Source organism: Anabas testudineus, chromosome 4, assembly GCF_900324465.2.
Source record: "Anabas testudineus chromosome 4, fAnaTes1.2, whole genome shotgun sequence".
NCBI classification, from domain to species: domain Eukaryota; kingdom Metazoa; phylum Chordata; class Actinopteri; order Anabantiformes; family Anabantidae; genus Anabas; species Anabas testudineus.
In genome coordinates, this window is record NC_046613.1 from 23744028 (window position 1) to 23888206 (window position 144179).

Below are 144179 nucleotides of genomic sequence, written 5' to 3' on the forward strand. Positions count from 1 at the left end.
TTACTGTTTGATCAAGGCACTGTAGTGATCAGTAGCTGAGGAAAGCAAATCTCAGAAGTACAGTTCACAGCCTATAATGTCAAAACACAGAAAAATAGAACTATTTAAAGCATAAACACAGACACTGACAACTAAAGTTACTCATCAGCTAAAACACGCTCGAATCAGTATTAGCATTAGTAAGTAAAGGATAAGTACAGTATCAAATAGACACATACACAGCTTCATTTTCTTTACATTCTGCAATAATACAGCTTAGAAGAATAACTTCAATGTATGATACAAAAAATACATTGACTATAAATAGATTGTAAGGTGTAAAATCCCTTTTTAGCTATGATGTATGATTTGTATTTTTCAGGAACACATGTTTGTTATAGAAACCTGTACTGACAAACTGTAATGTTGCCATAAAATGCATGTAAACTCTAGATTAGTTATATTTGCATCAACACATAAGAACCGTAATCAGACAAATAAACAGCTTTTACAGTGTAGTGCTCCAGATGTGTGCTAGTGCACTGTGCAATATGTTGCATGCAGAGCCACCGATGGTAACAAAGGCATGGTCCATTAAATAAGACAGTTGAATTTGTAGAAATCTGTCTGAAACCTGATCATGAGACAAACCAAGTGGCACTAACGTCACAGTAGGGAAAGTCCAAACAGCGATGGATGGCACGGTAAAGTATTAAAGAATCACACAGATACTATCCTGCAGACAGGAAGTCCAGGCGTGGACAAGTGTCTTCTCTGTGCTGACGTGAGATGTTGTGAATAAATTAAAGGAAACGTCTTGTCGAGTGTTTGGGTTTAAGAATGATGGAGTCGCTCCACAAATGAACCTGACAAATCTGCTGTCCGTTCTCTCGCTGTCTGATCCTCTAACTACTACTACCCCAGCTGTGAAATCAGTTTTCATGCATTTATTCCCCATCCTCTAAGTAAAAACAACACATACAACACTTTATCACAAGAGAAAGCAACTAAGACTAAGGCAGAAAGAATTATTAGAACACCTACTCTCAGTAAAATCCTGCTGAGGATCTCAGAAAATGAGTAAAAGTGATGTGTTGATGCTGCAAAAGTACTTAATGAGATTTAAGTACTTTTGTAGAATGTGGAGGGTAACTTCAGCTCTCATCTTTGGGGTCTACATTGGCACAGGATAAAGAAAACATGAGTATTGTACGACACAAAACAAATCATCAGTGTCATGGGGGGATTCTGAAATTTCTGTGGGTGAGTCTGCAGAGGTTTAGACCACATAAAGTTGAGAGGTACCAACACTCAGCGATCGGATCTCTGCTTAGTCTCTTCCATCTAAACCCAAAGCAGACGTTGACAGGTGCTGACATCGCCGGACGTGAAGACCAGTGTTGTCGAACGCTCCTCACACAGTAGAGTCATTGCTGGGTGTGGGGGCGGTTGTTAGGGGGTGTGTCTCTGAGCCCGGCTGATCTTTGGGGCTGGACTTGTCCAGAACAGAAATCTGAGTGATGGTGCTGGTCTCGGTGAACAAGGTACGCCGTCGTTTGGTGTAGCTGAGGTAACTCTGAGTGTGCCACTTCCAAAACCTCTTTTTCAGTTCAGCCTGCACCTGAACACACGCACGAGCAACGAAACAAATACAAAACAGGGTGATAGCACAGAAAAGTAATAATCAAAAGGCAAAATACTGACGTATTCAATGTCATTTAGAGCTGTGTAAAAATAAATCTAAGTCGAACTTAATATTAACAGTGATTTACTTACCTCACCATTCAAGAAGCAGTAGAGCAGAGCCACAACAAATCCCTTTAGAGTATAAAACAAATGATCCAGCACATTTAGTATATTTATCAGTGTGCTCCACACCCATACTCATCCTATTTTTTGAACACACCTGTCTTAAAGTATAAATGCGTGCTGTAAATTGTTTGTGTCGTGTGTTTCACCTGAAAGGATCCCAGACCGAGCTCTATGAAGATCCGTGCTTCTATTCCTGTGTTTTCTGGCAGGAAGGCAAAGACCATGTAGTGCATCCCGAACAGGGGGATGAGGAGCAGGGTGGATTTGGCCAGCCTCCTGCACACACACACACACACACACACACACACACACACACACACACACACACACACACACACACACACACACACACACACACACACACACACACACACACTTCATCATGAATACATGTCATTTATATGTGTATATGTTATTTATATAATTACTGTCTCACTTGAAGTGACTGGTGTCGTTGCCACCAACACCAGGAGACCTCAGCTTCTGGACCAGGATACGGATCACGTTGATGAAGATGATGAAGTTCACCTGCATCAAACAAATAAAGAGACTTCAGCTCTTCAGTGAACATGTCGAACATCATCTGAGCTTCTTGTTGAACCTGACACAGCTTTTCTGTGGGTTCAAGCTGTCTGTCGCCTCAGAGTTCAGAGTTCACATCAGGACTGTGTGGAGGCCAAACTCTCAGGACTCTGCAGAACTCAGGCTATATGTTTAGGTTCTCTGTCCAGCTGGAGAATTACTTCTGGAATCATTAGACGCCTCGATTGATGACAGACATGAATCCTAACATCTAAAATTATGCACAGTGCCGTTTGTGTTTAGTGTCTTTTTTAAGAGCAGACATCAATGGCTGCTGCTGCTGCTGCTGAATAGTGGAGAGGGACAGCATGTGTATATAAGAGGGCTTGTGGCGTTCATTCTTTGCACAGGCTGACAGTGGAATAAACAGTGACAGGAACAGCAGTAGAACTGTACCAAATCAGGAAGAAAAGAGGGAAAGCTATGAAAATAGAACAGAAAGGTTAATGGAGGCTCAAACCGGCCTCTCAACGCAGCAAACAACGTCTCAAATACAGTAAGAACGTGTCAACTAGCTGCTTCTGTCAACTACTAAAGATGTGAACACAAGATAAGTGGCACTGCTCCAGAGTCAAAACACAGGCCCCGTCCAAGATTGAGGACTTTTATAATTCCTCAATAGCTCCGACTGCCGCTGCTCTGCACTCACCAGTAGTGACACAGTTATTGGAGCTTTTATGATCCACCAGATGAAGGCCACATCTGTGTCATCCCAGCACCTGAGACACACAACAGGCAGTAATGAAATAAACAAGACAGTCGCTGGTCAACAATATCGTACATCTCCTCAGAAAACACACAGCTCCTCACAGCCCACAGCCAGACGCCCGTTAGCTCAAATTTCAAAGATTGAATTTCATCATCTTTTCTATCTGTCATCCCGTCAGTTTAAACAACTGTGCATTTATTATAAGAACTATAACACTAAATCAATATGTGTGTCTGTGTCTAACCATTGAATCTAAGAGCATTTTCAAACTGAAAACACACTTTAACTCCATCAACCTGCCACGTCTGAAGGTCACTGGTTAACACTGGTTAAATAATGACTTTGGTTGTGTGTCAGGATATTTTGTGACCAGTAACTTGATAATTCACAACAGATACAGTGTGGTAATTAGGGGCTGGTACCACGTAACACTGCGCAAGAAAGATGATAGTTCCCAATACTACATATTTTATATCATATTGTCCTAAAGTATCAGGATATTACCTCAGTCTGCCCATTTATTACAACTAGACTTGAGCTGATTGAGCTTAAGTACGTGTGTGGTCCTAAAGGAAAACCGTAAATCAGCAGAAGTGCTTTTGATGATTCTGTTTTGCAGCTCACCCTCTGTTATCATAGAAGTTTCGAGTGAGGATCCACACCGTTATGATTGTTGTCGGGAGACCTGGGAGGCACAAAGACAGCGGCCTGATCATTACAGTGAACAGAGAGAGAAACTGAGATGGAGGAAAACAGAGGCAGGTAAAGGTAAAGAAGAAAGAAAGATCGCCCACCCCAGCCGATGAATATATACCACCAGAAGTATTTCTTCTGGAAGACAAAGGTGAGAGCGAGCAGCGTCTGCAGGTACATGCCCTCCACCAGCAGCCAGAAGTAGTTGGCCAGGATACTGAACTGGAAGAATGCCACCGCTGATTTACAGGATGTCTGCAGGACGACAACAACAACAAAAGCCACAAGCCTCAGATGAGTCTGTGGAGCTCATAGCATCGGTTTATGGGTCACAGGGGAGGTCTGCAATGAGGGCAAAGAAGATAATAGCCTGGTATTGATTTGTCACATTTCATATTAAAAGTGGAAATGATCAGACACATGGAGCTGTGTGCAGGTTACAGCACTGGTGATTCAAACATTAACCAGCCTTTAAAGCTTTGTACTGTCTCTAAATGTCCTCTTTCACTAACACCATGCATCAAAAATAAATGTAAACGTAGAACACTGGCTTTATTCATTCACAGCTCCTTGGTCTCTTCCTTTGTCTTAAGATAAGCTAGTGTCTTAGAGTATTTCTAAAAAGCCCAGGTGACATGCAGAGCAGACACCTCCCATCAGGTCCTGACCAACTCATCCCTTATTTACTGTCAGGGACAATTCATGGAGTATTTATACCTGTCCCTTGAATTGTTTTTGTGTTTTTCTCTTCAAAACTTCTTCTCCTCTCTTCTTCTTCTTCTCTCTCTCAGAACTTCCTCTCTTCTTCTTCTCTCTCTCTCAGAACTTCCTCTCTTCTTCTTCTTCTCTCTCTCAGAACTTCCTCTCTTCTTCTTCTTCTCTCTCTCAGAACTTCCTCTCTTCTTCTTCTCTCTCTCAGAACTTCCTCTCTTCTTCTTCTTCTTCTCTCTCAGAACTTCCTCTCTTCTTCTCCTCTCTTCTTCTTCTCCTCTCCAGAAATCCTCTACTTCTTCTCTTCTTCTTCTCTCAGAACTTCCTCTCTTCGCTCCTCTCTCTTCTTCTCTCTCTCTCAGAACTCCTCTCTTCTCTCTCTCTCAGAACTCTTTCTTCTCTCTTCTTCAGAACTTCCTCTCTTCTTCTTCTTCTCTCTCAGAACTTCCTCTTCTTCTTCTCTCTCTCAGAACTTCCTCTCTTCTTCTTCTCTCTCAGAACTTCCTCTCTTCTTCTTCTCTCTCTCAGAACTTCCTCTCTTCTTCTCTCTCTCAGAACTTCCTCTCTTCTTCTCCTCTCTTCTTCTTCTTCTCTCTCAGAACTTCCTCTCTTCTTCTTCCTCTCCTCTCTTCTTCTTTCTTCTTCTCTCTCAGAACTTCCTCTCTTCTTCTCCTCTCTTCTTCTTCTCTCTCTCAGAAACTTTTATCTTTCTTCTTCTTCTCTCTCTCAGAACTTCCTCTCTTCTTCTCCTCTCTTCTTCTTCTCTCTCTCAGAACTTCCTCTCTTCTTCTCCTCTCTTCTTCTTCTCTCTCTCAGAACTTCCTCTCTTCTTCTCCTCTCTTCTTCTTCTTCTTGTCTCTCTCACCCTTTTCATCCAGTGTCCCTGTCTCTACATCCTCCGAGTTAGTCACAGGGATGATCTGATTCTGCTCCATCATAGTAACATAAGAGGGACACTTACCGTCACTCCAGACATCTTCATCATGAAGGAAATGGGAGAGAATCCCTCATGGTTGATGCTCTTATAGACCAGTAGCATGTGAATCCTACTCCTTCTTGCTCTCTACGTTAATAAGCTCTTGTGAGGTTCATGTCCAGAGAACAAAACACAGGTAATACTTACAAAGTGGGGCGACTTCTACATGACAGAAGTAATACTCTGAGATTTGGGACTTTGAGATAAGTCCCTCTCTGTGTTCCTCGGTTCTGGCTAGGCTCATCACCTACTGACTAAAGCTACACGTTAAAAAACAGACGTGTCCCTGTTTGGTCCCTGATCTGTTTCTCTGCCTCTACCCAGCAGATGTCCCTGTCGCCTTCAGTTCTGCTGGATAATCTCCACCACACCTGTTCCCCATTTACTAATGTACCGCTCACCATGCTAACTCTCTGGATATCCAGTTTTGCAAAACTGAAGAAGAAAACATTTCTTTAGCGTTTACATTTGTCTTCACAGTCTCTAATTTACATATTATCTATAGTTTTATTTCGTCAATATCACCAACACTTTTTTCTTCCTTTGAAAACATGATAAAACTCCTGCTATTCTTCGACTGCAGTATATTTCCATCCTTCACTGATTTTTTAATTCTTCTATTCTTGTTTCCCTTTATTTCTCTTCACTGGACCTTTCTCTAACATTCTTCTTTTTGTTTTTCACCATCAGTCTGTAAATAGTTTGACAAATCTTTCCTCTGATGCTGGTTTAGATACGACTCCTTCACTGATAAATATAGACGTGTTAATGGAGTTGGAGGGTTTCACACTCACTGTAGACATGAAGCAATGGTCCAGGTTTTCATCAGCGAAGAGAACTCCATCTTTAATGAAGACAGCGCTCGCTCTCAGGATGAAGGAGAAGAACAGGTTGATGTGGATGTAGTTCCTGGTGCAGTGAAACTTTCTGTAGAGCAGAGAAACACTTCTAAAACCTAAAAGATTTATTCTACAATAAATGTATTTTGGTCAGTATTCATTAAGAGCTTTTTAAACTTCGACACGAGAAAAATGGGCGAGTTACCTAAAAACAGTGAAGACGAAAATGGCCGAAATAAGTGAGATGAGGGAGGTAGCGTAGCCAGCGGTGTACACTTGTTTGAAGTTAGAGAAGTAAGTTGTCTGAAAAACAAATGAGACAATAGAAAAAACAAGTCATTTATTAATGATAATTTAAATTGATACACGTCAGCATGTATTGATGTTTTGCTCAGTAACAGTACACCACTTATTCTGACAGGTGTAATGTGATCACTGCACGCTGGGATAACTCTTTTATAAAAGCCACCTTTTCGGCTCCATACATGGGAGCACACTCACAATAAACTCTCGCTTCGTTTAAGGGTCGGGACCATCAGTGTAACCTGCAGCTCCAGGTGGGTTCTGGTTTTCTCTCTTCAGCTGCATTTTAAACGTTGTGGTCACCTGGTTTGATTCTGTTTGCAGTGTGGACGGACATGTACAGGTATGTGTCACTGAATTATTAATTCTCAGACAGGTTCTGCTGCATCTTTGAATTCTGAAACATGTTTGAAGATATTTACTGTTCTCTGTATATTACACTAGATAACGTCAGTATGTGTTGTGTTGTGTTGTGTGTGTGGTGAAGATTTATGACTCAATTTCAGCTGATGCAATCTGTCCCATCCCTTCAGCTTTTCCACAGATCCCTGTGGAGGCTTTTGTCTTCCTCATGTGCCTTTGTCCTGCTGAATGCTGTAATTTCACAGAGCTTAAAATCTTGTCAAGTTAAATTGTTAGGGACCAGGGGGAATATGTTATCCCCCACCTCCTCCTCTTAATGGTGATCCCATTTGAATGAGGCTTAAGAACCAATTAAGTCTGACCAGATACTGTCAGTGTCAGAACTTTTGTGAAATTGTTGTTTTCCCTTCATCTGTATTTTGAATCTTTTTTAATTAACTTTTCTCTTTTAAACTTAATCTTTGTTTTAAAAAATACTGGTATAAGTTGCATTGTTCATTTTTCCATGCTGCCACATGTTGGTGTCCGGATAAAGGAGACAACTGTCAATCATCTAATTTACAGTCTGTTTGAAATAACAAGTGTCATCTAGTCTATAATAAGCAGCATTATGTCCTGTTGTTCCAAGGCATGTAATTAAATTACTTTAGTGATAATACAGATTATTATGAGCCTACAGCTGCCACCGGTCTTCAACAGAGCAACAAGTTCCATCTCATACTGTTTGTAGGTGCTCAACAGATGCTCAGAATGGAAGAAGATGTTTTAGCAACTTCAACATGTGCACAAGTCGAATTTACTGACAGAGAATATGTCCAAAGTACATTTACAAATGGAGTATTGTTAAAGTGCTGAAGTAAAACCTCTACCTCTGGTTCTGACTTCTCGTAGTCAGGAAATTCACAGGCGTCCGAGTAGGAGGGGTAGGATTCGGACCATCCGCTCTCAGTGCAGTTCCTGTAGATGTAACCTGGAGAATGACAGCACCAGACCACAACTGTATGCAGATATAAAATCAGACCCAGAAGCTGTAAAACCGTGGAACTGACGCAGAGACGACAATGATGATGATCATGGTTTTGGGACTTTAACAGACAGACTCCTTAGATTTTAAAGCTGTGACCGTGGGATTACTGGCAGACTGTTGCTAGAGAATCTGATGCTAATTGCAGAGAACAGCATGGAAATAAAAGCACGATGATAAAATTAAACCGGAAGCCAGTGCAGAGGCTGAAAAATGAGGGTATGTTATCGCTCTTATTTGGTTTTGTTAGAGTCTGACTCATACAGAAATGCTTTCCCATTTTGATGTGCAAGACCGTGAGTGGCCTGCACAAAGCCTCAAGCTCATCCCTCCCCAAGACCTTCAGGATAAACTGTACGGCCACTGTGAGATGGACTTTATTGCATATAAACCTTAAACCAAACTAAAAGTTTAGAAACCGCTCTGGAAAATGGACGAGTACCGTTTATATTATTGCAATTTAAATAAACAAGCCTACCGTATATTGTAGAACAGGATAGACACTGTTGCCTGTTCAATTTGTTTCCATTTGTCTAGAACCACCTGGCATCAGCATGAACATGCAGATTCCCTGATGAAGTCTATTAGTTTTACTGGAGCACTGATGAATAATAATAGTGAAATCACCTCCCCTCTCTACGCAGACACGACTATAAACACACGAACAGACATGTTCTGGATGTTTCTCGGAAGAGAAATAACAACGTGCTCTTCATTAGCATTCAATAGGCTGAGCCAACTCCATCTGTCTGTAAACGATGTGAGTGACTGGAGATGCGCCTCCTATGAGAAGAACACATGATCGAGTCTGAGCTGTGGTGCTCGCAGTTTGTTGGCTACAGGCAAATATCAACACAGGACCAACCCAGTCTCCTGAAAACTACATTCATGTTAGGAGTGGGAGATATAGCCTCAAAATTATATCACAGTATTTCATGGAAATCTGTGATAAAGATGTTTATGAAAACGAAGAAAAAACATTTTATTTGTGATTTATTAATGCAGAAAACTGAAGGACCTTTCTCATCCTTCTTGTCCAGTGAGCTGCTGTGACTGTTTAGATGCACTTAAGTAACCAGGTTACTCAGAAAAAGCAGCTTTCTGACTTTCTTTTGTTTGTAGGGAGACACAGAGCTGATACACAGCTTGAAAATAAAAGAAACCCACAGTACAGGGTTTATTTTCTGCTCTCTAACGTTAGCAACTGTCCGTCATCACTTAATTCTAATTAACTCAATGCTGATTCAAGGTGCATGTCCCTGCAGATCAACAACCTAAATGATTTTTTGTGGGTGGACGATAAAACCAGCTTCTTATTTTGTTGATTTCTCTGAATGCGATAGAAAAGTAGGACTGTAGCTGGGTCAGTTGAATGCTGTGAAAGATGAATTTAAATGAGGCAAATCTGCAGCGCTGCTCTCCCACCATGGCCTGAAGTTAGAATGACAGAGCTCACTCACCGAGCCCTACGACAGTCATGACACACACAAGGTCAGAAGGTTTTGAATTTGTGTTTGTGAGAGGAAGGAAAAAAAAGTTGACAGTAAAATAACAGATTTCAGCTTCATGTGAAAATGCCCGTCCGGTTCCTCGGCAGAGTCGAGCAGTGTGGGGGTTTGAGTCGTGGGTGGATTTACCGATAAGCAGCTACATTAGCCTTCGTGCAACGCAGAGCTGAGAGCCTGCAGCTGAGGTGTCGGTGGGTGAATGGTTGGATGTGAATGGAGGTTGAGGGCGAAGCTCTGGGGAGGGTGCTAGTGTACAAACTGCCGGTGCTTAACAAGCAGCGCCAACTCCTTCCCCATGCTCTCGGCTCCTACAGTGAACTCTTTGATTTTCCAATTCATTATTTTTCACCATGCAGCCCTTGTTGGTAAGACTGGATCTAACTGCACAACCACAGCTCTTGACTTATCCGGGTGTCTGTGGAGGAAGAAACCTAGTGGGTCCAACTAACTCATGCGGTCATCAGCAGCAACCTCCGCCTCCTGATCCCTCCACACAAAGTATATGTTTAACTTTCCCCGTGTGCTTTTTATTCTTCTTCTCTGCTTTGTGCCGTCTTTCATTCTCACTGCTATTGGAAATCAGTCAAGTGCATCATTTCAACGCCCGACATCCCACATACTGTACATGCTCTCTGCTGCTACTGACTCCTGTGTTGAAAATAATTTACCACTCACTGACGTGCTGAAGAGTCTGGACTTTATTCAACCAGCGCAATTTGGCACAATCTTCATCACAGGCTTTAGAGCCCGGTATGAACTCCCTGTAACTCACCTTGAGGTGGGATTATTGTGCCAATATGGGACCACAGCGCCCTGTATAAACTGTCCATTGTTGACACTGCTCGTCATGTTTCTTATTGCACATTGCCTGCAGGAAACCAAAGCTGCGACATTCATTAACATGTTAATCATCTACAACATGATTCAATCGTACTTGAGTCTGATTCATGTAGTAGATATTCAAGATGAGTAATACCTCATTAATACCGAGTCCATCCCCTTCTGTTGTTTAGAAATTGAGCGTTTTTTGGTCACTAAGGACACGTTTCATTGAGCCAAAGCTTCTGGCTGTACTAAATTATGATTTTGGGGACTGTAGTGTACTGTTTAATAGCAAAGAAGGCACCACTTATGGCAATATGCTATAATCTCTGAGTAAAGAAGCATATTGGTAGTTGTATTTGTCTGTCAACCACTAGACTGTGAGACAGGGGTGTGGAGGAGGTGGGGATCCTATAAACAGTCAGGAGAACGCTGCTCTCTGCAGCCAAGTTCAGACACAGAAGACCATGTCCCTGTAGAAAAACATCTAGTCTCCGTAAACTCAGTAAAAGAACAACACGGGTCTGAAGAGACGTTCATTATGTTGAAGTTATATTAGATTTGGAAAAATTAGTGAACATGGCCTTAAGGCAGTGTTCTGACTGACAGCATCACTGGAGGAAGTACAGTACAGACACATGCAGGAGGATAAAACAAGAGATCTGCATGAGTGTTGGCAGCAAGATTAGTCATTTCTCGACGTGGCCTCAAACTGAGCCGATGTGAAGTTACTGCTGCCAGGAAAAGCATACGAGCAACAAAAAATTATATCAATATATAACAGGGGAAATGGCTCCAAACACAAAATAACCCGGCAAAATATGAAGAGTAATGAGCTGTGAAATGCTAGTTTTCAGGTGTTCTGTGGGAAGTTTATTGGTATATTAATAGTAATATGTATAAAAGCCCATTTAGGCAAATTTTAAAACCTGAAAATAAAAATAACATTTCCAGAGACTTCCTTAATTGAATGACTTAGGTTCAGGGGCTGCTGCTTGTTTTCAGTGCTGTGCAGAAGAGATTTTACCTTGGTTATTAGCAAACAGCTGGGAGACATTAGCACACGAAACGCTGACGACCTGGCCCACTTCAGCACGATACCAGCAGCGGATGTTATCCCAATGTGTTGGACAACCTGAGACAGAAAGAGCAGTTATCAGTATGCAGCACAGGAATGCAGCAACTATATTCGGCAACTTATAGGTGTCAGAGCAGATTATTATTATTAATGATTCACAGGATGTGATAAATACAGAAAACGTCACTTTTAAACCAAACTAATTGAATCTTATCTTTATTTATAAATAAACAAAAGCTATTTTCCTCGAGGGGTTTTACAATCTGTTTAACGTCATTTGGTTTCAGGAGCAAACACACGGAAGAAATGAGAGAGACAGAAGAACAAGAACACGAGGGATAGAAAGAAAGAGAGGGAGAGCGAGACAAAGCGAGGAGGAAGCACAAGGCTGAGACTCCGGGAGGATAGAGACACAGATCCAACCCATCTGGAAAGAAGCACCGACAGCCAGGAGAGGGAGAGCGCTAATCCGCCCAGATGTAAATAATGTCCACTTTCTTAATCTGAACAATATTTAACACTTTAAAGGCCTGTGTAGAAAGTCTGTGCAGATTTCACATAGTAAAACACACACGAGCTTCAGTAGTTTATCTTTATCTTAATCTAGTGGTGCATGTTTGCCCGCGTCTGATCTGGTCCTGGTTGTAGACAGAGAGGTCAACCTCCCTCTTCCTCTCTCTGCAGTGTGCTTTAAATTCCATCAGTGTGTGGTTCGTCTGACCTTGAATGACTCTTAACGCTGCAGTATTCGCCAATGTTCACTCCTGGATTGCATACATGATTAAGAATAATACAATCAGTACAGAAAGTCTTCTGGTGCCATTTTTCAGGGGGTTTCCCCTGGACTGAGAAAGTGAAGGGGTGCTTGATTTGGTGACGTCTTCAGCCCTCCTCTCTGCCCACGCTTTGTCTCTGCTGCTCCCCTCACGTGCCTGACGAGTTCTCCCCGAAGCCTCCATTGCTCCAAATGAGGGAGGTGTGGAAAGGACGAGGGTGGAGTGGGGGGGGGGGGGGGGGCACTAATGAAAACTCTCTCCGCCACCACGACGCCTCGTACATCAAAGCTGCTCGGCCCTGTGTCAATTAAAGCAGCAGCACGTGGAGACACCATCACCTCATTTATAATAAAACACAGCTTCTGGCTACTGCTGAAAGTTCTCCTGCCAACGCCGAGCTGAGGCAAACATCTTGCTGGATGAATGTGACTTTGAACTCTTCTTTTTTTGTGAATTTTTCCCTGCACCATGACTGTTGTTTGTACATCGAGCTGCAGGTGACATTTTCTCCTGCTGCAGGTAAATATCTCAGTGACTCTCCAGGTAAAGAAAAGCCACTGGTGGAATAAAGGACACAGTGCTTTCATTTTAATCAGTGCGTGAAAAGAGCTCTGCAGGTGGCAGCAGTAAGCTCCTCATTAGGAGCTAATTACAGCAAAACTTGTGACACTGTGACAGGATACTGTGGATGTCTGCTTCTCATCAGGTATTAATGGCTCCTTCTTCTTGTCCTGTATGCTGAGCACAAAGAATGTTTTTTTTCATGCTTTCAATAAAGAGTGACAGTGTCTCAGTTTTCCTGATACCATCAGTGGTCTGTGTGACAACCTCTTACGTACAGCTTTATGCTCACATGTGCATAGACATGTCATCGACACACACCTTTCCGCAGAACTGGCCCAGACGTCAGTGAGGCAACAAGGCAAACAAGATGATTTTATGTCCCAGATGCACACGTGATCCTGCTGCAGCACACGGCTGCAACGAGGAACTGCACTGGAAACTCTCGATGTGACATCTTGGTTCACACGGTAATCCAAGATTATCCACACTGTACTGGAAAATGTACAGGTGATGTATTTTTGTACAGTTAAAATGTATAAACTAAATCTTATATGAGGGTTATTTGTTAGTGATGTTAATTACAAAGACATTACCTGTCCCCAGTTTTCCTGCGTGTTAATTACTTGACTCACAAAAAATGGAAGCACTTAAATGAAACAAATGCTGTTGACGAATAAACACAGTCACAAAAGCCGCATTACAGAGGTGAGTGAATGTTTCTGATATTCAGTTCAACTAACTTTGGATTAAATTGTAGTTATGAAGGACTAAATGAGCCTTAAATGTTTATCAGAGACTCATGGTTATGATTGTATATATAAAACAGTGTGGAGAACATTGTTGTCTGGTTAACGAAGCACAGATTCTTCTAATTTATCTGATTATTTTTCTTGTTGAGACATGAAGCAGGTAAAACTCTGTCCTATGTCTTTATGTGACCTACTGTATAATAAAAATCAGGAACACGTTGTGAAGCAAGCTTGGTCATTTCTAAGGGGCTGACATGATGGTAAAGTGAATTAGACTGAATCAGTCTAAACATCTTGTTCTTCCTTCTCACCTGTCTGGTCATATCTCAGTATTTTATTCCTCTAACTACAAGTCTGCCTCATACACTTGACTTCCCAGTGTTTTCATAGTTCAGTGAAGCATTTGTCTCCTTCTGTCATGTGCACTGCTGCTGCTGTAATATTGTTAAGTATAACAGGAGAAAAGCTCAGCTGGGGCGTATACTACAATATCCGTCCTTTAATAAACAATGTGACAAGGGAGAAGCAGAGGCGTACAGAGAAACAGACAAGACGAAGAGGAAGAAACGGAAAAAGAGCTCGACCCGAAATTCAGGTTGTGCAGTTTAACTGAGAGATTATGGAAGAATAAAGTTTGTTTTATGTTCTATTAAACAAAGCAAATATTGGACTCATCCCATTTCAGTTCATCTAGCTTGTACTGTGCCGGTTTAGTCTTTAATTTAATGCTCCTTGGTCAGATTGGACTTCTTCATATTCAAACTGTACTTCTGCTGCTGTAACAACGTAATTTCTCCACTGTGGGACTAATAAAGGTTTTCGTCTCCTTCTTCTTTGTGTATTTCTACTGATGATATCTCTCATCTGCAGTAAATAATCTCCCTCCAGCACCAAAGTCCAGCATCCATCCCAGTGATAAATAATGATCCTGGAAAGAGAAACAGCTGCAGACAGTTTCTGTGTTGTTGGTGAATATTTAATGAGGAAATTGTCTGCAGACAAGAGACAGAGCGGAGTAACAATGACAATATTTTCTCCAAAGTGTCAAGTAGAGCACAGGAGGCTTCAAACTGAAATTATGTAGGGGCCACTGGCCAAGTTGTTCTCTCCTTGGGGTCCCCTTGATCACTTGGCCACATTTCGCAATAATCTTTCAGCCCTTAGTAAAAGGCTGATATTAAGTTTGATGCATGGTAAGGCCTCTCCAGACAACTTGAGAGCAACACCATCTTCCTTACAAATGAGACAGCATAGCACACAGAAAGACAATCAGTCCCTTTCTCTGCCCTGCGTGTCGGCCTCGCTTGGCTCAGTTTACCCAACGTCACTTGGGGTTGGAGACTGAAAGTTTGAAAAGTGAAAAACATCTCAGGATGCGAAGTTAGATGGACCTCTGTAGGTCGCTGCAGTATTTTGAAAGGTTTTCTGCAGCTTTAAATGTGAAAATAAGTCAGATTTTAATTAATTAATGTAACTGAAGTAACAGCTGTGCAACTAGTTGATAGAGGAACTAATTAAAAACACAATATTAACTTTTCTTGAATGCTATTTTGACAGAAGTGATATCATAAAACATAAAATGCAGAAAAAAAATTTCCCTTTTGAGACACTGAATCTTTAAAAAATGTTGAATTCAAACATTTACCTAAACAATTAATCCATTATTAATTCATCATTAACATTCACAACATAAAATGTACTTTTCACCTCTGGTATTTAGTCTGAGTAATCAGTTATGAGAATGACAACTGCGAGTGACCAGGAATGTGCAGAGGCCAGGACAGTCACGGTGTGTAATGAACTGTGGAAATGTCAGCGGCGGAACGTGAAAGTCACGTGGAAGAAAACCGCAGACACACTATGAGTGTAATTACAGTAGAAGTATCGTCTGAAAATGAACAAGCCTGTTAACCCCCTCTCTGTAATTACTCCTGCATTACTTCCTCATTTCCTTTATGTCACCCACTTCACATGTGTCTCTTCTTAAGGTGTTTCCTGTGGGAGTGGAGGTGTGAAGGTAATTAACCTGCTCTCCCACTGCCTCCAATTACACAAGGAAAAGGACTAGTGAGACATTTTGAAGCTGGATTTCCTCCTTTTTTACCCACAGAAACTACATTGGAACCACATTTACTAATGCAAATTCTTTACTTGTCTATTAACGACTCTTCGTAATTGCCATTACAAAGACTCATCATTCCTCAATCATCAATTCATGAGCGACATCGACCTTTGCCTCCTCTCTTGATCCCATCCATCTGTTCATTCCTCCTTTATTCACATCTGATGGACTCTCTCTCTTGAGGAATTAGTCTGAAAACATCTGCAGGTGAACTTTATTCCCAAACACACTTGTTTGATATCATATTAAAACTTACAACTGCCATAGAACTTAGATGGGATGATATGATCCAGTTAACACATTTGTCTTAACGAAGGAAAGAATTAGGGGTGACGGGCTTTTCTAGATAAGATGAAACATTTTATCTTGGTAAAAATAAATTTTGGCATGAAAAGAACAACAGTGAATTCCTGAAACAATCATCTGTGTACAGTGGCATTAAAGGATAAAACATGACACTGCTGATAGTTTAACTTTATAGATAATTTACTAGAAACTATTTACAAAATCACAACAAATTGTACCCGTTTAATCTCATCAGTCACTGTCGTCACCATGAAATGTAATTCAGATGATGTTTTCCATTCCCTGATAACTTTTTATTTACACTGCAGTCGACTACAAAGTAATATGAACACGTCACCTGATAACAGCCAAGGACAAAATGTATTAAAAACAATACTCTACATACATACAGAGGACATTTAGGTTTTATTTCACTTCAATTTAGTTTATTAATGTAGCACCAAACCTCCTGGTTATGATTTTATAAGTGTAATTTCTGTGCAGGAAATTAGGCTCAGGTTTTATATTAGATGTTAACTGATGAGCTGGCTACATTAGCTGAAATATTAGCCACTATTATAACTAGGTTAAAGAAAATAATTCAGTTGATTATTATAATTAATTCCATACGTAATTCACTGAGGCAATTTTTACCCCCATTTCTGCAGATTTAGCAGATATAAAGAAGTTCGCCTGGGTAGCCCACGACGTTAGCTACTGTACTCTTCTTATGATTTTAACTACATTATGAAGCTGATTCTTAGATTTTTCAATATATATTAGTTAATTGGAAACTGGAAAACATCATAAAAAAACAGATAACATGTTAGGAAGAGAACTACTTAGCCAATAAAGCTAATCAATCTAGCCATCACAGCTAGCCAGCATTTTACACCTAGATTAAGCAAAGTCTTTAATAAATATTCTTAATTAAAATACTTATTTGACTTAAGCTAATTGCAACGTCCCATTATTTTTAAGTGTCTGATGTACAGTACCAGAGGTGAAGACTGATATTCCCTGCTTCGATGTCCTGGAAGGATCGTAGTGGTAATCATTGACTCTCACTGTGTGCTTTACTTATTTAAACAGCAAACTGTTCTTACGTTTCTCATTATCAGCTGCTTTTCTGTGAATTTGATAAGATATACCAACTGTGCAAACTGAGAAACTTGACTGAAAAAGACGTCATACCTGACGGATATGTCACTCACTAATGATCGTGTAGGTCAACTTCACCTTCAAAGTACGACTGAGGCAGTTTAAACAGATTATTTCAAAGTCTGTGTTTCATATTAAATGTATAGATTCCAGATGAAATCCTGAAATAGACTTGAGTAGATGTGAAATGCATCTTAAAGAGAACACACAGTGTAAAATGACAGCACTTCAGTATTCAGTACTGCCCACAACACGTCGGCCCTGTTGGAAACATGAGGACCTGACCTACACGACCCTCACACTTCTCCACTGGACTCAGAAAATGTGCTTGAATATTCATGAGTATTTTGTTTCCACTGTTTATCTGACAGTTGTCTGCGTGTAAGCAGCCTCTGCTCAGCTATTGTAATGTACTGTTTTTGCGCTGGCTTTTACATATTCTTGTCTCTTGTCCAACTGCTTTATGTACATTTTCATTTTGCACCAAATAAATCATGACGTACATAATGGAAACAGAAATGTGATGCAAAACATTAGATCTGTTTGGAGCGATAATAAGAATTTAACATTTCTGTTATTACTAAACAAAATAATTTAAATGTCATGTTTATGATCTTTTCTTCAACGATTTGATGGCAACGGACCAGAAAATTAATTAATTGTTTGTGTCGATGTGGTGACTCACAGCATTAGTTTAGGCGGAGCTCTCAAGTCCATCTGCTGCTTCACCATCAGGTTTATTCTTCAGGTGCTTGATAAGTAACATCAACATCACTCCATAGTCTGTTAATATGCCTGATATAATATAGATCTACATTACCAGTGTTGTCTGGTTAAGTTTGCTTATCAAAATGGTTTCCAGTGAGCTGGATCCCCAGTGGACATATTCATAAGCAGCACTGTTATAGAACTTACAAACTTCATAACATGATTTCATTGGTTAATTTTATCTAAACTTTATCACTTATCAGGGTTCAACTTGGGGTTAATTTGAATTATTTTATGATTAAGAATTATTATTATGAACTGCTCAGAACTACTGTAAAAATAAGACCATCCTTCATTTAAGGAGCTATCAAGGATAAAGAAGACCATCCTGAAACAGCAACACTGACAGTTTTATAGCCAATTAAAGTTTGTTTTTGTTTTCAGATTCACCATTTGAAACTGTTGGAGAATGTTAATCATAACCACATTTAGTAACATGTTTTCTCTTGTCTTGACTTTTCCTTGCAACCCTCTGCAGATCTTTAGTAGGGGTCCATATATACAAATAAGGTTTGACTCAGTGACTGAATATGTTCCATGAGCTAGTTTAACCACTGGGGATCCAGCTGCGAGGGGACAGAGCAGTTTTGTAAAAGTCGCCTGTCGAAGTTAAACGGGGCCTTTACTTCAGTCCGGGCTCGTACCTGCCGCTTCAATGCTAATTGTTAAGTCTGTGCTTTGGATAATCACAGGAAAACGTGACAAATGATGCAATTAATTCTGAGAGACACCAGCTGTAGCGAGGACAGGTGGTCCCACTGGTGAGCAGACGACTGTCTCACTGAATGTGTGGGTTTCATAACGGTCTTTTCAGGGTACAGAGAGGGCGAGGAAGGAGCAGCGCTTCCCCGCCTGAAATGACCGTGTGGTATAACTCAGAACACTTGAAAACAGAGGATTCATATTTTGGGAGTAATCAACATGCTTTCAGACTGCATCCCAGATGGAAAATGAAGTGCAGCCCCCCTGAAGGACAAGCTGTTCCAGTGGCCATTTTTTATGACTCATTCAAAGGAGGATAATGGATGAATCCTCTCTGCTTTAGTTGGCTCACCTTCTACCTGAGCTGCACAGATGAAAGAGGTTGACCAGTGGGTCGCTTTTATCTAGAAGCACCTGATTAGATTAGTGAAGGGTGGTAATTTGATAACAGGAAGCAAATGTGTTTGCTGGGCTTGTGATTAAAGTGAAGCAATCATTGGATAGAGGAGGGCAGCAGCAGCTTTACATCAGGTGTGGTTAAATCTGTAGCATGAGCAGATTTTAATAATGATGAATGGATTCTGCAAAACTGACTTCACATTCAAACACGTGCCAAAACATCACGTAATAGAGTTCTGTGGCTGAACGACCTACGCTAAAGCAAATATAGCTCTGAAGATTTTTACTTGATATAACAGTGTTGATGAAACCAATAAAACAAGAGGAGACAGAATAGGCTAATATTCTAGCACTGGTGTAATTTTGAGAACTGATTCAGTTCGGGGACCTAAAGCCACCTGAGGTGAAACCAACACATTTTGACCTTTTCATCTCAGAGAAACAACAAACCAATGAAAATGGGTAATATGGTGGATCTCAGCTTGAACAGATCTGTCAGGCTTCTGCTGAAATTCAGTCGACCTCCATATTGCATCTAAATTTCTAGGTTCTAAACAGAACAACATCAGATATTTTATTTCTTCCAATGGATCTGATTTTAAAAAATGTTTTTTTTTTTTTTTTTTAAATAGGATGAGGTGAAATGATTTTATTCTCTGAGGACTCAGACTGTCAGTGTAAAGAAGTTGGTGCCAGTCCTCCTTTAATGAGGAACCTCGACACAGTAATCAATTCCCTGGGCAGGAGAAAAGTGGGAGCTCAGTGACTTTTTGACATTTACCATCAAAGTTCAAACGCCTTTTGCTCCCTGTAACACCCTCTGAAGAGGAGAATGATGGAAAAAGAGCCTCCTCTGTCTATATTCACCTATAATGAAAAGAAAATCTACTGTAAAGCAGGGGGTACATTTATTTAAAAACAGATTTAAACAGTATCTCCTGACTCCGAGCAAACTGGGTGTGTGAAGCCCTGCTGAATTTGAACAAGTGCAGTAGCATAAAATCCGTAATTTGTCACGTTCTCCCTTCAAACTCAGCCTTAGAATAAGTTGATGGCAGTTCTGTAGGTCTATAATTTAACAACCTGACATGACTCGAGCCCACTCAGGAGTGCTTCCCATCGCCTCAAATAGAAAGTGTTTTTAAAGGTGCAGATGTAGAGGGATCAAAAATATAATGTAGGTTTTAGAAAAATGTTGTCATAGTGTGTAATCACCTAAAAATATCAACTACTGTGTTTTATTTAGTAGGAGATTTTATGTGTTTTTACAGTTGAACAATGAACAAATCCAACACTTTAGATAAATCTTTCACATTTGACACATTAAGTCTAATGTGCTGTGAGTTTAGTCAGAGATAGGAAGTAGCTAGATCACAGTCTCTGAAAGTAAAAAACTTCTTGTGTTCCCACTAAAAACCTTTAAAGTGACTACTGTACAACGTAAAAGCCATATCTAAAACTCTTTGCATATTATTCTCTTCTGTTGGACAGACATTGTGATTTTGCTCAATGCTTGATGTAATAAAGGAACAAGAAAGAAGCAATTTCACTACAAACAAAACAATGACTGTAGTAAAATAAATTTCCATCACTTCTTTAAGTGTCAGGTTGGTTGCATAGTATGTCAGACAGTGTGGAGAAGAGCGTGGTTGTATGCAACATTACACTAGTTTTAATGTGAATCATGAATATTTGTGAAATCTGGTGCAAAAACAAAGATTGCATTGACTTAATGTAAATTTTAAAATCCACAAAACTATAGTCTTAAAGATTTATTTATTGAGCACTTCAGGAATCAGTGATCTCACTTATTTAAGTGAAAGTGCAGTGAAAAATGACGTGAAAATGAAAAACCACACCAGAGGCCTCCATACAGGCGAGTATGCACAGATATTTGTCCCATAACGTTAAAACATACAGACACTGACCTGGCCTCGTGGAGTGGTTTGTCCCTTCCTTTCTGAGGATCTGGATGCATTCTTCCTGAGCTTTCATGTGCTGAACCACCAGGGCACAGTCCGGGTGCATGGCCTCCGTCTAAAGAGCGGAGAGACCATCAACAGAATTTAGTTGACAACATACAGCAGCACGGTGTCGGTCGTAGTTCAGCAAAGAAGCCCTGTCTTCTAGAGATTATAATTATTTACATGTGACTGATCTAATGATCAAGTGCTAATTTTACAGACTGCACATGCACCAGAATATTAAACCTTTATTTCAACATGTCTGTGTCAAACACGGTTCTTTCATATTTTCACAGTCAAAAGCAGCAAACATAGAAGCATTTCTTTTTACTGTAATGATGAGCAACGGTTCCTTTTAACCTAACTCAGTTTAAGAGGTTTATTGAAAATAAGGTTCAGGAGAGGGAGGAAGAGCTGGTCAGGTGGACTGCACCAGGCGAGTAAAGCTTCTCCACGGGACATGAAAGCACCAGTGGGTTAATATGGCCATGTGTAAGAGCCAGACGTGGTTTGGTGACCAGGGTGGGTTGCCAGTAGAGGAAGCAGCAGCAACAGAGTTGAGCAGGTAAGATGGTGGAATCCACGTTAGGGCAGAGCCACAGGTTTAAAACATAACACCCAGAAAAATCAGTCCAACATCCTAAATATCCAGCATCCTCCTCCTGAAGAATCCAAACATCTCTTTCACATAGATCCAACATTGAAAATCCAGAGTCCAGCGGGTCGGGATGGACAGGGTTCAGGCAGGTGCAGAAGTTTGGAGACAGAACAGAGTCAAGATCACAGGTAATTAGTCAGCGTTACATGCCAGGTTAGGTGTTCTGTGTTTCCTGTCTCTTCTTCTAGGTGTAGCTTCTGCTGATTGGCCCATTTAAACCTGATTGGTCCACACCCATTGGCTGGCTTTGTGTGCTGGCAGCCAATCCTCTGCTAGGGACCTCTACAAGAGGGGACAGGTCTCTCTGGGCACTGTTGTGAATAGACAGACAGACAGACAGACAGACAGACAGACAGACAGACAGACAGACAGACAGACAGACAGACAGACAGACAGACAGACAGACAGACAGACAGATAGATAGATAGACAGATAGACTTTATGTATGTAAGTATTATGATGTTGTTTCATGGAGAGTTTTGGTTGAAATTTTCAGCACAGAACACTGTAGCTGTATGACACTGTGTGACTGAAACATTAAAAAAACATCTCCAGTATTTTTACTTCACTATTCGACTTAAATGAAATATCATTACTTCTCCTACCAGTGAGAAAATATGATGAACTTTGGTATGAATCAGCATGTGCAATGGTTGATTCATATGTTTAGCTGCTGCTAAAGCATCTGGGCTGATTCTGACTGAGAAACAAAGCCAGAGGGACGAGAGTGGTTATTGGTTCATAAGCCTTCGCACTGTGGCAGCAACTAGAGAAACAGATTCATATGTAATGCAGCGTGTGACTGTGCATATTTCAGCTTTAAGTTGATCCCTTAAAAATTGAATCAGGCCAAAACAGACTTAAGGAGAAAGGGGGGAGCTTATGTCACTGGGAATACTGTGACAGCATGAAAATAAAAAAGCAGATCATTCAGGTTTTTCACTACATTTACAGCAAGATGCCAATAATGTGAATAAAAAACAAAGTATTTAAACACACACCTACACCAGACAGGAGGGAGGTCTCCGACCACTCCAGCACCTGCTCTGCTCACTACCACACTGTTCATCAGGTCTTGACTTCTTGTTCTGTCCAACACGTCCTCCCACCGAGCTCTAGCTGGACATCTGTCTTATTGGACGTAGTAACTAGCTTTCCCCTGTCAGAAGGTAACATGGTCATTCTAACCATCTAGACTGATTATCCAATCACACTCCACTACACCAGCTCCCTCCCAGCTCGGGTTAGGGTTAGAGGTACATCCCCTTAAACTGGTTTCAGACCATAGAGTTCACTTCTAGCTTCCTGTTGGATGCCACCATCACTATATACAGTAAAGCCTCCTGCTCTGACCCAGACTGTTAATCAAGCCTTGATGATGACTCTCACCTTGCTTTGTTTACCTTGGACTTTGAGTTTGCCTGCCCCATAGGACCACTAATCCTGCTCAGAGACTGAACTTTGTTTAATGGACCTGATCTCTGTCCTCGGCCCTCGTCTACCTGCTCTGTTATTAACACTGGGTTCAGCTTACTGAGCACGAGTTTGCCTGATGAAAGTCATTATTACTCATGGACCAGGCCTCGGCCTTTTGCTGTGTCACTGAGAAAACTAATACCTTTGCTTCTTTACAACACAGAGCAGACTGCTTTAATGCTTAAAGGAAAAATAATAATAATACTGCACATTAAATTGGACTATGTTTACTGTCCTGAGTAATGGCTGCAGGTGAAGATTTATTTTGTATTTAAGCTAATACTTTACTTGAAATTAGCCTTTTTTGGCAGCTTGACAGTCTGAAGATATTATTTAGAGAGATGTTATTGAATATATCAAAATAAACCCAAAGTGTTTTCTGAACAGGAAGAGTGGCATGCCCCCTCCCATACTTGTGATTCCAGCCTTGTCTTTCTATGGATCACATATTAATGTAAAGACCTGTCCATCCATATGTTAACTGCAAAAGTTCTGTGTGTCCAAAGACCGGATGAGTTGAAACTAATCCTCTTTTCATACATACAGTCTCTGTGTTTGCTTTATTCTCTCCCCACATCAAAAACCCAGCCAACGCCGCAGTTTCCCTCCAGTGACAAACCTCTGTACGGTAATCAGCACCCCTGACAGCTCAAATGTTGTGAGTTCAACGACTTCCTCTTAAAACCCTGACATCTCTCAAGGCTTTCACTTCCTTTAGTGCCTTCTGAAGAATTTAAGGGGGACTGGGACAGAATCCTGCACCCCAATACAGGCATCCACAGCCCATAATAATCATAGAAATCTTCACAACTGAATAGAAAACATAAATTACAGTATCTCCACACTGCAGGTTGTTTAAACTTGTACAACTATTTCAGAAATTGATCTAATCTAAATCTAATCTAATCTAAAGAAAGAAATCAATTAGACACCTCTTACTCTGGTGAATGTATTTGGATTGAAATGTGTGAAGCATCATGGGTAGAACACCTGCCTGCTGGACAGATGGAGACACTGCAGGTGAGCGTGACATTTGACCACATGCTCTCACAGCACTGCAGTGTCCGGGATTAACACGAGAGGAGACGCACTCTGCCATGGAACAGAATCGCTTCCCGGCCAGTTGTAGGACATTTTAGCCTCTAGCCACCAAGTTGTTGTTGTGACCTCTTCAAATATTAGTCATGGAGCATTTTGCTTTTTCTGGTGACTAACTTCATGCAGACCAAACTGTTCCCTCTTTATTTCTGTCCTGTACAGCTGCTCTGATGATATGTCATCAGACGACACATTTTTATGAATGAAACTTTGCCACAAAAGAAGCGGAACAGGCGGCCTTAAATGGTAATTACAGCGGCGTTAATTAAGCTAATAATCACATCTCAGTCATCAGTCCGAGATGATGTATGACAGGATGTAACGTAGAGTGGAGGTTCTGGACCCAATTAAAAGGCCAGACGCCGTTAAGACAAAGAGAATGATTATTTATTATAACAAGGAGGAAAGATTTGTGCTGGATGAGGCGACTGGGAGGAAACTGGACAGTGGATCAGGTTTGGTAATCTAAGGAGGCGACTGGGTCGAGTACACAGGGCTCAGGGTGAGTAGATAGTTACTCTGAATGTTCACTTATGATGTCGTTACTGCGTGGGAACCAGGAACTGTACCAGAAGATCCGCTGGGATGTCAGAGGGCATCCAAAAGAAGTTCAGGGAGGCAGGGGAGAGTCCAAAACTAGGCATGAAACTAAAAGGGTTAGAGGGGCTAGAAAGAGGCAAAGTCAAGATCAGAACAATGGTCGTAAAACAGAAGGCAGTAACAAGACTGGAGAGTTGTACAACGACAAACAAGCAATCTGTCAAAGAAACTGGAGTCGAGCAGGAGGTTATGAAAGAGTCACAGGGCACAGGTAGAACAATCAAGGTGAATAGGTGAAGGTAGGGGAGACCAGGACAGGAAGGAGAAAAAATAATGTAAGACTGGAAACTGGACACAGGAGTCCAACTCAGAACACTATGAATAAACCTGATAGAAGGAGAAAATGTCCTCGCATGAGGCACGTTTAACTGGTTAACAGACTGGGATCTACTGCCTTTTACAGTAAATCCTTTGTGATAAATAACAGTTCCTGATAAAACATTCATCTTCCTGGGATCAGAAACATAAATGATCTGGACTCATCTTGTCAAATATCCTCATTTTCCAACAGCTCTTGAGTGAAATAATCTCATTTTCTATTTTAAGGATTATCTGATAAACCCACAGTGTAACCCAACTACAGGTTATTTACAGGGACGAAGCTAAATATTTCTACAATTTCTTTAAACTGGGTGGCCGATAAACTCCTTCATCATTAACAGTTTATAGCTACAGCAGCAACAACTCGGTGTGTGTAGCTGATCTGGCAGAGCAGCCTCACTGTGACACAAGACAGCACAGTCATATCTGCCCACAAGTTTATGGAACAAGCCTCCTTTATACAAGGCAGATAGCCGGACAACATGCGGCCTCATGGCATAAACACAAGAGGTAATTATACAGTTTAGTAATGTGCACAGAATCTACAGTAGTGAATCATGATGAGGGAAAGAACCTGGGAGATGTTTCCCCAACTCTGCTAAACGAGCCTGTGTGATTGTGTTTGTGTGTGGGAGCCATTTGAGCATCCACTTTATTCAATTCTCAATCCTAAATGGCGACAGTTTACGTGGCGGCAATGTCATTTAAATTCAATCACTGCCATAGCTAGTTCATTATTGCAGGGCACCAGTCGCCTCGAGCCAACGTCCACAGAGCAGCCACCATTTACATTCAGAATTTCAGGTAATCACCAGGTCCTTAATGCCATTAGAGGAGAGTGGTATGTGCATGTATGTGTGTTTTTCATTTCTTTTCTACCTCCAGGTTTCATTTTCATTGTCACATCATGATTTTTATGATGATAATAGACAGGTGTATTAAATCTGAATGAATTTCCCTCCATCTCCTGGTTCTTTCTGATGGTGCACTGGTAAATGTGAAGAGATGATCTTTGACCTGACAGCACACAGAGAATATGTTAACCAAACATTATTCCCCTTTGAGTTTGTACTTTGCACAAGAAGATAGAAATCTTGGAGTGTTTTTTGTTATCTGACTTAAGGCAGTGCAAACTCCAATCTTCCAAGCCCACACTGGGAGAGATGGGTCTAATCCAGTCTGTAGAATATCACGTTTAAGATATGCTACAGCTAATATAGCTTTTTTCCTAAGTCAACCCAAACTGACTCAATATGTAGGAGCTGTAACTAATTAACCCTTAATGAGTCTCACTAACATGGGGGTTTGTCAAATACAGTATCTGACCATTGCTGGATTTTCCCTTTGGTTTTGCTGTATTCACTGATCTTGTGTCAGCCACTATAAACACAGAACCCAATGATCTTCAATAAGCTGACACTGAGTGACACTTTGACATGGTTGAAAAAACCTGTCAGTTGTAATAAACTGAAGTGTCCTCATCATAAGAGTGTCGGCCATCTGTCCGCTTAGTAAAAACCTTAAAATGGGGTCATTTATTTTTCTTACCGACAGCATTTTAGTTTTTGTTTCCAGTGAGTATATTAGTATCTCTCATTTCTGACTCTAAAAATCAATTGACCCCAAGTGACCTGGCCATGAGGACAAGAACACTTCCAGAGGCTTGAAAGATTAGAGAACATTTACTCCATTTTGGCCTCTCTGCTCTTTCTACCTGTGGCCTTTAGAAGAAGTGATTTGAAGGTTTTATATGTTGTGTTTAAGGCAGAGGCACAACTTGCCTGAGGCTGGACACAGAGGATAGCGGGTCATTTTGAAGTCAGAGCTTGAAAGCTCAGGAAAAGACTTTTGCTGCTATCAGAAAATAAATCTGTTAAGCATAAGCATTATTGTACATGAACCTGTGAAAACAGCTGCTCACACATAATACATGAGCAATATTAATCCAATGGTGTAATATGAATAAACCTTTTTTTCCACATACAGAGTACTTTTAGTTTTTATATTTAAAATATATTTTGCTCATGTTCATTAAAGCTGCTGTATAAAAAATAAGATTTGATGTAGTGTGTATCATATTAGAACAAATCACTTTCTTTCCTGATTAAAAAATGCAAAGATGTTTAATTTCTAACACCATGGAACCTATGTTGTTTACGTCCATGTTTATTTCTTCCCTGCCCTTGTTGGTGTGTTTCTTGCTGCTTTACTGCTACCTGTAGATCACTGGACTAATGTGAGGCCATTAACTGGTATGGCTTCAGCACCCATGGGAAATAAATCCATAGTCTTGCTAAAGGTCAGATTTTCACAGAGAACCTTTAAAGTTGCACTACTAAAATTGATTATATTAATGATGGGTCAAATTGCAATGTTTGTTGTGAAATGTGACTTGTGAAACTGCCCTCTAGTGGCCACAAAAGCCTGTGAATGCAGCTTTAAGTAGCATTTTATCTTCATATTTAAGTATTTATACACTGTGGTATTACCCTGTTTTCCAGTTACCTGAGGTCTTTTGTTGTGTGCAAAGTCTGCATTCATCAAACTATTTAATATAAAAGCTCTTTTTCTTGACTTCTTGAACCTGTTTCTGGAAACACGTATAGTACAGTGTCAAAAGGAAGATGTCAACAGACAACGATTTAAAGAAAGAAAGAGGGAGGTGTACACACTTAGTCACTCCTGCCACAATCACTTTAGATGCAATTACAGTGCTGCTGCAGGACAGTAAGTGACAACAAACATCCATCCTGCTGCCACCCATAGAAAAGAGATCTATGATGAAATGACAGAGGGGACAAAAAGGGAAACGTCAGTCCCGATCTCAGTCACCACTGCAGCAGAGTCTGTAGGAAGCAGCAAATAGATGCAGGGACAGCACAGGATCATTAGCAGCCTCTAGGATGAGAAACGCAAGGCACAAACCCAAATCTTCCATCAGATGATGTAGACTGATGAAACCTCAGGTGAGCACACAGCAGATGGAAAAGAAATGCTTCCATGGTGGCATTAAATCCAAGTTCAAATAAGGATGAAACGATAAAATATAATGGGAATATATTTCACTCTGAATTTTCATCATTATTTGAATTTCAAAGAAGCATATGTGCAGAAAAAAAGGGGAAATATTAATGCTTTCTCTTTGCTGCTGTTGGTTTGGAGCCAAAGGCAGCAAAGTCAAGAGAGTGTCCAGTGTTAATGGAGACACAGGAGATGGGACTGGAGCTCTTCTTTTTATTGATTCAGTGTTTATTTGAGGTATTTGTTTGTTTTTTTTATCGTTTGCTGCTGTTGACAGTTGAAGGTTTCTCTCAGATTCATGATTCATGTATCAGAAGAAAAAAAAAAGCAAAAGTATGAGTTGATACGAAAAAATTGGAACATGAAAACACATACTCATCATTTTCTGCAGCCAATAATGAGGTTAAAAAGAATCATCGCTCAATAAATTACAGGTGAATTTTACATTTACAGTCTCTCTTTACGTTTTGTAGATTGTACTGCATTATAGTACTATATGATGGTTGTGATAGATTGATTGGTATCAAATAAAAAAAATTACAGTGCAGTGAAATGTGTATGTTAGGGGTCTGAACACTTCAGAGCGACTGTATTTTAAATTTCCATCAGAACCTAGACTGCATCAGCTATTGACCAAAAACTGCAAATGACCAATCTACATTATAAGAGTGTTTTTAAAAGCAGCTTGTGGTAAATGTCAGACAGATATGAAACTAATTCAACATTCCCCTTCATTACACCATGGCCCCTCCAGCAGGTGTGTGCACACTTGAAACACGACACAACCTGAGTGACCTGCTGCGGTTGTTGTCCTGTAATGTTCAAACACAAGGAGGAGGAAAGAAGGAAACATGCACACGGATAAATATCCAGCACTGAGATGTACTTTCTAGTTGTCAAAGTCCAAATAAAATAATATGTTTGATGTTATGATTCTCTTCACTTTGACTTGTACAGAGCGGAAACAGAAGGAGAAGTAAAGAAGAAGTAAATCCAGCTGTTAACAACATGCACATCCTCATCAGTCCTGGACACTCACCGTTTTCCACACCGTGAGGTGCAGGACCAGAGCCAGGTGCAGCAACGTGTTCATCCATCTCAACCACGAGCATCCGCAGATGAACAAACTGTGTAAGAACATTTTAAGCTTTGCTCACTTTGAGCAGTGCGCACAAAAAAGTACAAATATTTCCACGAGCGATTTCTGTGTGATTTACAAACTATTCTCTTGTTAAATCTCCTCAGCTGGCAACAATCCATGAACTGCGCCGCTTTAATATTGTCGGGTGTCTCGGGTGGCCGGTGAACGACAGGGTCCGCATTACGCGCGGAGGAGAGCCGGGACTCGAATGAACCAAACAAGGTGCGCTCCTCCCTGAAGAAGGCAGAGACGGAGCGCAGCGCAGCGCAGAGACGCAGCAGCGGCGCAGAGCTGCGCGGTGACACTGAGAGAGGACTGAACGTGCTGGAGCTGAATCTTCACCTGTGGACACAGCCTGCTGGAAATACAGAGATAAGGGCAGCTTTGACTGAGTGACCTTAAACTGACCTTAGAAACAGTTCGTGGTCATATATACTATGAAGATTTTAAAAATACTGTGTGAATGTGCAGTGTGGTACTTGTCATTGCAGCCAAAGGTAAACGCATCCAATCAAATAGGAAGTAGCAGCTCTATGTTGTGATGCAGATGAAAGCTCCACATTTTTTAATCCACAATCAAAATACAGTAAACACTTAATTTCAAAATCACTGTATTTCATGTAAACGAGGTGTTTTTCTATCAGGACAAATGGAAATGGACCCAAATACCAAATATTTACAATAATACACATGAAGTTGCCCTTTAAAAACAAACTCAAATGCTCTTGGTCATTTTTAGAGGGATTAAAGCATCGTTATGCAACTTAAAGGAAGAAATTACAGAACTGCCAATTTACAAATAAAGTGTAGAATTCACACTAAGCATTGATTCTGCAGCCACAGCCGATCTTGTTCAGTTGTCGGCAGTAACCATATCTGAATATTCCAATTTTCAGGAAGATATTTTTTGAAAAAAAATTATTTTGATGATGTGTTGTCTGTATTTCTTGGGGCTACTCTTTCAGGGACTGATGACATCCTTTATGGTGATTGTGTGTAGAGGGTCTCTTGGCCATGGTGGGGGCGAAATGTTGCCTTTTTCATTCAGATGGCTAAATACTGAGGTGATGTGTTTGTTTTCCATTTACTCTTCCCATCCTTGCAGATTGCATTACCTATTACACAAACTACAAGACATTTATTTCTCCGGTACATATACATTTCCCTGGAGAACATCCTGGATGGGCAGGAATGACTTATGGTAGATTTAATGTTGCCTGCAGTGAACGTGTGTTTGTGTACAGCTGCCATACAGCAGGCGTGACCTCGCACTTCTGTTTCATTACTTAGGACACTTCGTATAAACAGTTAGAATAAACATAAAGAGTGCAGGTTGACAGCAGCCTGCAGAGCAGCAGTGTGTGAGTGTTGGAGGCACCTTGTAGAGGTAGATCAATGACAGACGGTGGGTTTTCCATTGGACCACCAACAATGTACTTACAATGGACAGCAGCACCTGTGAGAAGGGGAAGGCAGGATGGTTTGACCTGGATTAAACTACACATACTGTATTTTTTGTTATATCTGAGAATATTGCAAAGTTCTAATTAATTCTATTAGGGTCATGTGTGTGAAAGAGGAAGATGTGTGCATTATGTGTGCATATATTTGTGATGCTGATGGAGGAAAATGAAGCATAAAAAATAGCCTTAAGTGAGGAAAAATAAATGAAATTAGTTTTTGTAGACATGTAATCGGTCCTAGCTATGAGTCCTGTCGGTTCACTGATGATTATTCATGTTTTACTTTTATTAAGTTTTCAATTGTTAGTCTATTTTGTACAGCATGTGAGTAGACATGCATGTAAATGCAAATTATATTTAAAACTTTCTCTTGAATGTCAAATATAATGCATATTTCTGAATTTATCTTTATCAGCGTCACCATTAAATGCTTTGTTTCTAAAGTTTCAGATCTAAGCCCAGCAAGAAAAACTCGTATAAAAACGTATGGGCAACTTTACATGGAAATCAGAACTTTGGTTAAAACATGCTGCTGCAGAGCAGGACACAATAAAAAAGAAATGAAGCAGAAATCTTTTAGCTGAAAATAAAGTTATAGAGTTAAGGAGATTTTTCAGGCAGACTGTCAGCTGTAACCTTTGACCTGCTGCTCAATTAGAGCTGCAGTTGACCCTCTCTCTGTTTGTCTAAATGTCTTCCTGCTTGAATTGGTGCTGGCTTTCAAACCACATTCCTCTGTACAGTGTGTGTGTCTGTTCTCGTCACAGCTGGACACCTGCTGTTTGCAGCTGCATGTCCCCGGATGGCTCACTAAGGACTCACTGCTGAGGGTCTCCGAACCCTAAAGGAAATTGAATGAAGCAGACTTGTGCAGATGTGTCACGTGTCATCTCTCTCACCTCAGGACCTCATCGCTGCTCCCATCTGAGGAAAACAAGAGGAAGCCCGAAGTTGTTATGTGTCACTTCTAATTATTAGAAATAACCAAGTCGAAATTCTCATTCAGAATGTCCAACTCAGCACTGTTGACTTCATTAGCTTGTGATAGAGCAGCAGTCCTTGAATGCACCCTGGTATCCAGGCATTTAGCCCCACCTCTTCCTCCCTCTTTGCTCTGGCTTCCCTTTTAGTTGGAAACCATTGCCATTGAGCACACATGACGAGCCGCATGTTCAGCTATATGGAGGTGAGGAAAACGTTTCATGAAGAATAGAAGAAGCAGAGTAAACGTAGACATTACTTCGACATCCAAAGAAAAGTAGAAGTAGTAGTAGCAGTGAAGCAGATAAAAAAAACCAGGACAATATTTTCTTTAGAATCAGATTTGTGCTCTTGAGATCATTGGTAAATACACAACTGGAAGGTGGGAGTATGATGAACAACAGAAAAAAGTAGAACACACGTCTAGATGTACATCTGCCCCCAATATCAATACCGCTGTAGTCTTGTATCTACCTTGTGGTGTTTGTCATGGCTGCTGAGCTGGAGGGACTCTGGGAGCTGCATGATGCAGCAGCTTCAGACTGAAAGAGAAAAGCTTCTACAGAGACAACTTGAGAAGAAAGCTGGTCCTTCCAACACAGTGCAGACACCTTCCTCGACCTCTTTAGACTCTTCTTTAGATATCTGCTATATTTTTCCAGAGAGATAAAGTGTTGAGCGTTTAGAGGCACTTCTGGGATTAGTATTGATGAGTGAATGTAACAGGTACCAGCTGGTATTATGAATGGGAATTTGGCACCTCTTGATCAAGCATATTTCCTGTTGGATCACTCTCAGGATGAAGCAAAGGATGAGTTGCATTATAGGTCTAAACCAGACAGGTAGGATCCAAAAATAAGCAACCATCTATGACTTGTATGGCTGTTCTAGCTCCTACATTGCACTGCAGAATGTTTTCTCTAGGCAATTAGAATGGGAATCATTGCAGGAGTTTTCCCATGCTCAACTTTCTATTATGGACAAGATAAAACAAACTGCTCCCAATGGTAATATCCTTTACGTGACCAGATCGTGGAAAAAGTACAAGACCCATCTCTAAGTAGGGACAACCCACAGTCATCATTGTTGGATGCCAGGGTTGGGATTCTGCTGAGAAATAGAGGGAAAGTCCAAAGAGTATAGGGGTAGAAGTTGTTCTGTTCCCTTTGCAATTAACCACAGCCAGCAATCAAACTAGCCCCTCGACAGAGGTAACTGAATTAAAGGCTATTTTGTTGAAGCCACAGAAGCAAAGAAATTTACTGACCCGAAGTCTTCTTGGATTGCAGCTGCCCTCCAAACAGCTTAAGCACAGCCAGGCCAGATTTGTCATTTGCAGGCATATGAAATGCTAGGCACTTAGAACCAGAAATCCCCCAACCAGACTGCTTCTGCACCCCTAAGCGGTGACCTATTGTAGAACTAATTGTCCAGATCAGAGTGTTGTAGTAAAGTCTTTGTTGGGTACCAGGTCAAATGTATCTATTAATCAGATGAGTTTCCTAGACCAGTGATGCTTTGAGCTGTGCATCAAACATAGATCAACTGTGCTCAGTTGTCCCACTCTTTCCAGAGCTTCTGCATCAATGCACCAGGCCTTACAACACTGCTGTAAGATGCTGGCTACCTATCTCAGGCCAAGCAGTAGTATTGCATGGGTGAGAGGGAAGGGAGCTATCTGTTTTCCAGGGGACATGACTAAGTTTGTAGTGACATATTGCAGGAGGTCCTATTTGAACCATTAAATAACCCCCAATCAATGAAGGACTATTGGTCCTCCCCCTCTTTGGTTAAAAATTGCAGGGGTACAGTGTATCTCCCATAAAGTGAAACTTGGTAAGTGTTGTGTTGGGTACATTGGTCACCACATCTGTTGTGAGTCTCCACAGACCGTCAAAGAATTGTTGTTGTTATTTTTTGCCTCATCTTTCTAATGTGTCAGTACTGAAGTCCTTTTTTTTAGGGGTTGCTTGTTACTACAAGCAGTTTGTGGAGGGCTTTTTGAAACTGGCTGCACCATTGACTCAGCTGGCAGAGAGACATATGTGGTGGCTAGGTATCCCAAACCACACACATCTGCCCCCATGACCAATTTGATATTGGCTCCAGACTTCTCCTTTTTGGAGTCTTCTAGGGATGCAAAAGATCCCGTTTCAAGAGCAAGTCTTTTTCTGAATTTACTCTTCTGAAGAAGGCCATGTATATGATCCAACAGCTGTGTAACCTGCACTAAAACCCATTTTTCTATGTTATAGCCTTGTTCAAAAATTGATTAAATTTATTATTTTCTTCAAAATTCTACTAACAATACCCCATAATGACAAAGAGAAAGAAGTTAGTTTGAAATTTTAGCAAATTCTTTTTCAAAATAAAAAACAAAAACAAATTACCTGTACATAAGTATTCACAGCCTTTGCTCAATACTTTGTTGAAGCACCTTTAGCACCAATTAGAGCTTGGCACAGATTTCTGGGCAGTTTCTCTTATTCTTCTTTGCAGTACCTCAGTTCTATCAGGTTGAATGGGGATAATTCCTAGTATCCCTGTTCCTGCCGCTGAAAAACATCCCCACATCATGATACTGCCACCACCATAGTATGAGTAATATGAATACCGTGAGTATAATGGCAAAAGCTTTGAAAATGTATATATATGTGTACAGCATGTTTACCAGACCATGCTAAAATCAGTACTGCCCAGCCTACAGACCCAACTGCAGCAAGCCAGCCAACAAATACCAACCAGCCAGATGCAGTATTTGAGGATGATAACAAACATTGTTTGTTTTGACATCCACAGGTTTGCAGCAGCATCATGTACAGGGGGCCTTATCCCTGTACACATCACCACAGCTAACAGCTGTTCATAGACTGCCCCAGCAGCAGACATGGAATACCAACACCTTAAACATTGGATGGACAACTTGGACTGCAGCCAGTAAGCATGACATTATCACCTTTCACAACTACCAACGAATAGAAGGGCCTGTGAAGTCCCAGATGACAGATTTATTTTGTCCCAGAAACCCCACACATCATACAAAAGAACCATGTGTTCAGTCACTTAAACACACTTTGCACCAGTTTTCTTAGCCTTAAGTTTAAATGTATGCTTCTATATATTTATCAGTTCTACATGAAGTACATTCAGCCCCTGCCAAAATTTAATGGCACCCAGTATAATGTTTGCTAAATCCATCACTGTGTTACATTGATATATTGGATTGTGTAGTACTTCTAGGTAGAATTAGGGTACTAAGACCCTGACAGGGACTGCATTGTGTTCAATGCTCGTGTGTTGTGTATGTCTCTTTCCTCCTCACATTTGGAAAATCCAACAGCAGACAGATTGACTGTGTTTCATTGACACACAGGACACACAGGATGATAACCATCAGATCCCCCTCCTGAATTTATATGGAGACATTTTATGAAGACACAGCAGACGCATTTGAATCATAATACAGGGTCACGATTATGTAACATTTAATATTTGATATGGCTGTTAGACCAGATTGACTTTTAAATGACCTCATAGAGTGAATTTACTGGAAGGCACTTTGATGATCTTCTTTGTCTTATTTATTTGATAAACTGTTATATTTCATTTAAGCCTTTTCATCAATATAAAGTAGTTTTTTCCAAAACTGAAGCACATTACTACTCTGATTCTGTAAAGTCATATTTTAAAAATAGAAATTGGAGTTAATCAGTAAGAAACTGTATGACCAAAGCACACGGATATTTCCTTTTTGACATTTACATTTTATTTCTGCTCTGTTTCTGTTTCTACCAAGGTTTTGTCCTAATAAGGTCAAATAAAGGATGTACGGTAAACATAAATGTGAGTCCAGTCATTCATAATATGAATTAAACCGCTGTGGGGTTTTGATGTTTAGTTGATATGCAAGGAGTGTTTTACAAAAGATCTCAAAGCACTCTGAAGGTCAAATATAACTACTGCAGAGCACGCTGTCCAGCTGGGATGTTCTTCCATGTTTTCATAGCTGACCCAGACGGTCAAAGCGGATGTGGACAGCATTGATGGTAAAATGGAAACAAAGCAGATTTGCAGGAAGTGAGCAGCCACATATTGTACAATTAGTGTCCAGCTGAGAAGCATTTATTTTTCTAATTTATTTTATATCTTATATTTTTTGCCTGTGGGCTTTAAGTGAAGCAATATTTGTCCGTACCACCATTGGTAGCCAAGCACACTGTTCTTAAAGGATATAAAACCATTTCTTAAGCTTTAAATGTTCACAGGAGCACAGTGGCCTCAATAACTGTTTAACCAAACTTATTAATTAGACGTGATGTGCCTTGGTCAGCAAGTTGGCTGGGAACCCAAGAGTCAGTGACAGGGTTTTAGAAGTCCTCGGCAGAAATGGGACAACCTGACTGAAGGTCAAACACTTCATCAATCTCACCTTTACGGTAGATGGAAGCCACAGCCTGTTTGGGGTTTGACAAACAATATTTGAAAGACTCTGGTAGCATGAGATGATGTAGTTTGATGAGACAAAATAAAAAACTCTTTGGGCAGAATTCCTAAAGCATGGAGTGGAAAACACTAGGGATTACCATGGTGCTAACACCAAAACCAGAGTGAAGCTCGGTGGTGGCAGCATCATGCTCTGGGGTAGCTCCTCAACAGAAGGGGCAGCAAAATTCATCAGAGTTGAAAGAAGATGATTTCAGCCAAATACGTAGGATGTACCTGCCTAAGACTTCTTGAGACCTGAGTCTGGGGTGATAGTTAATTTTTCAGTATGACCATGAACAAATGGAAACAGCCAACAGGGGCTTCAGGAAGTGTCTAACTGTCCTGGAGTCCGCCCAACCAAAGCCCAAACACAAACCCATTTCAACATCTGTGGAGAGAGAAGAGGCTTCTACTTAATAAAGGGTCTGAATAAATGAATAATGTAAAGGAGAAATTTCAGTCTTTGATTTTTATTAATTTGCAATAAAAAACGAATCTATAGGCCACTGTAAATAGATCGACAGGAATTTACGTTTCATTTACAATACATTTAATTTAAAAAGCAAAAATGCCTGTATATTTTCCATAGTAACTATATATTATCTACTTTTTGTATGTGTTTTTAACAAGATTGTAGATTCCCTGCAGTCCGTCACAGTTGTTCTCAATAAACATGTGTGTTTATATGTATTTGTGAAAGGGAAACATGCGTGCGTGTCTGAAGACCCATGATGTAGTCCAAAGCATAACTTACTGGTTTTCATGGATACATAATGCTTCCTGTTTACATTCCCCAAATTATTATGGGAACTGAAGTTCAAAGACGTTGAGTATGATTTTCCCCACAAATAGAAGCAAGTTGTTGACTGACTGACACATTTCACTATATACTATTTATACACATTTTTGAAAACACATTCCCTGCCTCAGTAGGATCTCATGCTCTGTTTCATACCATCACTGTCCTCTTTTTTCTGCCCTTGTATGGCAGAGCAGATGCTAATGGTGAAAATTTAAGGTTATATTAAATCCCTCTCATTTTAAAAAGGACAAACAGCATAAACATGATCATGTGTTACTGAGTCCGAACACAACACTGTGTAGTATGATGGTTATCTATCCAAGGCCTTAATTCTAACCACAATGGAGCTGATCTCACAACAACAGAGTCATTAAAAAAGAAACATCATCAGCGTCAGCAGCAGAAGTGGGTCTGTCCCCGCTGACTGAAAGGAACCCTTCAGAATGAAATATTGGTTTTCTCTTCTCTCATTAGACTGAAGTCAGGTTGAACAAAGGCTCATTATTTTCAGGTTGTACCAAATTTTACAATGGTAGCCGAGCTTTTTTTAACACCAAAGTACTTTTTAGGTTAATGCGGATTTGCTGGATTCTACCGTTTACGAGGTATATTTTAGATTAATGTAGACAGTACAAATTAAACATACACATTTAGCTTACTACAGTAATAACTGAGCTCTGATCAACAGAGTGAAAAGAACTGGAAAGAAAAACAGTCTCCTGCATGTCTGTCCATTCTGGACTGGAGATTCCACTCTACCGCTGCTCTTCCTGAGGTTTCATCCATTTTTTAACCCAGTAAAGGGAGTTTTAAAGAGTTTTTTCTTATTTAATTTGAGTGTCTAAGGACAGAGTTTCTAGGACAGAGTGTAAAGTTCTAAGAGGCAAAATCTCATTAATCTCATTTTATTTTGTCTCATTGGTTTTATTCTTTTACCTATTGTTCTTATATCATGCTGATGTTTTTTTTTTTTTTTTTTTTTTGTCAGGGCACTCCAAACAGCCACTGATGTGAAGTAATTTCTTGAACAGAGTTAATGCACAACAGGAGCATTGCTGCTTTGCTGTACCTTCGTCAATCCCGTGCTACAGTAACCCTACAGCTCCTCTCTGTTCTGACTTTTAAGCATTTTCTAATGAGGATATCAGGTTGGAGAGAGCTACTGTATCCCAGCACCTAATTATAGATCCAGCCAAAGCTTGGCCCTTGTGCCTTTTAGAGTGGCCGCATTGATCTGTTGTGTTTACATGTTGTTTCTCTGAAGAATCGAGCTTTCTGCACAGTGACGGTTGCTATAGAGTTTCAGCGGCCTTGGTTTAATCAGATGAACGAGACGAACTGTATGCATTTCCTCCCTTTCTGATGATGCCCCATAATTGAACACTCAAAGCCTTGCATTAATCATCATTATCTCCAAGGCATGTAAACACTGTTCACATTCTTTCCATTAGGGCAGCTGCCATTCATTAAGATGATTTGTAACTAAAGGTGCAGCTTCACATTCAAATGCATGTCACAATATGTTGATGTGCATACGCGCTTACAACATCACAACAGGAACACAAACGTGAATCATTTCATGTTTCTTGGTAGCATCATTAACAACCTGTGGTCAGGACCCCGTACCAAGGCCGTAACAAGAGGTACTTCTCACTTCTTAATTTTCTTTTTTAAATGCAGAGTCTGGTGAAATACTGGAATATTACCTCAACAAGATGGTTTAAGAGGTGCAGCAAGGTTCTTCTAGGGCCTGTTGACTTTCGTTCACATACTGATGTTTAGCAGGTATAATATTTACCAAGTTCACTCTCTTAAGCTGCTTTCACACATTGTCACAGTGACCCTCATCTCCCTGGACTTTGCATGTCAGAACGCAAACGTCTGCGGTTTTGGAGAATATCTAGACTTTATCCCGTGAGCCCCCTGGTACAGTCTGTGCAATAACCATTAGTAGTTAAGTTAAGGATTTTAATACAGATGTGTGCAGAGTGACTGATGTTTCTGAATTATCCAGCCCAAAATATGTGCTTGACCCAGTTCTGTGTCTGAACCCAAACACAACAATCTTTAATAATGTTTCAGAACTGGATGTTGAACTGCAATAACAGAAAAAACATTGACTGTGAACATATGGACATTATGGAAGTGTAAGTTTTAGGTGACAGGGTTACACTATTAGGATTCATCCTCTAGGAACCATGAATGTCTTAATATGGAAATTTCAGTGCAGTTTATCCCTTAGTTGTCAAGTGGCCAACCGACAGTGCCATCCATAGTCACTGCAGCAGTTCTTCCATATTTTGGTACAAATGAACACATTTCATTTATTATGTATCTTGGCAGATGTTTGAGCTCTCTGGGTGCTTTTCTTATTGACATTTAGCAGATGTCACATGTCAGGAGAGTCATTTTCACAGCAGAGATTTGAAGCAATGTTTGTGGCAGCTGTGGTTCTGCTTTGGAGACGTAAATGAAGCAGTATGGAAACCGTCGATATTAAGATTACAAGCCGGCATCAAGGTTCTGTAGCCTGTGGGGATCAATCAGTGGTTTCTTTCTAATAGCTCAAAGTCTCATTATGAATAAACTCATCTCTCTGTTGTTCTATTATAATGGAGAAATCCACTGGGCAGCTTCTGTGTGAACATGCCAACAGACACATACATGACAAGCTTTATTATTATATATCATTATCAGACTTCACACAGCCAACATCCTATAAAACATTTTAAAATTTTTAGCCACATGTCATCATTAACTTCCCGTGTGTCACGTGCCTGAGTCCTGGGTTTTGACTGATATATAAAATAAAATATGAAAATAAAAAAACAAACTGGGATAGATTTTGAAGCTCCAAATGAGTCAGTGTTAACCTTTCAGATTCTAAATTATGCAGATGTAACACAGGCTCCCTTCATGAATACTTTCCCATGACAGTAGCAGTTTAAACACTATGCTTACCCTAATGGACATAGTTTAGGTTCCCACAGGTGCTGATGACATACAAGTCTGAAATAATATCCAAAGATCACCACATTTACACTGCTGTAAATTAATTTCAGGCTCTGGAGAGCGAAGCCACACAAACCCCTTGTAAAGACAACTGTATTATGCCAGCATTTGTGCTTTATTGACTCATTTATGAACGCTAATGCTGATAAGTCAATGAAAGAGCATATGGCTATGAAAGTCATAATTCTGACAGACTGGCGAGGGGGTCAATAAAAGCCTTTCTTCTCATGAGAGAAGAGGAACTTCTTTCTGAATCTTAATTGATTAAAAGCAGACTCAGAGCAGAATGGAGAGATGTCTGAGCTGTAACACATTTGACCTTTAATGCAAATGGTTTATTAAAATGAAAATGCAAAAAGTAATGGGACAACTTTCCTCAATTTACATTATGCTTGAATGGTTTTAACACAGACAGAGCGTGAGATGGTCCAGAGCTACTGAGAACAAAATGAAGGCTTAAATTATTCACTAATCGTGAAACAGACTTTTCTGAACACAATTCGACAGCAGGATTATTGTTCCACTGACAACCAGCGCGAACAGGCAAGATGCTGGATTGTGGATTACATGTTACAGCTGCAATGAGAGTTTAAAGCATTCATGCTCCATATGAAAACTTCCATTATGCTTCTTCTTTTGATGTTTACTGGTGGTTGGCTTTTGGCCTTTAGATGCCTTCTGTGTTGATGTGTGCTCCATCTAGCTTTTTTTGCTTCAGTCAGTTAATTCACCCTGTCATGATACCAATGTTGTCACGGTTCCCGTTCAGATCCTTCCTGCATCTGATTTCGCTGGGAACTAGGGAGATAGTAATAATAGTAATAATAATAATAATAATAATTATTATTATTATTATTATTATTGTACTGCACAAGACAATGTGTCTTCATGAAATCCAACTCATATCTGGACTGATTTATCAGAAGCTGTTTCGACGTCACTGTGCCTTCTACTCCATCAGGACTGATAGTAGTGTCTCTTCCTATTGGATTTTTCCTGACAGTGGATGAATGTGTTCAGATGTGAAACAGATAACAGCGGAAACACGATATATTAGAAAGCAGCATCATATGTTTCTAGGGATTAGAGGAGGGATGAGGATATAGTGCTAAAAACATGTCATCATCTGTTTCCCTCACATGATATGAACACAAACACACACCCATAATATCTATACGACGTATCTACAATATGTATTTATTGTCTGAACAGCTTCTAGTGACACTTTTACAATCTTTGCTATACATTCTGACAATGATTAAGTATTTCTGAAAACATTATCAGAAAGAAAGTGTGTTAGAAATGGCAGTGATGGGGATATGGTGAACTGAACAGGACGCAGTAAAGGAAGAATGACACAGCTGCAGAAGGATCATTGGTCAAACGTCTGATTTTAGAATTGAACTCTGACAGAAGGGGAACGCAGAAGTGAGAAAGATTAGTTCTGGAATAAGAAGTATAAGAAAATCTATATTTATACAAGACCTTATTTTGTGGCAATAAACAGAGCAGCAGTTTTTATTAGTAAAATTATTTATAAAAGACACATGAAACATGTGATACTCACTGATCTAACACAAATCTTAAGTCATTAATTTGGACCTTGACGTGATATATTTTAGCATGAATATGTTTGAAGCAGAAAGCACCTTACATTTAAAAATGTATGCAGAACTTTAAAGCACAAACTGGAGCTACTGACGTCTTAAGCTGCAGCTAAAGGACGTTATTAACCTGGATGTAGACGTGTAGCTGTGCGCTGTGATTTTGATAAGACAAGGCAGGTTGGATATGTATTCAATACAAATGTCTCCACAATTTTCTGTTGTGAGGACGTGATGACTGAGGTTGGGACAGTTTTGGTATGTTGGAGTAGATTTGTGAACCAACATGTCACATGATGTAATGCACGATTATTAAAAGCATGTACATTGATAAGCACTTACATACACTTAGAGATAGCAGGTAGTTAATAATCAGATTGAGTCTGATTCCTAAAGTTGATATTTTTCTGGTTTAGACATTGGGGCATGAATATATGTATGACTGTTCATTATAGAAATAAGACAAGTCACAACCAAAATATATGTGTATCACTGTATCTGGAACATCATACCTTCGAATTGTTTGCACATTCTGAGATAATTGTCTTTTCTCCAGAGGAGCAGAACTAGAAATGTCACGTTGACTTTGATGTGGAAAAGGTCTGCTGCTCTGTGGGTTTTATTATGCAGACATTATCTTCTTTCAACAAACCCAGGAGTAGCTCAACTATACTGCTCAGACCAGCAGATCTCTCACCGTTATGTAAACGCACACATACAGGAGCTCTACTTTTTTGCATGATGATGAATATATTTAAAAATGCTGATCATGTTGAATTAAAGTGATGCTGCTTTGTTGAGCTGCAGGGCCTTGTATTGTAAGACTCAAGGCTGCTCCCCCTTCTGCAACCAAGCATACCCTCGGGTATATGAAAGAACCCAACTCATCACAGAGCACAGCACAGCACAGCACAGCACAGCACAGCACAGCACAGCACAGCACTCTGGACTACCACAGAGGTCATCCACAGAGCTGATCACAGCGAGACGAACGGGAAACATGGTGGACAGCAGGATCAAAAGCATCAGGAACGAAGACAAATATCCAGAGAGTCAGTGCTTGAAAGAAACATGAGACAAAAGGAGTAAGAGTGGAGGACACTCTTAAACGCAAGAAAATCCTGTGTGTACTCAGATCACACACATTGTTGTACAAGATGCAACAGTGGACTGATGGAGTAGAGGTTGATGTGACACCGATGTGCTCTTCAAAGCCTTCAAAGCAGCGACTTGTTGTATCTCGAAGTGCAACAGACATTCAGATCGGAGCAGGGTTATGAGTCTGACCTTGCGCCTTTGAAGTGCGATAAACAGTTCATTTCCTGCTGCTTCGGTGTTTCGCTGCTCTGTTTCATTACCAGCACAAACGTCAGCAGTGAAATTTTTCCAGCAGGTCACAAAGCCGTGGTTTCCAAAAGACTCGTCACGACTGAGGACACACTCTGAAAGACACGTGGTGAGAACTTAATAAAGAGAGTGACATCATTACTAACATGAAGATGGAGTCCAGACAGTTAAAAAAGTGGTGTTTTAGATCTGCACATGTACCTGGACTGACGCAAAGACACTTCCAAAGCTGTTTTTTTATGTCCAACTGTCCAACATGGACAGACTAACCACACATCCAGCATAAATAATGGAAGCGTAGTTACCAGCAGGTCAGACTGTTTTTTTTTACTGTTTCACTTCTCATTCAAAAGGCTCAATGGGTTCAAACTAACTGCTTTAGGGCAGCAGCTTTATAAACTGGTTAACTCAATGACACCAACCATCCATGGAGTCAAAGTGTGACCAACGGTGAAACTGCCTCAGGAGTGATGACATAACTGCATTATGAGCATCTACGTCACATTACGGACAGAGAAGACTGGTGACTTATGTCAGACTGGAACGTTCTTCCTCAACAGAAGAGGAGGTCTGTGACATCACTCAGATAGAGACACGTTGACTCATGTGATTCCAACAACACACGTGGACACAGAGTGGAAAAACAACTTACAAATCACCATCAATGGCTGTGACTTCACGACTCTACAGAGTTCACAGGTCTGCGGCTGATGAATGAGACTCCTCACTAACTAAAGAATTCATGTTTCCAAACCAAGGTTTAACGAGCAGTGTGCTGAGTGTCCTGTGGTGCTGGAGGTGTTTATAGTTGTGTTGTCCGTCCATCTGTTCCACCCACATCTTGTGAACGTGATATTTAAGGAGCACCTGGAAGGAACTTCTTCACATTTTCCAGAACTGTCCACTTGGACTCAGGTGGGCTGTTAGAGTTTGGTGGTCAAAGGTCAAAGGTCAAGGTCACCTCATGTTATTCCAATTTGTGTTTTAAATAGAAAATGTGTTGTGTCATAGTCACAAGCTGTACAGTATGTTTTCAGGTTCACTAGACATCACTCACTCAAGGAAAATTCTCACTTGAACTCAAGGATGAACTGATTAGATTCTGGTCGTCATAGTCAAAGATGTTTTTGTGAACACAACATCTCAGAAATGCCTGGAGGGAATTTCTTTATATTCTATATACTTGGACTCATTAACTAATTAAATCTGACTGGTTTTCTGAGGCATATGGTCTCTAGGATGTGGTTCTAGTTTACATTAGCAGCACTTACTGCAGTATTGACAGTTATAATTTCATAATTTTAAGTTATTAAAAGCTGGCATCTTAACTAATCAGGTTCCAGGAAAAGACAGATCACTCTCAGTGTCAGACACACACTAAAGTAATGTCTCCACATCTCACCTGTGACATTTACCCTGCTGCCAGAGACTCACTCTGCTGTTAAACTAACATGACATTTTCCTGTCTAGCAGTCTCACATTCACATTGATCTTTTATTCATGAATACCATTTATTTCAACCTTTTTAAGGAGAATGTTCTGAATGTCTTGATGTTTCGTGTTCCCATTATTACCCAGATTCTTTTCCAGTGCTTTGATGTGACGTCTTTCCTATAAATATCCTTTCTGGACTATAAATTCTCTTTATTGTCACGTGTTTCTTCTTTATTTGTGATTGGTTTGATTTGACCATGACCTTATATTCTCTTTTTGTTTTGAAAGCATTTTTAGTCTTTTTAAGCAGACCAGAGTTAGAATTGGTGGATTAATCTATGACCAGATAATATAAGTCAGTGATGGTAACACTGCAGGTGAGGAAGCTCCAGAAATCAAAGTCACAAATACTAATTAAACCATAGGTACATTCTGGTGACGGAGAAGCGAAATGAGAACATATTTCCTGCTGCGGAAGCACCAATAAAGATAATTGCTGTTTTGTCATCAATGAGTTGCAGGAAGCTGTGAGACATCCAGTTTATTTATGTCTTTAATACTCTCAGCTATTGACTTAACAGGGCTCAGGTTTTCAAGGGACAGGGATGTACACTGATGAGCTACAACATTAAAACCACCTGCCTAATCCAGTATGTGTAGGTCCCCTTTGTGCCATTCAGTCGAGCTCTGACCTGTCAAGACACAAGGATCTCGGAAGGTGTTCTCTTCTATGTGGCTCTAAAAGTCAGCAGTATATCCTTTAAGTCCTGTAAATTGTGAGGTGGAGCCTCTGTGGATTGGATTATTTTTTCCCTGATGCTAAATTAGATTATGAGCCATTGCCATAAAGTGGTGCACTTGTGCAACAATCAAACCCAACAATTTTAGGTAAGGGGTAATATGTGGGAGTCTTCACATGAATGCAAGGGCCTCATGTTTCCCAGCAGAACATCACCCAGAGCATGACCCCCCCCCCCTTTTTTTTTTTTTTTTTTTTTTTTTTTTTTTTACCTACAGAGCATCCTGGTGCCATGTCTTTGCCATTTAACCAACACACCACATTATACAACACTCTCCTGTGGGATCAGACCAGAGAGGCCCCTCTTTATTCCCCATGACCCCTGTCACTGATTGACTCCATAAGACCTGTTGCTGTGGACCTGTCTCACCTGTCAGACCCTGATTTATATCCATCACAATTTGGCTGTTGTTAAAGACAATCAGACCTTTACAATTCTTCTTGCATAATGTATCCTGCCTTTATAATAACATAGTAAATATTATTCAGTTTACCTTCGATTGTGAAGCTTAATATGTTTATATCTGTTCCACCAAGTAAACTAAACATTAGGGGACCACTAATTACTCCCTGGGGAACACCACGAATAAGTCCACTTTTCTAAAACTGCACTACTAACTCTCGAAAACTTAGACTTTAACTAAAGAGCTATGTGATGCTTCAAGGGTTATTTATTTGCTGGAGTGTGAAATCTTTTCAGTTTTAAATAAAATGGAATTTGTACCTACACATAAAACGTAAAGATTGTTTGAAGTTAAAATCCAAATTATTATCACCTAGTAAATGTCAGTACGGGAGAGACAATGGACACAGCTGCATGCTAAGCAAATAGTTTTTGTTGTTTCCCTTCATGTTTTTCTTCACCTAATACTATAGACACTTACATAATAAAGAAATGTAGCAGGAAACACACACATATGGTCAGTTATTGTATTTATTATACTGATTGTACATAACCCTTGCAATAAACACAGTATACATGGAAAAGACCACAATTTAGGATAATATATATATATCCCTGCACGGCATGTACCACCGGCAGATAGACGAAGTGGCTGATGTCGACAAATCCTACCAGTGGCTGGACAAAGCTGGACTGAAAGACAGCACAAAGACACTAATCGTTTCAGCACAGGAGCAAGCTCTGAGTACAAGATCGATAGAGGCTGGGATTTACCATACCAGGCAGGACCCTAGGTGCAGGCATCCAGCACATAACAGGGGGATGCAAGATGCTAGCAGGCAGGGCATACATGGAATGCCATAACCAAGTGGCCGGCTTAGTGTACAGGAACACAGGCTGGAAGTACCAAAGTCAAAATGGGACACACCTCCAAAGATGGTCGAGAATGATCGAGCTAAGATCCTGTGGGACTTCCAGATACAGACTGACAAACTGGTAATAGCTAACCAACCAGACATAGTAGTGGTGGACAAACAGGAGAACAAGGCTGTAGTGACAGATGTGGCAACATCAGGAAGAAGGAGCACGAGAAGATCGAGAAGTACCAAGAGCTGAAAGAAGAGCTGGAAAAGATGTGGAAGGTGAAGGTACAAGTGGTACCCATGGTGACAGGAACACGTATAAAAACACACACACACAGAAAAACTATGTTTAATGAGGTGAAATTCAAATATTAAATATTCAAGATTCCAGAGAACTGAAGCAAATTTTAATGACATATATAAAGTGACTAGCCCAGCCACCGTCCTCGGCCCTCATTAGTCAAATGACTAATTGAACAACATTGTATGTTTACAATAACGCTTTTTTTGACAAACTGTAATGAAACAAATGCTGTCTTCTTTGAAGGATTATTAATATAATATATAAGTATTAGATCCTAATTTACAGTAATGTTTTTTATTGGCAACACATATCTTCATATCTGTGATTGTCAATTTCTTCTCTTTACAGATTAGTGCAAAATAAATGAGCGAGCAACATCAGTTGGTACAAAACCAAAGTAAGAAAACTATACCGTCATAAATTATTCCAGCGTCCCAGCACCAAAGCAAGAAAAGTAAATGAAATATATGCACACACATGTTCATGTGTATTTCCATTCACTCATAATAGAACAGCAGACCAATCAAGCAATAGGAAATTAAATGAAGAGTAAATGATTTCCTGAATGAGAAGAGGTTTTCCTCTGTCCCCTCAGCGATACAGGGACATGTTGGTGCTCTGATACAGATACATGTAGGCATCACAAAAGAGACGTTTGGCCACACCTTTCATGTCTCGTGGCACCTGACTGGCCAGCTCAGCAGGAGACATCTCCAGGTACATGCCAACCTCGGGACAGGCGTGCACCTCAGGGATATTGAAGCCGTTTCTATCTCCTGAAGACAACAAGTAATCAACCAAAGAGGATTTGTATGAATGATACAGGCAATGAGACAATTCATAAAAAACAAACAACAACAGCTCACCTTGTCTGTCCGCCATGCTGTCGAAGAAGATCCAGTCTTCATTCTTTGGTCCGTATTTGATGAAGGACACATAGTGACTCGTCTCGATACAGAGCACAGCAAACAGCTCCAGTTTGTCTCTGGTCAGAGTGTGAGTTATGCTGCGACCTTGGTAAGCTGTGGGGATTTCCAGAGCAACGGGTTTATGGAGCCGGCGCTGAGGATGAGAGTGCACCTGAAAACAAAGACAAACCATAAGTGCTCCAACTAAAAATTATACTGTAAAATATTAATTTAACTACACCCAAGACCTCTTTAATACCACAGAGAATTCAACTTAATACCTGCCTCATGTTCATACTAACTCCTAAAATTATCTATTATATTAAAAAAAAACAGGAGTTAAGATGCAGCTTGGAATTAATCACCAAGTCCTCGAGTTTACTGACATTTATTTCATAGTTCTGTCTTTTTTCTTTGTAAATGAATTTTAGCAATGGTTACGAATCATTAAATGTATCATATTTATGGACATTTGTTAGTTGATCCTCTGTGTTTCAGCTATAAAACAGACATTATCAATGTGATTTCCTAATGACCCAAACCTGAGATGAGCATGTCTTGCAGAAGACTTTGAATCCTGTTTGGCCGAAAACAGAATCTTTAAAACACTGGGTGCACTCTTCCTCAGCCATGTTTCCACACAGTATGCACTGCTGAGGACCTGAAACACAAACACCACAGGTCGTATTCACTTGTGCTTTTGCATGTCAGTCTGTGCGCACTGCGTGTATGAGTGTTTACCTTCGGTGAGGAGGTCAGTGATGTCCAGCTCCAGAGAGGGAATGATCTTGTCAAACATCTTAAATTTCTTTCCAAAACGAGGCATCTGGAGGATTAGGCAGGAGGGCACCTGCAATGATAAGACAATAAAATACGATGATTATCACAGCACAGAGAAAATGTGCTGAGAGAACTGTCCAACAGAGCCATCTACTGGAAAAATATCAGCCTTAAACATGGGAAAGCATCAGTTCAGATCTGTGCTGTGGCTGGTTTCAGTTGAGCATCTTTCTTAAAGACTTTTTAACATAGTGATTAAAGCAGGTAGGAAACACACCTAAATCATACAGGCCGTCAGCTAATGTGAGGTTTAGAACCAGTTACTGGCACTTGCTCTTATTTTCGAAAATACATGTTTGTTTGTTAAACGTTTATCTCTTAGTACAACATAAACAGTTGCTCTATCTAACTGCTGACTGAGGGGCATCTCACCTCTTCCAGCTTGAGTTCTGTACTGTGGAAGGAATGTTCCAGCAGCTGCTGAACGGTAGGCAGAACCAGGCTGTGGTTCTGGTCCAGGAAGATCTGATAGCAGTAACTCTCCTGCGATTTACCACCAGCTGAGCTAAATGTCAAAGGAGGAAACATGCGAAGAGTGAATGTAACATCCTTCAAAGCTTCACTGTATTGAAGCCGGTGTGTGGTGATAATTCGAAGCGGCCTACAGTTTGAGTAGAGGGTCCAGGCTGAGGATATGGTGCATGATGACAATGAGGAACTCCTCTGGGTCTGAAAGACAACAGTCACATCAACATTCGCTTTACAGCAGTAAAACACATCAGCTGATCTAAAGCTTCCACGTTAAGCTGACCCTTCTCATCAGTGGTGAAGGAGTTACTGTAGCCGTGTTTCTGTAACTGCTGTCGGAGCTTCATGATGTGCCGCCCTTCAACAAATCCCTTACTGTAAAGAACACACAGACACATTTGTACATCATCACAGTACCACAAAGGAAAACTAAACATTATATAAACGGCATCAAAGCACAGACCTGCGGAGGGGGTTGACAATGTCATAGAGCAGTGTTTTCTGGATTGGGGCGTCCTGAAGTGTTGTTGATTTAAAGAGCATGGAGTCCAACACAGAGGAGCAGGAAAACAAACTGAAAGCCCAAAAAAAGTCTGAGTTACGACATAAACAACTACACTATGTTCTCTAATAAACTGACAGGTTGTAAATTTGCTTGTCCACATTCCAAGTTCAGATTCCTTTACCAGTGCTATAAAAATACACTTGCATTAATTTGAAAATAGCTACAAAATAAGTACATTAAACATGATCATCATTTTAAAATATAAAACCAGCTGTCTTCAGGAGCCAGAGCAAGCACAGACTTCCCAGAGATTATATGAATTTAGCTGTTTCTTCAGTTAATAGTCCAGCATATGATCCTTAAATGCACCAACACAGAAAAGTTTGTCCAAAAATGTTTTTCACACTGATAATTTAGCCACTCAAACATGTTCTGAATTCTCTGCACTGAATTTCTGCAATTTCTATTGTTAATGACATAAAGCATGCTAAACTTCAGTGAAAACCTTAATGTTAAATAGTTTAACGTCATATTTCATCCTCCTGACCCGAAGAGCGCAGCGTCCATGTAGCAGGAGTTACAGTGGCCTTGGATCCCCTTCATTCGTCCAATCAGAACCTGGTGGACCTGCTCAGTGCTGATAGGAGGAACGGTCTCCAGCTTCCCTGGACCTGTATCTGTCTCCACTTTAACACACAAACAAAGTGTTAACTGTGCATCTAAACACATAGTGTAAAACCATGATACATTACACCACAGGCCAGTTGAGCTGTTGATGACTGCCGGTGGAGTGATGCCCCCAGCTGGACCAGTCAGCAAATGCTGACCTTTATGTTAAGTATTTTATGTACATTATAAATATATATAGTTCATAAAAATACAGTATTATAGTATTAATATTAATATACTTTTTATATATTTACAAATCTATATTACACCTTTCAAATGAGTGGGCAGTCAACAATGCTGCCAACAGGCCCACTGTGTCCACAAGTGGGCGCTAACTAGTCTGATGTTAGCTGATCAGCCCTGTTCTAACCTGTGTCTTCCAGTTTTGGCATCTTCTCCAGGGGACTGGCTGACATGCTCTGAAAGCGGGAGTCAGGACGGCAGGAGCTCAGTTTCACAAACAGAGCTTTTTTAGCAGGACATTTGAAGAGACGCATATCTTTAAAGGTACCATCACTCACTCCCCAGTCTTCCTCCTGCAGATGGAAATACAGTTAAACGTACTCATTTCTATTGTTAAAACATCAAGAGTATCATCAGCCCCAGAATACGTTGTTCCTAATTATCAGCCTGAACGCAATATATATTCCTAAAGCTACTTCATGTGAAGATTCCATGTTTTCCTCTGTTACAACAGTAAAAACATTACCAGCTCTAGTCCAGCCATTTTTTCGTGTCGTTCAGGCAGAGTGCCGATCCAGCGGATGATTCCATAAGAGTTGCCTTTACCCAATGTTACTTCTACCACAGAGTTCACACTCAGATCCATGTACAGATCATCAGTGTTTGGTTCTGCAGCAGATTTATCAGTGTCCATGAGCTCTGGCTCTACAGTAAAGAACATAAGGGTTCAAACTATGGGAAATATACAAATAATCAGATTCCATCATGAAAGAAGTTGCTCAAACCTGTAGGCTCCTGTTCCTTTGCAACCCAGTCTAGTGGAACTTTAATTTCACCGCCTGTCTTCCCATTCTCATCTGTATCCTTGAAACAAAAACAGAAAACATTTTAAATCCTGCAAATGGTTCATTTTGTGGCAAAAATGCCTAAAAAAAACATGTTGGTTCTATTAGAGAACTTTGTGCTAAACCAGAAAATATAAACATACAGCGGCAAGAACTGTGGAATTTTGTGGTTTTCTGCATTAATTTTTCATAAAATGTGAACTGATCTAAGTCCAGAGTATTAAAAAATATAATGTGCATAAAATAAAAAACAAAAAAAGACATGTCTTTATTGAGAACAACCATAAAAATCTCACTGTGCTAGTGGAAAAAGTATGTGAACCCTTATTTGAATTATGACCTCAAAAAAACGGGAAGAAAATTATTGTGAGGGTGTGGACTAGAGCTACTTCGATAGACAAAAAAAACACCCAAACCTTTTGAGTTTGCTCTGCACAAGGATAATACACTTTTGTGAGCTATGCCTCGCCAATCTACAAATGGAGACACTTTACGACTCTGGCTACTTTACCAAGACCCCAAAAGCACAACAAATTAATGAGGTGAAGAAAAAACCCAGAGTAACAGCCAAAGACTTGAAGGCATCATTTGAACTGGCTAACATCTGTCCATGAGTTTACAGTAGGTAAAACACTGAACTAGCAGGGTGTCTATAACAGGACACCACGAAGGAAGCTACTGCTTACTAAAAACAGAATTGCCTCATGTTTGCCAAAGAGCACATCGACACTCCATAGCAGTATTGGTAAAATGTTTTGTGGACTGATTAAACTATATTGAACTATTTGGAAAGAACACACAGCACTACATCTGGTGTAAAAAGGTCACAGGAAAACATCATGCCAACTGTAAAGTGTAGTGGAGGAAACATCATGATTTGGGCCTGCTTTGATGTATCAAGGCCTGGCCAGCTTGCAGTGATTGGGGGGAAGATGAATTTCCAAGTGTATCAAAACATTCTTCAGGATAATGTGAGAATGTCTGTATGCCAGCTGAAACTCTGTAGAAGCTGGGTGATGCTACAGGACAATGACCCAAAACATACAACAGAATGGCTTCAGAAAAACTAAATCTGCCTTTTGAAGAGGCCAAGTGCCAAGACCTTTGGGACGACTTAAAGAGAGCCACACACATGGGATGTCCAAAGAATATGACAGAGCTAAAGTAGTTCTGCCTGGAAGAATGTGCTAAAATTCCTCCTGGATGATGTGCAGGTCTGATCCACAGGTTTATGCTTGTTCTGAATAAAGTAAGGGAAGACCTGATTTTTTTGTGTGTTATTATTTCAGGGACATTATATTTGTTAATATTCTTGACTTAGATGAAGATCAGACCATGTTTTATGAGAAATTAATGCAGAAAACTGAGAAATTCTATAAGGTTCACATACTTTTTCTTGCCACTGTAGATAAGGATATAAGCATATATCTTATCTTATCTTATCTTATCTTATCTTTTCTTATCTTATCTTATCTTATCTTATCTTATCTTATCAGCTGTGAGAGGATGGCGGAAGTTTCATTAATTTATTTTTAGGAAATGAAACATCTTTTTTAAGTTAATTGCCACAAATTTCAGAGAAATACCGTAAATTATAAATTGTAAGTGTATAAATAAATAAATAACAAGAAACCAGTTACCACAGCCTGTAGCAACTGGTGTGACTAACTTCAACTAAAACATTTCCAGTAACTGTTAATCAGCCCTAAAATGCACTCACTGTGGAGATCTTAACATAAAGTTGTCCATCCTTTTCCTGCACATCTATCACCATGCCGTGGCGACATTTATCATCCATCACGTATGTGACTCTGTCACCTGGACTTATCTCTTCTGTTTCTGGCTGTGAGGAGGGCGACGACAGCCTGACGCTGGGGAATGGGGCAAAAATGCCACAATTTTTCTCACATGAGAAAAGTTTCTTATAGTTAAACTGTCCATCAGTGTGTCCCTTCCCCCTGTCTCCGCCCTGGGGGGGGGAAAAACAGACGTTTTAATTAATCTCACATTGTTAGTTTAAGAGCTCAATCAATGAACCTGAAACCTTCAGAATGATAAACAATCTTCTCTTTAAAAGGTTAATTCACTCACACTATGATTTTGGTAGTAATTTCTACCTCCACCTTAGTGTAACTGAAGTAAACTGATGTTGATAGATGACAGAAGATAGAAGATGATAATTCTACTTTGTGTTTACTATTGAGGTCATAGTGGAGGCTAGAGTCTTACTGGAGTGTATTATTATTTTTAGAGGTTCTCCAGGTAACTTCACCTGAACAACTGGGAACCTTTAATGTTCTCACAGTACAACAAAATGTACACAAGCAGAATTCATGGCAGAGCTGCTGTACTAGTGTGAATGCACATATCTCAAAACCAAATGAACCAAAACGACTGTGAACCACAGTCAGAAACAGAAACCAGAGGGGGAACGCCAGAAAATGTGACGAACAAACACTTTGAAGTCGCACCTGCAGTTCAATCCCAAAGAACCTTCCTGAAACAGGATCTGGGTATTTCGGCTCTGTGATCTTCCCGATGTATCGGATGATGCCTCTTAGAGTCTTCCCTCCTTCCTCCACAAGAACTTCAGTGCCCACAGTGAATCCTAGTGCTTGTCGAAGAGCAGCTCTGTCTCTGAACCACTCCAGTCTGTCTGAGTCCTCAGACAGGGCCTGCAGCAGCTCAGCTTCCTCTGCACACAGTGGACTCATACACTTAATGTCTATGTCATAATGTAATCCTGAATGTGAGCCCAATGGGATGACTGGCAACTTTGGAGAAGAGCTACTTATGTTGGGTCGTAGTTTGAACTTGCTCTCAGGGATGTAACATACGCGTCCAGCGCTGAGGTGTTGAGGATTTGCAGGTTTTTCTGTTATGATGTAGAACCTGGACTTTGTTGACATGTTGCTGAGATGTGGCAGGGTGCTGTAAAGACACACACACACACACACACACACACACACACACACACACACACACACACACACACACATACACACACACACGGTTAACATAACAACAAATCCACTAACAACTTTGACCAGATAGCTAATTCTCGACACACTTAGCTGGAGACAACAGGCTTCTGAAATGTTAATTAACAATAACAAACGCTGAACGTTAAAAGTTAGTGAAACGACCTGTAACAGTTCACATACTGTTCCCCAACGTTTTCAAATGGAAATCTGTGACATAGTTCGCGTTACCTTCACTTGTTTTGCAACTTTAAAGTTTGCTTTCTGTTTTATCTTCACTCGCTCCTGTTCCAACCCGACGCCTCGTTAAGTTTCACTTCCCCTTTCATTTCACTTCACAGCGGCGTCATGGAGCAGGTCACCGTCCGCTGGAGCCCGTGTTAACCAAGTGTGTCGGACACAGACCGAACAGCTGATATCCAACAATGTTCTCCGTCCGAACAGACCTTTAATGTTGTGAGAAATAATTTCCAAGTGACGATGTTGTTTTCAAACCAGTTGACATCCTGCAACGCGTCATGCCATGCACAGAGGTTCTTCCGCCCTCAGCGTGGCCTTGCAGGACACTCACCTTCCTAGGATTAATAATTTGAAATATAAACTGCAGATATGCTAGGTGGGTTAGGCCACATGTGTTGTGTTAATATGGGATTTACAATTATATTTGAGTTGCTGAAAGTGGTTTTATTATGATCTAACAGCTCCATTCTGGAACAGTGTGTGTGTGTGTGTGTGTGTGTGTGTGTGTGAGTCTGTCACGTTTTCCCAGTTAATTTCGATGTAAAACTGGAACTGTTTCTTGGCAAATACATAGTTCCTATGAAAACAGATGCCTTCAGGATGTTCTTCTCTCTGTTATTTAGTGGTTGGGTCTGTTACTGGCTGTCATTTTGTTCTATCCATCTCACTGGCCTGAAGTAAAGGACAGAAGATATCACTGACTAACTGAATTGACTGACAGAACACTCATTGCATCTCCATAAAATCCCCCCTAACAACACTCAAATACAAATCAGGGAAATGTTGCAGTAGATACTTAATTATGAGCTGTTAACCTACAAGGTAAAACTGAGGGCCCTCTGCCTCTAACTCGAGCTAACGGCGAGCTGTGATTGGACCGTATAACTTACGTATTTAACAGAGGCCTATCTACGTCGCTGTTTGATGACGCTGACATTCAGTTGTAAACATGGAGGAGAGGGAAACGTTGAAGAGGCAAATTGAACTTCTTCAAAGTAAGTCTTGTTTTTTAAATGTCGATACTTTCATCGGTAGCAGGCGTTTAGAAAAACACTTTAAATTCACAGCTGTGATTACGGTGTGAGACCCACACTTTGTGATATTTCGTAAATGAACGTTAGCTAACCGTTGACTAGCCGTTAGCTTTCAACTGTTACTCTCCAATATACTAGCTAAACTGTTAATTAGCAAACGTTGGTTAACGTTACAGTCAAACAAGGTGTTAACCTTACTCACATTTATAAAAAACTAAATATTTATGTGCTTTTAATAATATAGGCTATTGTTTACACAGGTACCGGTGCCTAATTAATATATCCAGATTCAATTCAATTAAAAAAACTTTATTATTCCCAAAGATAATTGTTTTGACTTGTTACAGTTGTTCTCAACTCAGATAGAAAGAAAGGGAACCACAACCAGAATTGATCTACACAAACATAAATTCAAAATAACATCTATACAGAAAACTCAGTATGTGCACATGTGTGAATATGTAAGATATAAGTGCAGATGTAAAAATAGGTCAGTTTTAATAGTCCAGTGTTGAATGAGAACAAATAGATAAAAGATGAAACTGGAACCACAGACTCATAGAACATCTGCAGCATGGTGCTGCAGACATTAAAGTACCTGAGGCTCCTTAGAAAGTACATACGACTCAGAGCCCTTTTTACAGTGCTTATGAGTTCTTTGTCCAGGCCAGTTTATTGTCCAAGTACACTTCCAGATTTTTGTACTCCCCCTGTATTGAGAGAGGGGTGACAGGACTCCCAGATTTCCATCACCAGCTCCTTTGTTTTACTGATGTTGAGTTGAGTCCACACCAGCCCATGAAACTGTCCACCACTCCCTAGTCTCCACCCTGGATACAACTGCAGTGTTCCTGAAGTCTGAAGTATATAGGGTGAAGAAGAAGGGAGACTGATCCCTGTGGAGCACCTGTGCTACAGATCCTTAGGCTGATTCCATCTAGCCCTGCAGCCTTTGTGGGATAAAGCCTGTTCAGCTCTCTCCTCACCTGATCTGCTAAGATGGACATAACGTGGGTGGTGACTGAGTCATGTGGGGGAGGGACTGACGAGTCTGTAGTGAAGTGCAGTATCCATATTCTAAGTTAGCTGGAAAACTTCCTGCAAAAAATGTTAAACAGGCGAGTAGGGATTATCCGTCTGACAGAGTAAAGGATTAGCTAGACAATTTTTTTTTTGATTTTATGATACTTTTTTGATTTATGATTAGGAAATGGTTGTTAATTGCAGCCTTACTATGGAAATATATGGAAGGACAGCATTTTTGTGAAAGTCTTTCAATTACTCAATTTTATTCCCAGATCTCATCAATAAACACAAGAGTGTCCATGGTGACACTCCATTTGCAAGAGTTGAGCAAAGGCATCATGAGGCTCCAACACCAGCCAGAGGCAGATGTCACAGCATATCATTTACAGGGAGACAGTATGCTCCCCAGTTCCATGGAAGTTGGAGAAAAACCTACTCGCTGAGAAACAAGAACCCTCAAACATCTATTGGGCATCCTTCAGCTTCTACCTCCTCCTCTGGGGAACAGTGTAGTTCTCAAGGCTTATCTTGTAGCATCTCACTACCCAGCCACAGCAGAGCACAGGAAAGTGATAGAAACCAAACTGCCACTTTATCGTCAGATATTACTAAACTGAAGCAAGAGAAGCAGATAAGCAGCATCACAGGGATTAGGGAAGATGCAGGAACACCCCCATATGTTTCATGTAAAATAGGTCAAGGCGCAGCTGTATCTCAACCTGCAGGAAGAAAATCACTTTTAAGCTCAACAGGTATGACACAACATGAAAAGCTTGATGAGAAACTTCAGCAGAAGACTGAAAGCAGACGTGTTGTCCTAGTAGGAAAGAAAATTAGTGATTTTTCAGAAGTGCCTTCTTCAGTCAAGGTCAACACTTCAACCAGTTTGCAGAGCAGCTCCAAAGGACAGATTAAACCTTCCCTGTCCAGCAAAATCAGCACTGAGACTAAACACACTACAAGAAAAAGACAAGGGACCCAAACAATTCTCATGAGTGGCAAAACAACACCACTTTCTGCTCAGTCTGAAGTACCAAAACAACCTCCACTCAACCCCTCATCTCAGAAAAGCCAGGCCCAATGTAGAGCATCGTTTTTAAAAAAATCTAAGTTCACTTGGGTAAAAAGCCAGATTATAGGAGGAGCAGAGCACAGACAAAGTAGATCCCTTTCCTCTCCCGCAAACAAAAATGTGACGGCTTCCCCAATGTCAGTTTCAAAACTTGTAGTTACTGGAAGCTCCCCAATCACAATCAGTAAGAGAACCCCTGCCAGGAAGTTGCCCCGGAAGCCTAACCTGGTCACCTCCAAGTATAGATGGGTCTCCACCTCTGCTGTAACCCAAACCAAGACACCTCCAAAATCACTATCCCCCAAAGAAAATGGAGAGGCCATAATTAAACCTAAACCCAGCTCCACTCCCTCTGCTAAAATAAAGAAAGGAACCAGCTCCTCACACAGCAGCCGTTACCGATGGAAGGCAGGGGGACAGGGTACCTCTGTGGCAGTGACAGGAGCTGCAACTGCCACCCGTCATAGATCTGCCTTCCACTGGACGCCAGAAAAAAGCAACAAAGTGGTGAAAGGAGGACTTGTTTCCCCATTGCCTCAACATGCCTCCCTCCCATCCTCCTCCCCTGGTGGGTTCAAGCTTCGGAGCAGAATGAAAATCATTAGGACGTCTGCCAACAGGTAAATGGAAATATGCATTCAATCCTATTTACTTTGTTGTGCGTTTATACCTGCTCTGAGTCTGCCTGCCAAAAGATGGCAGCAAAGTATGGTCTTTTATTCATGATGTCCTATAGTTTGTTTTCTATTTATGTTAACATGTTTTTTTTTTTTTTTTTTTTTTTTGTTTTATAATTTGCTTAATAGCAGCCAGTGATATATTGATTACAGTTCCCTTTTGCCCTCTGTATTGTGTTCACAGTGCATGTGGGACAGAGGGGAGCAGCCCGTCAGCAGTAAAGTACTCCCCACGGGGTCGAATACACACCTCAACCCGGAGTCCCATAGGAGTCAGGAGGACACCCTCCAGGGAGCTTGTGTCTTTTGGTAGACACAAGTTGAGGCGGCTCTCCCCGACCTTATCAAGGACATGTAAGAAGCACACACGGACACACTGTGTATTTATTTTAGATTTTGAAACAGGTCTGTTGAGACTAGATTATAGTATTTCTTTTAATGTTTCTGTAAATGTCCATAGTGAGTACTATATTCTACAATGACAATTCCTCTAATGTCAACCAAAGGTTTAGTCTTAGAAATGAACATTATATGGTCAGAGGAGGGCCCATGGTACAATGATGGTACTGCACTGGACAGTGCTGGAACCTTGGAGTCATTGTAAATCCTTCTCTTCATTCTTCCTTTCCTTTCCTTTGCTAAAAGCATGTGGATCTTAAAATGTTCCCACACTTCAGCTAGTAACACTTATGCGTTTTTTGGTGGTGCTATGACAACTTGTTTTAACAAAGAACTCACCATTTGTCCATTCAGCTGTTAGCTAGCTAGATGTCCTGCATAGATGGCAGGCCTTTACCTTTCTGTAATACCTTTCTGAAATGCTTTGATTTTCCAACGATACACATGACATTTCTACTAGATTTGTTGTGAGAATTGTAAAACAAATGGTGCTGTCAGTACTTTATGCCCTGTTGTGTGCCTTACTGTTAGCTGACCTTTTATTTATTTGGATTTAATTTAGCCAGTTGTTTTTAACCTGTTCTAGTTGATGGGATCATATCATATAATTTATTTGCCGCAGCACTCTCTCTATCAAAATCAGTATGGAAGATTTCAGATGTGCACTAAGTAGATTCTTTTGAGCTATACTTTAGTTTTGGTTTGGACTTTCAGCGTGTTAGCATTTTTATTTGGATTCTCACTTGGCTCTTTGCTTTTTAGTTTATTGCTTTTTGTTGGCTTACACTTAATTTTTATGTTGCACCGTGTTTTCTTTAAATACCTATAAGTCCTGCATTACATGCCCCAAAATGTTGTCAGAATACTGCAAGTTAAATAGTGCTATACTTTACCTACATCTACAATTAATTATAACTACGCCATTTGACTTTGTGGAAGACTAATGTCGGTTAGCAATGCACACTAAAATCAAGCTTTCTTCTTATGCCTGTTTATGTGGTATGGGATTGGGACCAATCTTATACATAATTGGCCTTTATCTGAAGCTTTGACAGCACCTATGATGACCATCTCCAGTAGATGGCAGCAGCTCACATCCATGTCCTTATTGTAAGGTCTTTGTGTTGCTGGTTGTCAGAGGGTACCTGCAGACTATAAGAGGAGGGGGGAGGTTAATTGATTGCCCAATTCAGCCGTGATGGCGAACAAGTGCCGATAGCGGGTAATTTGCAGAGGTGGAGGCAGGCAGCGCCACTGCTATCAAGCCCTGGCACTGCTCTCTGCAGTAGATAAAAAGGAGCTAATGCATAATTATCCTTTTGCAAATTGGATTGTTTTAACGAACTGTAGAATATAGGCCTAACCTGATGGAAAGCAATCATTGTTTTTACAGCTCCCCGTCCCTCCCTCTCCCTCCCCCCCCTCTCTCCACTTGCCCCTCCAACCCTCCGGTCATTCTGCATGTACCCTACACGCCTCATGCCCATCTTGGTGTAATCTCCCATACTCAATGGAGTCAGAAGACATTAGAAAAGCCATCACTATTAACATTAGGCTTTATTCGTCCCCATGGTTCTGCATCCATCAGTCTGTTTCTCTTCTACTGATTCTTTAACTTTACGCGTCTCCTTTCTCACACCTCTTTACATCCCTTTCCCCCTTTCCTACTTCTTCATCATTCCTTCCTGTGCTTTATCTCGTGTGGCGAACCTGACAGGCTTACAGCAGGAACACATGCATTTCTAATTAAAGATGTGGACTCAGAATCAGAGACACTGGGAAGGTGGAGCAGGGGTGAGTGCAGAGGAAGATGGAGTGTGGAAAGCTGCTCATAGCCGTCTGTGCCTCCGATAAGAGCTGCTAATAAAGAGCAAATTGAATTACTAATGATGGGAAGCAGAGTCCCTATAGATGAGTCTGTTAAAAACCAACCTTATGACCACTCACACATGCATGATAATACACTCACAAACAATGTTTCTTAATTTCCTCCTCAATGACTAGCTTTAACCTCCCCTCTTCACCTCAGGGGGCAGGCGTTTTTTAAGGTACTTGGTTATCTGCAGCTTAATTTAAAGACGGCATAAACCTAGGTAAGCAGTTAGGCCTGTAATGAATTGAGAGCTCTGTGTATGTATATATCTATATGTGCGTGTACTTGCATGCGCCTGGAGACAGCCATGTAGCCAAGATAATCTAATAAAGCAGATAAATGTCAGGAACAGGCAGAACACAGAGAGGAAGAGTGCTGAGCCGAGCGGCTTCGGGCCCCATGTGACAGGCTTCTGGAGCGTTTTAGGTCTCTATCTCACTTGGCTTTTTCCTCCCTCGCCATCTCTCATCCAGTCTCGCTCAGTCTTTTCCCTATTTGTAGCTGTCCTCACTGTTCTGCTAATATTTCCAGTTTTTAAGCCACATACTGTATCACTTTGCCGACTGTAGGCATTTTAGGTATGATCTGTCGTGAATTATAGGTTTCTGAATTAGAATATTTTAACCATTATTTTCCATTTACATTTTGATTACTGAATAGACCTCTGACTATTTTTTTATTTTGTCTAAAAAAGAGAAGTTGTTAAAATGCTGTAAATCATGGTTGAAAACCTAGGTGATAAGTTGTGATTATTGTGAATGTCTGTATGGTATGGTAGGTATGAATGCTTTGAAAAATATTATGCTTAATCCATTATCAATATAGCCGATGAGTTTTCTGTTAATTGATTTGTTGCCTGATCATTTCAGCCCTCAATTAAACATCAGCTGAAGGTAGAACACACACATTTAAACATAAAACAGACTTATTATTGACTACATATTGCTGGAAATTAAACCCTTTAATAAGAAATACTGTGCAGAACACTTGTTTGTGATCCAGAGGAGACAACGAAACTGAATATAAACCATGAAATAATGTTTAACATCATTAGCAAGTTAGGTTCCCCATTTCCAAAGGTGAGACTTTGTCCACAATGCAATAAAAATGTAATTCTGTTATTTGTTAAACATCTTGAATCTGACGGTATCTTTCAGTGTTGGAACTGAAAATTGAAATTTAAAGTTTGGTATCTGCAGCTCAGATAGTTGTGACAGCGGCATGTTTACCACTGTGTTACATCATCTTCCCCTTTTATTACACATTTTAATCATTTGGGAACTAAGTTTACTAATTGTTGCATTTTTGTTAATGGAATCTTTGCCCATTCTTGCTGGATTAAAGACTTCCTCTGCTCAGTGGCCCGTGGTCGCCATTGTCTGATTCTCTGTTTTGTGATGTGCCACACATTTTCAGTAGGAGACCAATCTGGACTGCAGGCAGGCCAGTCAAGCGCACACACTCTGTGTCTGTGAAGCCATGCTGTTCTAGCATGTGCAGAATGAGACCTGACATTAACCTGCTGTAAGATCCACTGACGTTGCCTTGATGGCAGTCTTTTTAATTTCCCAGTTTGTACCTTTGCCATGATGCACCCCCGTACCATCACAGATGCTGGCTTTTGCATCTTTCGCTCATACTGGTTTGGAAAGTCTTTTTCATCTTTGGATGCTTTTGGAAGTTTTCCCCAAAAACGGGGACTCGTCAGACCAGAGAGCACAAATTCACTGTCGTTCAGTCCACTCCTCATCATCATGGTACCATGATCGTTCATTCAGTGCCTTCTGAGGGCTCAAAGATTATGCGAATTGATACACGGTTTCCCTCCTCAGTTTTTACACACTGAGATTTCCCAGTGTTCCTTAATTCTTTAATAACATTATGACTGTTGGTGGGGAAGGACCTAAATTCTTTGCAACCTCATGCTGAGAAATATGATGAATATAAAATTAGTAAACAAAGACCCATCTGTCTTTAAGACTCAATCATGACGAGTGTTACTGATTAACCTGCTAATTTTGGAAGTCTGGAGTCTTAGTGTTCCTCAATGTGTGCTGAACGCATTAAATGCTCTCCCCAATCTCACTTTTCTTCTCATGGCAGTGTTTTTCCTAGATTTCTTGTTTGTTTTGTGCCTTAAATGTAGATTGCTTTGGGTACAAGTGTCAAATGACTAAATGTCAGATAAATAAAAGTTCAGTTGAATCACAGCTTTTAGTTTTTTGTTTAGTTTAGTGTTTTCTGCAACTTTTTTGGAAATGGGGTTTGTAATTGCAGGAACTATTCACACTAATTTTTATTTTACAATTTGGGTTTATTTTACAAATACAGTGACAAGAAGAAGCATGTGAACTTTTTGGAATTTTGTGGTTTTCTGCATTAATTTCGTAAACTCTGGGTCGTTTCTTTACCTCATTAATGAGTGTTTGTTGTTGTTGTCTAGGGGTCATTCTGACTGGCCGCCCACTTCTTGGTAGAATAGTCACAGTTCCAAAGTGTCTCTGTTTTTATATTATTTACCTAACTGTAGACAGGTGAATTCCTGAAGTCCAGCTTTATGTAAATCAACAATTCTTGATTGATGGCTCAAACAACAAACTCATTTTCCTAACACGACTCCGGGTATGCTAATATGTGACTCCAGTTAGCTTTTTGAGGTCATTCCAAGGTTCAAGTCGCACTATGAGATTTTTTATGGTTGTTCTAAATAAAAAAATTATTTTGTATTATTATTTCAGGCACATTATATTTATCAATTCCAAAAGGTTCACATTGGTTTACAAATCTGTCTGGTATGATGCTGCAATGAAACTAAATCAGCCAAATATGTCAAAAAGCCAAATTCCAGGCAAATTATTGTGTAATGTAATTTGATTGGTGTAATTTTTCATTTTACCTCACAATCTTCAACATTTATGAGCAAGTGTTTTCTGCAGTAATTCTCAAGTTTAAAATTATGTTTCATTTGAAAAATCACTGAGATATTTTGACGTGTTAAAACTAATGGATATGAAAAAATACTCCTTCTAGATCTCCTGACTTATATTTAGCCCTAATCCTCTCACCTGTGCCAACTTCTGCATTCTTATGCTGAGTCTCTCAGTCTGAACATTACATAACCTCCTCGTATTAGTCTTAATTACTAACTAGTACTCATGAATTAACCGTATTAGTTAAACTCATCAATTGGTCCAAGTCCTGGTTAAAATCACTCATGGCGGTCTATAGTTTTGAGTACTCATTAACATAATGCATTACCTGGCGTCCCAAACTATCCTCTTTATTTTCTCTAGCTAGACCTGTCTGCAGAAACGCGCACACACGCTGGGGTTCAGGAGTGTGAGAGCGTGTGGCCCTCTTACAGTAGCAGTGCTGCCACCTTTTGCTCTCTCAGCATCAACTTACCAACAAGCTGCCCCTCTACCACCTGATACCATGGAGCCCATTACCACCACAAAAGAATGCCCCCCCCCCCCCCCCCCCCCCCACCTCATCCTTCCCTTCAGTGATCCTATTACCGTGCCTACAGTGATCCCATTTATTTCACCCATAAATCATATGTGCTGCTCTGCATCAGGCCCTTTCTCTCACAGGCATTTTCCACTCTCTCCAGTTATATGTATGAACATGTCACCGTACATTAACAGCATCTATACTGTTCTGTATAATCTTCTTACCGTTTGTTTTGTCCGTTTTCTGTCACTATTGGGAAGTTATTGAATTGTTCCAATGTGTAAACTGTTCCTTACAAACACAACAAGCATGCTGCTTGTTGTGTTTGTATATGTCATAGTTGGTTTTGGAAGGAATTTTGTATACTAGGAACAGGTTTTGCAGCCAGTTCACATTCCATGCATTACAACATGTACAACTTTTTTTTTTTTTCTTTGGTCTTTAGTTTGGCCTGACACACATTTGTTTATTTTTGTTAGTTTATTTGCATCACTCTCTGGTTCACACTTGCTCCAGTTTCTCCCACTTTTCCTTCACACGGCAGCCACTTGTCCATTTGTCAGTCGCTCATCTCACTGATTCACTGACCTCACAGCACAGAGCCATGGTTGCTATGTGCATACTGGAAGCGCCACTCTATATCATATGTATTTGCATTCTGATCTTTCTCAGAATGTTTTATTGGTCAAATGATTTTAATAGTTTGTTTGTGTGTGAGTGTATTGGTGTGTATGATTGTCCCTTCAGCTGCTTGACTGCATACCGTTCTCTAAATGCCAGTCCCTAGTGCTCCCATAGTATTATCAGTTAGACAACACATACACACTGGTACTGTGTGGACCTTAACCTAATACACACACACAGGCATTCTGCTCATTCCTCTACACTTTCTCAGGCTCTCTGTGTCAAACAGGTGGACCTCTGTCTTCTCTTTCTGTCTGTGGCTTTCTTTCTCGTTATATGTCACCATTTGTCTCACTCATGCACATACTCTACAAGGCATGTGTGCCCTCACAAATGCAAAGGAATCACACCTCCAGAAATGTTGCCCTAATGATTTAGGTAGAAACTGCTGTTGTCATTGCAGACAGAACAGGAGATCAAACAAAATGCAGTGTTTTAATTTTTACATTTTTGTGGAATAATTTTTGAGAAAAAAGTAGCTTGAACCTCAGCATGAATGTATCTCAGTGCCTATGTATGTGTATTTTGTGTATACAGTATATACATATATGTATATAAATGGTATGCTATTTGGAAAGATGGTGTCTTGTGCAGGACAGGCTTAGTATAGCTCTTCACCCTGGTGCACAGTAACATTTGGCATTAACCTCTCTGGGTCCAGGGAGCTGTGTATGTCATCATCAGACCCTTAAACCTACAGTATGCCTACATGAGTAACTCCTCCCCATCTGTGTTGTAAGAGCCCCTCCTCTTTTCCAGGACTCTCATCAAACTGTCAACGGGCCTTTAATTAAAGTTCTGACTCTTTTAAGGTCAACATGGAGATTGATTGTCCTTACTACTAGGACTAGCACTTAGACCCGGTCAGATCGCTGGAGTCTTATGGCTTGTCCTAGATGTTACAAAAGTTACTGCTAGTTCCATCACGAGGGGACGTAGGGAGAGTTATCCTATGTATCTGTGAGATGAGATGAGATGAGATGAGATAAGATGAGGGGCATGTGTTGAAATGTGTAATCAAAACCATTGAGCCCAGAAACTTTAGCCTGAGATGACTGTGACTAACTCCCACTTAAATGTTTTCTTGGTACCCAGAAGAGTGGCTTGTGTGCCAGGCTGTCTGAAATCAGAAACCGAACAGGATACAAGCAGAGCTCTACTAATTATTTGAGAACACATGTCAAGCAATGAGAGTGCCATTTATTGGTAAACGGGTTGGCTCAGTAAAGGGTTGTCATCTTTTGCTTTTAGACTATAAATTCTAATGTTGATCTAATTTTTTGTCCTTAAGACTGTGACATTTTGTACAATGAGCTTTTTCGTAGAAGTCGTAAGTTTAATCTACCAAATATTTAAAAACATAAAAGTTGCTCATTACTTCTGTCAAGGTAGGGCACCTTCACTAAAACTTTGGATTTATTGTGTTTTTAAACCATGCGTGTTTTTTACTGCCAATATCCCCATGTATTAGGGAACTAATTTTATGTTGCATTATTAGTTTGTGAAAATGTAGTTTAAGTGCCGACTAACTTTTAATTATATTAATAATACTTTATTATATACTGAAACTGCGAGAAGAGGGGGGGGGGGGAATCCAGGGGCCATTAGGAGCTGCTCCATAAATCTTCACCTTTTGTCAGCTGGAGAGCATGCTGGTGTAGCTGCCCAGCCCCTCACTCTGCTGTACTCTGACCCTATGACAGTAACACTATCCCCCCAGCTCTCCTCCATATGTCTGCACACTGACGTGTTACCATAATAATCATTGGCGGTTTGCTGGGTCTGAGGAGCGCTTGGCACGTTAATTATGCCCCCACCACACACACTTCTTCACACACACAGGCATGGACACATGGTAGAGCAGGGATTGTGTGTCTGGTTGGGGCCAGAACAGGGTTATCTGGGCAGTGGGTATGGTTGTTGACATGGGGAATGGTTTATGACTTCATGGTGTTGTTGAGGATTTCTCGGTGGTTTATAAATTGTACTGTACAATCCAATCAAACAATGCAGTCGTCTCTTTGAGTTACAGACTCAAGTATTTATCTAAAATATTAGCTAATTCCAGCTCCTATGATCTAAGTGATCATAGGTGGACTTTCTGTCAGGCAGCTTTGGTCTTTGGTTTGATTGTCTGTAAAATAAAAAACTGTGTAGCTACACTATTACTACACAGTGACAAGACAAAGTATGTGAATTTCAGTGGTTTCTACATTCATTTATCATAAAACATGATTTGATCTACATATAAGGCCCCCCACCCCAAACAACAATAACCTTTTCTGCCCTGTCTAAAGGGTCAGGGCAGAAAACGTCTATTTTCATGCCAGCACTGCAGAGGTCACAGTGACCACACATATGTACCTTCCATCGTTTTCTCCCCTGCTTTGGTCTTCAATCTGCTGTCACATTCAGTAATTGCTCACCCTAGTCTTCTTTCCTGTGCAGAAGGATTAAACGTATTCCCCTAATTGATGGCTTGGCTGAGTGTCTTGGTATGCTGGTGGAGCCAAGTAGAGGCCAGGACCCATATTCCTGTAATGATAGTGAATGTTGTGTGGTCAAATGAACTGATCATCCCTTCTAGCTCATTACTCAGATTGTTATTGTCATGAGCTCTTTCCTTTTTTCTGTCTTTCTGCCTGGCTTCATCTTTCTGTCATCTTTTTTTGTCATATTCTCTTGTTCCTGTCTACCCCACCTGGTTGTTCAGCCAAACCCCAGAGGCAGGCTTCAGGTCAAAGGCCCCAGGCTGAGGAGAAACCTGACTCCCTATCATCTTGATGTTTTTTTGTTTTGTTTTTTTCTTTCCAGCCCTTCCAACTTTCCATTTTAGTCATACTGCAGTAGACACCCAAAGCCCCCCTCTAAGTCTATTCTGGTCTTGTTGAAGTATTTGGTGACCCCCCCCCCCCCCACTATCTCCCCCACCGGCCCATACTACTCCTTTCCTTTCTAAGTTCCTCCTATCCCTCTCTAATTCCAATCAACCATGTCTCTTTGCCTTCTTTTTCAATATCTTATGGGGAAAGTTATGCTTTGTCCATTCTCTCAGTCCTCCCTCCGCTATATGACAGTTTGCCTCCAGTCATGATGGGCATTTAAACCCTTTAAGCTCAATGCCCCAACTTTTGCTTATGTCTCTGACCCCCTGCTTGTAGTCCAAGGGGAGGCCTCCTAAGCCCAATATTACTCCCTACATGTGCCCCCCCCCCCCAGCTTTCACCATTGGAAATGATGTAGTGTTGGGAACAAATGTGGAGTGGATTCATCTGCAGACATGAACAGTTGTAAACTGAGTGATTAATTGGTCTTGTCAACCTCTCTTTTTTTCTTGCTTTCTTCTCTCTATTTATTACAGCTTGTGTTTTATTTCTTTGGTTCATAGCCAGAAACATGTAACTGAGATTTTACAGCAGAAGAAATTATAACAAATTCTGTTATTACACTGTAAACATAATGCAGGTTAAATGGGGGTTGTTGGTGAACTATTAAAAATAATTAAAACATGAAAATATGTTTATGTAAAACAATCTGGTGTCGCCTCCTGACAAGAGAAGAGTGTCAGGAGGCGACACCAGGTAGACCGTGGCCGAAACACCACCAACACTTCACCTGTTGTATTGTGCAATCAGTTTTTCCAATAGTTGCAGATTTTGTTTGTTTGTCTAATCTGTTCATAATCAAATCCTTTAAATACCATGCTGTTGTAGTAGACATTTGACGTCTAGGCTTTGCATTTTTATTTGATTAAAAAGGTGGTGAATATTTACACAATACTAATTTATTGAAGAAGCAATGTTGTTCGTAGATATTCATTAATTAATTCACTCAAAAATTCTAAAAATGTTTTTGTCTGCCCTTCGCCTCATTTGTTTTTGTTTTTTAACAATGGATGACTATTCAGTTAGCATGCTCTTGTTAAAGGGCTTTAAGATAACTGCTAATTCCAGCAGCGCTGTATTGATTAGCTGTGCTGGGTGCAGATTGTTTTATAGCCTGAGAAGAATGCCGAGTCCCCCCCATCACCCCCTTCCCATGCTCCTTCTGTACCCTCTCTCCTCGTCAAGGGTCTCTCTCTTACTCTCTCTCTGGTTAAATAATTAATGCTTAACCTATTTAATTAGTGAGATTTACTCTGAACAGACGCAGAGTAATTGAGTCCTCAACTGTGTGTGTGGTTGGGGGAAGTGTGTTTGTGTTTACTCTGTGTGTGTTTCTCTGTGTTTCTGTCTGTATCGTCACACGTACCATGATTGCAGCGTTAGGTGGCTCAGTCCTCCTGCACTCTGTTGAAACAGCTTGTATGATTTACAGTGGCAATGTGGCTTTGAAGTGATTGTTAGTGAGTTGCCAATAGCGCTGTTGGTATTTGTGGTCGCAGAGGTGTAACCCACTTTGGTATGGCAACTCCGGCGCTGGAAGCCGTGCTTGTTTTTGTGCAGCTTTCATGCCAGCAGGGTTGGCATAAAGGGCAAAGGAGAGATAGCAGTAATAGGTGGAGAGCTCAGACTATGAGCTGTGGTTGTGATATTAATAACTGGTACTAAAGGCAAAAACAATGAAGGATATGTTGATCATCTTTGCTGTTGTAATTGAGGCTCTACACTTTGACACTGTGTTCTGATCAAAGAAACTGACACTAGCAGTTAGTGTTTAAATACATTTGGAAACGTAGAGTTTTAATATTGATGTTGTTGGCAGTAAATGTTTTTAAGATTACTTCATTTTATGATTTCCTAAAACCTGTTGATCTTCTACAGTCATAGCTTAACAAAACTGAATAGGAAAGTCAGAAAATGTAAAGTTTGGTGATTAAAACCTTTTCTTAATTTATAGACTGGCTCGTGGTTGGTTACCAGCCAACAGTAGGCTGCAGCAGGCGGCACCGATTGGTCGGAAAAGGTCACTGTCTCGATCATTGGGCCAGCAGAAGCTTGGAATGAAAACCCAGAATTGGGGATTAGTACTATTTATAATCACCTGTGAGTAGGTCAGGCTGTACAGCCAGATTCAGAAGTCTCACATACTTAGACACACACACTCACACACACTCTCACACTAACTTTTTTAAACACTCGCACGCATGGGCACCACAGATCCCATTTCTGTATTCCTGACAACGAGCTGCAGAGGGGGCTGTGCACATGTTCACTGCTAGCTCAGCAACCTGAGCAGCAGGTAAAATCCACGCTCCAAAGAAGAACATTGCTGCAACCAAAATTAGCACTAGAGTTTTTTTGTTTGTTTGTTTGTTTTTAGCATGATAGATACTACACTACAGGATACATTATATACATATTCCCAGAAAACTGCATTTATATGTGCATCTAAAACAGTTGGCAATCTTAACCTTTTGGAGAATTCAGTGTGACACTTAACTTTATTAATTTTCAGAAAATGATGACCATGGAACATTATTTCAGGATAGTGTAAATGCGGAAGTTTTGCCAGCAGTTAAATTGATATATTTCTCACTTTTTTACATCTGCTGGTTCCAGCAATAATGTCTTATTTGTCAACCTTTTGAGTTCCTCACTGACAAATGACTTAGTATTCACTGCCTCTCTTATAACAGGAAAGTGTTTAATTTGATTACAAAGGTAACTTTAAAGCCTTAACTCTCACACAGGTTAACTTTAAACTAAAATTGAACAAATGACAATTAAAATATATCTTTCTTTTATTGGAAAGTTCACATTATTGTTCCTTAGTTTGTCAAAGATTAATGGATTAAGTATATAAAAAAGTGCAAACAGCATTAAAGCACATGCAACATACAGATGTGAGTTTAAGGGTTGGTACTACACACCAAGCCAATGGTCAGCCATGGTGGAGCGTCTGTCAGGCTAGTTTTTAAAGTGTGTCTGCATCGTTGACACTAGTTGGGCCCCTATCTGTGGCTTTTCTGCTGACACGTTGCTTTTTGAATGAAAGTGGGCTCTAAGAATGAAGACACTCTTAAGAAAGTGAACGCAAAAGGATTGATTGATTGAGTGTTAACAAGACATGAGACATGCTGTTAGAGTTAGAATTATTCTTCTCTTAGATTTAAAGTTGGACTATGCTTATGTAAGGTTATTTTCTGAGCACATCTGTGCTGGAATATGTCAATGAAGATTCTCAGTCGTCCAGGTGAAGTTATCTGGAAGTTTAGTCATGGCAACTGGACTTCCTTTAGTTAGTTGAAACGTTTCGCTACTCATCCAAGTAGCTTCTTCAGTCTGAAGATAGTTGGTTAGAGGCCGCAAATTTATGCTCCAAGGCTGGTTTCACTCCACCCCTTGCCCTGAATAGGCTCGTTAGGTGAAACAAAGGATGGGGGGGATGTGAAGGATGTAATGGTCACACCTCAGCCCACCCCCTCGTAACACCTAAATGGGTCGTTAAGTGTGTCCAACCTGGTGCAGGTGTGAACTGGTTCTGGCCTTTTTGGGGATAGATGAAAGGGCAGCATGATAAATAGAAGACAGGTTGTGTCTAAGTCCTCCACCTCTGTTGAGAGAGGGAGTGTTGATTTGCACATGCAAGGCTTCCCTCACCCCTCTCTCAAACCACTTGTCCTCTTTGTCCAATATTTTAACGTCACAGTCCTCAAATGAGTGTCCTTTATCCTTAAGATGAAGGTACACAGCTGATTCAGGACCTGAGGTGTTACTCCTCCTGTGCTGTGCCATCCTCCTGTGTAGCGGCTGTTTGGTTTCTCCAATGTACAGTTCAGGGCATTCCTCACTGCATTGGACCGCATACACTATATTGCTCATCTTGTGTTTTGGAGTCCGATCTTTGGGATGTACAAGTTTCTGTCTAAGTGTGTTAGTGGGTTTGAAATAGACAGGGATGTTGTGTTTTCTGAAAATCCTCTTCAGCTTATCTGAAACCCCAGCCATGTAAGGTATGACCAGGTTTTTGCGTAGGACCTGAGACTCCGACTGTTCCCTTGCTCTTTTCCTGGAACAGGTTCCTGCTTTGTTCCTGTGCTGGAGAAATCTTACTCTATGACAGCTACTGAGATGCTTTTGGTACCTTCGTTACCAAACTGGTACTGCATCAGTTCTGTGATGGAGCATAATAGATGGATGAAGAATAAAGTGAGGCAGAGAGAGGAAGGGTTGGGCAAAGCAGAGTGGATTGATTTAAAGTATTATGCTAGCACTAGCTTATGCTGCATATTGTATCATTAACCTTCTAAAAGCATGCAGTGATCGACTGCAAACGGGTGTGATACTAATATTCGATTTAGGGTTGTTATATTATTTTAAGTATTTAGCTTGAAATCACCTGTTCTTTTGATATCTGTTCTGTTAAGTATGGAATACAAAATAAAAAAGACAAATATTTTTGGTAGTTTTCCACTCAAAACTCAGGACAAAACATCTTATGCAGTATAATTTAATTTATAATTTGCAAGTTATATGTAATGTAATAAATATGCAAAACGAGATGAAAATGTTATCAAATTCTAAACTTTGTCAGAAAGACACTGTGGAACAGTCAATGTTACTACTGCATTTTTCATTACAGTAGATTAATATCGCCTACTGCTGCTGAGAACTGTGTCAGTATCAGACACTGGTCTTTTTTTTTTTTTTTTTTTTTTTTTTTGGTGTTATGGTCTTTTTATCTGAGCATTTTGATTCAGGTAAATAAGTTGGGTAAGGTTTATTTATGGCCACAAGTAAATGGAATTGCAGTGTAGCAGCATAAACAGGTTGACCTTAACCTGAGTATGACAAATAGCCAGGCTGCTGCATTTAATGTAAACATTCAGGAACTGTTGCTTTGGATCCCAGGGTCTTTATTAGTTTCTAGTATGCACTACCTGCGATAGTCAAACACATTAAGTAGTTAAGTAAGTAAATTTATGTGAACAGTTCCTCTTCTGAAGTTTTTAAGCTTGTAGCGTGTTTGTCTTCTTTGTAGTGGGACATACTTTTCTGTGTCTGTGGAGGAGAGCAGAGAGTGACTGTGAGAGAGAGTACAGTATTGATCTGGGGCAGTTCATTTTCTGCTGTCCCCGGTGAGTTGCTTCAGGGGAAATAGCTAGTTTGTCTCCTGTCATTGTAGCTTCAGTGTTAAAGAGGGGTTAAAAAAAAGAGAGAAAGCCACTTGTCAGTGGAGATGAGAGCATCACTACCACTCTTCTGTGACTTCTGTGGTCGCAGAAGAGCTTTAGGATTAGACTGCTGTTATTTGTATGTGCACATGATTGATATAATGTCCCCGGGACACATGTTTGTAGTTTGCACTGTTTACTGTATACTTGTGCTATACTATGTATGCCTATAGGGCTAATGTTGTGTGGGCTCTTGTGAAGAAGGTGATATTGATCATTTGCCGTTTACTGTCCCCTGTTCCCTTGTGAATTGCTCTGTGGGAAGTGGTTAATTTGTCTCCTGTCCAGCTTACCGTGCGTGTGTGCGTGTGTGTGAGAGAGAGAGTGTGTGTGTGTGTGTGTGTGTGTGTGTGTGTGTGTGTGTGTGTGTGTGTGTGTGTGTGTGTGTGTGTGTGTGTGTGTGTGTGTGTGTGTGTGTGAGTGTGTGTGAGTGTGTGTGAGTGTGTGTGAGTGTGTGTGAGTGTGTGTGTGTGTGTGAGAGTGTGTGTGTGTGTGAGTGGTTAATTTGTGTCCTGTCTTTTGGGGGCTTAGCTGTTAAATACCCCACTCCGTCTCTGTGGAGACACACACTGATATCATTGATTGTCTTGTTTGATGACAGTAATGCTGGACTGATTGGCAAATAGCCCCATTATCAGTTTAAATTATAATGTGAATCCAGATAATGAAACATGACGCAAGTTGGTTAAAATGTTTGAAATCCACAAATATGTATTATTATAATTATAATAAAAAAAAATAATAAAATAATAAAATATAATAATAATAATAATAATAATAATAATAATAATAATAATAATAATAATAATAATAATAATAATAATGTTATTGTGTTCATCTGGCACAACATATGGCAGGTGCATTACTTACTGCTAATCCTATAAAACAAGGCAAATAAAGCTCTATAACACAAGCTGTACAGCTGAACAGCTTCCTCCCTACTAAACGAAATCATATTTTAAACAACCATTTTCTATTTACTCTGGTTATCTTTGTGTGATATTCAGACTTGATCTGTACAGTATGTACAGGTGTACAGTATGTTTTTGTATAGACACATTAGATCGGTTGCTCCTGCTAATGCCTCCCATTTACAGCAGCCATTCTGTGCTTGTATGTATACTTTTGTGCATCTTTCATTTGATACTTCACAGCGTATCTGCTCTCTTACAGTTTAGCTTGTGTACTTGAAGTTCATGGCCCCTAGTCTATTTTGGAGAGGATTACCATGCTGCTATTTCCTCATTTCTCTGACTCACGTGGAGGCTTCTCTTTCAGTGCATTCTTGCTTTAATGAGTTTGTACATATAAACAACCAGTTGGAAGCAGCACATGTTGAATTACCACAATGTTGAGGATTGTGTAACTAACTTACTCAATGGTACTAAGACTTTGTGGGCATGCCCAGGTGTTTGTAAAACCTGCTGCAGGAAGCAGTCTGTTGGCATCATTAAGCATAATCTAGAATCAACATATGACAAAACAAGTTCTACTGTGACTTCTTTTAATGACTAGTTAGTGGTTATTTTAGTGTTAGGCTAATTATTTTGCTATTGAGCTATAGCTTTCTGTTGTTGGCTTATGGTCTGCTGTGACTTTGAAAGACCTTTAATAGTATATATGCCTCCATATATATGTTTGTGAGCAGACTATGCCAGAGGTTCAGCAGCGGTGTCCGCTCCAAGCAGATGCCCGCTCCTCCTGGTTGCGATCAGCATTTTAGCAGGCTGCTGCCAGCTCTTCTGGGGCCCAGAGGGACCAATTAGGGCTTGGCAGCTGCATCTTGAGTGCCACCATGGAATGAGGGGGCCATGGGTGGGTAAGGATGCTGTATAAGAGAAGGGCAGATAGAGCTAAGGACACACATGTAGGCATGGAGACTTACTACAGAAAGGTTCCACACCTGAGAAAAGAAGAAAGAAATATAGTTAAACAACCAAATGCAACACATTTTTAGAAAGAAGAGGACCATGAAGTAGCTAAGTACAAAGTGTTTATTTGGATCCTGCCTTGTGCAAGCCACGTGCTGGTTTTCTGAAGGATCAGAAAGAGGAGAGTGGAAGCCCCTCAGCCCCCTGCTTTCAACAAATTGACACCTAAGTCGACAAGAGCCTTGACTGTCCCTCATCACACAGTTGTTTCCCATCCCCCGTCCTGACCTTAGCCACCAGACCCTCACTTTACACTTTTCCTCTTTTCACCCAGTTGCTGAGCTGATGGTGGCCAGGGGCCAGAGTGAACCATCAGGCACAAGTTCTATAGTTATTCCAGCAGGCTCTCTTCATTACATTGAGACTCAAAGGTCACATATTAGTGCCATTGCCAAGGGTCATCTGGAAATCTATACTGTATATATTATTGGACACACACAAGCAAGCGTGCTCCTCCTAATGCTGTCATCAAACGCTGTTTATGTATATGTAAATATATACCAGGCAGACTCTGGAGACCACAATCTGTATTTTTTCTTTGTTTCTGTTATTTTTATACAGTATGTTGTGCTGAGTGGGTTGACTGAAAGGGAACATCCACTCATAGAGATATTCAATTTAATCTCATGAACGTCAGGGAAAAGCATCTTCTTACACTGCAGAAGCTAGAACCAACACAAATTCAGCATTTGTTGTTCAAATAGACTAAGATGATTATTTTATTATTCAAATAGTTTACAGATTTTAACAAAGACATGAAATTTACATTTACTGTCATTGGCAGATGCTTTAATCCCAAACTTACTTACAAGTGTTGATTTCTTGTGTAAGATCTACTTCGCTAGCCATTGGCTTTTGTTCACTGAACTTGAAGGAGAGCAGCTGTATTCAAACATAACCCTTTTCCTCTGTATAGTATAGGTTTCTGCCTATACTAAATACTCCTTAATAGCAACCTCAACTTCCTGCCTGTTCAGTTTTCTTTTTGACACCCTCCTCATGCTCCGTCTCCTTCTCTCTTGTCACTTTAACGCATTCATGAAGCTTCTGTGTCTCCTTATGGGCTTGTACATCACCTCCTTGTCTCTCTGTGGATGAAACACAAGTTGGAGACCGGTGTCTGACCGGCTGACCAGGTCCATCATTCACTTGCTTAAAGGAATCAGCAGCATGATGGATGCACATCATCATGCTGCATCATCATCTGCCAAATGTACACAAACTATTTGATTGTATTAAACAACAACACAGTTCACAGGAGTATAAATCTGATGGTGGGACCCCACTCAACCAAAATTATATTCTTAGTGACATACAAGTGTCATTATTTTAAGAGTACAAAAATAGTGTTTATTTGGAATTGTAAAGTCTTTAAAAACTTGAATACCTTATTAGATACACAGACTGAGAACGTGTGAATTGTCCTTTACCTGCTCTGGGGTCTTGACGTGTATTGTTTAGGTTCACATCCCTTGTGGACTTTTGCACTCACTTAACCTTCAGGTGCCCCAGTCACACTTGGAAAAATGTTTATGACATACACTCCCTGAGCCTTTACTGTCTTCCACAAATAAACACACACACAGTGTACCTACACACTCTATACTCACAAACAGATGCACTTATACTATGTATTAATGGCAGTTCTTAAGTGGACAAAGCTCCAGGCTCTTCCACTTGATGGGTCTAATGGGATCTGCTGATTGACAGCCACAGTCATCCCTTTGACCAAACATGACACTGTGTGTGGCACATACGTATTGAGACACATGAGAGGTTCGTAACGAATCACAGCCTGACAGAGTCACGATCAGCGCTAAGGACTTTGTCATCTTTTGGGGTTGGGGTCAGGGTCAAGGTTGAGTTCATAGGAAGTGCGTGTTTTTGTCATGTCTTATTTATGTTATTGATGTTCTTTATGGCTACAGAAGCATATGTCTGCTCTGGAAAAGCACACATAGGGGCTATTATCATTTAATTATTCATCAAGGATGTTGTCAGGTCTTCTTTCATATTATTCAACATTTGGAAAAATACTTAGACATAGATTATGCTGTCAACCTGTGTCTCTTTTTATGCTTTAAGATTATACAGCTTTTGATCATATATCCGTAATGTAATGGTAGACTGTATGCAAAGTGCTGATTTGCTGATTAAACCTCAGACTCAAGCTCTCATCTCATGCATAAATTGTTAAAGAATGACTGTTGACATTGACATGAAGGACATTAATTTTTTGATGAAGTAACTTTGGACATTTCAGGAAATGCTTTCTTCCTAGAGGTGGATCAGCAAATCAACACCTTATGTACTGTGCCAAGAAAAAGTATGTAGTCTTTTGGAATTTCATGGTTTTCTGCATTCATTTGTCAGAAAACCATGTTATGTATAGTGTAAATGGTTGGTACGGTGTAGCTTCTTAAAATACCAAAAAATCCCTCATGATACATAATACTAACAGAATAAATTTCAATAGTTACAATGGTGTAAGGAAAAAATATAACATTATTAAAACTAGTAATAGCCTATCGAAAGTTTATGAAAGCTCAAAAAAATGTTTTGCTTTAGTTGTTTTGTTTCTAAAAATCATAAAGATATAGAATATGTCAACAAGTAAACTTCAGAGGAGTTTGTAGGAGTCATCATATAAGCAACAACCAATGCCTCCTGAGTTTAGCTTCATTCTTAATACATATACAATGGCAAGAAAAGGTATGTGAACCTTTTGGAATTTCATGGTTTTCTGCATTAATTTGTCAGAAAATGTGAGTATTAACAAATATAATGTGCCTAAAATAAAATACAAAAAATTTCACATCTTTCATGTCTTTATTGAGAACAATCATAAAACTCCATGAACCCTTGGAGGCTTGGAGTCCTGTTAAGAGAATTAGGTTTGAGTTGTGGACTGTAGCTACTTTGACTGACTTACTAGACTTTTGATAGCCCATTATTAGTGTCAATAATGTTATATTTGTTCCTTACACCATTGTAACTATTGCAATTTATTTTGCTAGTATTATGCGTCATGAGTTTTTGTTATTTATTTTAAGAAGCTATACAGTAACAACCATTTACACTATACATAGCATGGTTTTAGAAACAACTGGGCAACTTGAATTCATATTGCCTTTGCCTGAACGGAAGAATTCCCCCTCCCCACTTCAGCCTGAGGTTCCTCGGGTCAGCTGGTATAGGTTACAGCTGATGGCCCCACTGCGATGATAGACGAGGCCACAAGCCACTAGGTGCCCCCACCCTCCCCCCTAAATCAGCGTCATTACTATCCCTCCCAAAACACACCCCTTCTTGCTGAACACGCCGCTCTGTGTTGACATCACCACATTGGCTGCCGTCTGCTCATTGCACACACCAGGGGCCTCCCGGCCAGTTTGTGGCCCACACAGCTATCAGCCTCTGTGTCCTTGCCAACCCTAGTCTTCATCCACACACACACATACTGTAGCCCATGAGTATTCCTGTAAAAAGGCTGGTGCAGTTCCATTGTGCAGAAAAAAACTTCTTTAAATATCAAACTGTTTATACTCTGACATCTATCTTGCAAGTGTTAATACAGTCATGACAGAATATATAACTGAGGAGCAATTGATTAATGTTAAGCCATCTGTCAGCGCACTTACAGTGACACCAGTCTGAAGGTAGTTCTGTTTATAGTCCACAGAAATAAATCAAGACTATGTGTAATATTACTTTAAGCATACAAAGTACACACATATATACTCATGCATTGTTAAAACTCCAGAATCTTTCCTTAAAATTCAATCAGATCAAACATTTCATGATTTTTGTGGCTCATTCCTCTGTTCTCTTTTAGTGGAGTTAAGTTTGTTCACATGCAGGGTGACCAAAGCACCCCCCAGGATTATTGGTTTGAGTCCTGGTTCCTCCTGGTCACAAAGTGTCATTGGACAAAACACTGAACTACCAACCCTTGGTGCTGCAATTACAGCTGATTGTCCACATTAATTTCTCAAAGGGGATTGAGAAAGTATGAATTCTTATGCAAATTTCACATTGTAATTGTACTTGCTATACTCTGAATTACAGAATACTATATTTTTAAGACCTTAGTTGCAGTTCTCTGTTGCGAGGGTATAGCATCAAACTCTGTTGGCAGCTTTTGGGTAGTCTGTAGAAAGTATGGCTGGATGTCAACGTGTAGAGATCATTTTATCATACCCACTTAGGCTTACAACGGGTTATTAAACTGCGGTAACTCCCTTGTTAAGTCTGATGTTAGCATGACACTGCTGTCTTTTGTAAAAGTGCCAGAGCAGTGGGAGTCAGAAGATGAGCCCCAGGGGACGGGAACATGGGATGTCAAGAGGAACAGGCGCTGTCAATAATAAGATTTATTATCCATCGGGCATCCCAGGGAGGGAGACCGCTATTTGCTGGAATTGGCCGTCAGGTATTGAGGGTGATGCCACCGGGGGGATCCCTAAGAGGATAGAGGAGGGAAGGTGCAGTGCAGTGGCCTGTCAGCACCCACAGTTAGAGGTTCGGGGATAGAGAGATGGAGAGCATGGAAGGAAAGCACTGAAGTGGCAGACAACTTTTACTCAAAGTCTCGTCCATGCTGCTTAAAAGAGGCTCAGTCATCTTAGTGATCTGACTCTAGTTGTACACTTATGAGATGCAACATCCGTCTCTTAAAGTTGATGAAACAGGATATACACTAATGATTTGTCACATTTTGAGTGGATTCCTTAGTTGGAACATTAGACCGGTTATGTTACAGAGCAGATAAACGTGCAACAAAATAAAATCAAACTTTTATTTTGCAGTGGTTCCAAATCCATTTCCATACCCATCCATTTTGGTTCCATATTACTTCTGTGGCTACAAATGTAATATGAGTGAATATAGAGCTTTTTATTTCCCCCGATTCAGATTTCTGAATTCAGAAAGTGAGGTGAATCGGATTCTGCTTCGGAAAAGTGATCAGACCAAGATATGATTCTGTGGATTGTTTTTTTTCTGAGCAACATCTAACCAAATCTTAGCTCAGATGCCAGTGCTGTCCAAAATTTTCTCTAATGAAATTTTCAAAATTTCTCATTGCATGAGACTTATTTTTTAATGAAGTTAACGAGACACAGCGAGTGCTGTGGGGCTAAAAACTGTTGTCCCTGGTATGAAATGAAGCTTTTTATATTCATTGAATGTCATTTCAGGATGTTGCCTTAGGACATAGGAAACAGTCATAAGAATATTATAGCTCAGCTAATTAAAGAAGTGTGAAGAAAACAACTGGCAGACTAATCAATAATCTAAATAATTTATAGTAATAATAGTTGCATCTCTGACATAAACTGTTTAATGTGGTTACGATTTGTGGAGATTCAAATCTCAGAGACAAATAACTCAAAACCTGAGGCAATAAAACCTTGACTACCGTGGGTAGTAGTAGATACCACTCGAGTCAGGCTAAAAAACGTGTTGAACCAACCCTTTAATGTGGCTCCATGACTAAAAGCAGAGGAAGCGATGAGTGCAGTGCCGAGCGACTAGAGTAGATTATCTGTGGATTCACAGCAGTGACTCAGTGAGAGATGGATGGACGCTGTGTGAGCTGCGTGCGTCTGCAAACAGTGTCTTCATAGCGCAGGGCGCCGCTTCACTTGCCCCCCCTCCCCCATTGTAAAACAGGCCATTGTCAAAGGTCTATTAGGGGAAGATTGAGACCGTGTGTGTGCACACACACACACACACACACATTCATTGGTCATGGTGCTATTGGGGAAGATTGAGACCCCATTGCTCCCGGAGCCACTCAACCAACACAACCTGCAGTGGTTTACAATCAGAGGAACACCGTCCATCCATCCCTGCTGACACACACACACACTCTCTCTCTCTCTCTCTCTCTCTCTCTCTCTCTCTCTCTCGCTCTCTCGCTCTCTCGCTCTCTCGCTCTCTCTCTCACTCTCTCGCTCTCTCGCTCTCTCTCAGTGAGGGATACACACCAACCACACAGCTCACTATAGATGTCATTAAACAGTAGCCAAAGTGGCATAGCTGTGTGACAGTGTCATGGACATGGTGGTTGTCAAGATGTTTGGAATGAGAGTTTAGAGGCAGATTGCAGGTTAGGCATGCTGGAGGTGGGTGTGAGGGGTGTGTTGTAAAAGGTTGCAGGGTAAGAATCATGGCAGCACCTTTGACAAGCCCTATTTGTCATCTGCCAGGACACCCAAATAGCTCTGACTGCAATACAGATGGATTGTAGAAGAAAAAGTGACTTCAAGCCAGGCAACTAATCCTGTACAAACCCCCACCCTCACCTGCACCCATATACTCCTTGCTCTTTCTAGTGCTGTCTTTTTTTCCCGGTCTCTCTTTCACATCCAAGGCTGGGTGAAAGTGAATAGCACCATAATATTGAGAATATTTATTTTCTCATTTTAACATTTATCACAATATGAAACATAAATATTCAAAATCACATAACATGAACATTTTATATATAAAACAAAAATGCAAAAAAATGATGATAGATTTCCAGTTGCATTTAGATTGGTTTCATTAAAAGATGTTTGTGGCTTATTCCACAAGTCCATTTCTAATAAATAAAAATTGCATTTGCTAAATAGCTGACATGGTATAGCCACATTACATTAAGTCAAATAGGTCAAATCTCCCAATATGTTTTAAACTGTGTTCAAATTATAAATCATTGTTCAACTTGTAGTTAAAGTTATGATCTTTTAATGTGGAATCAGCAGATCACATGTGAGTGATCAAACTGGGTGGATTGATCTTTTTCTTTGGTGTCCTGTTACATAAAGGACACATCAGACATGCTAATCGGAATAGTGAGGTTTAACATATTACTATGCCTCTATAGAACCTTGCATGCATCTTGTACAATACAATGTGTGCGTGTCCTAAACCTCCAGTCAGTATTTCAGTAGCTCCCTCCCCTCAGCGCTCAGTGATTTGTTCAACAGTAAATGATTGTCTGAGATGAATTCTCCAGCTGATCCAGAGCTGCATCCTGGTTGACAAATGAAACCAGGGTTTAGGGGGGAGGAAAAGTGAGTGGGAGGAGTGGAGAGAGAAGCTGGAATGTACTGAAATAGAAATCGAATCATTTTATTGTTTGTCTCTGCAACTCTTATGATCATAGTTTCTTACTGGATGCTAATTAAAATGGCAACAGGCCTGACAATAGGCAATTAAAGACTTGTGAAAGAGGTGATGGGAAATGAGCTCTTTACTGGGACTATAAACTAATTTGTTATCCCTCTCTGATGTCTTCACTGTGTCTTTTCTTTACTCATTAGGTAGACAGAGTGCTGTCACTGACCACAGCAGTGAGTGATTGGTGGAGGGGAAAGATGTAGTGAAGATAATGACTGAAAAGAAATGTCCTTTTGGAATGTCATGGTTTTCTGCATTAATTTGTCATAAAATGTAATCAGATTTTTATCTAAGTCAAGATTATTAACAAATATGATGTGCCTAAAGTAATAACAAAAAAAAAAATCTGATCTTTCATGTCTTTATTGAGAACAACCATAAAAACCTCATAGTGATAGTTGAAAAAGTATGAATGAGGTATTGACCTCCCTTAGTTTCATCAGTCCACAAAACATTTTGCCAATACCGCTGTGGAGTGTCAATGTGCTTTTTGGCAAACATCAGGTTGCAGCAATGTTCTTTTTAGTAAGCAGCAGCTTCCTTCGTGGTGTCCTGCCATAGACACTCTGCTTGTTCAATATTTAACCTACTGTAGACGCATGAACACAGATGTTAGCCAGTTCCAATGATGCCTTGACTGTCACTCTGGGTTATTTCTTTCCCTCATTAATGAGTGTTTGTTGTGCTCTTGGGGTCATTAATTTCTGTATGTACAGTAGGTTTGGGCATTGTTTTTGTTGGCAGTAATAAAACTGTAGACAAATTGTGTAGCACCAAATCACAACAGAAATAATCTCAAGGCACTTTGTGTTTAAGGTTTAAGACCTTACAAATATAACTGTATACAGAATTATATAGAAAACCCAACAACCCCACTGAGCAGCACCTGGAGACAATGGAGAGAAAAACTCCCTTTAGAGGAAGAAACCTCCAGCAGAACCAGGCTCAGGGTGGGCGGCCATCTGCCTTGACTGGTTGAGGTGAGTGGAAAGAGGAGAGAGAAAAGAACAGCAACAAGCAGCAAAAACACTGGACAGGTTGGTAGGACCAGTAACTGGACTCTGGAGATGTACAGCTCTGAGGCAGAGGATACAGAGGAGAACAGAGAGGAGGAAACACAACTACTGGAGAGAAGACACAAAGTTAATGACATGAAATGGTAGAATTTGAATGGATACAACAGAGGAGAGTACTCCTGTTGTCTTATGTCTGAGACTTCCTATTACCACTTTCACTGCCACAGTCTTCACTTACAGAGTTCTTCTCCATCTTTGACCTCAGCACAGAAGCTTCTGGCTCATGAAGTTTAGTCTTTGATGTTTGTAAGCTGAACAGGAACTTGGATGATCCCCAATGCAAATTCTGTTCTTTGTGCAAGTACGTCAGCTAGGCCAGGCCATCATAAAACAACTTGATGGATACACAGCCAAATAAATAAATAAATAAATGAACACTCCCTCGTCTTTTTTTCCTATTCCGATCTCTCTTCTTACGCCTCTTCTCTGATGGATCTGTAAAATGATATAACGAATGAGACTTAAAGTGAGAAGGAGGGAGGGAGGCTGGGCAGGAGGGATGAAGGCAGCGAGGAAAGAGACAGAGGATATGATTTATTAGGCTCATAAAAATTCTGCCTTTGTTATTCCCTCTCATTTTTATATGTGAAGCTTATTAAAGAGCACACCTGCCAGAGTCCTCTGACAAACTTGTGTGTGTGTGTGTGTGTGTGTGTGTGTGTGTGTGTGTGTGTGTGTGTGTGTGTGTGTGTGTGTGTGTGTGTGTGTGTGTGTGTGTGTGTGTGTGTGTGTGTGCAGTTTTATGCATGTGTAATGTTGTGTAATGCGCATTTGTTCACATGCTGACATGATCTTCAGATATTGCTCTACTTTGCTATGTGACCAGATTGTCATTTGCAGATTTTCATACTGACCTGTCAACTTTGCTGTCCTCAGGTCCCACCTCTTCTTCCCACCGTAGCCCTGCCTCCCAGCGGGTGTTCAGGACGCGCTACAAGATGGTGACCCGCCCAGGCTGCAACACTGCAAGCACCCTCCACTACAACCCCACCCTCTCCTGGAGAGTCAAGAAGATCCAGTCTGCCAGGTAATCCACATTAACAAAGACAAATACATGTACCCCCGCTGCAGGACTGAGTTTAATGTGTCTCAATGGCTAATATTCTTCAGTGCGGAGCAGCACCCTGTCTTTTATGTCACTGTTGTGTAGCATGAGTGGAAGAGGTTTTAAATTTATGGTGCTCATTTTTACACAGTAGATAACCCAGAGAATAAACCATTTACACCGGTGTGCTCCTTACATTAATTTACACCAGGGAAAGATTCTCACCTAAGAAGGATAAAGCGAGGTAAGGGGAATGGGTGGGTGAGTCTATTTCTTAATGTCATTACAGACCTCCATCTATTCTTTCCATCCCCTGTATCAGTACCAAGATATAAACCACCTGCGAGTTTTAATTCTACATAAAAACAAGTGAGTGTTTCTATTTCAGGTTAAAAGAACAGTGAAATATTACACTTCTCAAAGCCCATGGTGAGGTTGCTTAATTTGTCCAGCAAACAATTCATAATCTGTGAGAAGTGGCAAACCTTGACTGTTGAAGCTGGAATCAGAAGAAATGTTTAATTTCTGCTTGAGAGATGACTTGTTTTTGTTTTTTGTATTTTGTTTTCCTCATTGCGAACATCGTTCTGTAAAAAGCAAAACCAGGATCTCACATGATTTTGTTGTGCATGAAACCGCACATTTCCTCTTTTTAACAGATGACATGGTGTGGTAGTGAGGTCATTTGTGGGGTAAAGAGTTAATTAACATTTACAAGGAGGGTCGTTATTGGGTGGTGGATGTTAAGTTAATCCTCATTTGTGGCTTTATCACTACAAAAAATACTTACTATAATGACATTCATTAGCCAAGTGCAGTTTAAACTTTGGTTATGAAAGCTCTGAAGAGGCTATTGTGCTTGGTTTGGATAATCTGTTAATGTGCAGGGAATTAACAAGAGGTTCCTTCTGGAAACTGACTGTGATCCCACTAAGCTGTGATCCCACACACACACACACACACACACACACACACACACACACACACACACACACACACACACACACACACACACACACACACACACACACACACAAATCCAGCTGTGGTAAAAAAGCTGTGCATGGCTGCATACAGCAGTTATTTTCACTACTGATAAATGTGTTGAAGAGTTAATAATTGTTTGTTCTAAAAAAAAAAAAGTCAGAAGTGTGAAAATAATCCTAACTAACTCCCCTCAACTCGTGATGACATCATTTTGTTCAACCAAAGGCCCAAAACCCAAAGATATTCAATTAACAGTGACATAAACCAAGCAGAGCCCTTAAAACATCCACCCATGTAGTCAGTTTTTTTACCAATGATGCTGTTTAATGATGAATATTGTTGATAATTTGCATTATTAACTGGAAGCTCCTGAGATATCCAGATTAGAAATTGGTCTGCCAGAAATAGTCTCTAACTGAATATCACCCACAAACCTCACTGTCAGATTTCATGAAGGAACTGAACTAGTTCCAACTTAACTATGTAGCTTCATGTGAGTAGTGCACAAATATTTTCTCCTTATAATTTTGATGACCAGATCTTTTAAGTCGTCATTGTTTAGGTAACCATTTACTTTTACTTTATGCATTTTTATTTTGCATACTTATGTATGGTACTGATGGGGTGCTCATTTGTGTAATCCAGATTTGGTGAGACAGAGAGCCCTGGACTGAAGCTGGACTCAGCCTCCAGTGACTTATTACTATTCATTTAGCTGCTGCAGTAAATATTGATTCATCAAGGGATTTTCAATTTGAGCCCTGTGACATCTTGTGAAATATCACCAAGTGTGTAGAAGTGAGGAAAGAGATAGGGAGGAAGGGGGGCGACAGGTCTGGTCCCCAGGGATGGTGGATCACCCCCCTCGCCCACTCATCGTTTCCCTTCTCATGCTTATCTATCTGTTTAACTCCGAAGAGCCTCCACCTTTTATCAGTTTGAGGACATTGAGTGGAGCATGAGCTCATATTCTCTGCTCTTAACTACGAGTGCTGCGCTTCATCTTTGACCTCTTAGACCCCGGATCCCTCATACGTCCTCAGCTCTTATCGCTGCGTCTGCTCATAGCTCGTGCTCCTCACACAGGGTCCGCATCCTAGATCCAAATGACTCCAGGATGAATATAAGGTTTACCATGATCAAAAACTCGGCTGCTCTGAGAGACATTTTAAGTATTCAGTCAAGTTTTATTTAGACAAAGTGGTTTGTTAAGAAATTACAACTCCAACGCCTGGGTGCCCTCACAGGGCAAGAAAAGCACATGTAATGCTGGGTTGCATTATTCGTTATAATGACGTTAATAAGAATATCTTCTTTATATATTAATATTTAAAATATGCAAAATGCCAAACATATGCAAGATTACATTTAAAATATGTAAATTGATGCATAACACAACAAACCGTTATGCTTGACATCATGCTTGGAAAGTCTTTACACATGTAAAGGAAAACTTCACTAACTGATTTATGAGTTTGTAACTAAACATGATTAATTTGGACAATCTTGGAAAAAGCTGTGAAGTTATAACATAATGTAATCAAGTTAATATAATAGTACTGAACTATAATTTAAGCTCTAAGCAGAAATGATGCTTATTGATTACAGATGAGATAAAGATTAAATACAGTTAGCCACTTAGTTGTGGGGTTGCTAAGTAATGCTAATGTTCATGCATTGTTTTCTATACTATAGAAACCATCAGATGCAGCATTAATGTAGTCTTTCCTTTGTTTTGATGTTGTTGAAGATAACCACAAACATTATGAAGAAAGTGTTCACACCACACTAGCCAACTAATCCAGCTAAGCCCTCTGTCTGCCTTGTGTAAACTCATATACATGAGGCTTCACCCACCCGGCACCCTCAGCTCTTACCTGTTTCAGCCATAATGAGCGTGCCTGGTGATTTAGTGCTGGGCGGCAGTTTGAAGAGGAGGTGAATCGGCTGCCGTATTTCAGCCTCTGCCACCAGAAAATAGATATAATCTCAACATTAACTCCATTAATAGTAGCAAGAGTTGAATTAAGAAAGCTGTAAAGCATGCACACTAAAGGATAAATTACAGCCCAACCCTGCCTTCATCTCTCTCACACACCCTCCCTATTTTTCTCTCTCCTTTCCCTTATTTCATTTTCTGTATCCACTCTTTGGCTTTAGTCTGTTGCTGGTCTTTCTGTTCTCTCTCTCTGTATTTCTTTTTAATAAAATTTAAGGTTTTTTCTCATCGCACACTGTCACTGACTGTCTGGCTTCATCTGTCAAATCCTAACTTCATGTCCTCCGCTTTCCTCCATCTTTTTTCATTTCATTTTAAAATTTAAATCCCCTAAAATGATGAGACACACCAACTCTAAATAACTATACTTTTTTTGAATATATAGATCTACACACAAGCACGCTCGCACATGTGGCCTGGGCGCTCATCTCCTTTAGTGCTTCAGTATCGATCAGTACAGGATGTAAGAGACTGGGCAATAAAGTAAGGCAGCGTTCCTTCTTCTTCACTTCTCTCCTTCTTTTCCTGCATTCAATACCCCATTCATCCCATTTTATTCTCCTGTTCATTCATTTACTCATTACTTATCACATTAGTCATCTGCCACCTACTGTTGTGTTATGAGCCTCTTCTGGTATCGTTTACATTGTATTCTGCACAAATACACTCTTGGTTCCTCATGAATGTTTACATGTTTCTTAAAGTCAGCTTCCTTTCAAGTTGGATTTGATAAGACTGTGAGGTGTAATCACACTGCTTTGGTTTCCTTTAAGTGGCTGAAGAAAAGCAGCAGTTCTCACCACTGGAATTAGCCAGATGACTGTGTTTTTGCTGTGCTCTGTTTCAAGGGTAACTGTTTCCCAATATGAGCTTGCTAATGCTTGGGTTGCAGACAAATAGACAAGGGCAGCATTATTCTGAGCAGTCGCTCGACCCTCCAAACTCTTCCCTGTCACTAAAACAAAAGTCGGATCATTCATCAACTGCGCTGTTAGTGCTGAATCGCGCTCTCCTTTATCTGTGCATTGCATGGTCAGAGCAGTTCACCCACGCGCACCTGCTCACACACTCGCACATAAACATGCAGACTAGTCTCAAGGGAGTTTGTATATGCCCTTGTCTCCTCTACTTATTTTTTGCTCTATATTTTTTTTACTGTTTTTTGTTGAGTTTTTATTCTTTTACTCTGACTTCTAGTCTTTGTCTTTTGGTTTTATAACAGTTAAATGTGCTGAGTGAGTTCTTCAAATGTGAGGATTTGCTCATTCTAAACTAGAAATGTTCAGGATTTTGTTTTTGCCCTGGTAAAATAATACAGAATTATAGACAACGTATAATTACAACAACGTATAAAACAGTAGAACATGTTTACAGGCATTATTTTTATGGACTTCACTCAACGTTCCTGTTGATTTTCAAAACCGTACAGCTCATTTGTTCAGAATTAATTTAGGTTTCTTGGGAGAATTAAGAACCTTAACGTCAAACCTGTCTAAAAAATCTAAAAGATTTTTGTGGTTTCCCTCCGACGTGTTCATGACTCGTTTTCCGAATGTGTACTTTATGCATTGTTAAAATAAAAAATATTGTTGCTGGCTTTGTGAATATATTTCTCTAGCTTTTAGTATGATAAAACAAAGCCAAATTTATGCCATCAATAACATTTGAAATGGTTTTCCCATAAACACATTGGTTTTCCAGTAGGTGCAGATTTGTGCAGATGAAGGGCCTAGTGATGAAAGATCCCAACAGACTTCATTGGCATCACAGGGAACAGGCCTTTAAAAGTCTGCAGACAGAGCAAACCTCTCTTTTACATGATGCTATTGCCCTCTGATGGTTTGATTATGTTCTCCACTGTTTCTTTTGTGCGCCCTTCTGGTCCTCTCTCATAGGCAGATTACCTTACTGCACTGGCAATCTGCACCCTCTGAGCAGCCTGTTTTCATTAATGGCATTAGACCTGAGGGTAGAACACGTCTCGCACTAGTCTGGTGGTTTGACTGTGTGTATGCAGACAAAACTACAAACTCACAAAGAGGTCTAATAACTTGTGCAGTAAATGCAAAAATGAGGCACTCGTTCATATAAAGTCACAAATCTGTGCTTACTCATTCCTACATTTTTCACACTTTCAGGATTAAAGTCAGTGGTCAGAATGTACTTTTATTTATACATAAAAATGAATCTAATGTGAAAATGTCCTTACACCCCCATTCACTCTCCTGACTGCAGCCCTGTGTCAGGGTTAACTGCCATCTGTGTTAACTGTTCATGTCATATCCCCATTAACCTCCATTGTGGCTCCCCAGGCCGCCCAGTCCTTGTTTAAGCCTCCCTGGGTGGCAGTCATCGCTCCAACATTAGCCTCCATTACAGCTCCCCTGGCTGTAGTTGCCCTGTGTAGGGCAGCTACTGATCTTGTATCGGTGAAACTGAGTGTCTGTCCCTCTGAGTTATGGCATGCAGTCAGGTAGTCCATGTACATGAATGCAGCTGATATTTGCTCCCTTTTTTTCTTATGTGCAGCAGTGCAGCAGCTCTCCGCTAGCTGCAGAATGTTAAGCGTCTGTGTCAGTTGTTTTGTGCATGCCGTGCGTTTGGGGTAATCCTCTCTTCTCTCTGTAATGGGAGGCATGAACTCTCGCTCTAAACCCATTTCCAGCCCATCTGAAATACGGCAGCAAATTACCTCCAGCGCTACCCTGCACACCAGCCCCAATCCGCCCCAAATAGAAGTGACAGGACAGCGCAATTTATCGCCATAACCCCTGCACCGCTACACCACCACCCAACATCCCTGTACACACTGCAGGCTCACACATAAAGCTGCCGCACACACACACAAGTCTGCTGAGTGACTCCTGAATGGAGAGCATGTGTGTAGAGGCCTGTGATTGTGTGGACTGTACGTACTGTAGCAGGAGTGTGCTTGTGTGTGGTCTCTACGCTCCAGTGTAGGGGCCAACCTCGCTGCTCTGGCCCCCTGCCCTGCCTATTATCTCATTGATTTCCTCCTCTCCTCTTTTCAATTCTCTCCATTTCCACACTGCCGTCCTTTCCATTAGAGGAGCAATTTAACAGAGTGCTATGACATGGGAGGGAGGAGGGGAGACTAGAGGATGGGAAACATAAAGTGAGGAGGGGAGATACAGTGGAAGAGCTGGACAGAAGACCAGCAAAAGAGGAGTGTAACTGAGGGAGCAATACAGTGACATTCTAGCATGACTGGAATTTTCAGTTTAAACTGAGCTTAACAATTAATGCTAATCACAATTCTCATCATTCCAAGTTGTAACACACTGGATTCTTGCAGTGCTTATCTGCTATCATCACATCTCTTATTATGTCCTTCACCACCTTTTTTGTCCCTCACAGGAGTTTCCTCCAGAACCGTCGTCGAGCTCCGCATGACAGACATCCATCATCCGTCCATCACTGGAAAGGAAGCAGCATGTGCTGGATTCGTGGTTCCCTTTACCAGGTGTCAGCCAATAAGCTGTCTCGCACTGTGGCATCCAACATGTCTATCAACCGAACAGGTAAACTGACCATCACTTCACCTGTCGACAATAACTGTGGTGGTAAAGTGCACAGATGTTGTGGAATGCCACAGTTGGCTGTGAATGTTTAGAGTTAAACAGTTTTTTTATTTTTTTTTATTTTATTAATCGATTAATACTTAGATTAAATTATAAATAAATAATAACCATAGCATATTTAAGGAGCAGCCTTTCTGGACTGAGGATGTACATTCTGTATTGTCCATGGATAGTGTAGTGGTAACATCGCTGCCCTCCCGGGTGACTAGGGTTCGAATCCTAGCTGTGGCCTAGGGGTCCTTGGGCAAGACCTCTTATGCTTACCCTGCCTTTGCTTTGGATAAAACTATCTGCCAAATGACTAAATGTAAATGCACCAGAAACACAGTGATGAGAGGCTGCTATTGTTAATGCTAACATACAGTAGCTAGTGCAGATTATAATCAAAAATGCTCTCACATTATTTATCTGCAAAAGGTTCCTTACACCAACACGCATTTAGCTCTTAGTTTTAAAGAGCTAAATGCATATAATGAGTTTCTGACTGAAATACAACTGATAGGAACATGATACCAATGAACATCAGTCAAAACTCACTGTAATAAATACTCATGCTGCTGTTTCATCTCTTTGAAGTCAGCGAACCCCGGGATGTTTTATTGTGAGATGATCATACATAGCACTTTTGATGCTGTAGTAATATTAGTTCATTTCAGTACTACAAAGTGTGCAGAGCACCATTTTATTCCGTCTCTGTATAATAAGTCCCATGCTTTTAACGATGTGATCTCACTTTTTTGGATAAAAACGCATTTTCAGCACGCTGAGAAGTGGGACCTGCCATAATTGGGATGGTGCCTTATTTCAGCCATATTCAACCCGATTTCACTGATCTATGACTATTATATCTAGTTTATCTAACTAGTATCAGAACTTTGAATCACCGTCATTTTTATACATTGTTAAACTCTATAGAGTCTTTAATCAGATGCAAAATAACAAAGAAAATTAATACTAAACATGCGGTTTTATTTATGTTTTAACCCCTAAAATCTTCTTTCTGTGTCTTTTTCCCTTTTTATCCTACAAAGCACATAAGTATACAGCATAGTACGTATAAAGTTGGGATAGATAACGTTCAGTCTAGTAACATATCTATGTGTGTGTGTGGAATTGATGAACGCACAAATCAAATCTAATTACAGGGGTGAAAAGTCATTGGGTTGTGTTCTTGACATTATTGTCATTATGATGCCTGGCTTAATACTGTCAGAAACCTGCGCAGTCTATAATTGTTAACTTTATTTATACTATCTGATTAAAGAATAATTAACCAGCACAAGTATAGTTTTGATACTTTATTAGTGTAAAACTCTCCGGTTGGTACTAAAAGTGTACTGCTGTTCAATATCGGGTACTATTCAGGGCAGTAAGACTGTGTGATACAAGAGTGTTTATTCATGTTTGTGGCTGCAACTCTGTCCACATGCTCTCTAATAGACTTACAGGAGCTGGCTGGATTTGCCATCTGAAATAATAAAGTTGTCATCTGTCAGAGCAGTGAGGGGGAGGGCCTGGAGAACTAGACGGTGCAGATTAAAGCCTGGATCTGCCTCTACCTCCTTCACTCTCCTGTACCTCTCTTATACACATTCTGCACCAGCTACACCTGAAGGTGAAATTGAAGAGCTCCATTCTGTTAACTCGTGACCGGCATCCCAACACGCACATTCCTGCATCTTCTACAAGCATGCCTCAGGTGTCCTCTCAGCGGGAGATGTGATTTCACATCTTCATGTTTGTTCTTGGTCTGGAGCCACTGGCCTGTAATTTTGCTCTGCTTGTCTCACACCAGAGAGCACATTTAATAAGAGACATAACAGCCAGGAAAAAGTTCCAAAATTAGAGATCAGCTATTCTCTGTAACCCCACCCAACCAACATCTTTATCCTCTTCTCTACTCTATTGGCTTCCAGCAACATGAAAACAAACTTTTTCCTCCAGTGTTTGTGGAGTATATCGGGTACATAGTGTTTTTAATGTTCTCAGATAGAGCTTAACGTCACATTTAGCTTTGACACCTCTGCGTCAAACCACCACAGTATAAATAGCCAGTGACATATCAGGTTGTTATTGCATCTGGCTGCACAAACACACAGACAGACAGCTTCACTTCTGTCATATCTGATGTCAGTAGTTGGTTGAATGTTATCCTTTTTTTTTTCTCTAACTCCTCCCTTATTAGTTATTTAAATGTTATATAAGATACATTTAAAAATGCTAAAACAGATAAATAAAACAATCGCAATAAAGACAAAAAACAACCTCCACTATCCTGTATCCATGTTTTTATCACCATGCACAACTGATTGCTAACATTTCACAGCATACGTGAGTTAGGAGCAGTTTATGATGTTAGGTGCACAAATTCTCCTGGACATTGCATCATGTTGGAGCTGAAGACACGTTAACACATAGTAAAGTGAAAAAACACTACCAATCGACTGTTGGTTAAGCTGTAAAAGCATGATTATATTTCATATACTTCATTTTGCACATTCTCCTCTGTACACAAACACTTGTGGTGTGTTCTTGCACTACTTCTTTTCATTGAATGAGTTGTTAGTTCGTACACATACATGTAAATCAGTACAAGAAGAAATTCTTTTTTTATCTTGAAATCTCTTAAATCAGACATGAGCTCCTGTGAACTGTCAAAAGAAGTAAAACCAAGTAATATATGTGAAGGAACTCTATCCTTGTTATTTCTGTTATGTGTAAATAATAATGTCACAAGAACCATACCAATATGTTTCTTTTTGACCTTTTTGTGTAGGCAGTATTTTAAACAACTAAATATGTAATTTAGGTGATGTAGCAGGCCTCCAACTCTATTAAGGAATCATTTCAATATTTTGTAGATGATACTTTTTTCTGCCTCCACAATAAACCCAGTGGAGAATTAGTGAATCATGAGCTCATTTCTCCTCATCATTGCATCTTTATTTATTTTAGGGATCTAAACAGAAAACTAAATGCAGACTCTTTACAATGGAATTTGAGTTTGGTATTTGTCTTATTTCTCCATATTTAGGAAGGTCCTCCAGTCCCCAGGTCTCATCCATGGTTTCTGCTTGGAACCGACATTCCACTAGTCGCCACTTAGCCAGGTAGGCTATTCACAGAGTGACCTCCTCTCATTAGAGGCACTTGACTGTGACTCTTTCTGCATGCATGTTCAATTTTTTAATTAAGCATATTATTTTATCTCTGTTACATACATACAATCTGAAATATAGGTGAAGTCAAATCCACCCACGACTGTTGAATTTCTTGCCTCTCACACTGTCCCTCCTTCACTATAGCTATAAAGTAATGTTTTAAAATTTAAATTGGCATATGGAGAATATCCACCCAAAACCTGCCACAGGGGTGAAAGAGGGGTGAAACTCCTGCCCAATCCTGGTTTGTCCTCTTTAGTTACTACAAGCTGCCTATGATTGATTCATCGATACCTGTGGTTTGTCTCTTTTCTGGAACAAGCCGTGCAGTCCAGCGGAGTCTTGCCATCATCAGACACGCTCGCCAGAAGAAGCAGCAGAAGCAGTACTGCATGTACTACAACCGCTTTGGGAAGTGTAACCGAGGCAACAGCTGTCCCTACATACACGACCCGGACAAGGTGGCTGTCTGCACCAGGTAACACTGTTACAGCTGCTGTTGTGACTAAGTACTTCTCATTTCACTTGCTTATTAGTATCTGTGTTCTCAGACTTGTTTCTGGTGTTTACATGTAGATTTCTGCGAGGGACGTGCAAACAGGCAGATGGAACCTGCCCATTCTCCCATAAAGTGGCTAAAGAGAAGGTAACAGGCGTGCACATCAACACATGGACTAGAGGTTGAACAACATAGCGCTTCATTGGCTCGCACATAATGGATCGTATTTGGGTTGTTGGCACAACTCCTGTTTCTATGGCACAGGGAGGAGTGAGGTAGACTTGACCTGATGGGCAAGGGGTTGAGGACAAGTAAAGATTAGTCAACAAACAAAACATGCAAAGCAAAAACCTTCACAAATCATCTCAACAGCTTTCCTATTGAAATATGGAAATCAGCAGGATATCAACTGTTTAAAAAAAATTATTTTGTGACAATATTTTTGCACATAAAATTTCATACTATTGAGTTACTACACAGCACAAACTCATCTCCAGCAAACCAAAGTCTGTTCACACTAGGGTATTCATAATGTCTGTGATTGTTCTTTGTTTTTTTAGAAAGGCAAAATGATTGTTTTGGTCAGTGCTCTTGTCTGTCCAAGAGAAAAAGGGAAAGCTTTTTCTTTTTAAACTCAAGACAAACAACCCTGTAACAGGTGCCTTGCCTCACCCTCCACACACACACATTCAAAACTCTCTGCACCTGTGTTGGTTGTCACACTGCTGCCTGTAAGTGCTGAGAGACCAGCTGTCTGTTTTGTAATGCCACCTCTCCAACAGCACCCCCAAACCTACATAGAATACATCTACTCGCATTTCATGACCCCTTAAACAGGACTGTACAGGGGCATTAGAAAGAAGGGGATTGATAGCTGGGGGGTACAGGACCCAGCAGCCCCCTGAACCTGATCTGGGCACCAGTCTATATAGTTGAGCCTCACTCCTGTGTCTTGCGCCCCACCCTCCTGTCCTACCACAAATACTTTGAAACCAGACACTCCCAAGGCTACTCCCATGGCATTACCCCCACTCCTTCCTCTCCCACCTCCACCACTGACCCAGTCAGCGCGCACATCCAAAGCACATAAACACATCATGAGAGCTGGACGAGCTACAGCCTGGATAAATATTTCTGTAGCAGTTAATTAGGTAAAACTGATCCCAACGAGATGGAGTCCCCCTTACACTCCCCACCGACCCCCCCATCTTTCTCCACTGAACCCCCTCAGAGGTATATTTAGACTGGCCTCCAGCAGGCTAGCCCCCCCACACCAAACTGTAGATCTTTCTGCACACATGCGCGCACACCCTTGCACATTTTGTCAAGACACACATTCACTCTCACTCTCTACTGCTGTCAGCTGCAATTAAGGTCATTTAGCTGCTCAGTGTGACAGATCGCTTGGCACACGAGACACGTCTGAACTGTACATGATGGCGGTGTGGTCTAAAAACCACATGCCTGTTAACAAATGTGTGCAATCTTATGTAATGGCATGCTCTTATCACTCACTGTGTTCATTTATTTATTTTATAACACAAATCTACAACTCACGAGGTGATCTGTGCAGCACAAAGTTGTTTTAACTTCTTCATGACACAAACCGATTGTTGTCCAATATTTAGAGGCTGTAATTTGTGAGATCGTTTCTTCTTTTTTAAGAAGTCCTTTACTTTATAGAACTTTATGATTTGGTTTCAGGAATGATGCTAAGATTATAATCAAGAGAATAAGAGAATAATAAACTAAAGTCTTCTCCTGAATTTTACATAACTGAGATATTATTCACATCACCCATGTAGGACTCATTGTTAGGCTGCGTTTGGAATAAATGTTTATTCTTTTCACCCTGTCTTTAAGCGCTTTAAACCATCTCCCAGTCTCAGGCTGTTCATGTGTATTTCTCTGACGCTCTCCAGATGCCGGTCTGTTCCTATTTCCTGAAGGGAATCTGTAACAACAGCGACTGTCCCTACAGCCATGTTTACGTGTCCCGCAAAGCCGAAGTGTGTGAGGACTTTGTCAAAGGGTACTGTCCTGAGGGAGAAAAGGTACAAATGCACAAACACACCTTTGGATTTTATGAGTTTGAGCTTTAGGGCTTTAGATTCTTTGACTATATAAGCTTTTTTTTTTTATCTATCCCATTGGTTTTAAACTAGGATTTGGGCAATTTTGATAATTAATATGAGTAAATAGCATTTTATATTTTTAAATGTAGTCATTTGGCAGATGGATTTTATCCAAAGCAACTTGCCAGTGAGATTTAAAGCAAACAGTTTATGTTTGCCACCAGGAACCAGTGTGAGATATGAACAGTTACATGCCCTTCAGGTTGAAGTCCTGCTTGTAGGGCATTGTAGTAGTGTGATGAAAGATGATGACAAGTTTACAAATGTTGAGACAAATGTGGTTTAGGATTGTGACATTTCATTCCTAAACCACAGACATACAAATAATGACTCAGCCTGAATTGCCTGGGTTTCACTTTCATTTGTCTCCACCTGCCTGCAGTCTTGTTACCTCCCTGTTATTGTCTTGTACTTTGGTTCTGTCTTCCTCAGTCAGTTAAATTATATTTAAAAGTCATATCAATTGAATCAGTGAGCACCCGGGTCAGCTGACATTCAGGTAAACCTCCAACATACAGTAGGCTCAGTCTACAGGACTGTGTAGGTCTGAACAGGGATGATCGAAGACACTATGCATGGACGCTTGTGATCATACACCATTGAATTGCTTTGAAAATCACTACACTCTGTACATTTCTTTGTCTATGTTGTGTGACATAATAATACATTTGAATGTATGTCGTAAAACATCTATACAGTTCCACTGAAGTTAAACTGAGACTTAGGTAAACAAGTACTTTGGTAACCAATCCTCACCCCCTCCCGCACACATGTACACAGTGACACACGGGCAGGAACAGCTGCAGGGGGTGGTTGTCCATAATGGCATAACTGAAGTTTCTGAGTGACACATTGAGGGTCTGATGGGTAACAGAGAGCCACCTCCACATGACTCAAGACACCCCCCCGCACACACACACACACACACACACACACACACACACACACTCTGTCCCCACATCTGCCTCTAACATGCCCCTTAGCTACTCCCATCCTCTCCCCTCCTGTGTTTTACCTCCCTTTGTCTCCCCCTCTCTCCCCTCCTCCTCTCTTTGCTTGTTTTTGAGCGTCGACTGTGAAACAGATGCTTTTTCACACTGTCAGACCTCATTTAAATACTGCATGGGGAAATGAGGATATAGAAAACAAAAGGGATATTAATATTTATTCTATTAGCTGAAGTGCTTAGGTCTGTGATTTTCCCCCGTGTGTGTGAGTGTGTTTGCGCCTGAGTGCATGTGTGTTTATAGAGCGCTTTACTGTGAGGCTCTGGCGGCTCTATGATGGATAGCAGGCAGTAATTATAGATGGGAAAACTGCTGAGGATGGCACTACGGGCCGGGCAGGCAGACACACCAGCAGCTCAGGGGTTAAGTCTGCTCCGCGCCTCCATCCTCCTCCTCCTCATAGACTTGCCACCATCCTGCCTCATCTTGGCTTTGTCTCACTCTCACCCTCCACCTCACAGGATCTGTCTGTGCTTTCCTAATTGTACTTGATTTCATTACTCCAGTGCATCAATTTTCACAGTTTTTAATTATGTCTTTTTTTTTTTTTTTTTTTGTATCATCCCAAATGTGGCCTCTGCATCCGGTCTGTCTTCTCCCAGGTTCCAGACGCATTAATTCAGGCAACCACTGAATGTCTGGCTAATTGATCATGATGTCAGACTTTAGTCTTTGTTATGTGTTTAATTCAGACAAATATTATAAGTGTTTTTCAATATTTACGTTCATATTGGAAATGATCAAATGTTCTTCCTCTTCTCTAAAATACTTCACTTTTCTTTTTTTTAATTCAACATCCCTTTGACACTAAATAGCTGCTTACACTAGCAGCATCTTAACATGCATCAGAAGCAGCAGTTTTATCCCATTTCTTCTCCTCGATAAACACGTCCTGCCCACCGGGTAATGTGCAGATGTCGCAGTGACATCAAACACCGGGTACAGGGCAAACTATTTAAATATGAACCTCAAAGTGCTGTTTGAGAAATGACTCCATGAGTAAAGACCAACTTAATGTAGCTTGACACAAGTGCAATTAATATAGATGATTCTAAGCAACATGTGACAGGCCAGCAAAGCAAATTAGAAGAATGTAAATCTGGAATAAAAAAATAAATAAAATAAATACTGATGACTACAAAGCGATTCAGTGGTGACTCAGAAAGTTGTGGAGACCTGTTTGTTTCTAGGATCTATCTTTGAATGGCTGATACAAAAAGACTTTAAGTCTAACTTTAAGTTGTACTTCATGTTTTATGTATCAAGTTACATTCACTAAAATATTCTCTACAGTGATGAAGGGGTTTTGCTTTCTGTCGGAAAACAAAGCTTTCTGCCTGGTGCTCATGTGGTGATTCTCTAAATCCATGTTTCTTCTTTACTGATTCCTGCACTGTACCGTCCCTGAACGCAGTGCGTCAGAGCAGCAGATAATAGACTCTAACACCACTCCAGACTTTCTTAGCTTAAAGCCCCCACACAAAGGCAAATCACAGGTCCTCTTACAACAAGAATTATCGGTGATATTGTAGTGAATTTCAGGGCTTTAGGGAGCTTGTGTCTCATTTTCTCACTATTCATACATGAGTGTATGAAGAAGCTGCTTGTCCTGACAGTACTAATGTAGATCTGAACATGAGCTGAGATCTAGTGGGAGCTTTAATTTTGTTAATATTCTAAACTCTGTGTTCATCATCCCGCAACCTGCGATCATTAATTGTTCTCTCCCACTCACAAGTGTCGGCTTAATGCCCAAGATGTAAATGCATTTCATGTGCGATTTTTATTTTACCGTCTTCTCTATTCCCTGCCCTCCCTCCTTCTCCTTTTCTTTCTTGCCTCTTTTGCTTCTTCTCTTAGTCTCTTGGTAAATGTGCTGACTCCTCCTGGTTTTGGCCCAGCAGAGAGCTCTCTAATAGGCCCCAGAGACATCCCAGCATTCCTTAAATCAAGTGGAAAATTGTTAACTTGGTGTGGGATAAAGATGTTCTGTCCACTTTAGCTTTTTCCTCCCATTTCCCATCTCTCGCCCTCTTTCTCTTTTTATGAAAATGAGGATGTATGGAGCTGTGGGGAGTGGACTGAACCTTTACAGTCAAGTTCTGACACTTTCAATTTCTCCCACTGGTTGAAGTGCTTCAGCCTCATCCTTTTTTGTCCTATCATATACTCATCTCCAGACAAACATTCTGTCCCCCTCATCAGTAATGGCACATTTTAAGGGTTAGGTTAGGAGAGAACGTCTTTACAGATTCTAAAGCCCACTTATGCAATGTGTGTGATACTGCAGTTAATAAATAAAGCATTATATGATTGCATTGATAGTTGTTAGTTTGGCCAGTTTAGTGGTAGCACTCTGACAAATGAACATCATGGTTCTTTATCATTCAACTGTGAATAGTGGAACACACATCTCTGTGCATGTCAGGAAATCAAAAAAATGAACAACATGCAACAAAGGTGTCAGACTAAAATATAGATGGTTAACTCACAGGTCTTCAGGACAAAAACAAGTTAAATGAAGATGTCATTTAGTACATTAAATAATTAATCACTTATATTTAACAACAAGAAAGAAATCAAATAAGAGCCGTCATTAATGATCATGAGTTGCAACTATAAAATCATGGAACACAGTTCATGATATAACAGACCTGCTGGGGTCAGTTGTGATGTCATGTACCAAATATAAACCCCTGGGCATCATCAACACCAAGGGCAGACCTCATTTGTTGAGCGAAATGTTGTATCAAAACCACAGCCCTATAAGATGATCCAGAGAAACATTTGACAGCAAGCTGATCTTGGGCTGCCCTGGCACCCTGGAGTGCAGGAACATGGGCGTGAGGGCAGTGACAGGGGATCTGGTGGCAGAAAGTCAGGGACGCTTGACTCCACAGAGGGTTGACCAAGAGTCCACAGCCTTCCTGGAAAATCCATCTCAAGATCTCCCTTCTTCCAAACGCACGCGCGCACACACACACACACACACACACTCTATTTCTAGACCAACCTGCTTCCCAGTCCTGCACTGTGCACCCCTCTGCGCACACACAGACACACACTTCTTGCAGCCTGCACCCCAGAGTGAATATAATTAGCTTCTCTGACAGGTGGGAGGGATCAGATCTCGCGGAGAATGAAGCTACCAATTTACACCCGTATTACACTGTCATACACACTCAGTTGCAAACATGCATGTGAGAGCTTGCTCTCTCATGCACAGTGCTCCCCAGAATGACACTAACTGTGACCTACTTGTTCATTTTGCACTTTAAAGGAAAGACTGAAGAAAGAGCGTCTCTTAAAAGTAGAGTCTAAGTAGTCTAAGAGATTACCACATTTAAGAGTGGACAGAATAACAGACTGCCGTTGGGACTCTTCACCAAGTCTGTCTAAAAAGTTCTGATCTGTGTTCTGTGAGATCATTGGACCACTCCTGAAGACAGAGCAACTTTTAACAATACCCCTGATCTGTAATTTTAACTTTTACTTTATAGTAGATCTAGTAGATATGCTTTAAAACGTGGAGAGGTGCAGTCATGGCTTCTGTGACCCAGACTAATTGAACAGCCTGGCAGCAGTGCCGCAATGTTCCTTTCTGGAGATTTCATTGATGCTTTGCATTCAACCAATCAGAGAAGACAAATTATTCCACTGGTATTCGTAAATTGGACCTTTTACTGATTGTAATTGTATAAAGGTACTACCTGAAGGGTTGGGTGGAGCAGAGGTCCAGTTATGTTTAGTGAGGGTGTAAAAGTTGTCAAACTCCATCCAACTGTTCACGAACTATTGTTAATTTCATGGAAACATTATCGTCTTAGAAAATGATGAAACAGCCTTTTTTGCTTTGCGCTCTCCTGTAAAACGTTGCTAGTGGAAGTTTTGAATTAGGAAGAGTCCAGTATAAACCCACGCGTCTGCAAAAAGCATCTGTTTGAACTTTTTTTTTTTTTTTTTTTTTTTTTTTTTTTGATACATTACCTTGAGGAAATGTTTTTCTCTGAAGCCCTTTTCTTGAAAACACACCAAAGTTCTTCACTATTAATAAGATTGTCTAAATAAAATCGTCAAATTTTCATCACATGGGGAACTAACAAGATCATCAATCTAAGCAGGCGTTTAAATCCAACTCACTGCTCGACAGTTGTTTCATTCTGTGCCATGGTCACAGTTTGGTCATTACCAATGATTGAATGATTCAGCTCATCAGACCAGATGGTCTTTTTCCCTTTTTACTTACTGGATCAGGTTCAGTTCTCTTCGTGCATCTTGAAGTTTATAAATGCAGCCACGCCTATATAAAGTTCATGTTATATTTACTTCATCAGAGATGTTCAGTTAACCTACTTGCACAATACTCCTCTCGCTTTGAATATGTCAAACTGAGCTTTTAACTGTCGCTATGCCTGTTGAGCTGAAACTTAGTAAAAGTCTCCTCTCAGAATAATAAAGATGACTTTATGGCTGCCTTTGTAAAAATGATTGTGGCCGAGTTGATGTTAAATTTATCCATCTCTTGTGTTTAAATACAGTTGAGTACAGTTACAGTTCTGCTTTAAATCTCACTTATAAGTCACTTTAAATAAAAATATCTGCCAAATCAATAAGTTACTCTATTTCACAGCTTACAAAGGCCAAAATCAAATCGATCCATATTCGCTTTGATTTGTTAATGTATGAGCAGTTGTAAAACCTCAAGCCTGATGGTCTGTGTTTGTAATGATCTGTATCAGTGTAAGAAGAAACACACTCTGGTGTGTCCCGACTTCTCTAAGACCGGCTCCTGCCCACGGGGTGCCCGCTGTAAGCTGCAGCATCGTCTGCAAGGCAAACGAAACGCTGTCAATTCCTCTACCACCCCATCCAAGAAAGCCCGAACCAAGGAACCTTCTAACAGGTTTGATAACCGTTAGCAGAGCACACAGTTTAATCTGTGATGGTGAAAGTCATCATCTTCTTTAACTTGATTAATTTTAACTCTCATATTTTTCCAACCTCCAGGCCCTGTCTGTCTATCATCATGCCTCAGGACTCTCCGGCAGCTGCCGGGACGCCCATTGTGGGTGCCCTGGAACTGCCTTCTTTCATCTCTCTCTCCAGCTCTCCAGAAGAAGCTGACGCACCCGACACACTGCCAGTCGAAACCTCCCAGGTTAAAGGTAACAATATACATACAAACCTGAAGCATCTCTGAGTGTCGGGAATGTTCACAAAACAGCTCCAGTGTAAAATCAGTGTGATGTTAGGAGTGAGGAAGGAATTCAGTGGTTAATTTACAGGTCTGAAAATGGACATTATCTGTTTGAAAACTGTTCTTTATATGTGTTTACATAGAACTGTTGTTGGTTAGGACCTGCATCTGTAAACTGTACAGCTTTTTCAGATGTAAACAGCCAAACTGAGGGTAAGTGGATGAAAGGATTTTTAAAGTGATACAGATCTGACTCTGGGGGTCTTAAGATCAATCCTGTCAGTAACAATTAAAAATTATCTCTACAATAAAAAAAATATATATATATTTCACAGATTTAGTCTTTTCCCGTCTCGGAATAAGAAAACACAGCGTCTGGGTTCTTCCCCTGTGAGACTTCACTTCTCCCAATTTAGCAAATAAAATTTTTGCTAGGAGTACCGAGGGGAAACCAATCCTCTTTGAGGGGACTAGCTGTGCTTTCCTTAAGGTTGACTGTCACATATGTTACAGTGATGGTTTGTGACAGGATCTGTTTGTGAGGAAAGCCAAGAGATCATTTGTCCGTTCATCAGGGCTGCAGACAGATAATGATGATCATTGCAGAGCGGCAGAGATGAGTGTGATGATGCTCAGGGGAGGAGTGATAAAGCTCAGAGGACAGAGGTAATAATATTTAGGTTTTAGGCTGGACGGAGGCACAGCTGAGCTCTCTGTTGACAGACTTGACAGATACAAGATTAGGAGAGGGGCAGCCTCCCACCCCTCTCCTCCTCTTTCTCCTCACACACCAGGCTCAACTATCCACCTGCTCCTGCCTGCAGGACACACACACACGCAACATGTGACTGCTTCGAACACCTGTGTTCAGCCTGTCTTAGCATGACAACAGTAATCTGGTTTTTTCATTTTGACTTTAACATCTTTCCTATGGGACTCTTATTCAAGTGAAATTATTCACTGGAATAATTACATTATTATTATTATTATTATTATTATTATTATTATTATTATTATTATTATTATTATTATTATTATTATTATTATTATTATTATTATATTAAGCTATTTGTCCACAAACTGCTGGGTCAGTGATGTGATACCAGTTCCTCCAGTCCACAGTTTCATCGTGTGTTTTCCTCACTTGTATGGCTGCCAAATGGCTAAATGGAAATCTGCTATATTTCCCATTTCTGAAAATTTGAATTTACAGTTTTAAAGAATAGAATACATTAGTAATTAAAAATGACCGTTTGAATTTCTCTTAACTATGAGTGAGGTTTCTTTTGCACTGACAAAACATCCTAAGAGGCTGAAAGTCTGGGTTTAAAATAATAGTTTAATTTTAAATCCTACAAATTACAACTATTGTGTTACCGTTCGTATTCCTCTGGACCAGACTGTATTTAGAGCCTTTGATCTGACTGCCGTCATCGTGAGTCCTGAACTTCTACTTACACACAGTCAATAATAATACGGCAGTAGACATGTCTGTTTGAATCCTGAGAGGTTCTGTAGGTTTGTATAAATTTACTAATGTACAGTTTACAAGTGTAAAAGGAGGTGTTGCACACATCTAGAAGCTCGGTCTAAATCTTCCCGTTGAGTCGCAGCTGAGCCTTGAACCTCACTTTAGGTAAATTCGGACATCTCCTCCATCACAGCTTCTGATCTGTGAACAGTCGACTTCAGAGAATTGTTCACGGGCCCAGTTTAAACTGTCGTGCCCGTAATAGAAACGTCACTGAGCAGCTCTGTATCTGTCTTAACACACAAACACACACATGATCCAGTGATTCCTCATCTCCACCTCCTCTGTCCGGGTGGTTTGTGCTGTTAAGTATTACTAATGATATAGTGTCCCTCCGTACCACACTGCTCCGCCCAGAGCCTCATTAAATGTGGAACTCAGCCAACGAAGCTCCGCTTTACTTTGCATAAATTAGCTCAGACGCAATGTATCACTGCCAATACTGCAACCACACACACACTTCCTGTGCACACAACTTCATCCATCCCCATTGTCCTGGTCTCTTCCTCATTTACTCATCAGTTGAGATGTCATCACTCAGCATTTCGGCGGGATTCAACACACAGTAGATCAGAGTCAGTTTCACATGAATGAACACACCCTTCGTCTCTTTTGTCATTTAATTTCAGCCAATTCTTTTCATTTCAATTTGCTTTTGTTTTTCTTCCTCAGAGAAAAAGCTGCAGATCAAGCCACGACTGTGACACAGAGAGCAGCAGCAGCAGAGGTGAACGACACTTAATGATTTCTGAGCTTCAGGTTTGTCCTGGCAGATCTCTGTATTACTTAACTCAGGTTCTGAAAGTTTTATTTTTAATCTATTTTACACCAGTTTGGATGTTGGTTTTGTAAATTTAGCAAAATAAAAGTTTGACTTTTACGTGGTTGTCTCCCGGACTCTTTCTTTCACAAGTTAACTCTGAGTTGTGAGTGTGCTTCTCGTTAATTTAAACTTATTGTAGATGAGGAAATGACTTATGAGTTTTACTTTAAAATATATCACACCAAGTTACATTTGAAGTAGAGAGGCAGCAACAGCAGTTTGGTACCACGTGCTATCCAGCGCTGCTTTGAGCTGGTTCAGTTAACTCCTGTATGAAATACAAAGGACAGACGTCTGTTATCAGGCCCGATGCCATGTTTTAAAATGTTAAACCCAAGATGATGTATAGAAATAAAGTCTTTACTAAAACTAGTGAACATGACTCCCCAGGAGGGAGGATACGGAGAGAGTGTTTGTCTGTGGCCACCATGGACCTGATCTACTGTAAGGCATGTGTAGAAGAGCGTAGCAGAGCAGGGAGAGGGGTGGATTGGGTTTCATGTAATATCTTAATTACATATTGTAGCTTTAATTGGGAGCTGTAGAGCTTCTTATAGGTGTATATTTCTCTTTTAGCACAGACCCACATCATCTGTTTCCAGACTTTATGCTGAGTTGTGCTAAGGAGATGTCCAGTTCTGAACTAAACGCACAGATCATGTGAGATTGATATTGATCTTCTCATCTCATCCTTGGAAAAAAAAAAAGGTGTTTTCCGATAGTTTGAACCATTTGTACGTCAGTGACTACACCTTCATTACAAGATCGGACTGACTTTACAATATTACTGATGAGCTAACGTGTCACACAGTCACCTACCACCCGTTAAACAGAGCCGAACACATTTTGTCAGGCTGTGTGTGTCCGACTTGATTCTCTCTCAGATGTATTGACAGCAGCGACTGGAGATGGAGAGCTTGACGAGATTCTCAGAAAAGGCAGGAGACAGGGAGCCATCACTCTTCTCTCCACACGTTTTTTTTTTTTCCTTCCTTCCTCCTCCTCCTCCTCTTCACCCACGTTGCTCCTCTGCTGCGCTGAAGACATAAGTGCCTTAGACAGATGTCTGCTGCCTCTTGTCTAAAACCCTCAACGTGAGCTGCTGAGCTCGGCAAACTCTAATTAAGATCAATATTTCAATTTTTAGTAAAAGCGCACGAGACGGAGAGAAGACAGGGAGAGAAATCATCTGTCCACGGAGACTCAAAGAGACAAAAAGAAAGGTCAACTGTGATTCTTCATTAGGTGTGTGTGTGTGTGTGTGTGTGTGTGTCTGTCGGAGAGATTTGATGAGAACTGGTTTGAGAGTGTGTGGTTCACGTTTTCAAAATTCCCTTTTCCGAGGTCTCTGCTGTTTTATCTTATATGTCGTTAAAACTTTGGCCCTCAGAAAACATACGCATGTTACGTCATTCAAATGTTTCAGCTCTGTGAACGAAAGTTGTTTAAAATGTTCAGTGGAAAGTTTTGACGACTTCAAACCAGAAAAGAGCTCCACAGAAAACCTTTTAATCCTTTTACTGTCACACACACAGGCCTCCAATTCTCTGATGGAAAACTTTCCCACTGACGCTGAAGGGAAAAACGAACGTGTTGCACAAATTAATGATGATGATGATGATGATGATGATGATGATGATGATGATGATAAAGCAGGTGGCAAACACAGAACATTCAAAGTCACTGGCTCAGTCCCCGAACCAGGAGCCTCACATCTGGGTGGAACAAGTTGATCTACAGGTCCGACTGTGGTCGTACTGAGGACGTGAGTAGGACTCTAACTAAAAGGTTTGGTAAATATGATCCGATCTTTGGAAACTTCCCTCAGCTCACGCTTCCGTTTCCTGTTTCACTCGACAGGTTATTAAAACGAATCATTTTGCCTCCACATAAAGTGCTGAGATTAATCTGGATGATGGTTTACAACCTGTCTGATCACCCAGCTGCTGGTACTGGTCCTCTACTCATGCTGACTGGATCAGACTTGGTTCCTGTTGCTGCTGGAAGTCTTTGTAAGTCCAGTCTTCACAGCCTCACTGGTCCAGGATGGTGCAGATCAGATCAACCAGCAGCTGATGATGATTTTAAACACGTTCACCTGAGACACTTGTACACGTCTCATTTCTTCAGCGTCTTGTTCCTGAACTTGTTTCAGTGTCTTCGTGTTGTTAAAACTCTTGTTCTGGTTCGAGTCTCTGTGAAGATTCACTTTCCCAGATCTGAATAGTGGGTAGCACAGTGTGGGGGGGGGTACTGATCCAGAACTGCCCTTGAAGCTGACTTTGACGTTTGGCTCTTTTCAGTCCAGATCATGTGACGTCACGCACATTGCTTCTTTCAGACCCCCCCTCAGTCCACTGAACAAACATGGTTTCTATACAAGCGAGGCCTCCTACATGTGCTGACCCCCCCCCCCCCCCCCCACCCCCGTTCACTTCACAGTCCTGCACAGTTACAGCTGATTCCTCCACAGCGGCATTAGTGATTTAACAAAACCCCCCAGGCTTCAGATAACCCTGAGCCCCCTCCTGGAGCCGCTCTCTTTGGTCCTGATGCCGGATCCATCTGCACCTTGCTGATGTCCATTTTGCTCAAATCGGTAGAACTGCACCTGCAGCGAAGTCCCAGTGTGCAGAGGCACAATGAAAACCCTGACTTCTGAAATTTATGTCCCGAGCCCCGGGCCGCGGACCCCCCTCCCCCCCCCCCCCCCAGTGAATGGACCCAGCAGATCTTCTTAACGGCGCCGTTTCAATGCAGACTGCTTAGCTGAGCGTTCGGGGGCCAGTTCCTGCTTATTAGATAAAACCCCCTCTGTTAATGACTTAGCGCACCTAAACTTCAAAAAGCTCCATATGATTTCTGTCCCTTCATCTTCATCCTCTTCTTTTCATCCTCGCCAGCACATTTGAGGCGGGAGGGGGGGGGCGCGTATTTCATGGCCCGCTCGGACGGGAAGTAGAGCTCAGCAGCTGCGCAAGGTTTTCCTCCTCACATCTGACCAAGTTAAACTTACTACCACCTGTTTTCCCGCTGATGGCCACTTTATTCCACATATATCTCTCACTTATCGCGGGGTAGATGGGCCCCCGGGGGGGCGGCGGCTGCTGAACAGGCGGAACGGGTCAGGTGCTGCGTTGTCCCGGTTTAAGTCGTGCTGTGGTGACAGCTTATCTCCGGTATCGACATCCTGCTCAACCTCCAGCCCCGATGCGCTTCACCCCAATAAACCCCCCCCTCCACAAAATAAGACTAATGTCCCAGAATGGAGCCGCGCGCCGGCGCTTAATTATCCGTCGATCCGCGGGGATGAGTCCAGATTCAATTTGCGGTTAATTGCGAATGAAAGCGTTCAGACCCGCGCCAGGACTTTCCAATCATACTTAACCCGCGCGCAGCCGCGGCGCGGCCCCCCCTCAGCCGCGGGAACGCGCATTGATTCTTTTTTTTTTTTTCGATCGATCGATGATTGATCGATTTGTGGTTTGTGGAGTCAGAAGCTTCCTCAGAGAGACTATGTACAGTAAAGTGTTTTTAAGGAAGCCAATAGAACGGAGCTCTTTTCTTTGTGGAGCCAAGTTTAATATTAGATTAACCAAAGTTTGATTTGCGCATGTGCAGTGACCACTCAGACCTCACGGCTCCGACTCTTTATTTCATCAGATTCAGCTTTAATCACCTGTTTTCTTCCTGAACATGGTTCATTTCGCTGCCTTTAACAGAAACAGCAGCACAGCGTCTCATTGAACTTAGTCCTGATCAACACGTTTCTTATTTTTCACCTTTGACCTCCTCTGTCCTCAGTGACTCGAGGTTCTTTTAACTATTTTCACTGCGCTCATTATTTCTAATCACCGTTTTAAAGTGATGTTAGATGATGTTGAGGATGTTTCACTGAACACTGGTCCTCCTGAATTTAAATAAATGAAATAAATAAATATTATTATAATAAATGAAATCTAACAACATCTGAATCCTCGCGCTCAGCCTCGTTATGTAACTGACACCCCCTCTTGATCCAGTCTGATGTGTTCCTCAGTTCCCAGTAAACATTTTTTTTCTGTATCTGAGAACCAGCGGAGCTGTGCCCCCCCCCCACCCCCCGAGCTGCGGAGCTCCGTGCAGTAGCACCTGCTCGGTCACTAGAGGGGGGATCTGCTGCACCTGTTCCGGCTGCGCTCACTTCGTGTCCGCTCGGCTCTTCTCGTCTGGTCCGCTGCCTGAGTGGAGGGGGGGGGGCTGCTGTAGCACGATGCAGATCCAGCGCTGTGATCTCCTCCCATTGGCCCGTCACACCTCTGTGTGGGAGGGTCCGGGGGCCACGCTGTCTTTATAAGTGCACTTTGCCTCCCAGCGCCTCAGTGACACTGTGGTTTCACCGCGAAGCTCCGAGAAACAATTAGAAATAAAACCAAACGGGATTAATCAGAACACAGTCAGAAGGTCAACAGCGCGCTGGAGAGGGGGGGACAGCACCGTGGGACTGGATCACACATCTGGACTGAGCCCAGCAGCAGGGGACCGGACTCTGCAGCTTCCAATCTAATTCACATGAACTTTGAAAACTTGTGCACGTGTCGGACTCCTGGGACTTGTGGGCTCCTCTTTACGCGCGTTCCCCTGTGACTGTCACACACCTGCTGTGCGTGTGTTAGAAACTTTCCATCCGGGCCGTGCTGCAGTGACTCCGGCCGCTGCCCGGGAGTTCAGCACCAGCTGTGAAGATGATGCTGGGACAACGTTTCTAACAGAACCGAGGACAGTAAATCACAAGCAGCAGAGCGGGCTGCAGAGGTAAAGCGAGGACAAGACAGGTTGGTGTCTCCAAATTCAGCGGGCTCGAGTTTCAGCCGCCTCGGGGGCTCCTGGTATTAAAGCTTCATTTGACCCGGGATAAGTTGTCAACAAGAGCAGCGAGCGAAGCCGCGCTGGCAGGTGGACAAGTTCATGTACATGCATACGTATATTCACGCTACTATATATAGAAGTTGTCTTAGGGACTAGCAGCCTTAATAAATTTCTCCACCCACCCGCTGGCCCTGCAGCAGCTCCACGCACCGGGCGTGTGCGTGTGTCTATATATACACCACACAGGCTTTGAGTCCTCTTCGCAATCTGTATCCGAGAGGGCTCCCCGCCGTCGGTTTGGCTGTGAGGGCAGGAGTCGTCGCATGGACTGACATGGCCACCGACCTCGCCATGAGCGCAGAGCTGCCCAACAGCCCTCTGGCCATAGAATACGTGAATGACTTTGACCTGATGAAGTTTGAGGTGAAGAAGGAGCCGCCGGAGGCCGACCGCTACTGCCACCGCCTGCCGTCGGGCTCCCTGTCCTCCACCCCGATCAGCACGCCCTGCTCCTCCGTGCCTTCCTCCCCCAGCTTCTGCGCCCCGAGCCCGGGCGCGCAACCCAACCAGAGCCTCTCCAGCGGGGTCAACGGCGGCGGCAGCAGCAACAACAGCAGCAGCGGCAACAACAATCACAGCATCGCGGGCAAACCTCAGCTGGAGGACTTGTACTGGATCCCCAGCTACCAGCACCACATCAACCCCGAGGCGCTCAACCTGACCCCGGAGGACGCGGTGGAGGCCCTCATCGGTAACGCGCATCACCACCACCACCACCATCAGGCCTATGAGGGCTTCCGCGGGCAACAGTACGTCGGGGAGGACCTGTCCACGGCCTCGGCGGCCCACCACCACCAGGCCCACCACCACCACCATCACCACCACCACGGCCACCACGCCCGCCTGGAGGACCGCTTCTCAGACGAGCAGCTGGTCAGCATGACGGTCCGCGAGCTGAACCGGCAGCTGCGGGGCTTCAGCAAGGAAGAGGTGATCCGCCTGAAGCAGAAGAGGCGCACCCTGAAGAACCGGGGCTACGCACAGTCCTGCCGCTTCAAGCGCGTCCAGCAGAGGCACATGCTGGAAACCGAGAAGTGCACCCTGCAGAACCAGGTGGAGCAGCTGAAGCAGGACGTGGCGCGCCTCGTTAAAGAGAGGGATCTTTACAAGGAGAAGTACGAGAAGCTGGCGAGCCGGACCTACAGTGGCGCTGGACCTGCGAACACGAGAGACCCGTCCGGGAAACAGGCCAACACCGAGTTCTTCATGTGAGACACTGATTTGTAGCATAGACTGTGAACTGCACCCCCACTCAGACATCCTCGTAACATTAATTTATTTTTTTCTGTATTTTGTTTACAGTCTCCCCCCGGACAGAAAAACACATCTTAACAAATTCGATGCGCACAAACGTAACGCGTGCGCATTGTGAGTCTTAAAGATGTTTTGGCTGAACTTCTGTAAGCCCACTACGAGCCGTGACGTGGGCACATGGGATCATTTACCCTGTAGACTGAACCTGGTCAGAGGTCTGACTGAACATGACTGTCTTAATTCAGAGAGGTGATTTTGTCTTAAGGGAGGATGGAGGGGTTTTTTAAAAGGGGATGACCGCAGGTCGAACCCGCCTCTTCTCTGGCCCCAGAAAGCTCAGCAGACTGTTTGTGTACAGGAGGCGGACTGTGCTGCAGAGAAAGAGACTTTTTCAATATTGCAAGTCTATAGTTTCCCACTTCCCCATTTGCAACCCTGCATGCAGGACATGTATGGTAACCTCGAGTCATCTCCACAATCCTTCCACATGTATGGAAAGCATGGCCCACGGCTCTCTCCTCCTCCTCCTCCTCCTCCTCTTCCTCCTCTCCTCTGCCATCAGTAAGGCCTGGGTATGCAAAAAGCCACAAAAATGGTTTCCCACAGCCCCTCCACCCGCCCCCTCCCCTCGGAGAGGTGCAAGGACTGCGGACTGAAATGCAAAACAATCTGCTACTGAATGCGTCTTTATGCTGTTTTCAATCAATTTTTCTATTGTTTTAAAAAGAAAAGGAAAAAGACAAAAAGAGATTAACTGAGCCAGATTTTAGACTGTATTTATTTCCACCTGTACATAACGTGTAGAGAAAAAAAAAGCGGTGACCTGTGTTATTTTACCTTCTCTCTTTTTAAAGAAAACTGCTTTTGTTGCTTGGATTATTCGAAATGTCTTAATACAAATGTTTGTATGTTACAGCATGCAAATCGTCTATGGTATCCTCCTACTGAACATGTGTAATGTCAAAGGCAAGCCTATACTGCACTAAGAAGAGATCAAACTGGACAAACGTGTTGTTTTCTCCTCGTAGGACCTTTGATCTGGTACTTCTCTAAAACCCTGAGGTGAAGGTCACATTTATTAGATGGACTAGATGGATTGCATTCGCTGCTAAAACTCTATGCACCAACCTGAAGATTACAAAGTTGATTTTTTTTTTTTTACTTTAAATATTTGTAGACAAACATTTCTGGGGCCTGCGGTTCTTCTGCAGCCCGGTGTCTTAATGAGATCTTGTGTCTGATAGGAGGATGCTTGCTGGTGGTGGTCAGAGCTGTTCTTGGAGTAACTCGATGCATTATTCTGTCAACAGGAAATCCCTGGGTCGTGTGTTTTCTGCTGCCTAGATATATGTGCAATATTGTGCAGAAGTGTCCGTGTTCAGCCTGAAACCTGTTGGAAAGTGCAGGAGGAGAGGCTGTAAGTGTTCAATTTAAATCGAAATGTCACAAAAACCCGCTCTAAAAAGAAATAAAGCCTTTTTAGTCCATTGGTTTCGTTCCGAATCTGTGTGAACAAAAAGAACAAAAAGAAAACGACCACAACTTGAAATGAAACGTGTCTCTTTATTATTTAGACCAACAACAAATTACCTCTTTGCTTTGTTTTAATGTGACTGTTGTGGTTTGATCCTTTTTCCTGAATCACAGCCTCCAAACAATTCGATTTTAAATTAAAGGAAATCCGAACGAACTTCTGCACAGTGCTGTTAATGTATATCTGTACATATGATTTCTATATTTATTCAATGAACGTGTCCTAACGTGTCAACAAGTGAAAAGTGGAACGTTGTTGAGAATCTTGTTTTCATAATGTTTAATAAAAAGTTCTGTCCCAAACGTGTGCGGCTGCTGCTGCGTTCACTGTCACCGGAAACTGGATGATTTAGGAAAATAGAAACAACGAAAGCCTCTAAATTATTCAAACTCGGACTTTATGTAAGAACGTTAGAAATTTAGTAGAGTAGAGTTTTTTATTTTGGGCCGACTGAAGCTCAGTAAAAAAAACAAACAAACAAACGAAGAATCCGTTCAGAAATAATAAAAAATAACGACGTTTATTTAACATTTAACCAAATGTGTTAAAAGAGAAACGACAGTGTTTGTGTCTGAGAACGAAAAATACAAAGTATAAAATAAATATAAAGCCATTTAGACCCAAGTTTAACCTGCGTCACAAAAACAATAATTAATATTTATTAAATGTTAAAATATAACAAATTAATTTCTCTCAGAATCGATAAATGTTTATTTCTAATGACTCGAATTATTATTATTATTATTAGTGTTATTATTATTATTGTTATTATTATTATTATTATTATTATTATTATTATTATTGGTCATATTAATCTAATAGCAGTAGAAACGTTTCTATGTGTAAAAGGTTCTTTACATTTTATCTGTATTAATTTATATTGATGTATTTTCGCAGTTTTTCTTCTCTCTGTTTTTTCCGGGTTCTCTGTTTCTGGTGAAGCCGGTTTTCAGCATCATGTGTTGGCTGAAGCTGTTCTGACCTCCGGGATCATCCCATCCACACATTTCCTCTTCTGACTGTGGGACTGTGGAGCTCCAGCTGCGGACACAGCCGCTCTCCTGCGCTGCGCCGCGCCGGCTCCGGCCGCCTGTCAGCGGGCCTCGCTGCGCCTCGTCAGCCGGTGATGGATGTTTGGACCCGGTCTGCACCGAGGTAAATGAGCACCTGAGTCCTTCTCACGTGTGTTCTGAGTTTGTCCACAGGCATCTGCGTGATCCACTGCGCGTCCGCTGTGTTCGCGTGCACTGCGCTCACGCACGCGCTCTGAGATGCGTTAAGCGGTGTCAGAGCCGGCGGGTGGGGGGTCAGGCAGCGGGGGCCGATAGATGACTGGGGGTCAACGTGAGGAGCTGATCTGCTCTGCAGCCTGTGAGTAATCAGATTACTTAAGTTTTAATTTCACAGTGGTGAACAGGTTCCAAACATCATCCTCACACGTCACATCCGGTTTCTTGTCTGTTCATTAGAACCTGCAGCGTCTCCACAGACTCTTGTCTCTGTTCACATCACTGTGAGATCTTTAAAGATGTTTCTGTCCAAACTCTGAACTGCTGAGTGATTCATCCTGTTTCTGTTTCTGTTTTTAGAGAAACATTCAGCTCTCTCCTCCAATTTAAATGTTCTCCTAATACCTCCTTTCTCCCCCTCTCTCCCTCTTTTCAGCCTCTCCATCACTCTCCTCCTCTTTCTGATTTTGCTGACTCAGATGAAACGTTGAGCACTGTGACAGCCGTCACCTCGTCGAGAGTCAGAGAGCGAGTGCAGTTATAACACACACACTGATCGTGGTGGTTCGTGCTCAGTGTGTGTGTGAGAAAATAAGACTGAGATAGAGATCAACACGACGGGACTCTGGGCTTTTCTTTCCATAAATCAGGGCCGAGTCCGTCTGAGAAACAAAACAAGTGAAGCAGAGAGAGAGACGGGGAGGTAGAGAGCTGCAGTCTGTCTCTGGCGTCTGGAGCTGCTGCTGCTGAGATTCGACACAGTCAGCGTCTCTTCGGCTCTGCTTACCTACAGTAGCCACCTACACACACACACACACACACACACACACACACACACACACTATAAACAGAGTCCAGAGCAGCACTGTGCACACAGAGTGCAGCTGATAGATTCACATCCTTTTAATAAGCCTGATAACAAGCCCAGCCTCCACCGCCTTCACCTGTTGTTTTTGTAGTGAATGGTAGAAGTTGGTTAGTGTCCCAGGGCCCCACAGGCCCCCTCAGGCCCCCCTCAGGCCCCCGGGAAGGTGTCTGTTATGCTGCAGTAGTGAATGTGCAAAGCTCGAGCGAGGAGCCGTTTAATATACTGTACGTAGAGGTTTCGCTCTCTGGTTCAAGTCCTCATCATCACAACAGAACTCAGATGTTTCTTATCTGTGACTCCGGCTCTGGGAGTCATCACTGAAACATCCCTGCAGTAAATGAATGAGTGTGGAGGCTTTTCTGTCGCAGCCTGTACTGTAAGAAATCTTTTATCCAAAATGTACAAACCCGTCTCTGGTGAGGTCTTTTCATTTAGTGGGGACCTGCGCGGCTCCACACGGTGTAGAAGTGTTCTCCTGTTCCACTTAGAGCGGCTCCTGAGGGACGTTCTCAGCTTTCAAAAGTTGTCACGCTGCGCAAAATGTAATTGACATGTTTGATAAATCACCTGCGTTCTGTTAACACTCACAGGGTTTTAATAATTATTACTCCTGATCTGGTGATTGAGTTAGTGACCCGGGGCCAGGAGCCCTCGCGGAGCAGGAGGGGCCTTTGGGGGCCAGCGCACCATCCGGAGCCGGTCCCCAGCCCGACACGCCCAGGAAAGCAATTTGGCGGCGGTGGTGCCGTGTTGCTGCTGCTGCGACCCCTGAGTGTGTGCCCTGCCTCCATAGACTCCACGCTGTCACACACACACACACACACACACACACACACACACACACACACACTCTGACACGCTGCATGCTGAGTGGACAAATTCAAACATGCTATCACAGGAGAAAATATGCCCAAACAGCAAATCTAACCTTGTCCTGTGCTTTGAAAATACACTAATAAACAAACCTAACCAGCAAACAAACAAACAAATGAGACCGGTGGGATGATGTGCTGATCTCCAAACAAGGAGCAGGAGGAGGGGGGGGCGTTTTACCTGCCGGTGGAAAATAAAGCATTTCAAATGTGCCTTGAAGGGAGAATAACGTCCACACAGTGTCTTTAAAGTCCGTAAGCAGAGGAGCTGTTATCAAAGTAATTTGCTGTGTCACAAATCATCGCTCGCTTCGTGTTTTACTGTGCTGCAGATTGTTTTGCACTTTTTTTAGCTTGTTTTTTTGCCCAGTAGCAGTTTCGTCTCGTCATTTGTTGCCAGATATTCACTTAAGGAGAATTTCCTTCATGTGATTGTTTCCTGTGGACAGTGGTCATGTGGAGATTTACTGAGTCAAGCTTTTAACAAGAGGTCGAGTTCCTGCTGAATCCCTCAAAGCACCACTATCACTTCCCTTCATGTTTCACTTCCCTGTGTGTGTGTGTGTGTGTGTGTGTGTGTGTGTGTGTGTGTGTGTGTGTGTGTGTGATTCAGCATTTTTCTCTGAATCAACCAGTCATTACTTCTCAAGCTCAATTCATTTTCCTTGTGTCACACGGGCCTCTTTGTTTTCATAATAGTCGTTGGTTTGCGGCTGTGGTTTGTGGGAAGATGAGTGATACACACACACACACACACACACACACACACACACACACACACACAGGTGCACACACGCTGTTGACCAGATGAGTCTGTGCAGTAATGCAGTGGAGAGGACTGTCCTCAGTGGCAGTGGAGGGTCAATTGGCAATCAATTATTCCACTCAGCCTGGCCTGCAGCCACACCACAGACTCACTTCCTGCATCAAACACCCACATGCACACGCTCACACTCTCACACACTGTGAAAGACGCTGTACATAACATTCCTTCACTCTCCTCCAGACACTGAAACATGATTATAAGTTAGTTTTTTTTAATTTATTGATTTATTCTGTTATCAACACAGAACTCTCACACATAACATTTCTAAAAAGGAATTCCTGCTGATTGATGATTTTAGCTCCAAAATAGTCCCAATAACATCTGTGTCAGCTGATTCTGAGACATTCTGAGCAGGAGTGGAGATAAAAAATGTTTTATTGTGTTAGATCCACATCACAGTGTTTAGGTTCAGTGAACGCACCGTCTCATGTTTTTAACACTGTAACTGTGTTTTCTTGATGCATTCGCTGACACTCAGGTTCAAAATGAACCTTTTTTAACAGGAGATGAGATTTAGTGTCAGCACAGACTGAAGGTTTCAAACACACTCCTGTCACACGTAGCAGTATCTGAATGATTCCTCTTCAGTCCTGATTTGACAGGTGGTGCCAGAACCAAGCCGCCCCACTGTCACGCACCCTGTCACCCTCTGCACCCACAAAATGCCAACACAGGCCCTCATGGTGCAGCTGCAGAGCTGAAGTGAGGTGTCACGGAGCCTCCAAAGATTGTGCTCGAGTGGGATGAAAAGGAGGATTTTCAGATTGGTAAACGGTCAGTGACTCTGCTGCGGGGTTTGACCGTGGCTTTACCTCCTGCAGAGTCAAACTCCTACGTTTGAAACCATGTGCTCAGCACCCGACGCTGCTCAGATCCGCTTCCACAGAGCCCAGAATCATATGAAGACTGTGTTTGCATGATGTGCATCTTTGAACACGGACGCGATTCTGTCGCTTCTGCTTCTTTTATACCTGCACAGAACTTTACTCTGATGTTTATATGTTTTTGTTTGTTTTCCATTACAAACCTGCATAGATCAATCCATGGAGATGAATGGACGTACGATCTGTACAGACATTCACAAGCATCTTGTGAGAAACAGGATATTTCAGCCTTAGACAATGAGCCCTTAGTTCTAAGACTGGACTTCAAAACACTTGCTGGACTCACTCAGCATTGGAGAGTGTCACACTACATGAAGCCCAACCAGACTTCAAACACGCTCCAGTTGCATGTAGCTGTAACGACTCCTCTTCAGTCCTGAGGGTGAGTCTGTGTTTCCCTGGTGTCTTGCACATGACGTGGGGTGCCAGTACCACGGCGCCCGCTGTCATGCAACCTGTCACTCTCTGCACCCACAAAATGCCGCACAGGCACTCGTGGTGTTGATGATGGTGCAGCAGCAGAGCTGAAGTGACTGAGGTGTCACTGATCCTGACACAGGACCCAGAGGCAGACACACACTGTCCCGAGAGATGCATGTCTAAAGGGAGGTTTCCCCCCAAACGGGCTCCCAGTGTGCGAGTGTCTGTTTAATGTTTGCTAACTGGATTTTGTTGTTTGTCATGCAGGAGGAAAATGAAGTGTGGACAGACCCGACACACAAAAACAAACAGGGCAGCTGAAGGTGAAGGTTTGACCACGTCCTAAATGATTTATCACATTTTTCCTTAAACATAAAAATCCTGACATCAGGTCTAAGACACTGAAGAGTCGTTTACAGGTTTCAGGACAAAACTAAGTTCAATTTAAAATCATCATGATTTAAATGCCCCCCCTCTCCCTCCTTCTAAAGTCATTTACCAGCTCTCTAGTTGTAATCTCTGTTGTTGTCTCCGCTCTAAGTGTGGTTTTAAATGTAAAAGAAAAGAATCTGAAGCTTCCAGATTTGCACATGAAGAAAGAATTAGTGGAAACATCAGAAAACCCCCAAATTTGTAAAATACTAAAGGTTGTTAGACTTCGATGATGGATTAACACAAAAGCAACTAAAGCAAAGTAACAGAAACAGATTTAGTGTAGTTGTGGCTGCTAAAGGAGGACGGACAGTGGTAGAACGACGAGTGGTAGAGGCTCCTAGAGTTCTACATGTGCTGCTAGAAGTTTGTTGCATGAAACACCTAAAAGTTTTTCTCAGTTAAACTTAGAATAAGAATATCAGAGAGGAAAAAGCATCTAAATTCACTCCTGCTGTGCGACAGAGACTCTCAAAGTGACAGAAAGCGGTGGTACAAGGTGCTGCATTTCTTCTGCGATGTAACTTAAACTGGGGTACACTCAAAGCTGCTGCCTTATAAAAGCATGTCCTCATTTACGGCGTTTAATAGCGAGCACAGGAATCGTTCTGCGGGAAGACAAAGACGAGCAGAAATAAACAGAATGAAGAAGTGTTTGTGGCGGAGGAGTGCAGACTCAGCGCTGCCGCCGGCGTCTGAAGGAGACAGAGACAGAGTGCTGAAACTGTCATGGCAGCCTCGCTCGGTGACAGAGCGCTGTGAGCCGTCACACGGGAGATGAGGAGGAGCAAAGGAGGAAGAAACAGAGGGAAACTAAAGGGAGGTGGTGAAAGAGAGGAGCTGTTGCTTTTTCATTTAGAGGTGTTTTTTGTGGTGAGCCGTGTTGGCAGTTTGGGGCCAGCTGTTCTCTTCTCTCTGTCTCCAGCTGATAATGTTCTGTACGTTCACTGCTGCTGTTGTGGTCGTTGTTACTGTTGTTACCATCGTCACCATCGTCATTGTTCTGTTCTTCCATTAATCAGGTTGATGCAGGTTCTTGTCCATTCTGCGCCAGTCTCAGATTCGGCCTTCGTTTTTATATTGTCCCTGAAATCTGAGAGTCATCACTTCTACTGACGCCACTTCCAGGTTCTGAGAACGTCTCTTAGAAAAGTTCACTGATGTCTGAACAATGTGTGAGCTGACATCATGGAGTCGGTCGCTGCACAAAACAAACTAAACATTGTCTCCATCAGTTGTTCATCACCAGTCGAGATACAAGCACCAAAACACACTCAGCAAACTTAAACAGATTCATTCTGTAAAACAGCAGATGGCAAAACATAATGCTGCCAATAATGACACTGGAAAAGACCTGGTGCCGACTCAGGAATGTGAACTTTAGATATTATATAATACTGTACTGAAGATACACACCGTCTACAACTAGAACAACTGGTTTATGTTTTTTAAGTTTTCACATTTTTCCATTATCGTTGACTTATCGTCATTTTTCTGTTTGAACTTCTCCAGTCGTAACCCTTCTGAAAACAAGGTTTTCTACAACAAACCTCTGAAATGTGTCATGTTAATTTTTTCTAAGCTGTCATCAATTATGAAATATAGAGACCAGAACCTGATTCTCACGGATCCTGTTCTCAGTCTGGTTGAGCAATCACAGTGAAACATGGAGAAATCAGAGGAGAAGTCCAAAACGTTCTCACAATCCAGCGCCGGCAGGGTGGAGCTCTGCTGCTTCAAAGAATCGTCCCTTTACAGAAATCAGATATAATTATATTTATTTTCAAGCACGTGAACACTTTCAGTTCTTGGATTCTGCTTGAGGAGGAAATCATTAAGCACATGTCCTCAAAACAGAACAGAAAAAAATAGTTCATTTACAGAAGTGACCCTGTGAACTTGTACTGACGCCCAAAAGAAGCTGCCTGGCATCAAATGTCTCCAAACCTACAGAGGATCCGATCTTTGCCGACTCTTCTCTGAGCTGCACTCAGCGTTTTGACCTCTGCTGATCATGAGCGACTTTGGTTCCTCAAAGTTAAATAACTCGTCTCTACCATCTTCTGTTTCTCCTTTTATCCTCCACTCTTTACTTCTTTCACTGTGAACACTTGAAGTAAAAGATCTGATGCTTCCATCACTGAGTTCTGTTACAAGGACAAGTCACGTCTGCAGCCTGTCGGGTTGAACTGGACAGAAGTCGAGGTCGAAATGTCGCATCTGTCATTAGCGAAATGTCCCACGGAGCATCTCCAACTCCACCAGACGATGGTACAGTGGTGCGTTTGGGTAAAACCTCAGGATTCAAGTCCGTAGTGTAGGGAAGTGGAAATTCATCAAACCTGTCAGGAGGGGAGAGGGTGGGAATCCCCGCTGGAGAGGGAGCTCACCCTGGTCCTGATGAGACAGATTCATCTTCCACATCCTGTCAGACCACCAGGCCGCTATGGTTATGCAAGAAGAACGACGAGTGAGTGACAGTTTTGGGAAATCCAGAGTGGAGATGCAGGAGAGAACAGAGCATGCTTCATTAAATTAGAGGGACAGAAGAGCAGCACCACCTTTTGTATTTATAACGTGGTCATCATTTTCATGCCTCCACCCGGGTGATGGCCAGAGGTTTTGTTAGCTGGGCATCCGTCCGTCCATCCATCCATACATCCATCCATCCATCCATCCATCCGTCCGTGCTGCCACTTAATTCTAACGCTACACCTACGAAACACTTTGAGGGAATTTCTTCAAATTTGGCTGAACTGTCATCTTGGACTCAGCGAGGAACTGATTAGAGCCTGGTGACCAAAGGTCAGAGGTCAAGGTCACAGTCACCCCACGTTCATCCACTGCATGCAGATAAACTACAACATCCCTGTGCAGCTGAAACATGAAACAACAATGTGGTCAGTTTAAACCTGATATGTGAAGCTTGCACTTCCTGCATTAGCTTTAGCTAGCTCACTTTGTGTGGTACAACTTTAGCTTTATCACTGCACTGATGCAGGTTATTAAGTTATGCTATGCCCGTGTTTACGCAATAAATAACCTGGACGCTAAAATGAGACACTAATCACACTAAACACTGGAATGATCCACGTTTGGTTACAGTAATTAGACCCATCTGTCAGTCCATCATCATATTTAACCCTCCCCCAGGTGTGATCTGTTGAGAATGACGGGGTCCTCGCTGCCGTGGGTTTACTCTAACGTAACGCTAATGTAACAGAATTGGAGGATTTACTTTTATCCTCCGACTGTTTGAATTTAGAGACAACAAAGTGTTTGTGTGGGTTAATAATCAGTCTCTGTGGGACACAGATGGGATGTTTCTGCACTGCTCTAATACTGCATGTCATAAGACCAGTTCTGATTAAATATTCATGAAGCATGCTGTCTGTGTGTGTGTGTGTGTGTGTGTGTGTGTGTGTGTGTGTGTGTGTGTGTGTGTGTGTGTGTGTGTGTGTGTGTGTGTGTGTGTGTGTGGTTGGGGTGTGAGGGGTGTCAGTGCACTCGGTGGGAGGTCAACATCAGAGGAGAGAGAGGGGAAAGGTGCTGAGTTGCCAAGGAGATAGTTCTCACTCCAGCCAGCAGAGTGACACCCCTCACACACACACACACACACACACACACACACACACACACACACACACACACACACACACCCAGTGTACATTAATAATTAGACCTTGTATCCACAGTGTTTTTTAATTAATAAATCATCCTTCACTCACGCCAACTGGCTCAGAGACATGTTTCACACCATCGGTCTCAGATTCGACGTCTATTAAAATGTGGCTCATTCAACTTGGTCAGAAGTTTCAGGTCCTGGTATTTAACCAGTAAGTGTGACCCCCCAGCCTTAAATGTCCTCAGCCTCCTTTCCTCCTCTTCTCAATAGTCAGATTCTGATGCCAAAAGTAAAGTGAAGTGAAAAACTTGGCTCTTGATGTTCAGTGTTTAGTGTTCAGTGTTCTCTCTTCACAGACTGAACCAATGTGAGCCTCGTAGGTTGTAGAAGTAATATTTCCCACTTTCCCGCCCCCTCTCACCTCCTGCAGGTAATGAGTGAAACACCTTAGGTGATGAGGCCCATGTGCATGTCATTAGGCTTCAGCTCCTCCTCCAGGTTTCCGTTCCATCTTCATATTCTTTCTCTCTGTTTCTTGTTTGTGTTTCTACCTCTTGTTATTCATTGCCCCCCCCCCCCCGTTTCATATTTCTCTACCACATATATATTTACTTTCGCTTGCTGGTTTGCCATCGGCACATCACCAGTGCTTCCAATTAGGAGTTTATTTCCCATGATGCTGATTGTGCTGTGACTGAGTCCACAGAGACTAAAACACCAATCTCTTCTGTGTGTGTGTGTGTGTGTGTGTGTGTGTGTGTGTGTGTGTGTGTGTGTGTGTGTGTGTGTGTGTGTGTGTGTGTGTGTGTGTGTGTGTGTGTGTGTGTGTGTGTGTGTGTGAACTGAATATCAACCGTAATGAAGAAATGTACAGTCAGCAGATATTAACCCTCGAGGCACCTTGGGGTACCAAACGTGTACATTCTGCTGATTTTGGTTTTTCATTTTTCAATATCTCAGTCAATTCAAAGGCTATCTGTATAAAATTTCCCCAGGATTTTTCTTTTATTCTAAATTTTAAAATTCCAATTCCCCTCTATTACAAGGTGTATAGAATAGGAGATATGCAAAATGCATACACTCTTTACCCTCGGGACCCGTTTTGGTCCCATTGACTTCCATTATAATGACATATTTTTGATATACTGTAATCCTGACCTATTATCATTCTTTTCCCATTAATACCAAATAAATCTAAGCCTCTACCTTCAAAATACAGGGAAAAAAGGTTTTACGGTTCATGACCCCCCCAAAACCACCAGGGTCAGCAGGGTTTTATCACATAAGGTTTCGATCGAGGACTGGTTCTCTTACGTTACCAAAATGCATGGCGATAAGAAGTCTGATCACCACAAAAATGGTCTTGGTGTGTAGGACTGATGTAAAAGAGTAGTGTGAATGTGAGTGAAAATGTATTTTTTATGTGTGTGAGTGTGTGTGAGTGTGTGTGTGAGAGAGAGTTAGTGTGTCCGCATGTGAAATTTCAGTCATCAAAGGCCCAATTGGCTCAGTTTATAAAACAGAGTGAAAGTGATTGAGAATACATTTTGTGTGTGTGTGTGTGTGTGTGTGTGTGTGTGTGTGTGTGTGTGTGTGTGTGTGTGTGTGTGTGTGTGTGTGAGTGTGTGTGTGTGTGTGTGTGAGTGTGTGTGTGTGTGTGTGTGTGTGTCATCAAAGGCCAATTGGGCTTATCAAGAGAGAGCCTCGTCTCTCCTTTTGGATGTGTAGTAAACACAGACATGCACCTGCATAAACATGCAGGGAGAATAGTTTGCAGCCTTGTCTGGCTGGTCATATGTCCTGAAGACAGCCATCAGGGGAAGAATGAAACTAGGCGAGGCCCCTGCTGCAGACTTGCAGTCCTCTGAGGAGAGTGAGGAGCAAGTTACCAGCAGTGAAAAGTCAACCGAGAGTCAGGTGGAACTCCTGCTAGGCAACTAGGGGACCTGCAACTCGGAGGAGGAGGAAGAGAAAGTGGTAATATCTCAATAGAGATCAGAAAATGGGGAAATCCTTTGGTCTGCCACACATGAAGAGCCCCTGACATTCTTTCACCCTCCCATCTTGACCCCAGGATGGACTTATACTTTGCATTTGTCAGGATCAGCGGCCCTGAGACTGCATTTGAGAGTATGTGCCCTCCAAACCTGGAAATTATGGGTTGAAGAGGTTGTCTGAAGATATTATGGGCTGAAGATGTTGTCTGCCTGCATGCAGACCTCATATGCATGCAGGTTTCAAGTATATCTAGGAATATGACATGATGGACATGTCATGTTACAATGCCTATGTCCTGCTCACTTCTGTGGACCCACGCTGGAACAGCACGAAGTGCTGCAGCTGGCATCTCTTCTTAGAGTCGGTTGACAGAGCTCTCATTGCCCCAGCCATGGCAAAGAGGAGGCATTTGCACAGAGGACTGTCTGCAGACAGACTGGTCCGACAAGCCCAGGGCCAGGACCATGGTCATGTGGAGAAAGAAGAGAAGGAGGAGAAGCTACAGCCAGGGACCTCCAGAAAGCAGAAGCAGTGGGTGTTGTGCCCACAGTGCAGAAGGGTGTGGAACCAGTGCACCAAACGTGGAGTGCATGCATGCTAAATTCACCTCACAGGGATCTGTGGTTTATGCATCAACATGCATTGCAAACACACAGACACACATGACAAAACAAAACATCTTTTGACAGAAAATAACAAATTGGTAAATATTGCATAGGAGTTTTTCTCTCCTGTGCTTATGACAAAAAGGGGATAAAACACTAAAAAAACATATAAAACTGATAAAAACCTTATATATATGGATAAGTCTGAAGCTGTTGAAGAGATCTAATGTGGTAAAACTGAAAAAAAAATATTTCTAAATAACACTTTTATTTCAGTTTTATGAGAGTGCCCATTTTGGACCCGGAGATAAAAGGTCTAAATTTTGTACATAAACTCTTATTGCTGCAAAAATAATAATGCATCAAAATCAAAGTTGTTATCAAATATTGACATAGTCAAGGCTCTAATACCCTCATTTGGAATATTTCACTTTGCATCTTATTTTTGGTAAATACTGCATGTTTTGTGTTTTTGCCTGTTGAAAAATCGGGGGTTCTCATGACAAAAAGGGCATAAAAACCTAATAATAAAAACCTTTACATATATGGATAGGTCTGAAGCTGTTGAAGAGATCTGATGTGGTGAAAGTGAAAAAAAATATTGATATATCACATTTTTATTTCACTTTTATGAGAGGGCCCGTTTGGGGTCCCGAAGTTAAAAGGTGTAAGTTTTTTGAATAAACTCATATTGCTCCAAAAATAATAATGCATCAAAATCAAAGTTGTTATCAAATATTCACTTAGTCAAGGCTCTAATACCCTCATTTGGAATATTTCACTTTGTATCTTATTTTTGGTAAATACTGCATGTTTTGCGTTTTTGCCTGTTGAAAAATTGGGGGTTCTCATGACAAAAAGGGCATAAAAACCTAAAAAACATATAAAAATCATAAAAACCTTTATATATATGGATAGGTCTGAAGCTGTTGAAGAGATCTGATGTGGTGAAAGTGAAAAAAAATATTGATATATCACATTTTTATTTCACTTTTATGAGAGGGCCCGTTTGGGGTCCCGAAGTTAAAAGGTGTAAGTTTTTTGAATAAACTCATATTGCTCCAAAAATAATAATGCATCAAATCAAAGTTGTTATCAAATATTCACTTAGTCAAGGCTCTAATACCCTCATTTGGAATATTTCACTTTGTATCTTATTTTTGGTAAATACTGCATGTTTTGCGTTTTTGCCTGTTGAAAAATTGGGGGTTCTCATGACAAAAAGGGCATAAAAACCTAAAAAACATACAAAAATAATAAAAACCTTTATATATATGGATAGGTCTGAAGCTGTTGAAGAGATCTGATGTGGTGAAAGTGAAAAAAAATATTGATATATCGCATTTTTATTTCACTTTTATGAGAGGGCCCGTTTGGGGTCCCGAAGGTAAAAAGTGTATGGTCATTTTAAAGGTGCCTCGAGGGTTAAACACACAGGAGAAGGACACGTGAGGAAAGACGAGAGAATAAAATAATGAACTAAAATTAGTGAACACATGTTCAGTAACAGAATCTGTGACTCTTCTGCAGCTTCAGTTGATTTAAACTCATTTTCTCAAGTATTCAAAATGTTAAAGGTCGGATTTTAACCTCTGTTGCAAATGTTCTCAGTTTTAAATATCCCCCCGACAAACAGCACATCATCATAAATCATAGCAAACCGTGTTTTATAACTGTCCAGATTTAACATGTTGTTAGGTTTAGTAGAAGAACTTTTCTGCTGCCTGCAGCTGATTTACCTGCATCTCACATTAGTGTTTAGAGTGAGTGACTCAAAGGGCATCTCTCACAGTCATTATCTGTGGAGCTGGTCTCTAAACAAGGACAACTGTGTTTTATAGACAAACATTTGACACATTCATTAACCTTGACCATGTTTATTTAGTCTTAAATCTGAGCCAGATGTTTCCCTACCACATCACTTTGTCTGTTCTGCAGCGTTTTTGATGCTTTCATGCGAATGTGTCTTAAAGCAGCTGCCATATTGGTGCAAAATAGACTTCTAGACCTTGTGCATGCCAAAAGGAAGCAATGTCAGCAGATGCCTGCTACTTCACATAGAGTTCAATCACCTGTCATCTTCAGCTGTGCAGCTTTTTACATTACTCATTTGCAGTCTCACTATGAGATAAGATCAGTTTTTATATTTTCTTATAAGAAACAAATCTTTTGCCTAAAATGAGCTGAAGGAGACAAATTCCAACAAGAATCAAATGACTGAGATGCGATTAAAACCAAATTAGTAAATGAAGCTCAGGTGCCAGATTCACCACTGGAGGAGGTGAAAAGCAGAAAAGGTGGAGCGAGTGATCAGGAGAGAGATGAAATCATGCCGACCACTCACTGAATAATTCAGGCCCTTTTCCGCACCTGTCATTCCACCTTTATTTATCTCCCCCTCTCTTAATCTCCAGTTTCCTTTTGGTTTGTTCTCTCTGTAATAAAGTTGGTCACAAACAGCCGCTGGACACAGACGAACACGCCGAGTGTTTGAACACAGAAAAAGATTCTTTTCAGTGTTTCACCAACCAGAGAGCTGCTCAGTAGAAAGAAGACACAGTGTTGATGTGAGCGACCCGTCATTCTGCAGTTTGACAGCCCTGTGATGGACAGGTGGCTCTAATGGGGACAGGGGACAGGACACTTCTACCTTCCATTTCCTTGAATTATTGAAGGTGGGGCCAAATCCAGGTGCTGTGGATGAATGACAGCTTAACACTCAACTGCATTTTCTGCATCTTCTACCTCTTACCAAGCACATTCTCAGCTTTCAGAACATGAACATGAAACACACACAAGAAATCACTTTTAAAGACAGAATATTTAATGCATCTGTCTTCGGCCGTGTTGCCAGACCTTGTGGGACACTGTTGTGTTGTTCAGGTTAAAAAGCATCACCGTCCCTCTCATCCCTCTTCAAGTGGACGCGTGTGTTAACATGCACGGGTCATAATCACGCCTTTGTGGAAAGGTTCATGTCAGCATTCCCAGGCTCTCATCAATATTAATCAGAGCTGGTCAGAGAATGCGTAAGCATTTATTAGGTCTCATAAAAACTAATCATGGGCAGCATCAAAGGTCACAGGGCACACACACCTGCATGGAAACTGCTGGACGGGACCCAGAGCGGGGGTTGATTCTGTTTCCAGGGTTGAGGACACCAGGTCACTGGTCCTCAGCTTAAGCACTTTAAAACCTGCACCAACCACAACATTTCCTGCACAATCACTGTATTTAGCAGCTCTTTGTGTGTTTTGAACAAGACGACTCCTAACCCGAACCACCAGACTCAGTCCCCGTGACAGAAACGTCGTTCTAGACTCGTTGATCAGAAAATATCACATGTAGGAAAAAACAGAAACAAGAACAAGAGAAACATTAAGTAACAAACATAACTTTTATTTGTTGCTGACTGTTGTTCTACTGAAGTTTAAACTTGTCACAGTTAACAGACACAAAGAACTAAATTTATCTGGCAAAAAGAAAGAGGTTTGTGGTTTCTGAGTGCTACGGCTCACCGACAAGCAGCAGTTCGACGTGTTTTATCCCTCCATCAACAATCTCTGCTGCTGCTTTGTGAACCTCACAGTTTAACAAACTTTATCAGTAAAAATTCAGATCAGATCTTCACATAGTGTGTTTTTATACACTGACTTTAGTGATGCTACGGTGTCCTCACATCACAGCAGTTACTATTAGATTAGTAGAACTCGGCTGGTCAAAGATTAAATGGCCAAAAATCACAAATAGGGGACCTGGTTAATACTAATGATTTTTATATTACATTAGAGAGGACTGATGTGTACATGGGATCAGTTTTACATCAGAGAATCCTCGGCTACATGAACAAGATCAGGTCAAGAATAAAAGTCATGAACCGTTCTCTGCCAGTGATCGACGTGATACAAAAAAAAAGACTTAAAAATAATAAAGTAAAATAAATAATGCATTAAAAATATGATTAGCTCTTCTGTACAACCTGCCAAATGTAAATGTTGGACCCAGTGGTCTTTCCTTTTCCTTTTGTGTGTGGGTGCAGGAAGCCAGAATCTGCCCATCAGCTCAGCCTGCAGCTAAAACACACACAGGCGATGTGTACATGAAGAAGCAGCGTGAGAGTGTAAATGTGAGCACTTATGTCAGTGTAAACTTTAAAGAAACAGGAGAATTTCAAGTTCAGCAGTGCCTTCGGTGCTTGGTATCTAAACTGGACAGATCTCGTGTCAGCAGGTTGGTTTAAGAGTTGCACACGCACATAGACACGAGCGACACGAGCGCGCGCACGGAGTGGCTGAACAAACAACATCAGCAGCACATAAACAGGTGTAATCAAATGTGCCAAAGTGCTGAAGAGGGTGGAATCTGTGACGTGCATGATAAAAGGATCTTTGAGCAACTAAAAAGCCAACGTTGACGAGCGCACAAGCCGAGAGATGAAGCAGAGGCCTTGGCCTGCGGCTTGTTAGTTTGTGTCTCCAGCAGCAGTTTGTTTGAACCTCTGCATGACCCGTTTTCTTATTGACGGCTTCTCCCTCATCACTCTACCAGGCTGCAGGGCCTCACAAGGGTGGGGGGGCGGGGGGGGCAGGGAGCTCCCGGGCGGGTTGGAGGAGGAGGTGGGCTGACACCCCCCACCCCCCTCAGAGCTGTACGCTGCAGCTAAAGCGCTGATGGTTAGCTAGCACAGCTCCCTTTATGCTGAAGCCCGAGCTTTAAAAATGCTGCGTCTGCCTCTGACACACACGTACGTGCACACACACCTCAGCAAAAACACACACTCAGCCCGTCGATACACAGCCGTCACCTGGCGCTGGGAAACCACGGAGTGAACCGGGGACGACACACACAAGCGTGAGCGAACACACGTGCAGCCACCGACAGCAGCATGTGACCTCACCTGGCCCAGAGGTGCCTCCCTCAGCTCCTCCATGTGCAGCGTCCTGATCTCACACACACACTAACACACACACACACTCACTCAGCTCACCTTTGGTCATGATGCATGCTCTCAGAGGACGCTGCCTGCCCCTCCAGCACTGATGCGGTCATCAGGAGGGTCATTAATTGTGGGGTCCCTCAGGGGTTGGCACACAGAGGCAGGATGGGGAATGTGTGTTTGTTGTTCTGCTTCTATCATTGTGAGGACCTGTTTCAGTTTTAGACCTTGAGAGTGACTAAGACGATGAACGGGAGTCAAGGGCATTAGTGAAAAGTGAGTTTTTCATATGTTCAGAAAGTTTGGACATTTCTGAAGTGAGTGTTTGTAAAGGTCAGATGTTTCAGGAAATAAAGAAATGTTTGGAAACTGAGGACAAACTTTAGAGACGGGAAGCGTGGAAGGTTTTTCTAAATGAGATTCTGTAACGCTCTCTTTTTTCTACGTTACTTTGGAAAACATCAGCATTTGTAGGAGAGCGTTGCATCAGAATTGTGGTGCCTTTGGGTAACAAGGGATTTGTTTGGACGTCAGGTGAGTTTTGCAGGTAAAGTTAATTAAAGCAGGTCGATTTTAGAAAAGTAGTGATATTTTTAGAAAGTGAAGATATTTTAGGGAAAAGTGAAAACAATTTAAAATTAAAGACTTCTTCTACTGGTGTTGATATTTTACAAAGTCAAGCACGAGCACATTGTACAAAGTGAGAAGTGTTTGACCTCGACGTCTTTAAAGGACTCTTTCATCGGGAAATACTCCAAGTCAACAAGGGTCCTCACAAGTGTAGACATACTAATTTATTTGTGAGTGCACATTCGTATGTGTTGGGGGGTGTGGAGCCCCGATGCTACATCTGGCGTGGGGCAGACGTTTTGCTGGTTTAGCATTTTAACATGCTACCACTTGGACTGTATCTGCAGTGGGAACATGCACGGAGCGAGTCTCTGCAGTTACAATAGGTTTGAATTTTATAAAGGTACAAATAAAGAAAATCGAATGGAAAAAGGACGTTAAATAGAAAAAAAGGAAGATAAATAGAAAAAAGGACGATAAATAGAAAAAAGGATGATAAATAGAAAAAAGGACGATAAATAGAAAAAAGGACGTTAAATAGATGCAGAATATGTTTTTATATCTGTGTATGTTCATTAATCCTTCCTGAAGCGTGAGTGCTGCTGTTTGTGTGACAGTGAAATAGTGTGTATGTGTTGTGCTGTAAATCCCCTCTGTTTGTCTGCTTTCCCCCTCATTAGTGAGAGAGAGTTAACGTTAGCACAAGTGTCCTGCGCTGGACCGTGAGATTAGTAATTAACGCCGAGTCTAACGAAGGGAGAAAAAACAACACCTCGACAAAGTCCGACCATCAAGCATCCAGACCTGCTGACAGAGACAAACTTATTCACTGACTCTACCAAACTCCTCCTGGGGTGCACAGTCACATGGACGGGGGGGTGTGAGCGTGTTTTTAAATATTGTTATTCATTTTTATTAGGAGCAAACATAGAGCAGAGACAAAGAGCACAAACATAAGAATCCCTGGTTCCCTGTGCGGCGCTCTATTTCTATTTCTATCTCCAGCTTTGGTTTTTAATTTCAGATTCAATCACAACATCAGCTCTTTGGCCAATCACACGCTCCAGTCTTCGGACCAATCGGCCTCTCCCAACCCTTCACCGTGTGGCTTACAGAAATCCCAGAAATCCAAGCGGATGGAAGCTCGCTGTGGTTAATGATGTCACAGGCTGATCCATTCCTGTGTCTGCTACGCTCACGCTCAAATCCTCCACAATTCCCATATGTGCTCCATGATAAGTCCCATCATGCCTTTCAGCTGACCCTCCTCGTCCCCCTTATTCATTTTGGCCTGTCTCCTCCTGAGCCCGGATTTGGGCGGACTGGGGACGGGTTTGGAAGGGTTAATAGTAAGCTAAGAGGGAGGAAATGAAGGGAGGAGGAGACAGCAGACGTTTAGCTCACCTTGGAAATCAAGGAGCGACCCGGAGACGTCCTCTGTCCCACACTGAGCTGGAAGAAGGAGTCTGCGTGCGGGGATTTCTTAGTTTAGCTTTTCTTTTTAAAGTCGAAGTCATTTCTCTTTTCAAGTCTTACAATAGTTCCAGAGATTCTTGTTGCAGAATGGACCTGGAATAGAGCAATGAAAGAGGAACCAGTAACACGACATACACACAGTTTGTTATAGGATTCCACCAGTCATCCACCATTTGATTTATTTCGATATTAAAAAGTCTGATCGGCTCCAAAATGCATCATCAATGTATAGAAGTGGAGTCAGATACCCAAAAGCTGCTAATTCAAAAAGTCAAATCAGTTTTTTTTCCATTTCTTTGTATTTATTCTTCAATGTTTCGACCCTTTAAAACTTGTCATGGCTGTTCAGGTATTTTGTGTGCAGATTGAAAACGTTTGAAACACCAGAGTCCTGCTGGACTTTGTTATAACCAATCAGAGAAGGTCACATACGGACATGAAGAATACCTGTCACTCCACCAGGTTTGACAGTGGTTGTATGGTTTTTGCTGCAGCTTCATTATTTGACGACCTCTGTGGGTTCATTCCAAGTCTCTTGTAGCAGCTTGTTCGACGGCCAAAAGCTGCACATCGTAGCTTTAAGTGTACTGGTTAGGGTTCATCATGAGCGTGGATACAGGTGTGTTTGTTTGTTTGTGTTTGTTTGTGTTTGTTTGTGTTTGTTTGTGTGGAGGGTTCTCTAAAGGAGGAACTCTGTCCGCCTGAGAGAGAGAGAGAGAGAGAGACAGAGAGAGAGAGAGAGCGAGGTGGCTCTGTGAATAATTGATAATAAGTAGATTTCAATAGGCTGAACATGTCTCTCCTGATGAGTGACCTGTCAATCAGTTCTGGACCCTCCCTGTCATTGGACGGGGGGGTGTTGAGTTGCTGATGGACCAGACATGGACTGGATAGACAGGGATGAGGCAGAGAAGACAGGATGGAGAGATGGAGCGGTATGAGGGGGTTAGTATGAATCAGCCTACCCCTCCCATGACCCCCCCCCCCACTCACCTGGAGAGACTCATGCTCGGTGTTTCTCCTCCAACCTCGGGGACGTCAAACCCAAAATGCGTCTGGAGCGGAACCCGGTGAACCCGGGCTGTGACAAGGAGCTGAATTAGAGGAGGAAAGTGGCTAAAAAGCTCTGAGGAAGCTGCTGACGGAGGCGGTTGTGTGGATCAACTCTCTCAGGTGGCTGCCAGGCCTCCCCAACTCTGTAAACTCTGTGTGTTTGTGCAGGCTGTGTGAGTGTGTCTGTGTGTGGATGGAGAGGCGAGGTGGGTAATGGCAGCAGCGAGCGGCCATCGCTCAGACCAAATGGGTCTCAGCTGTCAGCTGTGGTAGAGCTAAACTGAGTTTAGGGGAGATTAACACAGAACGACATCCTGTTTGCTTCAGTCTAATGCTAATCTAATCTGATGGGGCTGCATGTGGGGAAATGTTGCGCTCACTCTGACACAGTGAAAGAATGTAAAACAAGTTTTTTCATGGAGGCAGACAAAACTCGGAAGTAAATTCCAGTGAGCTAATGTTTATCCCCGTCTGCCCGGTGTGGCATCTGCTATCAGCTCTAATGAAGAGAAGTCAGAAGGTTTAAACTGAAGAACTCTGAACAGTTGTATGAGGAAACAGATAAAGTCGATGGATGGACCAACTATAAACAGTGAGAAGGAATGATGCAGAGACATGGTTGGTTAGAAGGATGAGTTACAGGCGATGGCTGCATCCATGAGTGGAAGGATGGTTGGAGATGGACAAACACGACTGTTGCAGTCCCACAGTAACACATGTATTTCACTCATGCACCATATCCTTCACCCCCCCCCACACACCCTCTCTGGGCGTGGTGCGTTTCTCATATAAATTTTTCACTGTGGGGATCTGAGCTGTAAGTGGCAGATCTGCTGGGAGCTTCTCCACACATGTGAAACACTGCTAACAGCTGCCCAGGGAGGACGAGGAGGAGTGTGTGTGTGTGTGTGTGTGTGTGTGTGTGTGTGTGTGTGTGTGTGTGTGTGTGTGTGTGTGTGTCCTTTCAGGTGAGTGGAGCTGGGCGCTCTGTCCTTGACAGTCCTATTGAAAAATTAAAGTCCTTCTCTTCACCCCTTTCCTCCACCTTCTTCCACCCTTTGCACCAGTTTCACCTGTCAACTGTCTAGAGTCCTGTGAAAGGTCAAAGGTCAAGGTTCCTTTTGAGGTTTTAGGACTTTGAGTTAAGTTGGCACGTTTGTCAACTTAAGTCTTATGATAATTTAGTTTAGTTCTTTATTTAGTTTGAATTTATTTTGACCCCGATCTCCCACAGACTGAAGTACAATATACTCTAGTAAATCTATACTTATGTAAATGTGATACTTTTTATGATGCTACATTGTTCTGCGTCAGTTTTTATACAGACTGAGGTTCCAGGTGTGAAGCTACGGTGTGCTGCAGATATCCCTCCCATGGAACATGATGTACATTAGAGTCTCCAGTTGCACAGATCTGTTCTACTCACTGACGATGTGTCCACTAAATCTGCACAGATAGTAGACAGACATTAAACCTTTACAGCGTTGACGCCCACTGTTCCTTCCACCGGGTCTAGTCGGAGTAGCTGTGTTGTAATTCACCTGCTATGTGTCTCTAAAGCCATAAGCTCCTCACAGTCTGTGCACCACGTGTGTACGACTGTGTGTCCAGCTCCCTGATGCTCTCCATGCTGTGATTTTATTGACATCACTTATTCATGGGCCTACTGTCTCACACAGGTCTACTTAAGACTACACACTGCTTGAGTGGTACTGATCTGTGTTCCCCTCTGTCGTGTCAAAGCCCTTTTGATGATGATTCAGCCACTATGTGTGATATGCACCATGTGCTCAAATATTGGATGGTAAACAGACAGCAGGTCAGCGTCAGTGCTCTCTGTCATAAATATTAGCCCTGTATTGTTTGATCACCGCTGTGTTGACTTGTTTTATCATCGTACTCTGCACAGAAATATAATCTTCATCTAAATAAGTTGTTTTGTTCTTTATCCCCAAACAAAAGCTCAAAGCTGGAGGCTGAGGTCTGACTGTCTCACATCACATCCTTTCCTTTCTCCCCTCAAATCTGTGTCTCCGGCAGCCTCTCTCTAAGCCAGGGAGAGTGCTCTTCTTGATCCCGTGGAAGCCGTTTGAAGAGTTTCAGTCCCTCTGTCCGCTCTGACTGACAGCCGTGCTCTGCTGGTCGCTCGCTGGCCTGAATCCCCCCCGGCTTTGGGTGTCTGCAGCCGGCTCTCATCCAGGCCTGATCACACAGAGGAGAGCCGCAACGCAGTCAGGGGGGATTTGCCAGCCCTCCCTCATCCCAGGGATGTCCAAAGTGCTTTCACAGTGGGTACAGTGGGTGCTGCCCCAGCCAACGAGTCCAACAAGCACGTGTGCTGATGTGTGTGTGTGTGTGTGTGTGTGTGTGTGTGTGTGTGTGTGTGTGTGTGTGTGTGTGTGTGTGTGTGTGCGTCTGTAGCTTTGTCAGTAAGATATCTCCAAAATCAACGCAATTCATTTAGAATTGTTGATGAAACAGAAAAATATCTACAAATATCACTCAGTCTTAGACACTTGGTACAAAGGGTTCAATCTGTTGAGCAGCACAAACTAAACTCAGCTCAGCCCCTTTTCACTGGACTGGAGAGAGAAACTGTCCAGAAAACAACCAGCCCTCGGAGATTATTCATAGACAGTCAACAGGGTTCACTTTCTGTTGGTGAAACTTTTCACTAATGGATCATTATTTAGTGAGTGTGTGTGTCAGGAGACAGACAGGACATTGACTGCAGCGAGTAGACAGAGGACTGGGAGCTGAGCTTCACTGATAAACCTCCTTCAGTCCCAGACAAGGAAAGAAGCAGTGCAGGCTGCAGGCGAAGGAGGAAGACGCTATAGATCCAGTATTGGGACAAGAGTCCAGCCACTGCCAGCCATTGATCAGGATCACAATCAATCAGGAACCCATTGAGCAGCCTGGTCCAAAAATAGAGTAAAAAAAAAACACGGAGAGCGAGCAGAGCCCAGGGTCAGGCTGGAGTCACAGCCGAGCCCCCCCGCTTCGATGGCCTGAGGCAGGGAGTGTGTTTCATAATGGACCTTACAGGTTTATGCCACTTGACCTTTGGCCCTCAAACATTATTGACATGTTTCCTTGTTCATGGGTCAAATCCTCCTCCCCAGAGTCAGAGGTCTTAGCTTAAAGCATCAAGTTGAACCAGAGTCCACAGAAAAACTGTCACTGTGGGGGTGTGTTGTGCATTTATTGTTTAAGATGTGAAGTACTGAACATTTAAAGTTTGTAGTGTTGAAAATGTGTAATGTTCATTTTCATCATTCACGCCTTAGTTTACACCCTCAGTGAAATCTGAGCTGTTTGTGACATGAAAAATATTTCTGAGTGGAGTTTTACAGCCGCTGTGGTGAAGTTTTATTTACCTGTCTTTGGCTCTTTCTTTCTTTCTCAACATCAGACTGAGCATAAAGGACATTTGGAACAAAAAGAAAGCAGAACCACATGAATGTGAAGCAGGACACTGGAGATAATCAGTGACAAAAGTAAAACACAAAGTGAGCACATTAAATTCCTTTTAACTTCTATTTTGGTCAGTTCAGCTGCTGTCATAGGTCTGCACGAAAATGCAACGCCAAACATATTTTTTCTGGGTTTATGCACCAATCACTGTGATTGTGTGATTGCTTCCAAAATGCAGGTGACCTACACTTTTTATTGGACCCAAACGGCTCCTGTGTGGACGCACATGCAGGATTGGAGCAGCTGCCCACACCATGCATGTGTAGACGTAGCATCAGAAAGGCCTTCAAGAAATTGTATTTAATTTGGCACAAACCTCCTCCTGCAACATGGATGAACTGGTTAGAATATGAGTCTGAACAGACGTGCACATAAAAAATAGGTTGATTGCTTAGCAGACACTTATAATCGCTGGGCAGTGATTCATTTTCTCCAAAGTTTAAAAGTTGTAAAACTCAAGTGAACCAATGCAAGTCAGGTACATAAAAATATAGTGTTCAGTGTAAAGCTTGAGTTTCTCCACTAGAATTACCAGTGAGGTGGAGAAAAGCTTCCACACAGACACACACCTGTGCTATAACAGAAAGTGAAATATCACTTTAAGCTGCTCCACTTTGTTTGCGAGCCAGCGAGCTACTGGCTCTGCCAACTTGGAGTAAATCTTCTTGGGTTTGTGTGTTTAAGCCTCAGAGACGAAAGGGGGATGTCTGAGGAAGAGTCAGGGGAGGAGGAGGGCCGAGCGGGGCCAGCGGTAAGACACCTCAGTCCTGCCCACAGGAGATAAGTGTCCTTCCCCCTGAAACTCATACAGCAGACCTGGGAATATCTACAGTATGTATATGATATGGAGATGCACAAACACACAGTATCCAGATTATCTGCTAGAAGAGGTTTACACAGATCTCACACATCCTGAGCCCAACATGCACACACACATAAACACATTTCTACACTCATGAACGCGTCCAAAGATAGCGTTTAATGTGGCGAGGACAGCGTGCATCCAGTGGTGGCTGTGTGGAGAATCGGCCTGACTAAGCTCTGAATTTACATGGCTAAGCAAAGTTGTTAACCCTGAGAGGCAGGGCCAGAGAGGGAGCTAATGGGATTTCTCTGTTAATGAAATTTATGAAAGAGAGACGCAGAGGCAGGGAAAGAGGAGGAAGAAGAGATGGAGACATAGATGAAGTAGTAGAGAAGGAAAACCCATGGTTTTCATTCACACTGTTTCTGGCAGCAGGACAGAACCTGGAATATTTCCACCTGGCTTATTTCCCGTTGATGTGATGATTGTGAGCGTATTCACCAACTTTATCAGATCTTTGGAGAAATAAGTGCAACAACAACAACTTTAAGCTTAATTATATAGAATATTATAAAAATCATAGCAGTTTATCTTCAGTGTCGTGTTCACATCATATGTGATGGATGGTACAGGTGGTTCTTACTGTTTTACCAAAGTTAACTCCATCAGAGTTGATGAGGATGAAGATTAGAAGTACAGTCCATTTATTTAATTATGCTGAACAGCAGAGTTTGACTGATGTGTAATTTCATTTCTTATCTAGGTTATTCCAGATTATTGATAAATCAAAGCTTCCTAGTTGAATTACAGCATTTATATTGACATGAACAGTTTTTTAGAAACACCAGGTCACACAGTTTAAATATTTGGAGACCAGTGTCACAGCTGGGCAGCAGTCCACAGGTTTCCAGTCCAAACAAGAGCCCCTTTGAAACCCAAACCAACCACAGTGGTGTAAAGCGGCTCTTTATTTAAGATGACAGAATGAAAAAAGGTGCTGCACTGTTCATCATGGCTGTCTTCAGCTTACGATCCTCCTCCGTGTACTGAGTTAAATAACAGATCATGTTGACATGTTGGTTCAGTGTTTGAGTCAACAGCTGCCCTCCGGCTGTGTGAGCTGGATCTCACCTCTCAACACAAACCCTGCAGCAGCAACAAGGGCTTCTCCCCCGTTTGTCTGGGAGCGAGGGGGCAAAAGATCGTGATGCAAGAAGAAGAAGAAAAAAAAGAAGACGAAGAAGAAGAAGAAGAAGAAGAAGAAGAAGAAGGGGGCAAGTGTTGAAGTGAGTGAGGGTGTGTGCTGATGGGGGAAGAAAATTACCCCGCGTCGGCACATTCTCCTCTGCAAACACACACACCTACGTTGTTCTGGGTTTGGTTTGCTGTTTTAGTTTGATGCTGAGGCAGGTTCCTTCATGAGCCCCCCCCTCTCACTACCATCACTAACACACACATACAAAACCAACACCCCCCCACCTCACCCCTTTTGCCCCTCTCACCCTCCGAACCCGGCACAGTCAGCATCGGCGTGGCGACGCCAATCGATGCTCCGCGCCCCGCTGAGCGTGTCCGCACAAGGCCGAGCGAAGGGCCCCTCCGCAGGGGATTGTGGGAAATCTGATTTATGATGCCCGCGGTGTTGCTGACCACTAACTTTTGCTCCCTCTCTCTTCATCTTTCCCTTTGTCTCTCCGTCTCTCTCCCACTCTCACTCCCTTCTCTCTGTGACTTACCTGTTTAACTGTTTTCCTGCAGAACGTTGTCGCTTTATGAAAATGAGAGAAACCATCAAAGAAGTATCTGGAACCTCAGAGAGCGACCGGAGAAAAGAGTAGTGAGTGTAGTGGGGCAAAAAGGGACTGAGTGGAGAACGAGCAGGGTGGAGGATGGGCTGAGATAAGGAGGTGGAGAAACAAAAGATGTAGAGAGGATCTTTCGTGGCTGCTTTGATGCTCAACAGCTCTCATCTGCTGTTGTCTGTGCTCCGAGATTCCCAGAGACGTTTTCACCACCAAGCAGGACACACACTCACACGTCCACATTGACTCTCGGTCCGTGTTGGCATCCAGAGGTCGGTTAGGACAAAGTAACTTCATCAATCAGTCACAAACTAAAAGATCCACAAAAATCTGAGAGACTTTAAAGACACGATTGTTGTGTGCAGTGCATATTTCAGCCCATCATGTAGATTCAAAGTTGACTTTGTGGGTGTTAAATGTAAAAATACTTGTAAAAGTGCTGCTGTGTGCAGTTTATTAATTTAAAGCTGCCCTAATCTAAAAGCTGCATCAGCTCAAGTAAAAAGCATCAAACCAAAGAAGTAAAGGTCGTAAAAAGGTTGGTTAATATTAGGATAGTTAGCATTTTACAGCAGAATCAGAAATGATTCATAATTTAAATTCACAGTGTTGCTGTTTGACTTCAGATGACGGATCATGTGATGCAGTCGAGTTGACTTATTGTTTATACAAGTGGAAAAGATATTCTGACCCATAACTACCTCACATGAATTAATGCAGGTCAATAGGTAACTTCAGCGGCTGCTGTGACTTATCAACATGTTACTGTAGAGTTAGTAAAACCCTCATCACCAGTGTGTCTACTCCTTTACTGACCACGAGTGCCACATAAAGTTTAAAACACACACTTTTTCAGTGCAGCATAGTTTCAGTTTATTAAAAATACATAACAAATGTCTGCGTGCAAACACACACACACACACACACACACAATTATCTCCTGATGGCGACATCGACTGTGCTGATGGAGTGCGACACTGTCAGACTGAGTGTGTGTCGGGCTGCAGGGGGCCTCACAGCCCCCGCTGTGTGTGAGAGCGGCTCCTTCTGAGGATGTTCATTCACGATCTCCTCCACTTCAAGAAGACAGTAAATTAGAAAGTTAACGCATTGATGGGGTGGAAGATTGGCCTGCTGGGCTGTTGTCAGCAGTTAAAACAGCTCCTCAACCAGCAGGAGATATGCATTAACCTAATGTGTGATTAAACACATTCATGCATGTGATTGGTGGATCCGTCTGCTTTGACAGTGGTAATTGGTTAGTTTTATAGATCAATCATGAGGCAGTGGGGAGGGTGGGGCAGGTGATACCTGCTTGTTAGGAGAGTAAAGTATCATTATCATAATTTTAACATGCAGGGCTGATGGTCTTCATTTCCATTAAAGACTTAAGAACCAAAGAATCCAACCAGCGTCTGTTTGAAACGTTACACTGAGTTATAATCAAAGTAAAGTTCAACACTTTAGATCAGTTTGATTTAGTTTTTCCTGCAGTTCCAGTTTGCTCTGCTTTACCTTTATCTTTCATGCAGATCCTCCATTAAAGACATCAGATCAGATGTAATAAACGGGCTGAAACGTGGCGTCTCGTCTGCTTCATGCTGTATTTGTGTAAACTGTGAGGAAACGTCTGCGATGTCGGATCCTTTAATGGTTTCAGCTGCTTCTCTCTGAGCTGTAATTCTATAATCACTGTGAGGTGAAGATGTATACTTAATATCTCATCTTGCTGTGCTGATGATGTGGCATGTTTGGAAACATCGGTTTCATAACTTTATCAATACCTCTTTGTTGATTGTCTGTCTTCAGAGGTAACATCTGCCTCTGAGGCAAACAGAAGCACTTAGCTCGGCTTATTTCAATTCCTGATTGAAATCTGCTACTTTTCTTTATTAGGACGTCGTCACTCATCAACACGACTCCATCATCGAGCAGTAAAAAATAAAACGTTGGAGGAGGATGTGGGAATTTCACAGGACGTTAAGTTGATTTGCAGTTTTGAACTGTTTTATCCATGTGGTTGTTTATTGAATCTGCAAAAGGAGAAAGTTTGTTTTCATAGGTTCTGTTTGGAGACTAAGTCGTTGTGACATCTCTGCTACCCACAATGCCCTGTGGGAGGAGCTGGCTGTTAGCGATATTTCCCCGGTGACGGCTCGGGCTTTACACCGTGTTACAGCAATTAGATCTCAATTAGCTCAGGAGTAAACACACACAGAGATGGAGTGAGAGCTGTTAGCAGATATAAAAAGGCTTCTCTCTGTGGTCTTGTTTGAACCTCTGTCCCATGTGTGCGTGTCGCAGCCCTGTGGGCGAGATTCAATCTACAGCTCCAGGACGTAAACACACGAGCAGGAGCAGCTCGCCGGAAAGACAACGGGGACGACAAACACACACAAACTGAAACCATGGTGACGCATCACGAGGCTTTCAGGCGGCGCCACGATGTAGAGTCCATTTCTTTTTCCTCCTCCTTCTCTTTTGTTCACCCTTTGCTTTTCGTCCCTCTTCCTTCCTCCTCTTCTCTTCATCTTCTCATTTCTTTGGCTCCCCTCATCCCTCCTCATCTTTTTATTGTGTCCTTTCCTTTTCCACCTGCTCTTCTTCTCTTCCTCCCCTCATCTTTCCTTCTTCTTCTTCTTTCCTCTCTCTGCTGGCCCTCTGTCCCACCTCTTATCTTGTTGTCTTTGCCTATTTCTGCCAGTTTTCCTGCTTTTGTCTCTTCTCTTTTTGTCTCTCCTCTGATCCTCCTCCTTTTCTCTGTCTTCCTTTTCTTCTCTCCTCCTCTATTTCTCCTGTCTACTCACTTTCACCATCTTCTCACCTCTCCATTCTCCTCTGCTTTCTGTTTCTACCATCTTCTTCCTCTTTTCACCTCTCCTCTCCTGTCTCCTCCTCTTTCCTCTTCTCTCCTCTCCACTCCTCTCTGCCGGGTCGCTGTGCTTGTCGCGGGTGATAATCCGTGTCACGGCGGCTGATTGGGGATTAGGACTAGCAGTTTATTCACGGCAGGGAGAATGATACAGCGCTTAGTGGCACAGGCTCCCGCGGCAGCCGCTCTCTGCTGAATTAGCAACATGTTTGAATGAGATAAAAGAGACAGCTTACCCCACCGCACTCCACCACCTAATCCCTATACAGCTGTGAAATGAGCCGGGCCAGCCACACCACACCTAGACCCACGCTGGCTGTCTCTCTCTCTCCCATACACATGCACACACTGTTTATACAGTACCTGCCTGCACACACACACACACACACACACACACACACACACACACACACACACACACACACACACACACACACACACACACACAGCAGCAGCACTCTAATTCCAAACCAGAAAGCACTGAGAGCACATACCTCCACCATGGATGCACAATCCTCTGAAAGGGTTATTTTATAATAAAAAATATAAAAGTTTTTTTTTTAACTGCAACAGACAACAACAAACAATTATGTTGATTGGTTGACAGTGAGTAAATATTACGGCTCTGTAATGTGACGAACTGTGAGTCTCAAATGAGTCATGCTGCTAATTTGGGCAGTGGTCAGTGGTTGGAGTACACAGCATGTTCCAGAGTCGTGGTGGTTCACTGTCAGTCAAACAGGCCGCACTAATGTCAAAGTTACACTACTGGACGTTCACACTTGTTCATTTTAGGTTTTATTAAAATTGTATTAAAATTTAGTGTTCCACTAAACTTCTCTGTCAGGATCTACAGTTAGTTGTTAGGCTTTTGAATTAGCTATGTTTCTGTTAATTATTGTGTTTCATGATAACATGGTTGTCCCCAGTCTCTCCTATACATAGGTTCCATTTTTCCATCAGCCTGTTTGTGTCTCTGAATTTCTCAAACTGCACAATTAATTCTCGTTTCCAGAGCAGACAAACACAGACAGTCTATGACGCTGCTGAGAGTCTCTGATACAACATGACCTGCTGCTGCCAACATGAGCGCTGTAGTTAAGGTGCAGGACGGTCTCTGGGAGTTTCTGCGACAGCGAGTGCAGAATGTGCAGCGCTGCAAGTTGGTTTTAGTGACATGAGAACGTGGCTTCGTGAGTGAAAATGTAAAACGCTGCCTGCTGTAAATTACAACATGTTGGCACTATTGAGTCAGAATCTGCACAGAAACAAGAAATGTATTTTTCTGCATGCATCATTACTTTACATGTGTTGATACACAGGAAAAACATAAAGTAACACGAGTTCATAGCTGTAATTATTAACCAGACGCATGAACACATCAACAAACTGTGACAGTGTCCTCACTGCTTTCATTTATTTTTTTATGTCTTACTTATTCATCATTAGTTATTTCCAGTGTCGCCAACATATTGATGTCGCAGCTGCACTTTATGGATTTCCTTTTAGATCCAGTTGTCAGTGTCCAGTTGTGTTTATTCTCACAGATCGTAGCTGGAATCAGCTGAAAGTTCAGTTGATTTGTTGTTTGTTATTTCCTACATGTGATTAAGCTCTGAAAATACCCTCTTTCTCCCCAGTGCACTACAATTTGAAAACCACCAAGAGACAACATGTGGTGTGTTTTGTTAATGGTATTGGCCAGAAGGGATTGGCCATCTCCACCAATGAGCCCGGCCGTATATCTCACTTCATTTGGCTAGCGTTGTGTCAGCAAAATAAGTCAGGGAAATAATAATGTGGAGCTATCTACATATGGAGAAGTAATGAAGGAGAGAGGGACGGAGTGGAGGGAGAAGTGAGGGGAATGAGCACAGGAGTGGAGAATTACAGCTGATATTAGAAGCAGAGGATTTGCAGTTGTTTCTCTAAAAAAGCAACGTGATCGAAGGTGATTCACCAAAATAAGCAGCACAAGCATTTTATCCTTCATCGCCTCATCAGGAAACTGAAAACGGAGACATTTTCCACACTCGTGTTTTATTTACACCATCTCCATGACTCCATGTTGGTCTCCTCTAAAGTTTGCTGTTATTCATCCACCGGATGCCAAAACCAGCTCGGTCACACGTTTTATTTTTGCCCTGACTGACAGGAGGAGTTGCTGCACATTTCATCATATGAATAAGCCTGAAAGATATCGGACGCTGCTTTTGTCACCAGCAGGACAAACAAGAGGGGCAGAGATTTTCCCAAGGGCTGCTTTTTTTTCCAAATTGAAAAATGAAAATTCAGGGGTTAATTTTGACAAAGGCCTGTGGTCCCGGGTTGCAGCACTATTTCATCAGAAAGTGTGAGGTGAGGTCCCGAAGTGCAGGGGAACATCACGGGAGTCACTTCTACACAACTCTTCCAGAGCGTTCTGCCCCAGGCTGCTGTTAATGAGAGCGAAATAACACAGTGTGATGGAGTTCACTGGCTTCTACACACATTTTAAATCCAACAGAAGAAAAACAACACTGTGCCACAAATGTTCTGTGGAAGGAGCAAGAACAAAGTGTAAATAAGAGCGTTTATTTAGTTCAGCGTACAAATGAAAATGGAGAAAATCACTAAAAAACTGCTTATTCCATCCATTTAATTGTAATCATCAACAAATGTTACATGACACTTATTTTATTTGTTGACTTCCTGTTTGTCTTTTTTAAATATGTGAGATTAAAACTGCGTTGTTACTGTTGTTGTTGAGAGGATCATGCAGCCTTGTCTGCAGTGTTGTCCGCGTCCTCTCACTTCTCTGTACATTGTTTACCTTCTTGATCTCTTGCTGTCCGTCTCAGGTCTCAGAGGCCGTGTCAGTGTCACCTCTGTGTGCCGCCGCCTCAGAGTCATCTTTGGT

At 41.7% G+C, this 144179-nt stretch overlaps 4 protein-coding genes across 5 annotated transcripts; 2 read left to right on the top strand and 2 right to left on the bottom strand.

Moving 5' to 3' along the window:
- Positions 1–1393: 1393 nt before the first annotated feature.
- Positions 1394–29234, bottom strand: LOC113152483 (pituitary adenylate cyclase-activating polypeptide type I receptor-like). The gene is made up of 13 exons (XM_026345743.1): positions 29103–29234; positions 20854–20962; positions 11349–11456; positions 7837–7937; positions 6507–6604; positions 6257–6389; positions 3877–4030; positions 3707–3767; positions 3023–3092; positions 2228–2319; positions 1938–2067; positions 1756–1797; positions 1394–1600 (listed from the first exon to the last, which is right to left on the bottom strand). The coding sequence occupies exons 1-13, from the start codon at positions 29202–29204 to the stop codon at positions 1394–1396; spliced, it is 1407 nt and encodes a 468-aa protein (XP_026201528.1). The 5' UTR covers positions 29205–29234.
- A 17496-nt stretch (positions 29235–46730) lies between these two features.
- Positions 46731–54637, bottom strand: cyldl (cylindromatosis (turban tumor syndrome), like). The gene is made up of 15 exons (XM_026346178.1): positions 54332–54637; positions 53591–54050; positions 52840–53088; positions 51060–51138; positions 50801–50979; positions 50462–50627; positions 49970–50108; positions 49381–49491; positions 49201–49292; positions 49055–49118; positions 48822–48954; positions 48351–48459; positions 48152–48270; positions 47568–47781; positions 46731–47477 (listed from the first exon to the last, which is right to left on the bottom strand). The coding sequence occupies exons 2-15, from the start codon at positions 54026–54028 to the stop codon at positions 47293–47295; spliced, it is 2277 nt and encodes a 758-aa protein (XP_026201963.1). The 5' UTR covers positions 54029–54050; positions 54332–54637; the 3' UTR covers positions 46731–47292.
- Positions 54638–55242: 605 nt separating this feature from the next.
- On the top strand, positions 55243–104891 carry zc3h3 (zinc finger CCCH-type containing 3). Of its 2 annotated transcripts, XM_026345821.2 has the most exons (13): positions 55243–55335; positions 56673–58092; positions 58334–58503; positions 83725–83875; positions 90258–90421; positions 93516–93591; positions 93965–94120; positions 94219–94288; positions 96064–96195; positions 102023–102186; positions 102291–102448; positions 103056–103146; positions 104684–104891. In XM_026345821.2, the coding sequence occupies exons 1-13, from the start codon at positions 55290–55292 to the stop codon at positions 104751–104753; spliced, it is 2868 nt and encodes a 955-aa protein (XP_026201606.1). In that variant the 5' UTR covers positions 55243–55289; the 3' UTR covers positions 104754–104891. The 2 variants fall into 2 exon arrangements, with proteins under 2 accessions (XP_026201606.1, XP_026201607.1); XM_026345822.2 differs by lacking the exon at positions 103056–103146.
- Positions 104892–109212: 4321 nt separating this feature from the next.
- Positions 109213–112824, top strand: mafaa (v-maf avian musculoaponeurotic fibrosarcoma oncogene homolog Aa). Its single transcript, XM_026346475.1, has 2 exons — positions 109213–110950; positions 111045–112824. Exons 1-2 carry the CDS (start codon positions 110016–110018, stop codon positions 111112–111114), a joined length of 1005 nt encoding a protein of 334 aa, XP_026202260.1. The 5' UTR covers positions 109213–110015; the 3' UTR covers positions 111115–112824.
- The last annotated feature ends 31355 nt before the right edge of the window (positions 112825–144179 follow it).

Bases quoted from the DNA above. Each gene is read 5' to 3' on its own strand.
- LOC113152483 (XM_026345743.1), bottom strand. From the start codon at position 29,204: ATGTTCTTACACAGTTTGTTCATCTGCGGATGCTCGTGGTTGAGATGG. The intron at 3,768-3,876 runs GTGGGCGATCTT...TGTGCCTCCCAG, and splicing joins GTATATATTCATCGGCTGGG to GTCTCCCGACAACAATCATA. The intron at 1,798-1,937 runs GTGAAACACACG...TATACTCTAAAG, and splicing joins TCGGTCTGGGATCCTTTCAG to GGATTTGTTGTGGCTCTGCT.
- cyldl (XM_026346178.1), bottom strand. From the start codon at position 54,028: ATGTCAACAAAGTCCAGGTTCTACATCATAACAGAAAAACCTGCAAAT. The intron at 53,089-53,590 runs GTGCGACTTCAA...TCCCCCCCCCAG, and splicing joins TCTTTGGGATTGAACTGCAG to GGCGGAGACAGGGGGAAGGG. The intron at 50,109-50,461 runs GTTAGAACAGGG...TGTGTGTTAAAG, and splicing joins GCCAAAACTGGAAGACACAG to TGGAGACAGATACAGGTCCA.
- zc3h3 (XM_026345821.2), top strand. From the start codon at position 55,290: ATGGAGGAGAGGGAAACGTTGAAGAGGCAAATTGAACTTCTTCAAA. The intron at 90,422-93,515 runs GTAAACTGACCA...CTCCATATTTAG, and splicing joins CATGTCTATCAACCGAACAG to GAAGGTCCTCCAGTCCCCAG. The intron at 102,449-103,055 runs GTAACAATATAC...TCCGTTCATCAG, and splicing joins CGAAACCTCCCAGGTTAAAG to GGCTGCAGACAGATAATGAT.
- mafaa (XM_026346475.1), top strand. From the start codon at position 110,016: ATGGCCACCGACCTCGCCATGAGCGCAGAGCTGCCCAACAGCCCTCTG. The intron at 110,951-111,044 runs GTGAGACACTGA...TTTTGTTTACAG, and splicing joins GCCAACACCGAGTTCTTCAT to TCTCCCCCCGGACAGAAAAA.